The sequence below is a fragment of the Nicotiana sylvestris genome, chromosome 1 (assembly GCF_000393655.2).
Source record: "Nicotiana sylvestris chromosome 1, ASM39365v2, whole genome shotgun sequence".
Lineage (NCBI taxonomy): Eukaryota > Viridiplantae > Streptophyta > Magnoliopsida > Solanales > Solanaceae > Nicotiana > Nicotiana sylvestris.
Window position 1 is genome coordinate 102,197,084 of NC_091057.1, and position 144,179 is coordinate 102,341,262.

The window sequence follows — 144,179 nt, forward strand, 5'->3', positions numbered from 1 at the left end:
GAGTGTACCCTTTTGGAAACAGCTAAAAGGGGTACACTTTAGGAGTTGGAAGATATGTGACAAGGGAAATAAAATGGAATTCTTGTCGAGGATATGCACAATGTCAAATCTTGTAACTAGTGAGGTGATGTTGTAGCCAAAAGGCACAATAATACTTATGGTGATGTGTTTGATCCTCTGTAGAAGTGGTGATACAAGTTGGTTGAGAGCTGTTGAAAACGATGCTGAACTATGGGGCAGAAGGCTGGGATATGCAAGTTTTTCATCACTGAATAAATCGGCTCTAAAGGACCTGGTTCTTGGTCTGACCAAGTTGAGTATCAAGGAACATAAAGTGTGCAGTAGGAAAGTATGCCAGATCTCCATTCAAGCCCAAAAAGGGGGTAGTCATCACCTCAAGGCCACTTGATCTTCTTCATATGGATCTATGTGGAGAAGTGAAAGAGCCAAACAGGAAAGAAAGAAGATATATATGTTGACAGTGAATGACTACTCCAAGTCCACTTGGACTTTATTCCTCAGAACCAAGGATGAGATCTCTCAAGTAATTGTGGCTTTTGTCAAGAAGATCTAAGTATAGATAGAAACAAATATGGCTTGCATCAGATCAGATCATGGAACAGGTTTAGATAATGCCATAGTGGATGAATGTTGCATTCAAAGAAGAATTACTCAACTTCTTAGCTCCAAGAACACTGAAGCAAATGGAGTTGTAGAAAAGAAGAACAAGACTCTTGAAGATTTTGCACCGTCAATATTATTTGATAGAGGGTTTGCAAATATCTTGACCAAAGTTGCTGACTCATCAGAAGGTATCTGGGTGCAATTGTTATGTTCTCAACAATGGAAAGGATCAACTTCGAAAATTTGACGCTTAAAAGAGATGGAGGAATCCTCCTAATATACTCGTCCCAAGAGGGAATAGAAATACTGATCAAGGTGGAGAACGCTCATTGATTCCAGCAAGGAACCTGGTCCCACGACTACAAGAACAGAAGCTGAAAATCGAGTTGTCAAAAGGGGTTTGACATAGAAGCATCTCAAGTCATCAGCACTCCCATTGCCTCAGCTACATGCCTAGATATGGATGAACCTGGTTCTACTCTAAATCAAACCATTCATAGAGACATCACTGGATCACTCTTGTATCTCACTGCAAGTAGACCAGATATTGTGTTCAGAATTGGGTTCTGTGCAAAGGTTTCAGTCAAATCCAAAGGAGTCTCATCTGAAGGCTGTTATAAGAATTTTGAGATATCTTAGAGGAACACAAGACCTGGTCCTCCACTATCCTTCAAGTAATGGATAGGAAAAGCACGTCAAAAAAGGGACATTCTCTGGATTCCCGTCTTGTCTCATGAGGCTCAAGGAAGCAAAATTCAATGGCACTCTCAACAGTTGAAACCGAATATGTATCATCTACCTCCTGTTGTGCTCAGATGTTGTAGACCAAACAGCAAATTGGAAGACCTTGAGTCCAACTCAAGAGGGACAAATACATTGATTGTTGAAGATCAAGTTGTTGACATCTTCACCAAAGCCCTGAGAAGAAAACAGTCTGAGGAAAATCGCCTTGCATTGGGGATAATAAAGCACAACTGAGAACCTGGTTCCTCACGATTGGTTATGAAAGTCATACTCAGGTAAAAGTTAGCTAAAGTGTTTTCTGGATAAGTCTAATCACCTTTATACTGTCACAGGTAGATACACATGATGATTACAGAAGCAGATATTGCAGTGCATTCTAAAAAAGGGGTTAAACTCACTTTCCAAACCTATCAGGGAACCTGGTTTTCTTGATACAGGTTAATAGTTTCTTTGTTCTTTCATACACAATTTAAAATGGACAAAAACAATTCTATATCATCAGCGTGATAGTCTGTTTAAGTTGTGTATTTTCATCCAAAGCGTCACACCTTTTCTGAACGATACAACTCCCCAAGCAAAAGGTTGTCGCCGTTTCAGAACGGTCCCTCATCATAAATAAATCAACATCACAACCCTTCACTTCCAAATTCAAAACCTCTTCTTTGCCTTCTCTCTTCTCAATCCACAACCCTTCGAGTACAATCTTGTACGCGACAAAATCAGAAGACTTGATTTCTCGATGTCAAGTCATTTCGGAAGCATGCCTCGGGACCCCGAGGACGGGAGTCCACGACCGAGTTCCCGACCTCAGGGCTCGCCGAAGCCCGACTCAGAGAAAATGGAGACCGAAGCTAGGACATAGGGGGAAGCTCCCAAGGCACACGGCTAAGTCTGACAAGGTCGGCCTATCCAGAGCCTATGCTAAGGCATCACGTCAAGCCATCCCATCTCCATACTTTGTAATTAATCTCCACTTACTTGTAGCCGAGTCCTCCCTCCTATATAAAGGGGACTCACCCTACCTTGTAAAGGGCTGATGTTGCTCCATTTCTCCACAAATGCAATAATATCTCTTTCTCTTTTCTTTCTAACTTGCTCGTTCTTACTGGCCTGAGGTCACTTCAATATCTATCGTTCTCTTACTTGTTCTTCACTATATTGCTCAATATCAGTCGTAAAGAGCCCTGGTTAATCGTATCCTTAATTGTTATCCCATTCTCAGTTGCCCCTGATATCTCGAGCTTGACTCGAATCTCGACCCTGAGGTCCCCATTGACCGGTTTTGCATCCGGGCAACAGGCCCCTTCGGTTTGATTACTGCCTCATTTTAGCTCGCACCTCATCGTTAAACTTCACGTTCTTAGCATCATCTGCTCTAACAATAGCTCGAGAATAGATCACGTATTTTTAGAATCTCATTTACAAATTTAATTATTGTTACCATTTTCACGGTAAACAGTTTGGCGCCCACCGTGAGGATAAAAATAATAGTGATTATTTTCTTGATGGCTTCATTGCACAAACGCACATTATCTTTCACACTTTTTCTTGTCCAAAATCCTTTGATTTCAGGTCAAAATGTCTGGCTCGGTGAGCAAAATCGAGAACGACTAACCCGAAAATCACGGCAGAAACGGCGTAGCTGTTCCAGTGGCTGGCACGACGCCGCAGAACCTCGATAATGCATCTGGACCAATTTTAGCATATGCAGGTTCGCAGGGCACGCAACAGGTCGATGGAGCCTTGCGCATCGATGGTAGCATACAACATATCGACCAACAAGAAGCTCAAAAAAACCCGGCCCGAGAAGAACAAGAAGTTAGTCTTCATGTTATTTTTGAAATGTTGCAGGCACAATAGTTGGCTATCACTCAGCTATAAAGTTACCCGTAGACTCCCAACACAGTAGCGCCGGAAACATCTCCCTACACCGAACGAGTACCCGAGAGATCAAGCAACAACGGATCGATAACCGACCCCACCGCAACGAGGATGTTTGGGGATCTCTTCGAAAGGATCGGGTCAGGTTCGTGAAAGTTCATACAGCAATCGTCTCCCGAGGAAGCGGTCCCGAAACTTGCTTCATGGAAATACGGAACGCCGAAACCCCCCAAGGTACGACAGAACCTTGGATCCCTACGAGCGCACCACCGCTTGCACGTGCTCATTCAAAGGCAGCGACTTCCAAGATGATGAGTTCAAGCCTGTCTCGTTGAGGAAGTTCGAGGAAACACTCTCAAAACATACCATGACGCAGCGCCGCAGCCTGGCACCTGGCCTGACAAACCCGATTACCATATCAGCAGACCCCTCCGCAGGAGCACACACCGATGTCATTGAAGTAGTAACAAAAGAGCCCGACACACCTGGAACCAAACAAAGAGCGAGTGAAGCACCAAAGGAAGTCGCGTCTCGTTCCCTAATAGGACGAATGAGATCGCTCCCAGTTTCGGATGGCTGGACAACCCAGACCTTCGCCCGAAGTTCAAACGAAGCATGCCTGATGACTCCAGGATGTTTCAAGCGAAGCTTGGTCAGGTACCCAGCCAAGATCTGGTCGGATACCCGCACCCCACACCAACCACGGAGCAGGGCCTTGGAAAACCGTTCGGGAACCTCCTCGGGCTCGGTATATCAAAGCGGACTCCTAACAAAGAAACTAATGTCAAACAGGTAGAGGTACCATCCATGCGCCACGTATGGGAGGAACGGCACAAGATGCAACCTACCTCACAACGATAGGGAAATAGCCCGAGGACAACATCCTCGAGGAACCTCTAGTGGAACCAAATTCAATATCACAGCCGGTAGGGGAACCCCGCCCAGCAGAGTATGATTTCAGCATTGCTATACCAAACATCATGATCACCATAAGCGAAACTAGGGATTCCAAATGACTCAGGACTATTCGACCAAGACCCCTTCAAAAGAACCACAACCCGATGCGGGAACTGCAGAGCGCGCGCTGCCACGGGGTCGAAAATGGCCACCAGCTCAAAAGGACGACAACCGTGCTACTCAATAAAAATCACCACCAAGTATCATCGAGTGGTCAGACTCGAACCCAGCCCCAAGGGAGGAAAGCAATCGGGAAGAATGAAGCAAACAAGACACGACGTATTACCATGACAGTGAAGGAGCGGTGAAAACCCCCAAGAACTCATAAAATGGAAAGTGAAAATCTTCGTCACCAGGGAAGAACAGGTCCGGGGAAATATTCCAAAGGGCACCCTTACATCTAGAGAAAAGGACACCAAGACCTCACCTCGGTCTCACACTGACACATTGGTAACCCTCCCCCTCATTTAATATATTTTCAATAAAATGTATGTTCATGAGTTCAGGAGATTTGATCAAGTACACCAACAATGTCGGACCAAAATCAATTGAGCGGTCCGGACCAACAGACTGAATCGCTTTTGCATCTCAAATCCCCAACAGATTCCCCGACGGATTCCGGATGACGATCGCCACGAAAACCATTCTCTTGATATAGCCCGTCTGAGCTCAGGTTGAGACGCCGAGCTCTGCACCATCATAGAAAGCGCATGCGTCCTATGCAGACAACCACTGGCACACCGCCCGGAGACAGCATCAACCCCACTTCACCGGAAAGATGAATTCCATGCAAAGGGCATGATTAAAATAAGGCGGCAAGGGGAAACACGCGACGAGAGAAAAATCCTCACCACATAACTCATCGCCGGCGTCAATGCCTCCGCCCTCAAAGGGATCGGAGGGTACGCAAAACCACATCTTTGGCCAAGCCTGGTTGAACACAGTAGAAAGCTGTATTAGGGCTCATGCCTCGGAACGGCAGAAACATACCAAACCTTGAAATGTCACCTACACATCCCGCGGTGAGGAAGAACTATTTCACTCCTTTGTTATTTTTTCACTAACCTGTATGTAGGCAATCAACCGGGGCATTCAGAAGTTCTAACTCCACCCGGAGATCCAAGACCTTAGCAGGGCCCGCCGTGCTCTCTTCCCTCGACCGGACTTCAAACCCAAAGAGGGTCCCGCCAGCAAGATTATTAGCGGAGCAGCGTACCCCCAACAAGGGTCCCGCCAGCACGATCCAATAAGATCACATGCCTTCTTCTACAATCGGACGACGAGTGATGATCTTCTCTTAAGGGCACCATTCCCTCGGAAGGACCGAAGATAGCAACTGAGTTTCAAAAGGGAACCTTGTAACGAATCAGATGGTCCGAAGAGTCGTACCTACGCGTGCCGAGATCACAACAACGAGACAACATGTATTTACAGCATATGTTTACGCCAAGCAATAAAGAATATATTTTCGGCATTTCATACTTCGGAAAAGGGGATTTCAGCATACTCGTGGCAAGGGCCTCTCCGCCAAATGCATCCCGAGATACTCAGAGACTTAGCATCAGCAATTCAACACCCGCACGACCCCAGGGTCGGAACTCCGGGCTCATAAAGCCCCCACAAGGCAACTCTGAACTCATGAGAAGCGGTCTTCAAGCTTAAACAAACTTGATTACTCGAAGACTGTCATTAATCGCCACACGCTGGAAAACCCGAAACCTGTAAGACCCCTAGCGGGCAGACTCAACTAGATCTATTCTACATCACAAAAACTGTAAGACCTCAATAGGCATGAAAAACTGTAAGACCTAAATAGGCATGACAAACTGTAAGACCTTAATAGGCATAACAAATTGTAAGACCTCAACAGGCATGAAAATCCCGAAGTTTAAGCTATACGTCGCATTTGTAAGAATCCCTAAAGGGCATACCCTCGGTGTAGATGCTTAAACTATCACTCGGGATAAAAAAAATGGCTACGGCCAAACACATATGACTACGGTCAAAACGGATGATATAACCAAAATAACGCAACTCGGGGATGCCCGACTGTTGCTAAACAAAATTGCAGGACACTACTCCGAATATACTTCGGAAAGAACCGAGTAAAACATGCTTCCCTCAACAGGCAAAAATGAGCTCTGACCATGTCGGCTCCAAAATCGCAAGGCATTGATCTACTCAACCTACAAGCTATGAACCTTCCGAGGTGCTCAAAACATCGCCGACAATGACTTGAAATCAAGGTTCTTCCAGAACTGATGATAGGTCAGGCAAAAATATTTCAAAAGACCTTAACGAGCGGAAAACAAAGCCTAGAAAAATCCCACAAGCAAAACAGCATAAGAGCCATTGTCGCCAGCCAAACGAGCCTATGGGCCGCACACTAAAAGGTCTCTACGACCAAACAGCGTAAGAGCCATTGTCACCAGCTTGAAAATTGACAACTTGAGGATTAAAATGAGCTCGAATCGTAACCCAATTCAGAGACTGAATCCAAAACAGTTAACTATGCAAGCCTCCGGGCCACATATCAAAAGGTCCCAACGACCAAAACAGCGTAAGAGGCACTATCGCCAGTCTGAAAACCAAAAGGTACTTGAGGGTCAATTAAAGCTCAAGTCGCAACGCGACTCGGAGATTGGACCCGAAATAGTTAAACTGCAATATGCCTTAGAGCACGGCATAAATGCCACTATTGCCAACAGAGCGAGTCTCTGGGCCACGCGCCTGTAAGGTCACTTCGACTCGAAGCACAAAAGGCCATCATCATCCGCCCATGCGGGCAGGAAAAAGCTTGAGGCTCAATGGAAGCTCGAGTCACGATGCGACTCGGAGACTGGACCCAAAATAGTCGAAACGGCAAATGCACAAGGGCAAGAAATAAGAACAATTACTACCTGCCCGCACGGGCATAAACGATTCAAGGGCAAGAAGGCTCGAGTCGAAGCCCAACTAGGAAACTAAGCCTAAACAGTCGGGCCAAGCACGGAGGCCCCAGGAACTGCTCACGTCAAGGATTACACTCAAGAGCCCCTGGGTCTGTCCGATCAGTTCCGGACCTACGAGGATCCCGCCAAATACCAAAACCAGCCTGCCCGGTCGAAAGCAATAATAGAAGAGAGGTACAGAAGAAATAAAGCTTCAAGTTTCTTCCTATATATTACATGCACGAAAAAGGCGCATTCTCCATCTACATGCATGCTCTACATATATCAAAAACAAAGCGACAAAACGACGAAATCTACACTCCACACTAAAGGTCTACAGCTTGTCAAATTCGCCCTCCGCGACGTCAGCGAGAAGTGACCGAGCATCACGCTCGTCCGCCCTTGCTCGAGCCAATTCCTTCGAGAGGACGAAGCCCCTTGCATCGACCTCCTCGAGTACCTCTCTTCGGGATCTACAACGAACATATTCCTCGATCCTCTTCTCCCGATCGAGGGCTCGCTTCAGCTCAGCTTGGGCATCAGCAACATCTTTCATACGAATCGCCATCTCCTGATCAGCCTTGGTTCGGCTTAATGTCGCTTTAGCCTGGGCATCGATTATCTCAGTTCTGACCTTCGAGAGATCAGATTCAAGTTTCCCAATCATATCCGCTTTAACTTTGGCGTTGTCACGAGTCACGCAGAGTTGGACCTCGAAGGCAGGGACCTTGGCTGAGGCACTTATCTCCTCCAAAGCTCGAGCCTGCACTTGAGCCCTTAGCTCCCCACAAGCAACTCTGACGTGGTTGACGTCGCCTTTGAGGTACTCCAAGGCCTCCGCCTTTTTCTACAGCTGATATAACAAAAGGGGTTAGCCTTAAGGTTAGAAAGGAGTGAAACACGTAATATAGGAAGTTACCTGATCCATCAAATAGCTCTCATAGTTTGAGCTCTGATACACCTCATAGTGCCAATGCACCAACTCAGCCTCCTTCTCCTCGCTAAGGAGCCTAAGGGACTCGCCCTCATTCAGGATTTTTTGGAGCCTGGCCCCTTGACGGAGCAGCTCAGACATAAGCCTATCATAAGCCTGCACAAGGAAAACTCAATGAAGAGAGGAGGGCGCGACATGCAGGAAAAAACACACCTAAACTCACCTCAAAGAGAAGCCGACGGACTTCCTCAAAGTCAGAACATACTCATGTTGATCATGCCTCTCCGGCCCCAAGAGAACCAACCTTGGGCAAAGCATATTCACTCGGAGGAACCGTCGCCCGGGAATCTGATACTCCGGGAACATCAGGCTCGGACGATGCCCTCTCCTCGAAGATACGGGCCTGCCCAGCGCCACTAAAAGCTCCATCACCCCGCGGGTGCCAATCCCCCTTATCGCCATCGTCCCTCGGCTCGAAGGCCGACGACTCCTTCCCCTCTTCGGAAGAGCACTACCTCATCCCAAGGAACCGCCTGATATCTGTAAACGGCGAATCTAGTACAAATGAAAGGGGAAAATGTTACCTCAACTATACAAAGGCCAAGGCAAAGGCAACATACGCACATACCTTGGTATTTCACTCCCCATCTGGTACGAAATACAGCTCGCCACCTGCGCTCGTCGCAGGTCGAATGGTCACCAAACTCCGGACCCAGTCGGGTAGGTCAAGGACTTCGCCCGGCATCCACGAAGTTGCTGCAACAAGGGAGACAACATTATTACTCAACTAATTTTCGCTATAGGCAAAATCTAAAAAAGCGCCAGATGTAGACATGTGATTTTTGACCCTCCCCAAGATTTTTTATACTTTAGCATGTAAATATTTAATTTAGGTTTAATATCGCTATTTCAACTAATTTTGACTCTTTTACTTTATTTTATTACAAGAAAATAAAAATTACAAAAATATTTTATTTTATGTACCTTTCATAAAGTAAAAAAATACAAAAATAGTACCTTATTTTTATCTTTATATAATCTTGAAAAATACAAAAAATATATAATAGTTTCATGTTTTAATATAGTTTAGTTTAATTAATTAGAATTTGTTTTTGCATCATGTAGTATAGTTATTTTATATTAAAGGAATTTAGCTATGGTTTTGAATAATAATTTTGGAGTCTTCTTAGCCCAAAATTGAGACACAAAAAGACATGGTCCACCCCAATTACCCTTAGCTCATTCTTCTCAACCCATTAGCCCATTTAAGTGCAAGATTTAATCATAGTCATCTATTTCCTTCAAATCCAATGGTCATCATCCCTTCCCACTTCCATATAAAATATCCAATTATAGAAACTTTACCCGAAGTTTTTTAATTCCTAGACCTAGACTACACAAAAAAGAACGGCAGCTCCCATTTTAGTGGCAATTATATTCTGCTCAACGGAATTTGTTGCTTCAGCCATGGTAGATGTAGCAATGAAATTCTTAGTAGAAAACTTGATGTAATTGTTAATCTACAATGCTGACTTGATTATTGGAATAAAAAGTAAAGTTGAAAATTTACTACGAGATGTGAATGATTTCAATGCTTTTCTCAAACAAGCAGCTAAATCAAGGAGAGACAATAAAGTCTTGAAATCACTAGTAAAGAAGATAAGGAAAGTGGTAAACGATGCTGAAGGAGTTAAATTTGTGTTAATTGTAAAGTTTCAATAGATTTTCCTCTACTTTTATTTTTACATAATTAGATGATGAATTATTTGTGAATTTGCTGATTGGTTCTTGGATATCCTTACCTTGCTTTTTAGTGTTTTAAATTGTTGCACAGATTAGAGTCGACATTGAAGAACTTACATTCCGGTGCTAATATTGGTTAAACCACTATCTTATTGACGGCCAATCCATTTCGCCGCTAATTACAGTGGAGATATACCAATGGATATTCGACTTTCGTTCAGAAATATTTCCTCTCACGGTTTATGGTCTTGCCCAAGAAAACAAAAGGGTCTCAAACCTTGCTGTTCAGGAAAAGATTCTCAGCAATGTGGCGATTCAAACAACAATAAAACCCCAGCTCGATAATGTAGTCAATTATTCCTTGTGCTAAATTGAGTCCGTTTGCGCTAAATTGAGTCCGTTTGCGCTTAATTCACGGTTCCATCGAGGTTGTTGCTTTGTTTAGCCCGACTGACTTGCAATTTTCAGCTTTGTGCATCAACAAAAGGTCAATTTTTCAATTTTCATTATCATTTTCTTGTGTTATAATAGCTTGGTGCGCGTGTTGGTTGATTTGTGATTCCACGTTGTTTGAGTAGCATGTCCTAGTTTTCCTTTAAATTGTTTTAATTAGTTTTTTTTTCTTTTTTTTTTATTTTGATTGTGATGCATGTAGTCTTGGGTTCTTGAATAAATACTTTTAATTGGGTAGATGAAAATTGAAGTTGTTTCTTTCTTGACAAGGAATAAGAATGGGCATAAGGTGTGTCTTGAACTATAAAGAATCTAGGCCAAGTAATAGATCATGTTAGCTAGCCCTTGGCCCCAATAATATCTTGTTCATAAATTTGGCCTTATAACAATCTCAAAGATTAGGAAAATAATTCAATGCGTGGTTTGCTTTAGGCGTGCTAGTTAATAATTTACCTTCCTAAACTCGGGTGTGCATTTCATGTGACCCAAATCCAAATCTCAATAACGTTAAATAAAATGTGTCGTGGACCGCGGGTGCATTTCATGTGGCGTGGTTCAAGATGTGTTTCAGATAACGTTGAATCTTCCTAAAATTAATTAAAAGCGGCTAATAAGTTAAAAATGTATCATATGCTAAAACATGTATTAAAATCAGATAATAGGCCAATTATAACAGTTGAGCGACCGTGCTAGAACTACGGAACTCGGGAATGCCTAACACCTTCTCCCGGGTTAACAGAATTCCTTACCTGGATTTCTAAGTTCGCGGACTGTAAAACAGAGTCAATCTTTTCCTCGATTCGGGATTCTAAACCGGTGACTTGGGACACCATAAATTATCCCAAGTGGCGACTCTGAATTTTTAATAAAATGATCCCGTTTCGATTGTCACTTTAAGTTGGAAAAAACTCCCGTAAAAAGTGAGGTGTGACACCAAACGCCCCACGCACGTGCATGATTCCACCCTTTGGGAAATGACAAAAGCCCCGTAGGGATGATGTCAGTCGTCCGGACCCGAATAATCCAACTGGCCCACTCTCGATCCCCATCTTCTTCATCATCAACAACAAAGGGCGTGGATAAACGGCACCTCAGAGTTAGCAGGCCTCGATGATGAAAGGGCTGGTATAGCCTAACGAGGTGATCAAACGTGAATTCGAGCCCAGCCTTCTCCGCAAAGAACCTCATCATCAGCACCACTCACCAAAATAACGGATGTATCTGCGCCAGAGTAACCCGATACTTTAAGCAAAAATCAAGCACAACCCTATCAGGGGGGCCAAATGCGAAAGGGTATAGGTATATGCTCAAGAATCCATCAGTGGAGTCCGTAATACTCTCATCTGGGGAAAGCACTTGCAGTGTTATCCCCTCACTCCACCCGCAGTATCTCCTCACCATCTCCAGATGTTCCTCGTTTATCGTAGAAACAGTCTTCGGAACAAACCCTAGTGGATCCTGAGCGCCAGGAGCAGCACTCCCTACTTCCTGACGGGCCGGCCCCGAAGTGCTCACCATGATTGTGGTAAAACTAACAGATCAGAGCAAGGACGTGCGCCAATGTTTTTTGCGCCTGAAGAAATGGAGAACCCTATGCCAAAGCAGAAGGGTAGCTATCTAAAATAGTGAGGTCTTGCGAAGAAGCCGAAGCCGCCCCACATATATGCAAGAAGCAGCGATGACTCGCCTACCCAGAGTGAGCCCAAGAAACCTACAGCCTCGATACAGATCGACGGGGTCATACCCAATCCCGAAAACATCCTTCGACGAGAAGCCAAAGTTCGAGAAATTGTCCGTATTATGTCCAATCCCGAGATAGCGCTCTACCCCGAGGATCCCCGCCAAGGAGAAGTTGGACTTCGGAAAGCTTTCAACGCCATCACTCGATGCAAGGCAAGTACCTGGTCTTGTGATTCCCTCTTTCTAAAAAGAGGAATAAACACAGGAAGCTCCGATCGCTAAAGCTCCATGAGGGTCCGAAGCAGCGCCTGAGTATAGGCAACTCCTCAGCAGAAGTCTATCCTATACGCTTTAAAAAAAGGTTATCTACATCAAGATCAAAAAGGACCCCTGGGTACCCGAAGCTGACCTTCGTTCAGGATAACATTCCTGAAGGATCCGAAATTCGACGCATTGTCTCCATACAACTCGGAGGACCTCGGTATCCCGGGCCAATCAGATCAATCTGGGATTGGTCCGAAGTATCAATCTGGGATTAGTCTGAAGTACGACGATGGGTTCAATAGAGAGCCATGTCGACCAGTAGAAGAGCGGAAAGAAGCCCGCGCCCAAGTCAGATATCGACGATCAACAAATAAAGGAAGGCACTCAAAGGGCCTCAAAGGACATGAGAGCATACAGAAACAAAACAAAGATCGAAAGCAGAAGTCAATGGAGTATATTCATATTCATAAAAGATCTATGTACAATAGCCCTCGAGGGGACATTACATACAATGACAAAATCCTACGGAGGATCTCTACGCCTAAAGGAATAGACAAAGGGATGCACACGCAAAGTGAAAGCTCGAAGATCGGTCCATCTTCGAAGGTCCGCAACAGGTGCCTCCGGACGCGCACCCTTGGAAGTTTCATCCCAACCTTCCACACTGATATCCCCAAGGGACAAGGTGAGTGGCAGGGAGGGATGAAAAAACGTTGTAGCTCTCCGAAGCTTGAGGACCCTCTTTGGCCAAGGGAAGCTTGGAGAGATAGTAGACCGAATAATCCTCAGTCCCGCTTGCACGGCTACTTAGAATCAACTCCTTGGAATGTCTAGTCGTGCAAGCCCCCAACTTGGAGCAGAGCACAACGTCGAGTCGGGGTATGAAGGTGAGCAGCGGTGCATAATCCGAATGACTGTCTACATGATGGGGAAACTAACTCCCCGTCCATCATCACCTCGGGCCAGTAATACCAGCCACAATGAACATGTTAACGGCCACATCAGTAGCGGGACAACATGGTTATGCTCGACGAAGGGAAGCCCCGGTAGAAGGCCACGACACGGTCTAAGGAACCTCCGTCAAACGGCCTTGAGGCCATGAGCCCCTAGCATGATGTTCAAGGGTGAAAGAAGATGATACGAAGAAATAGGCAAGCAAGTCAACGGAGGCACTGGGATAGGAAAAGCAAAGCCAAGGCACCCCCATTTATAGGGGGTTACGACACGATCATCTAGGCTTTGGAAGATTGACTGACGGCCGCAGTCAATGCATCCATGGAAAACCGAACCGACGGCGGTACCTTCACCATAGGAAGAAAGAATCAGGAGTGCAATGAACGAGGTCGAAAAGCACGAGTCGGTAGGTGTCTGGTTACCACAAAGCTCACGCCAGGAGTTGCATCATTGATATGGCGTCGCCAAAAGAAGCTCGAAGAGTCAAGTGTCACAATCATTTCTATCACTTTGTTATGGAAAATGCGGAGACTATCTGTACGCGGCAAAATCAGAAGACTTGATTTCTCGTTGTCAAGTCATTTCAGAAGCATCCCTCGGGACCCCCCGGGAGGCCACGACCGAGTTCCCAACCTCGGGGCTCGCCGAAACCCGACTCAGAGAAAATGGAGACTGAAGCCAGGACAGAGGGAGAAGCTCCCAAGGCACACGGCTAAGTCTTACAGGGCCGGCCTATCCAGAGCCTATGTTGAGGCATCACGTCAAGCCATCCTATCTCCATACTTTGTAATTAATCTCCACATACTTGTAGCCGAGTCCTCCCTCATATATAAAGGGGACTCACCCTACCTTGTAAAGGGCTGATGTTGCTCCATTTCTTCACAAATGCAATAATATCTCTCTCTCTTTTCTTTCTAACTTGCTCGTTCTCACTGGCCCGAGGTCACTTTAATATCTATCATTCTCTTACTTGTTCTTCACTATATTTCTCAATATCGGTCGTAAAGAGCCCTACTTAATCGTATCCTTAATTGTTATCCCATTCCCGGCTGCCCCCGATATCTTGAGCTCGACTCGAATCTCGACCCCGAGGTCCGTATCGACCGATTCTGCATCTGGGCAACAGGCCCCTTCGATTTGATTACTGCCTCATTTTAGCTTGCACCTCATCGTTAAACTTCATGTTCTTAGCATCATCTGCTCTAACAATTAGCTTGAGAATAGGTCACATATTTTTAGAATTCCATTTACAAATTTAATTATTGTTACCATTTTCACAGTAAACAAATCTCATTATGTCTGAAAATCAAGAAACCTCCAGTGTACCTGACAATATTGTGATTGAGTCCATACCAGTCAGCATTCCAGTGGCAAACTCCTTCCCTGACACAATCAGTAGTCAAAACCTTAAAGCAGAGTCTCCCCCACACTCCACTCCCTCTCCTACCCACTCCGATTATGTTCCTTATCTGAGAAAGTCTCACCGGTCAAATAGAGTAAACAGGGTAAACAAGGGAACCTTGTTTAGGAAACATCAACTCTCTCCATGAATGGGCACTCAAGTGAAATCCAATGATTGGTCATGAAAAGACTGGGACAACCATGACAAGCTGCTATTTTACAGGTATCACTCCTCTTTCTCTTGAAATATCCATGAAACACAAGAAAATGAGGGAATAGAAAATATGTTTTTCATTGCTTCAGAAGGGGTTGTTATAGAGGAAGGTGGAGGAGGGTTTGAGTCTTAGGAGGAAAAGACTCATGCTACAGAAGACTGCGGAGCACTTGTTCCATTTGAACAACCGAGTCAAGATGGCATTACTGGGGTCCCAAGTGTTGATCATGCTCTTTCTCCCCACTTCTATGCTCAGCCTCTGAATATGGTGTTGGCTGAGATGAATTCTGATAGTGAGGAAGACACAAATGACTTGTAATATGCTAGTTTTATCAGGGCTAGGAGTAAGCTAGTTGCAACTCCAGAGTCAATCCCTAAGCGACCCATTACTCGGTTGCAGCAAAAGGAGTCTCTAGAGTCTGCTCTCAAGAAGAGTCAAAGGAGCAAAAGAAAGAGAAGGCTGGTAAAGGATGGAAGAGTTGTGCATGAAAAGGTCGTCCCTATGGTAAATGTTGATGAGGAAGCAGAAGAGGAACCTAGTTCCTTAATTCACAAGTCCTTGAAGCAGAAGCACTCTTACTCTCAATCTATAAGGCACACTTCTACAAATGCTGAAAGTAATTTCAAGAGTGATGATACTGCTTCCAATGAAATGTTGGTGAAAAGTTCTTGTGACAAGATAGTGAAAGAGAGTGGTGACAAGTCTGATGATGAAGAAGTGGAAAAATCTGCTGAAGATATGCATAAAAAGTCAGTGGAGAAGGGAAAGTCTTTTCGCAAGTCAGTAAAAAGAAAATTGGACGATGATGAGGAACCTGGTTCCATCAAGAAAGCAAAAGTTAGTGAGTCTCTCAGTACTGTGAAAAGGAAGTTAAAAAATCAGAAAGTACTATGGGGCTGCACATTTGCCTCTAACATTCTAGAACTTGCTGGGATGAGACAATTGGTGGAAATTTGTGATTCTCAACAATAGATAAATTTGTTTACAAATGAGGTTCCCAAAGTGTATGAGGAGGAGGTACCGAGTTTCTATTCCAGCCTCTTCACAATAGAGGGTGATCAAATTTGTGTGTTGATAAATGGGGTGGACATAGTGATGCACTCCGCCTTATTGGGGTCAATTCTGGGTGTTCCTACCGAAGTACTGTCGTCTGTTCAGGGTGCCTGCATATCAAACTTCAGAAATGCCATTGTCAAGGACAAGGCAATACAATATGGGGAACAGGTGCATAAGAAGGCACTTATTCCAGTATATCAATTGCTTTTTGAGATGGTTAACAAAGTGTTTCTTCCCCGCGCTGAGAGAAGATTTGTTGCATCCAAAGCTGACATATTCCTTGTGGAAGCCTTGGATAATTTTACCACCATCAATTTGCTTGGCATAATGATTGAGCATATGCAGAAGGTAGAAAATCTTAAGGATGGAAATCCTGGACTACCTTATGGTTTTCTTATCACAAAGGTCTTTGAGTCCTTTAAAGTACCTCTGGGACAGGCCAAAGTGGGCACTAAAAAGCAATCCTTTTCCAAAACTACTCTTGAGGAGTGTGAGTGTATTGACAAAGCCGGAGGAGTTGGAAGAACTTCCACTATCTCTCAACTAATAAATGCTCAGAATAACGCCATAGAGGAGATCCGGAAGTTGAAAGCTAGGAATGCAATTCTTGAGAGTCAGCTCAGTCAATTACAACAGGCACATGGTTCTAGTAGTTCTCATAGCTCAGAAGTTGCACACCTAACAAAGGAGAATGCTGAGATTAGGAAACAAGTGGAGGATCTGAAAGAAAGACTGCTCAATGAGCAAATGTCCACGAATGCTCACATGGATCTTGTCCTCCAACCCCTTGCTTCCTCTTCTAAGCCCCCTTCCTCTAGTGTCCCCTAAAGATTGTCCCCTCAATGTCCAGTTTCCAATGTCCATCTTTTTAAGTTGTTTTTGGTGATGTTTTTCTTTGTTTCTGGCAATTTTTTTGTTTGTTTTAAACTATGGATGATAACAATGATTTTGCTCCCACCTGTAAAAGTCCAAATTTGGTTAATGCAAGTGGTTTCCTTTTTGTTGTTTATGCTGCTCTTTTATTTCTGTTTTCTATCATATTGTGTGCACACAAGTGGCATGAGTTAACTATGCTAGACTTCTTTATGCTACATACTTGTTCTGTGCTTTTTATGATGCCAAAAGGGGAAGGATTCAATTGAATAATAAAGAGCATAATTGAATAATAATCTGAAGGGGGAGAAATACAGATTCAGGGGAATTAGGAACTCACAGAGGTTCATGTAACAGATTCAAGGGGAAAGGATAGATTCAGGGGGAAACTGGGAACTCACAGAAGCCCAGGTAACAGATTCAGGGGGAACTCACAGAGGTTCAGGTACTAATTAAGGGGGATGCAAAGATTCAGGGGGAAACTTAAGGTCTTTCTAGTTCGCAGTCTGGTTCTATATGGCTCTTTCTGGGATTTTTAATAATGAGTTTGTGATCATCAAAAAGGAAAAAATTGATAGGTTACAAGTACTTTGGTCATATGTATTTTACTTTATGTTTTGATTATCCAACAAACTTACTAACCAGAACCAAATAAGGAACTTGTTTCATATATACAAGACCTTAAGATCACAAGGTTCCAGGTTGGGATATGATTCAACTCCTCAGAGTGGAAGGAACAACTGAGGGAATACGTCCCTACCAATTCCCGATGAGACTGTACGAAGTCAACTCTCCAGCTGTAAAGTTGCTGCCTGCACACGCATTTGTACAAGAACAGTGCAACAGTCAACTTTCTGTGGAAGGCTTTTTACCTACCTTGCTTACATCATTTTATGTGAGGTCATACATGTATTATTAACACCAAGGGAGGTAAAACACATTCACTTGAACACTTAGAGATTTTACTCAAGCTTCTCATGTGACTATCCAGCAAGAAAGTTTCAAGTGCTTCAAGAATAAAGAACAAAGCAACTACAGACCAGTTCCTATATCAAGTCATTTTATGTCCTTAGTTGAGTTGTAACTTTGTAATAGTTCTTTATTTGTATTTCCTACTTAGCTTGTTTAGAAGCATTCTGTAGGAACTCTTCTGTAAACCTTAAACCTGTGTGTTTGAGTCTTGGCTAGAGTTAGTCATGTTGTAAAGTCTTTGTAATAGATTTATTACAAAGTGGCTTATAATAGGTATGTTACAAGTTAGTGAGGGATTAAGACGTTAATTCCTAGGTTGCATAGGTTGTAATCTAAAAGTTGCTCAGTAGTGCAGTTGAAATCCTACAAGGGTAGGTCGTGGTTTTTAATCCCGTTGAGTTGGGAATTTTCCATGTGAAATTCCTCTTGTCATTTATTTACTACTGTGTGTGTGTACTGTTGAACCTAATAGAGAACCTGGTTCTCAATAGAGTTTGGTGGACCCTTATATTCTATCAAGTTTAAATCACATAAATCTCCATTGTTGATTATCTTGGATAGCAAATCTAGCTACAAATTATGATAATACTATTTAATTCCAATCCATGTGGATACGATATTATAAATTACTATATTCGACTAGCGAGCATATTTAAGTGTGTATTTCAAGCTCGTCACTCTCCCAAGAACCAGTTAACATACTAACTCGTCACTCTCCCAAGAACCAGTTAACATACTAAGTATTTTCCTGACCAATTTGTTCCTTGGAATGATCATCCCTAGAAGATGGAGCTCATTGATGATGGAAGTGAAGCGAGTATGCATGTCCTGAATGGACTCATCATCCTTTATTTTGAAGAGATCATACTCAACAGTGAGCATGTTGATCTTTGACTACTTGACTTGAGAGTTTCCTTCATGTGCGGTTTCGAGATCCTTCCAAATATACTTGGAAAATTGACAAGATGAGATTTTGTTGTACTTGTCTGGTCTAATACCACAAACAAGGAACTTCTTTGCTCGGAAGTTTTTCTCGATAGCTTTGCGATCGGCATCATTGTATTCCTTCTTTATTTTTGGGATTGTCACTGCTGTATTGCCAATGGTCTTCATAGGGACGAAGGGTCCATCACAAATGACATTCCAAATCTCCAAATTTTCAGAATGATAAAATCATGTATTCTTGTCTTCCACTAACTATAGTATTGTCCATTGAATCTTGGTGGTTTGTAGGTTGATTGACCTTCTTCAAAATTTGGTGGAGCAGCCATGTAGATCCTTAAAAGGTGTTAGCCTTATAGAAAGAACCTACTCTGATACCAATTGATGTAAACTAAGAGTCCACCAAATTGTATAGAGAACTTGATTCTCTATCAGTTCTCACAGAGCACACACACACAACGGTAAGTAAATAACACATTAGTATTTTACGTGGAAAACTCTCAGCTCACGCTCGTAGGATTTCAACTTCACTAATCGAGCAACTTTAAATTACAACCTATTGTAACCTAGGAATTAAACTCTTAATCCTTCACCTACTTGCAATAACTCTATTGCAAGTCTCTTTGTAATAACTCTATTATTACAAAGCTCACCACTTGGATGAACTCTAGTCAAACACAGACACAAGGCTTATGGTTTACAAAGATATTCTACGAGATGCTTCTTACTAAGATGAGTAGGAATTACAAGTGAATAAAATTAACAAAGGTACAATAATACTAAGGACACATGATGAACTCAGTGCTTGGATCTGCTCATTTGTTCTGTTGCTTCTTTGTTCTTCAAGCCTTGGAGTAAATAAAGGCGGTTGCACACTTGAGAGAAAATAATGTTGTAGGGTTTGCGAGCGTGTGTATTCATTGCTTCATGTTGATAATATATAAGTGAGGTCACTAAGATTATACAAGCACGTATTGGTACATAACATGCTTCAAAGTGATTGTTGCACTGTTGCGCCTGCAGTGCAACAACTTTAATGCCACGACCCAAACCGAAGGGCTACGACGATCACCTAGTGCCTAACTCAATCGAGTACTAATGTAACATATCCTTATTATCGTACAATCATGGGTAAATAAGCCTGAAAGGCCGTCATGAGATAACCAGAATTAAACATAAGAGAATACTCAACCTAGGATGACCCAATATAGTATACAAACGTATACATGTGACATACATACCTATAAGATCGAAATGATCATTTGTACACACAAAACATAGGCCGACAAGGCTATACAATCATCCATATACATGACATATGTCCACAAGCCTCTAAGATTACATAAACATCATAAAGGCCGGGAGAGGGCCCCGTCATACCAATCAATACATGTCCTAAGAATACTAATCAAATAGACAACTCTGGAGCAAGTGGAGTGCTCTAACACCTTCCGCTGAGCTGATAGCCTACTAGGAGGACTGCCAACCTATCTATCAGGACCTGCGAGCATGAAACGCAGCGTCCCCGGGCAAAAAATACGTCAGTACAAATAAAGTACCGAGTATGTAAGGCATGAAAAATAGTATATAAAAGACATGAAAGAAACATGAAGTAAAAGGACTCAACCTGTAAGTTTGAATAGCTCTGTGAATCATGAAACATTCATAATTTCATGCGTATCGTATAAATGTCATATCATGCATAGGTATATGCGTACATAACATCGTCAAGCCTCCGAGGGCATCTTATCATATCATCTCGACCTCTCTGGGCGAAATCATCAACGTATACCAACTGATAAGATGGTGGTTGCGTATATAATGCCATAACCATTTCTCATACCCCATATATATATAATATACGCGTATATAATGTCATCTGGTCATGGATCAATATACATGTATAAATGAATGCAATGCATGAGAAGTAAGTCAATAAGATCACTCAGGGTATCATAAGATCAATATGCCTTCGGTTAATATCATAAAATAAACTTTATCAACATACATATTTTCTGAGACCCATGAACAGATGATATAATAATAGGACACATGGGAAATCAAGAACTTAGGCACCCCTAGTAATTCTAAGAATAACGTCATTTGTGAAAGTTCCGTGTTTGCTCGTTTCGTTTGTATCATAAGGATCATGCTAAAAGGGAATATTGATAGCCTTAACATACCTTGACCCCCTTGAGTCCTTAATACTTTCCAAGCAATTATTCAAACAATTCAACTCAATCTACCATAGCAGAAGGAGATTCAAAATCAGTGTTGAGTAAAGGCTATATCAGTAACTTAAGCTAGCAGCTTATTAACGTAATTTCGGCAGCATCTCCCCTATAAAAAGTGCCTCCTCAAATACCATATACCAAAAACAACAACTAGAACAATCCGGCAACATATAAGTATCAATAACAAGACACCATATAACAACAACAAGTCACAACTACTTCACGATGAGCGGCAAACTCTGATTGGATCACGTATACCCTATATCACCACTTATAGACTTCTTAATTTAGCTTAAAAGTATCATTAACATGATAATTAAGTCATTCATCAATGATTCCAGCATTACACCATATATTTATAATAAAGAAAATAATCCACAAATCCAACTATCCTCAATTAGCAACTTTATTCTCTAGTTCATGTCTAGTCCATCCATTTAACTTAATCTACATCAAGATAACCTTAAGCACAACCAAGAACATGATATAATTACCTTTGGAAGTATATACAACTTGAAATCCCCATCTATTGTAGCTCACAACAACCCTCAATCACACCACAACACTATATGAGTTGTATTCTCTTCTTGAATCAACATTTGTGTTCAAGTTGGTGTGTGTAAACACTTGTATTTCGCCTTGAAAATCTAATATATGAAGGAAGGACTGATTATTACCTTAAACAACAAGAAAAATATGAAATTTGTGGTTACTTAACTTGAAGAATGCTCCAAAACAGCCACAAGAACAAGGAAGCAAAACTAGCAATCAATTCGGGCTTCTCGGCTCTAGAATCACTTTGGAAGACTTAAAATCACCTAGGATCAATATGAAAACCTTGGAAGAGTATTTTACAGAACGTAAATCACTTTAAAAAACTCCCCACACGAGATGGAACCACACCAAAATCAGCAACCACAAGAAGAACAAGAAACTCACTAGCATCACGGGATTCCCGACACTTGATTTGTGTTATTCGCCCATGGTTTGGGTCTTGGATCATGAGAGAAATTTGAGAGAACGTTTTTAGGTGTCTAGGGTTTGAAGAGGGTGAAAAATAATGAGTTAAAACGAGTTTTAGGCGTCACATATACATCAAGATGTCTCAACTGCCTAAGTGGGCCCCATAGGGAGCTGTTTGCGCAGTCTCGCAAAAATACGAATATCTCTCTACTTCGATCTTGTATCGATGAAGGGTTTAATGCGTTGGAAACTAGACTCGTAGACCTTCTGGTAGGTGGATAATCCCGTAATTTCAAGTATATTGGGATAAAAGCTTAGCTACATTTGACCTAATTTTCATCATAATTTATGAATGTAACTTGTGATGACCTTTGCCAACTTTTGTTTCACAACTCGTTTGACTTCAAATCATAATACACGACTATCATACGACTAAAATAACTCATAACATTACTTCTTTATCATGTTAAGCACCTTACTATCACCCCAAATGTACATGTTATAACATTCACAACTTGTCGACATTCGACGAAACTTATTTTCTTCAATTTGTTTAGCTTGTAAGCCTTTCAACCCTCTTGGTACTTGTTATTCATGACTTTAAAGATTTGTAACTTCCAAGATAACATGATTAACTTACTTTTTGTACTTTCAAAGACGATCTTATTTCTGAGCTTACATTAATTGACTTACGACGTACTCTCACGTAAAAAACATGGGGTGTAACATTTGACAGCCGTAAAGAGTTAACTTATAATGTGATCCAAGGAACTGATAGCAATATGGTCCCTTTGCTGCTCCCTTGATTGATATTTGGAACTTGTGCCAGACATGTGACTTTTTGTTCCGAGCACTTTGAGGCTTTGTATCAGGCTTTGTTAAATCATCAAAACACAATCACATAACTTATCACTATAAAATGTGACGTGCAGAATTGATTCATCCCTACAATATGTTAATGGTTACTCATTTCAAAATATTTTAGTGCTTTTGCACTCTCAATTTGCATATTATATAACTGTAACGAAGTTAACTTGTGCTTGATATCTTCCAAAACGAGTTTGTGTAATTTAGATGGTTAGATATTGGAAGAGTATTGAGTATATATATTTAGCATCACATATTATACGCATGTTTATCCTATTTCCATAATTATTCTAATCATTATATGTGTTTATATAAAGAAGCTCTTGGGGCGCTTGCATATTTATAAACAGTCCAGTAACCTTGTTTTACTATTTTATGTAGATAGTGCAACCATGTAATTAATTCAAAATGTACATGAATGTCGAAAAATCAGAAAAATGTACAACATACAAGCCTTTCACCCAAAAAGAAGATAATAAGGAAGGGAAGAAAAGAAGCAGCAGCATCTATGTACACAGCTCGTTTATCCTTTCTGGTGCTTCCGTAGGCGCTCAAACTCTTTCAATTTCGTGTTTAGAAGTGTATGCTCCTGCTGCATTTTGCCGAGCAGTGTTTCGACCATAACCATCTCCTCTTTGAGATGACTAATCTGTTTATCCAGAAAGGCTAGTGTGTCTATACCCCTATCTCCCAGTCGATACATGCTACCTGTGCAGTCCCCTTGAGGTATCACGTGGACGTGCTGAGGTCTACCTAATAACACGAGTATGCTCATCTGCAAATGAAGTTTGATTACACCAAAAGATTAGACAGCAAAATTTATGTTTCACCTCAGTTTGCAAGAGAAGTTCTGACAGCAATATTGACTGATCGATCTGTTCTGAGGACCACCATATGTGAAAACAGATTAAGTCATGCACACTAGAAGATCAATGCATCACATATACAAAGTAACAAACAAATTAGAACAAAATTGACAGAGTCAAACAAAAGCCAGGCTGGGCTGAAACTCGCAAATTAGTTGGTTGCAGGGGAGGGGGTAATGTTGACTTGTTTTCCAGAAGGCATATAATGAAAAAGAGTAATGCCAGGATCAGATGATGTACATCTCATAGGAGAGACAGATAAATACAAAGCATGTTCCACATGCATCAAAACGAAGGGAACAAGGACAGCATTTTCCTACATTTAAACAAGATGGAAAGAGCAAACATACAAGAATATCAGCTCGTATAGCCCTAACCTACTTCTACCACCGAAAGTCAGCCAACTCTTGTAACATGCAGCTAATTACATTCCCTCTCTTGTCACCATTTTATTAACCCGGTTTCTACCTTAATTCGTCAGTACTATGATTTCAATCATAATTTGTTCCAACTTTTTCCCCTTCTATTCAAACAAATATGAATATATGCTACTTTTTATTACTTCAAAATTGATCTTTCCAACAAATTTGTACACTTCCTCACACTTCAAATTATTATTTTGATCTCCTCAAATAAACCAATACAATAAGCCATTCAAACCTTGAAGGTCAACCCAAGTCAATTAAAATGGTAAGGAGGGAGTGTTTGCATCGCTATCTTGGACATCGAAAGGTGAATTCTACTGTACCAAGAATAGTTTACAGAGAGTATCACGACACTAACCCCAAAATCAGGGAAAAAGGGTCAGACCAAAAACAAGCGTACAATCTGCAGTTGACAAATTCTCCAGTAACTATTTGTTGACCCTAACAACCCTAACGATTAACAGAAAAAAGCATGAAAATCAGCAACTGCGTGATCACATGACCAAAGCAGTTTACTTTCCCTTGCTCACAACATCATATGAGGAACAGTTTGTGGTAGCAAATTAGTTAAACGTAATCTCAGATAGAAGGCGCAAATTGAGAAACATACCTGCATTAAGAGCAGGATCACAGCAATGGTGATCACTATAAGAATGGAAACCTGGCTTTGAGATTTGAAAGATGATGAACACTTAACCATGAAATTTCTACACAAGGAAGTAACAGAGACGGTACTGCTACAACTACCCCGCAGGGAATCAGCAGCTAGCTGGTTGAGTGGCAGTGTTTGTGACCTAACTTCATCACTTGCCCCGTCTAATATTTCCACATGTTCAGAACTTTCTTTCTGCTGAGCACTTGTTACCACATTAGCAGCATGACCACCGGCTGATACAGAAAATAATTTAATCAGATAATGTGAGCCTGGAATCAAAGAACATATACTGCAACATATAAAACAGCAGATGCCAATTGTTACAGACAAAGGTATGATACAAGAGGTTCCCAGAAGCACTACCTTCTTCCTTCTCTAACTTCTTTTGCTTCAACAGTTCATGTGCCTGAAATAAAAACCCAAATCAATCTCTTAAACAGCCTTGAAATACCTGCAAACTGAAAATAGAAGAAACCGGAAGGGATGAGAAAAATACAAGGGCAATCCATATTGCATACACGTCTCGACATTCATCAACAGTAGACTGCACTATCTTCCCTGCAGAGATTTCCAAGCATTTAGCAGCCAAACAGATATTTTTGTAAGGTGATCATCATAAGTTACCTTTTTCCCTTAACTGCTTAAGCATTGAAACTAACAAGGATACACTAAAATGCACATCAAATCCTAAGTAGGACCACTTTTTTCTGTTGTATCTCGTCTTGCTCAAAATTTGTTATATCAAAACATATACGCAAAAAGTGCTGCACATATCATGCCTTTGGTGAAAAACTTCTTTCTGTATTTACTATCATGTCAAGCCATGCCATGTGGATGAGGTGAAAAACTCTCTCTATTTTCAATCATGTAAACTTTGAAAACATGAAAACACACTTTCAAAGAGCCTACCAAACCAAAACTCTTCAATATCTATACATACAAGTATAGCAACAACAATAACAAACACTAGTATAATCCCACAAGTGGGGTCTGAGTAGAGTAGAATGTACGCATACCTTACCCCTAGCTTGAAGGTAGAGAGGTTGTTTCCAATAGACCCCAGACTCAGGAATATCTATACATACAAGTGGGGATTGTTTATATAAAACTCTTTAAACTTCAACTTGGGCAACAAAAAATATAGCTCTGATCCTCATAATACCTTGCCAATGGATCATTGCTAACAACTTAAAGGACATGATATGATGGAACACAACTAAGACTGGGTGGAAGGAAGAGCACCAGCAAATAGCTGCGTCGGCTTCACGGTCTTACAGTTAGTGTCAGAATAAATAAAGGAATTTTCTGAAAGCTTAAGTTTCATCTTAGCATAAAACAACTATTAAACCCCTAGTTGTGCAAAAAACTAAGAACATAGATGCTCATAATGACTGCCAATGGAAAATCACCAGCAACTTAAAAGATAAACTCTAGGAAATTACTAACTAAAATATGATTGATCAAACATAAATGAGGCTCAGTTGAAGGAAGAGCACTAGCAAATGGTTATCTATATTAATTCTCCAAAAAATGGGATGTAGATTTGTTCAACATTTCAAGTCAACATCAGAACTGGGGTGTTGAGGGTTGGGCTTGGATATATTTATTGGCGGGTCATTTTGGCAATGATCCATAAGAAAACTTATCAAAACACAAAAAGGTTTTTTTTTTTTTGAGTTCAGTTTGTTTAAAATAGTCATAATAAACAAAGAAAAATATTTTATTATTTTGATATGATTATTAAACAGATTATAAAAGAACAAACAAATAAATGGAAAACGTTTTGAGTTGGGCTGGATGGGTCAATGACCCATTGTTTAGCCCAAGTTGACTCGCCCCTTTCAACCCAAGCAAACATTGAGCAGGTTATAGCCCAGCCCGTTTATTTGATGCAACCTATTTTGACCTGTCCAAATGTAGCCCAATCCGCCTATTTGACACCCCTTTTCAGGAGAAGCAAAGAAATCGAATATGAGTGGATAAGCCCCATGTAGCATCAGTGGCGAAATATTTTGATTAATCAATCATCAAAAGTGTACTAAGCACATCAAAGCATTTGGTTAACCTATCAAGCATTGAAGAGCAGGCGATCCTTGCCTTGTTTATCCAGCTCTATCATATTTGATTACAACAAAAGAACTCGAAGTGAAAGGAACCCATTTTTTCCTTCTAGAAAACAAAGATCCAGATCCTGATAGTAAAAGTGATATGCCTCTAAAGCACATGTTAGTACAAGCCGACCAGAAGAAGTAATCGTCAATTACCAGATCCTAGACACAAACTTCCTAGAGCTGGAGAGCCCCACGATATGGCAAAAGCAGCAACAGTAACTTTTTGGATCAAATGGTCTCTAAAATAATTGAACTAATTGTGCCACAATTGACCATTCCTGTGCAATTGCTACATAGGTGTCCGTTGAGCTTAGTCACTTTTACTTTAATATTGTATTGATAGCAGTAGCTGTTTTTTGCATTTTTTCTGTCTCTTTATTGATTTATATTTTCATCATCATCCCGTGCTCCCACAAACGTTTACTTACAAGCCAAGTCAGAGTTATAAATAAGAAGCCCTTTGAATAAAGAAGGATTATAGCATATAGAAGCATTTGATTAATCTATCACCAAAAGCATAACTCTTTCAATAATGAGAAGGCAAGATGCTTTATGAAATTATTAAATTATTGATGAGTCGGTGGAAAGCCCTGCATACAAGAGGAAAGGAAAAAAAGCCACGATATTCTAGCCCAGATTTCAACGCCTCTTAAAGTCGCAGTAAGATCACACTTGCAGTTCCTTCTTGAGAAAAAAGAAGTCACTTGCTGTTTCTTTGAAAATTACAGTAAGTCAAACTTGAAGAAGGTATATATGAGCAATAAAGACACATGTGCACCTCTAAACATGGTTTTCTTTGAAAAGGCCACATTTACGTACACCTTCAAACTGCAGCCTCCTACTGGTTCATCGTGATCCTTCTCCACATCCCAAAAACCCTAATGTGAAAGGAAGAAATATATCATGAGAAGAAACTAAGATAAAATCGAAAATATTTCAACATGACCAACAACCCTCCCCCCCCCCTCCTCCAACACAAGGAATCCAATATTGGCTAACCTGAAACATATGGAATCTATAAACTACATGAATATACTATATATCAGCCACCAATTTTGTGATTGGGAAATCTGAAAACAAAAGACGACATTGTTTGATGGTCTACAATTCAACTAGAAAACAAAGTTAGACAGACGGAACACTGGTTAAGTTAGAATCGGCTCAGATGTGAAACAGACACCACATGCAGCAATATAGATTGAACAACGTTATCTAGAACAAATGATCCTGGAAAAGTACAGTTGAATGTGATTGTTCTCTCCTCAGTATCTCTGTATCTCACTTACTTATATATTCATCTTCAAGCATCATATAAAAATTGGCAATTCTCAATTCTGTAAAAATGGTTGTTCAGTTAGACATAAATGAACTGACAAAGTATACTTACCTTGGCTGCTTAAAGTTTAAACTCTCTGCTGGCTAACCCTTTTTTGGGGATAATTTATCTGTGAGCTGACTTACACATGAAAATCCCTTTATTACTTTATCAAGAACAGTTGCATTAGAGTCTCAGCAAGACAGACCCAGTTTAGACAACAAACAGCCACCACTCCTTGTCACCTCCCCATCCCCACATTCTATCCCCTACCATCCCCGAGAAAAAGAAAATAAAAAGTGGGAAAGAGAAACAACTCAACCTCTCCTTTCACCAACAAACTAACCTCAAACAGCCTCTAAAAGAACAAAAAAAAACACATATTTTGGCCCTCTTAGGTATGAGAGTCCTATAGCTGGGAGGACAAAACTAACCATGCTTGAATTGTACATAAGAAATACTGAGGTCAATTGATATTTCTCTTTCCAAGCTTCAAGTTCCAGATAGTATTTTCAAATCTATGAATTTACAACAACAACAACAACGGCCCAGTATAATCCCACAAGTGGGGTCTGGGGAGGGTAATATGTACGCAGACCTTACCCCTACCCCGAGGGGCAGAGAGGCTGTTTCCGGGAGACCCTCGGCTCAAGAAAGCAACAAGAGAGACGATATATTAGTACTATCAATAGACGCATAATAAAATAACATAAAATAACATAACATACATAATCATTTTGATAATGTGTTTTCAGGAATTGACAGTTTAAATTTAACAGGCTAGTAGCAGCTATGGAAGGTTGCAAACTGTTGCAAGGAGATTGGAATTCTAATGTTTGTGGAGATGACCCTGGCATGAGGGGGATAATAAACCAGCAATATTAAGGTCACATGACTTCAGGCAGGATAAGTTAAGAACATAATAACCCAGGCAGCAAAGCCAGGTAAGATAAATGTACCAACATTCAGAGTGCTTACACTAATTTGCTAATAACACTGGGCAGATAAAACTATCCGGTTCCTACTTAGCAATACTATAATACGATCCTTAATCTATTCAAATAAGGTTGAATTATAGTCCAAAACAAACAAAGAAAAATCCAAGGAACATTCAACGCAAAACACAGAATTAAGGGAAGAAGAGTCCAAGGTGAGTGGGGAGAGAAAGGGAAAAATGCCAAAAATCCCCTCATCCGGCAGGGCCCAGAAAAGAATTAGACTAAGCACTTAAGACCATCAAACATTTGCCCAAAGTTTATCCCACCAAACATAACCCCATATATCCCAGAAAAATGACCCCTTTGGCTGGTGTTCAACAGAGTGACTGATGATTACAGAAGGGTAGCAATGGTTGTTTACGAACATGATCGCAATGTGAGAAGGAAAGACAGCAGCAGCATTTCCTAAGGTCCTTTCTTAATTTTCACAGTCAATGTCTACCTTTTAATTTTCCGTTTATGAGACATTTCTTTGGTACGAATATGTCCCAATCGGTTATCTCGCATGAATTGTGCACCACCTTAATGATAGAAGCAAGTGCAGTTTTTCATTTAAAAAAAAAAGGATAGATGCAAGTGCAGATTTATAATCAATACTGATCAAAAACCCGTCCAAGATAACCTCAAGTAGTACTAGTGCTAACGAGAAAGCAGACCCTTATGAAAAGTAAAGCTCATACCTGCACTCGAAAATAATCTGCAAAAGGAACATCACTAACTTCTTGTGATGTCTCAATCACCAGGTGACTGCAATCAAAGAAGTTAGAATAGCAACATAAATATCAATAGCAAATCAACAGACTAAAACATGTGCATTTCTAAATGATAGCGAAAAACCGAAGAAAGCCTAAAGTCAAAATCTCTAGATGTAAGCAGGCCTGGGACATCTCTTTAGGAAGTAAATAGATCAATATAAGCTTCAAAATCTAGCAAGTTAAAACAAAAAGATGTGCTTATCCCAGTGAGTGAAGTGAAACAGATCCTTTTTCTTTCTTGCAGCCGTGCAGCAGGAAGGAGCATTTTTGGGAGGATGGAGGTTGGATTTTGGAAACATGCCACTGGCCTTGAAATATTTGAATCTTTCTATGAAACAAACTTTGACAAAGTTTTAAACCTTGATAGTTTATTATCGGAACCATAATGGCTGCTTTGTTTGAAGTTTACTCGATTCATGCAATATCCTCGTGAATATTTTAAAAAAAAAAAAAATTCAATCACCTACGTATCCAAAAACATCAATCAGCTATGCCTCAATACAAATTCAGGTGCTTTGGGAAAAACAAGCAACAAAGCAAAAGGCGGCCATCACTTAAGTAACACAACGTTTGCATTTGGCATGTCCCTGGAACTTGTAGAGGGGAAAAAGGCAGAATCCCAAGATGGAAACCAGACATAGAAAGGATTGCAATTAAAGAAGAATAGGTTTGAAATGGAGGAACATAAGGTGAGAGGAAAACATGAAAACGAATGTGAAGCCCAGGTAAGATGAGACAAAAAGCTATCCAGAGCAAAATAAGCCAGAAAGAAGCTCTAAGCTTACTGAAGAAACTGCGATGAGCACAGAGGCAGTATCCAAAAGGAGCCGCTTTACCCTACTATTATCTGAATTATCTGAAGTGTCAATGGCAATTTATGTAGAGTTCAAAAATGCCCCTCCACTGATCTATGGGCCTGATCATGGAAATAATGTTGATGGAGCTCCATGGCCCTTTATTTTTGGTTTTTCGGTTTGGGGGTGGGGGTTAGAGCATATGTGGAACCCCAAATATGAGAGAAGGAAGATAGGACGCCTTCAGCATCCGGGGGTCACGGACCGACCTCTACGGTAAGACGTAAAAACACCCGATCCCATTCCGACCTCGATATGTGGAATCGTCTTGTGCCGCCCAAAGGTGCTCATTGAGCCGGTCCCTGGTGGTGTTTCTAAACTAGCAGAATCGTGGGACGTCAAAAGCTAATTTGGTAAGTCTTTGAAGAAGGGGATCTTATCTCTTCCCACCACCAAATTTTATTGATGTAAGTTCTCATTTTATAAAATAATAAAAATAATAGCATTATTTTTTTCCCTTCTCGTTACTTACACCAAATTTTATTGATGTAAGTTCTCGTTTCAAAATAATAGCATTATTTTGAAGAAGGGGATCTTATCTCTTCCCACCGCCAAATTTTATTGATGTAAGTTCTCATTTTATAAAATAATAAGAATAATAGCATTATCTTGATGCAAATTTGACACAATACTCTTTTTTTTTTTTTTGATGAAGTAAGATGTTTCATTGAATGCATCAAGAAGATGCCAGAAAATTACAAAGTGTGAGTCCTTGGCTAACTCTGTAAAGACAAAAAACTATAATACTTGAGTTAGCCAAGACCAAAATCAAAAGAGGCATTATGCCATGCTAAGGGAGCTAATAAAATCTAAAAGGAAAATGGCATCATTCACAGGGGAGAGGTAGCTCCAACTAAACAAATTCACTAGACATTTAGACTTCAAACAGCTGGTGGAAGTTGAGATGCCTTCAAAACATCTGGAATTCCTTTCTGTCCATATACTCCAGCAGATACAAGTTGGGATCACTTGCCAGGTTTTTTTTATGGATTTCTCAAATTTTCCAGGAGCACCAGCCTTCAAATGCCTCTCTGATGTCCATAGGTATTGCATAAACTGCTAAGAACATGTTCCAGATGTCAGATGCCACTGAACAGTGCAAAGAAAGGTAATTTACTGATTCAGTATTGCTGCAGCACATGTAACATCTATTGACCAGTTGGATGCTCCTTCTGCATAGATTGTCCTGTGTCAGTGTAGCATTCCTAAGGGCAATCCAGGAGAAACAAATAACTTTAGTGGGTAGTTTTGATCTCCAAATATGTTTCCATGGCCAATTGTCAATCATTCCATTAGGTGCACACAATTTGTTGTACCCTTGCTGGAGTTGCCCCATCTTAGCCTGTCTGTAGTTTGAAGGTCTATGGAAGAACCTTCAATGATTCTGAAGAGATCAAATAGTTCCTCTAGTTCCCAATCCTGCAGGTTCCTTGGAGTTGCCCCATCTTAGCATGTCTGTAGTTTGAAGGTCTATGGAAGAACCTTCAATGATTCTGAAGAGATCAAATAGTTCCTCTAGTTCTCAATCCTGCAGGTTCCTTCTGAAGAGTGGTTCCCATAAGTTCCCTGCTCTATTCTGTGCAATTGATGAGTCTGGATCCAAGGCTATCTGGAAAATGCCTGAGTGTGTGTCTTTTAAAGGTTGGGGCAGGATCCACCTATCAACCAGAATTTAACAAATCTGCCATCCCCTACTTTGAAGTATACCTCTGGAAAGAATTCCTGTTTTAAGCTGTTGATATACTTCCAGGGTCCAACTCCATGTGGAGCTCTACTTTGTTTGGTGCTCCAGTTGTCCAACTTCCCATACTTAGCTGTCACCACCTTCTTCCATATGCAAGAATTTTCTTGAGCATACCTCCACCACCACTTCAATAAAAGGCTCCTATTGTGCTTTTGTAGATCCCTAACTCCTAGACCACCTTGGTGCTCAGGCATGATTACTTTGGACCACTTGACCAAATGAAACTTGTGATCTTCACTATTGCCCTCCCATAGGAATGATCTTCTGGCTTTATCTAGCTGCTTTTTGACTCTGCTTGGCATAGGGAAGAGGGACATGATATAAGTAGGAATGTTGTCCATGACACTTTTAATCAACATTAGTCTGCCCCCCATTGATAAATACTGCATTTTCCAAGAGTTAACAAGTTTATCATTTTCTTTTGATGAAAAGTTAACATATTGATCATTTCCTGAAGTATGATAATGAGTGAATCCACGCAAAGCATGTGATCACATTTGGTCCTTGTGAGAAAGGACGGGAGAAAATATTCTTGATTAATATTGACAATGATACAATGAGCCCTATATATATATATATATATATATGTCCTACTCCTAATACATATGAGATTAGGGTTATTTACTATACTATTTAACTATCAAACTAACACTCCCCCTCAAGCTGGTGCATATAAATCATATGTACCGAGCTTGTTACATATGTAACTAATACGAGGACCAGTGAGGGACTTGGTGAAAATATCAGCAAGCTGATCATTCGACTTCACAAATTTTGTAGCAATATCTCCCGAGAGTATCTTTTCTCTAACAAAGTGACAGTCAATCTCGATGTGTTTAGTTCTCTCATGGAACACTGGATTTGACGCAATATGAAGAGCAGCTTGATTATTACACACAAGTCCCATCTGACTAATCTCACCAAATTTCAACTCCTTGAGCAACTGTTTTATCCAAATTAGCTCACATGTAGCCATTGTTCGATATTCTACTTCTGCACTAGACCGAGCAACCACATTCTATTTCTTGCTCTTCCAAGACACCAAATTTCCTCCTACTAAGACACAATATCCAGACGTAAAACGTTTATCATAAGGTGATCTTGCCCAATCAGCATCTGAGTATCCAACGATTTGCTCATGGCCTCGATCCTCAAACAATAAGCCTTTGCCTGGAGCTGATTTTATATACCGAAGAATGCGGACAACTGCATCCTAACGACTATCACATGGAGAATCCATAAACTAACTCACAACACTCACAGGAAAGGAAATGTCAGGTCTAGTCACTGTGAGGTAATTTAATTTACCAACCAACCGCCTATATCTTGCAGGATCGCTAAGAGGCTCCCCTGTCCTGGCAGAAGTTTAGAATTCGGATCCATCGGAGTGTCAACAGATCTACAACCTGTATTCCTGTCTCCTCAAGAATATCTAAGGCATACTTCCGTTGTGAGATCACAATACCTGAGCTAGACTGAACGACCTCAATACCCAGAAAATACTTTAATCTGCCCAGATCCTTAGTCTGAAAGTGCTGAAAGAGATGTTGCTTCAACTAACTAATACCATCCTGATTATTGCCGGTAATAACAATATCGTCAACATAAACGACCAGATAAATACAGAGATTTGAAGCAAAATGTCGATAAAATACAGAGTGATCAGCTTCACTACGAGTCATGCTAAACTCCTGAATAACTGTGCTGAACTTACCAAACCAGGCTCGAGGAGACTGCTTTAGACCATAGAGGGACTGGTGCAACCGACATACAAGGCCACTAGACTCCCCCTGAGCAACAAAATCAGGTGGTTGCTCCATATAAACCTCATCCTCAAGGTCACCGTGAAGAAAAACATTCTTAATGTCCAACTGATAGAGAGGCCAATGGCGAACAGCAGCCATGGATAGAAAAAGGCGGATTGATGCAATTTTAGCCACGGGAGAGAAAGTATCACTGTAATCGAGTCCAAATATCTGAGTATATCCTTTGGCAACAAGATGAGCCCTAAGTCGATCAACCTAACCATCTGGACCAACTTTGACTGCATACACCCAATGACAACCAACAGTCGATTTACCCGAAGGAAGAGGAACAAGCTCCCAAGTACCACTCGTATGTAAAGCAGACATCTCGTCAATCATTGTCTGTCGCCATCCGGGATGAGAGTGCTTACTTAGGGATGGAAACAGAGGACAAAGATGACACAAATGCACAATGGGATGATGAGAGACGATGGTAACTTAAACCGACATAATGAGGATTAGGATTAAGTGGACCGTATACCTTTTCGTAGTGCAATCGGTTGGTTAAGAGGAGACAAGTCTGCAGTATTAGCAGGGTCAGGTTGCAGGACATGAATCAGCTGGGCCTGATGCTGGGGGCGGACGACGATGATAAGTCAGGAGTGGTGGAGCTGTAGAAGGTTGAACTGGACTAGGTGGTGGCACTGGAGCTATAGTTGGTGGAACTAGACTAGGTGGTGGTACTGGAGCTATAGTTGGTGGAACTGGAGCTATAGGTGGTGGAGCTGCAACTAGAGTTGTAGGCGGTGGAGCTATGGAGGAAGATGAATGGGAGATAGGGACTGAATCTCCAATAGAAGGGACGAGTAGCACCTCAGAAATATCTAAGTGATTAACTGGACCTGTGAAGTATGATTGGGTTTCAAAGAAGGTAACATCAGCAGACATAAGAAATCGCTGAAGGTCAGGAGAATAACATCAATATCCCTTTTGCGTTCTTGAGTAACCCAGAAATATGCACTTAAGAGCACGAGGAGCTAACTTATCTTTTCCTGGAGTAAGGTCATGAACAAAGCACGTACTCTCAAAGACACGGGGTGAAAGAGAGAACAAAGGTAAGTGGGGAAACAGGTCAGAGAATGGAACTTGATTTTGGATAGCTGAAGATGGCATACGATTAATAAGATAACAAGATGTAAGAACTGCATCCCCAAAAACGCAGCGGAACATGAGATTGTATGAGTAGGGTACGAGCAGTTTCAATAAGATGTCTATTCTTTCTTTCAGCTATCCCATTTTGTTGGGATGTGTACGGACAAGATGTTTGATGAATAATCCCATAGGAGTTCATAAACTGCTGAAATGGGGAAGACAAATACTCTAGGGCATTATCACTACGAAATGTGCGGATAGAAACCCCAAATTGATTTTGAATTTCAGCGTGAAAGGTCTGGAAAATAGAAAACAACTCAGATCGATTTTTCATCAAAAATATCCAAGTGCACCTGGAATAATCATCAAAGAAACTGACAAAGTAGCGGAATCCTAAGGTAGAACTAACCCGACTAGGACCCCAAATATCTGAATGGACTAAAGTAAAAGGTGACTCTGCTCGATTATCAAGACGTCGCGGGAAATGGGAGCGGGTATGCTTACCGATCTGACACGACTCACACTCTAGAGTGGACAAGTGAGATAAGCCAGGTACCATTTTCTAAAGTTTTAACAAACTGGATGTCCTAACCGTTAATGTAATAAATCTGGTGAATCAGTAACGGGAGAAATTATTGGAGGAAGACAAGATGCGAGTCCATGTGATTTTGCAAGGATAAGGTAATAAAGTCCATTTGATTCACGTCCGATACCAATGATCCGCCCTGTCTGCGTTCCTGTATAAAAACAAGGTCATCAAGAAATAAAACATCAGATTTAAGTGATTTGGCTAAGCGACTAACGGCTATGAGATTAAAAGGACTACCAGGAACATAAAGAACTGAGTCTAAAGGTAAGGAAGGAAGTGGACTTGCTTGACCTATTGTAGTTGCCATGGCTTGAGACCCATTGGCCATTGTGACTGTTGGAAGAGATTGAGAATATGAGATACTAGTGAAAAGAGATTTGTTACCAGAAATATGATCAGATGCACCTGAATCAATGACCCAAGACTCAGAAGGTGAAGATTGGGACACACCAGTCATGCTACTATTTGTTGGAACAACAAAGGCTAATCCTGAAGATGTCTGTTTACGTGCTTTGTACTGAAGGAACTCAATATAATCGGGTAAAGAAACCATCTGGATTGGATTTAATGCATTTGATCCAACGAATTGTGAGTCTAAGGCTTCTAATAAGAATGACATTATAATGTTCACGCCGGAAAGGTCAGAAAATTGTTTGGAAATCATTGTTTCACTGTTACTGTTCACCGGAAACACTGTAGCTCGCCGGAAAATAAAAAAGTTGTCGGAATCTGATGTAAACTTGATGGGTAGGCTCGGAAAAGCAAGGCTATTACACTGTCCAAAAGAAATTTTTTGAAATTCTAGCCGGAACAGCCCTCATGCGCCAGCGCGTGGGACAGACGCGTCGCCACCGGCAGAACTCCGGCAGGCGCGTAGGTGAGTGTTTTCAGGTGGTGTTGGATTTTGCACAACACTGATAATTAGTGGCTTTGACGCAAATAGTCACTTAGGTCACCGGAAAATCTCACGGTGACTGAGGTCTTTCTTCCCGGATATCGCTGGAATGACGCACAGCGATATATTCTCACCAAAGCTCTGATACCATGTGAGAAAGCACGGGAGAAAATATTCTTGATCAATATTGACAATGATACAATGAGTCCTATATATATATCATACATTTCCTACTCCTAATACATATGGGATTAGAGTTATTTACTATACTATTTAACTATCAAACTAACAGTCCTTAAAAGTATATCTATATAAAGACGAGTAAAGCCCCAATTTAGATTTTTGTTCAGATGATTCACACTTGCAGATTTAATTTATCAACAGCATAACCTTCCACATATATGTATAGGGCCCTATTAGCAAAGGTCATCCAATGCCACTAGTGGAATCCGACAGAATAGAAGATCTGCTTAGCATCCTTGGCCTTAAAGTATGACTAATAAGGTGTTCCACCATAAAAAGAGTGAGGATGCCGCTATGGAGGCTATAGTCAAAGAGCACAACTATTGATGGGTTTCATGAGCTAGATAGGATCCTCATTCAGAAAATAGGACAGGGGCCCAACTATAATCAACTACTCCTTTGTTCTACCAATTACTGTGTTGTCCATGTCCACAATATCTCTATATACAAAGTATCCAAGCTATATATCTTGCTTCCTATGAGAACTTAATATACTAGAGAAGCCTCGTACAGCACGTGTCCAATTATATTTTATTTTTTTGAGATGGTAACATATATATATATATATATATATATATAGAATCAGTACATGGCTTGTACTGAGACAATATTAACAAGTCAGCGACGGAGAAGAAAAGACTATTCTGCAGTCCTAGCAAGAATCTAAGACATCTAGGATTGAAACAGTATCTTCTGGGTAACTTTGTGAAGGTGTTGGTTTATGTTTAGTCAACAATGGCATGCCAATTGGAAGAGTTGGTGGAAAAAGTTGGTGTGGATGCTAGGAGGAAGCTTCCTCCTTTGATGTCACCCATGACATCAAGAGGAGGTCTTTACCTCTATAAATAGATGTACTCCTTCATTTGTAGAAACCATCCCAAAATAATACAATACATTGTAGTGAGTAGAGAGTTAAGAGAGAAATTCTCTTAAGTGTAATTGGGAAATCTCCCCTTCCTTTGTTAATATTAAAAGGGCAATTGTTCTCTGGTGGACGTAGGATTATTTTGATCCGAACCACGTTAAATCTTGTGTTCTTTCTTTTACGTTTCCGCTAACAATTGGTATCAGAGCGACAGGATTCTTTAACGATCCAAGGAGAAAGAACAAGCAAATATGAGTTCCATGAAGTTTGAAATTGATAGATTCAATGGACGCAACAACTTCAATATCTGGAAGATCCAGATGATGGCGTTACTGCGGAGGGAAGGTTCAATCCATGCTATTGACGGAAAGTATCCTACGGATATATCAGCTCCCGACAAGGAGAAGATTGAAGGGGATGCATTGAGTGCAATCCAACTATCCCTTGCACCTAACGTGCTTTGTGAAGTGAGTACGGGTACCGAAGAGACGGCCAAACAGTTGTGGGAAAAGCTAGAAGGGCTATACCAAGACCGATCAGTGACAACAAGAATGTTGTTACAACGGCGTCTTCACACATTTAAGATGGGGTCAGGTACTTCGTTACAAGATCATTTAGATGCGTTTAATAAACTTGTCATGGACTTACAGATTGCAGGAATTAAAAGGGAGGAGGAGACGCTTGCATGTGCTTTGCTATTTTCATTGACTTCAGGATATCGTGATATTGAGAATTCAATGATGTATAGCAAGGAGCCTATCAAGCTTGAGCAAGTGCGGCAGGCACTTAACTCTAGTGATGTGCGGAGGCACATTGAAGGAGATAGAGATGACCAGGCAAGTGGCCTCTTTGTAAGAGGCCGGACTAGCCAACAGGGAAAGACCAAATCAAAGCACAGATCAAAGTCTCGTGTGAACAAGAAGAATACAGAGTGTTGGGGTTGTGGCAAGAAGGGGCACTTTGAACGAGATTGCCCAATGTCAAAGTCCAAGGAAAAGGCGAGTGCATCTACAGTTGAACAGGTACATAATTTTGATAATGATTATGTACTAACAACATCGTGTAATAATAATAGTAGTTATGAAAACAAATGGGTGTTAGACTCTGCTTGTACTCTGCATATGACGTTCCGAAAAGACTGGTTTAGCAGCTACGAGAAAAGTGGAGGAACCGTAGTAATGGGCAATAATGCAACTTGTGCAATAGTTGGCATTGGCTCAGTTCGGGTTCGCTGCCATGATGGAATCGTGAGGACTATTACACAAGTCCGTCATGTTCCTGATCTGAAGAAGAATTTGATCTCCTTGGGTACTCTGGATGAACAAGGCTACAGGTACATGAGCGAAGCAGGAACTATGAAGGTGACTAAAGGTTCTTTAGTCATGCTGAAAGGCAAGCTGGAGAACGGCCTTTACACATTGGCCGGAAGCACCATTGTTGGCTCTGCAAATGCATCTACAGTGCAGTTATCTAATGATGACAAGGCAAGACTATGGCACATGAGACTGGGTCATATGAGCGCACGTGGACTGGAGATGTTGAGCAATCGTAAACTTTTGGAAGGTGAGAAGATCAGCACGCTTGACTTCTGTGAGCACTGCGTTCTAGGGAAGCAGAAGAAGGTCAGCTTCAGCACTGGCAAACACAAGACAAGAGGAGTGCTAGACTACATCCATTCAGATTTATGGGGTCCTTCTAAACTTCCATCGAAGGGCGGAAAGAGGTATCTTCTCATTTTTATTGATGATTTCTCACGAAAGGTTTGGGTGTATTTTTTGAAGGCAAAAAGTGATGCTTTTGAAGCATTTAAAGAGTGGAAGATTTTGGTTGAAAATCAAATGGAGCGGAAAATCAAGTATCTTCGCACAGACAATGGCTTGGAGTTTTGCAATGAAGAGTTTAATGAATTCTGCAAGGTTCATGGGATCTCAAGACATAGGACTGTCAGGCATACCCCACAGCAGAATGGAGTTGCCGAGAGAATGAACAGAACTCTTCTTGAAAAGGCTCGTTGTATGCTCCTACAAGCCAAAATGTCCAAAGTATTTTGGGCTGAAGCAGTTCACACTGCTGCTCATATTGTCAATCGATCTCCAGCATCGGCAATTGACTTTAAGACTCCGAATGAGGTATGGTCAGGTGAACCCTCTAACTATTCATACTTACGAGTATTTGGGTGTCCAGCTTATTATCACGTTAATGAAGGAAAGCTTGAACCAAGGGCTAAGAAGGCCATATTCGTAGGGTATGTGGATGGAGTAAAAGGGTACAAACTTTGGTGTTTGTCTTTACTCAAATTTATAGTTAGTAGAGATGTCACCTTCGATGAATCCTCTATACTTGATCCCCGTAAAGTTTCCGTGGAGTTTTCAGGAAACAAGAACAACGAGCAGGTGGAGCTTCCGGTGGAGCTTGCCAAGGAAAAGGATCAAGAGACTCAGGTTAAAGATGAGTCAGAAGATGTAGGCCTTGAAGAACTTGCTGTCAATGAACCATACACAATTGCGAAGGGGAGGGAGAAGAGGCAGACACGAGAACCGGAACGCCTTATAAATCAAGCAAACTTGATTGCATATGCGTTCGTAGCTGCACAAGAAGAGATTAAAGATCTGGAGCCCTCCTCGTATATTGAAGCAACTTCTTGCAAGGATGCCGCACAATGGCGGTTAGCCATGACTGAAGAGATGGAGTCTCTTCACAAGAATCAGACATGGGTCTTAGTGAAAAGACAAAAGGGGAAGAGGACAGTTGGATGCAAGTGGGTCTACCGAAAGAAAGAGGGAATTCCTGAAGTGGAAGATGCTAGGTTCAAGGCGAGATTGGTTGCAAAAGGTTTCAGCCAAAAGGAGGGAATTGACTACAATGAGATTTTCTCTCCGGTCGTGAAGCATAGCTCAATTCGCGTGCTACTAGCATTGGTTGCACAATTTGACTTGGAGCTTCAACAGCTTGATGTCAAAACTGCTTTCTTACACGGTGATCTAGAAGAGACAATCTATATGGATCAACCTGAAGGTTTCCTAGCTGAGGGAAAAGAAGATCACGTATGCCAACTAAAGAAGTCTTTGTATGGTTTGAAGCAATCCCCTAGACAGTGGTACAAGAGGTTTGATGCATTCATGACTACACATGAATTCTCAAGGAGTGCATTTGATAGCTGTGTGTATCACAAGAAGATGTCTGGTAACTCAATGATTTATTTACTGTTGTATGTTGATGATATGCTTATTGCTGCTAACAACATTACAGAGATAAATGCTTTGAAGAAACTGTTGAGTAAGGAATTTGACATGAAGGATTTAGGAGCTGCAAAGAAAATCCTTGGTATGGAGATTTCAAGAGAAGACGATGTTGTACATCTTTCTCAGAAGAGGTATATTGAAAGGGTTCTCGAGAGATTCAATATGCAAACGTGCAAGCCTGTAAGTACACCATTAGCTCCTCATTTTAAACTTTCAGAGTCACAAATGCCTCAGTCCGAGGATGAGGTGGAGCATATGTCAAAGATTCCTTATGCCAGTGCAGTTGGTAGTATTATGTATGCTATGGTATGCACACGTCCAGATATTGCTCAATCTGTAAGTGTGGTAAGTAGATACATGTCCAACCCAGGAAAGAGGCATTGGGAAGCTGTCAAGTGGATATTGAGATATCTCAAAGGAGCTTCTGGTGTTGGTCTTACCTTTCGAAAAAGTGGTACAGGTATTTCAATTCTCGGTTATGTGGATTCTGACTATGCAGGAGATCTTGACAGAAGAAGGTCCACAACTGGATACATCTTTACCCTCGTTGGCAGTGCCGTCAGTTGGAAGTCGACTTTGCAGTCGATTGTCGCTTTGTCTACGACAGAAGCAGAATACATGGCAGCAGCGGAGGCGGTAAAGGAAGCTATCTGGTTGAAAAGTTTAGTAGCGGAATTGAGTTTGGTTCAGCTGGAATCAACTCTTAGATGTGATAGTCAGAGTGCTATTCATCTAATGAAAAATCAGAGATTTCATGAGCGCACTAAACACATTGATGTCAGATTTCATTTTATTCGAGATGTTATTGATGAGGGAACTATCAAGGTCGTGAAGGTTATCACAGACGATAATGCTGCAGACATGTTGACCAAGATAGTCCCGCTCGCTAAGTTTGCACACTGCAAGGACTTGGCGGGGGTGTGCATCAACTGATGCAACTCCGAAGAGAAAAGTTGTTAGGTGGAGGTGGTATGTTCAACAATGGTTTGATTCTTCTTGTTTCTTACAACGGGTTGCCCAGTAAGCTTAGAAGTTTTGGCCAGAGTTGTTCACACGCACGCTCGAAACGCAAATCAAGGTGGAGATTGAAGGTGTTGGTTTATGTTTAGTCAACAATGGCATGCCAATTGGAAGAGTTGGTGGAAAGAGTTAGTGTGGATGCTAGGAGGAAGCTTCCTCCTTTGATGTCACCCATGACATCAAGAGGAGGTAGTTTGATGTCACCAATGACATCAAAAGGAGGTCTTTACCTCTATAAATAGATGTACTCCTTCATTTGTAGAAACCATCCCAAAATAATACAATACATTGTAGTGAGTAGAGAGCTAAGAGAGAAATTCTCTTAAGTGTAACTGGGAAATCTCCCCTTCCTTTGTTAATATTAAAAGGGCAATTGTTCTCTGGTGGACGTAGGATTATTTTGATCCGAACCACGTTAAATCTTGTGTTCTTTCTTTTACGTTTCAGCTAACACTTTGTTTACACCAAAAGTAAAAGAGCAAAACACAATCGAGTTTGATCTTCTGCACTGAATTGCTGCTATCCTCAAAACATCTGGAACTCTCTTTCCAGATTGTCCACCAAATACATGCTGGGACAGTCTTCCATCTATCTCTGTCTCTTGATCCAACTCCAGCTCCATCCCAATTAAATAGAACTTCAGTCATCTTGCTAGGCATTGTCCAAAATATGCCTTGAGATTAATAAAAATCTTACATAGCTGGTCAGTTATCTTGCAATGTAAAAATAGATGGCTAATTGTCTCAACATCTTCTCCATAGATAACATCTTGAGCATAGTGGCATCCCTCTCTTGATAAGATTGTCTTGGTCAAAACAGCCTCCTTTGCTAGTAACCATGGGAACCAGGCCACCTTAGGGGATCTTGATTTTCCACATGTGCTTCCAAGGCCAACTGATAATCTGCATGTCAGTTTAGCTCAGAATCTTGTATGATGCATTCACCTTAAAATGCCACTGCTGTGTCCCTGCCATATTAGTGTATCCACCCCATTCTGTAATCCTGTGAAGCCTTCCAGATGTTTGTAGAAATCAGTGAATCTAGTCACCTCCCAATCATTCAACATTCTCCTAAATACAAGTCCCCATCCTTGAGGAGACCACATTTCAGCTATTGTCTTTTGTTGATGTCGGGCCACATTTCACAACAAATGTTCTCAAAACCAATACGAAAGATCTATATATTCACTCCTCTTGAGATACAGACTTTGGATCAGATTTCCTATCTTCCATTCTTCAGTTTAAATGTCTTCTTACATCAATACTTGGTATCTGTGTGTATTCACATGCATACAAACTGAGACTTCGAAACCTTTTCAATTAATCTTTTTATTGTACTTTCTATATTTCAAGCTTTTAGTATTGTGGATATTTCTGTAACTACGATAATTTGGTAATTATTAGTTGTTACAGCACCGAGCATAAAATTTATAGTGAAAGGTTTAAGGTTGTCTATGTAGAGTTTGGGTAATATTAGTTGTTAGAGTTGGTTTTAAACATCCTTTTGAAGTTCTAGCATCTACAAAGATATCATTGCATATCAGACTGCTCAGCTAATACAGAAATTTCAGATAATTTTTTTAATAGAAAGATCAAAGAATTTTTCAGATAAATTTGCTTCCTTCACATTGTGTGATGCAATGCTTTCTCCTACAACAAAATAAACTTTATGGCAAGAAAGAAAAGCTCACCTGCACAAATGGAAGGGAATCTACATAAAGGAGTCTTTAGCTACAAAATCTATCAGCATAATCATTTCTAGTTGCAGAACCTTCCTCTGCTTTTCTTCAAACGTTCTCCTGTTCCTTTCCCTATATGAGGCCCCCTTCCCACTATTCCTCTTCCATATTTTTGCACATGTAGCGTCAATTTAGACGTACTTTGACGCATAAGATCTACCATGCAGGAAGTGACATTTTCTTCGTCATTTATTCAATTTTCTTATCACTTAACCCAGAGCCCTCGAAACATCTATTGTTTTAACTTCCTTCAGTCTTTTTATCAGTAACTTAGAGCACATATAAAAACTACTACGTGTGTTTGTCCATATATCACTTTACGGCATTCGTTTAATTCATTCTCTCGTCACTTAACTTAGTGCTCAAACAGTTCCCCTTTCAACTTCTGTCTACCAATTATTAACGCTTTTAGGCTGCAACTTAGGGCCTCAAAAGCTATTACAAGTTTGTCCGTACATCATTAATTCCTCTCCACAACCATGTAAAATTCTGAAAAGGTAGATTGCCAAACCTTATGCTTGTCCAACCACCCCTTAATTGAAGGCAGAGACCTCATCCAGAGGATGGAGATAGCCAGGAGTGCTAGCAAGAGTTGATGTTAGATGTTAAACCACTGTTAACTCAGTTAATCGCCTAAGAAGTTCCGAATTAACATGATCATTTGAAATATGACATAGTTGCTACTGGGACACTAAATTAAGCCACCCAAATTACTAACATACTTGCTACTTCAGGCACTAAATTAAGCAAACAAACAACAACAATCCAGTAAAATCCCACAAGTGGGGTCTGGGGAGGGTAGTGTGTACGCAGACCTTACCCCTACCCCGAAGGGGTAGAGAGGCTGTTTCCGAAAGACCCTCGGCTCAAGATAATAAAAAGAAGACAAAAGGAGAGGATATTAGATTCATCACGGAGATCATAGAAAAAATAGGAACATAAAATGCAGAAGAAAAATGCAAACCAAAAACGGTGGCTAGTAAATGGATCCAACGTCGAAAAATAAAATAGTAAGACACGACGTTGCCCCTAGCGTTCTTAGACAAAACCCTACCAGACTAGGCTCACAAAGGTACAAAGTAACGCAAGACTCAACTACCTCCCAGCCTACAACTTTAATACTCGACCTCCACATCTTATCAAGTGTCATGTCCTCGGAAATCTGAAGTCTCGCCACATCCTGCCTGATCACCTCTCCCCAATACTTCTTAGGCCGCCCTCTACCTCTTCTCGTGCCTTTCACAACCAGCCGCCCACACCTCCTTACTGGAGCATCTGGGCTTCTCTTTTGTACATGCCAAACCATCTGAGCCTCGCTTCCCGCATCTTGTCCTTAATGGGAGCCACGTGCACCTTCTCCTGAATATCATTCTTAATCTTATCCATCCTAGTATGCCCGCACATCCACCTCAACATCCTCATTTCTGCTACTTTCATCTTTTGAATATGTGAGTTCTTAGCAAGCCAACACTCAGCCCCATACATCATGGCCGGTCTAACCACCGCTTTGTAGAACTTACCTTTGAGTATCGTTGGCACTCTCTTGTCACACAATACTCCAGATGCTAACCTCCACTTCATCCATCCTACCCCAATACGGTGTGTGATATCCTCGTAGATCTCTCCTCCCCCGTGGATAACCGAACCAAGGTACTTGAAGCTGCCTCTACTTGGGATAACCTGTGACTCAAGCCTCACATCGACGTCCACTTCCCCCGGCTCAGCGCTTAACTTACACTCGAGGTATTCTATCTTCGTTCTGCTTAGCTTGAAACCCTTAGACTCAAGAGTCTGTCTCCAAACTTCCAATCTCTCGTTAACACCGGCTCGTGACTCATCAATCAGAACTATGTCATCGACGAATAGCATGCACTATGGCACTTCCCCTTGAATATGGTTTGTTATCGCATCCATCACCAGGGCAAATAAGAATGAACTGAGCGCAGAGCCTTGGTGTAGCCCCATTTCAACCGGAAAATGCTCAGAGTCGCCTCCTACTGTCCTAACCCAGGTCTTAGCCCATCATACATGTCCTTAATTGCCATAATATAAGGAACCGACACACCTTTTGCCTCCAAGCATCTCCGGAGAACTTCTCTAGGAACCTTGTCATACGTTTTCTCTAGGTCAATAAACACCATGTGCAGATCCTTCTTTCTCTCTCTGTACAGTTCCACCAACCTCCTAACAAGGTGTATAGCTTCTGTGGTGGAACGGTCAGGCATGAACCCGAACTGGTTGTCGGATACAGACGTTGTCATCCTCACCCTCGCTTCAACCACCCTCTCCCATACTTTCATGGTATGACTCAGTAATTTGATACCCCTATAGTTGTTACAACTCTGGATATCACCTTTGTTCTTATACAATGGAACCACCATACTCCACCTGCACTCATCCAGCATCCTCTTGGCCTAAAAAATAACATTAAACAACCCAGTCAACCACTCCACACCTGCTCTTCCTACACACTTCCAAAATTCCACTGGAATTTCGTCTGGCCCGGTCGCTCTGCCCCTACTCATCTTACGCATAGCCCCCACGGCCTCCTCGACCTCGATACACCTGCAGTGCCCGAAGTCACGGTGACTTTTGGAATGCTCCAATTCGCCTAGCACAATATCATGATCCCCTTTTTCGTAAAGAAGTTTATAAAAGTAAGTCTGCCATCTCCTCTTAATCTGGGCATCTTCCACTACTACTCTACCATCTTCATCCTTGATGCATCTCACTTGGTCCAAATCTCGAGCCTTCCTCTCTCTCAACTTGGCCAGCCGGAATAACTTCTTCTCCCCGCCTTTTTCCCCCAGTTCCTCGTACATGCGACAATAAGCCGCAGTCTTAGCCTCCGTGACCGACATTTTAGCTTCCTTCCTAGCTACCTTATAACTCTCCATGCACGCTCGCCTCTCCTACTCACCTAATCTCCCAACTAACTTCAGGTATGCCGCCTTTTTCGCTTCCACTTTACCTTGGACCACTTCATTCCACCACCAGTCTCTTTTATGCCTACTAGAGACACCGATCGAGACCCCTAACACCTCTCTCGCAGACTCCCTTATGCAGTCTGCTGTCGCTGACCACATAGTGTTCGCATCCCCACTGCTCCTCCAAGCTCCCATAGCTGACAACCGGCACTCCAACTCTTGGGTTTTATCCTTAGTCAAGGCTCCCCACCTGATTCTTAGTTTTTCCCGAGCAGACCTTTTCCTCCTCTTTAACCTAATACCAACATCTAGCACCAAAAGTCTATGCTGCGACGAGAGTGTCTCACTTGGAATCACCTTGCAGTCCTTGCACAACCCGCTGTCACACCTCCTAAGAAGGAGATAGTCAATCTAGGTCTCCACTACCGCATTTTGAAAAGTAATCAAATGCTCTTTCCTTTTTGGAAATCTAGAGTTTGCAATCACCAACCCAAAAGCCTCAGCGAAGTCCAACAGCAATGTACCTCCTCCGTTCCTCTCCCCAAAACCAAAGTCTCCATGCACCTCGCCATAACCACCTGCAGTCGCCCCAATATGACCATTGAAATCCTCTCCTATGAATAGATTCTCTGTAGGCGGAACCTGGCGCACAATCAAATTATTAAGCCAACCAAATTATTAAGATTCTGCTTCGTGATCCACTAAAAAAAATTTCCAATATGATTCTCGGACATCTATATCATATATCGGCTGTGAGAAAACATTATCTTTTATGTGCTTTACATATGCTTTTATATGACAAAAAGCTAAAGTTACCAAAAAGGAAAAGATGAAAGGTTTTTTTAAATATATTGATGATAGACCTTAGAAGAATCATATGGTCAGCAAATTGTTAATTGTTATTGATATGATGAGAAAATTGCAGCATACATTGTGCATTGAAATTAGGGAATCCTGTATTCTTAGCACGTAAGCTAGACAACTTTCCACAAATCTATGCTCTCCGGTCATTGAATTACATTGACTCAAAAGCTTTTGCTTTCGGAGAAACTCACATGTAACCACAAAAATGATGTTATGCAAAGAACTTTATCATGTAAGAGACAAGCTAACGCATGGAGCAGCAGAGAGAATGACAGCATCAAAGAGAACTTAAAGTGCCAGTATCTCTTAAAAAAAAAAAAAAGCAAAATCAGTGAACTATAGTAGCGCCATAGTAGAAGTTATTACCTGTTTCTATAAAAACGATAGTTCTGTACCTCATGGCAGCCACCAAATTTTGCACCTAATCAAACCATAAATTAGTCAAAAATAAATAAATCTTGATTCACTTGAGAGTGCTCAAGTCATGTTTGAAATTAAATTGTTGATATAGAGGTGTAGTCACACCTAAATAGAATTTAATAGGATGCTGAAACGACCAATTACGAGAGTGCCCAAGTTCTTCATGAGGACGCCACTGTGTGCACTTAAAATCTGGGGAAAAAGGACGGAAAACTTTTGGTTAACCACATAATTACTTATCAGTTCATTGTGATCCATTGCTTCTAAATCTAACTGACAGAATGCGCTGAAATATATCCACGTCAGCAAAATCCATGAATACTGTCACCTTTATCACCACATTTTCTACGGAATGACTCCTGAAAAGCAATACCGTCATCTGAAATGAAGAGTTCAAAGAACTTCTCAACCGTAACCTGCACCTCAAATATTAAGTTCAAATAACAGTCTAAGATTAATTACACATCCATCATGAAGAAAACTAGAGATTCAGAACAAATGAAAGAACTAGGGAAAAAGATAAAGTTATATCACCGGAAACTTGGCCTCTGCAACAAGTGTAAAGCATTCAGGGACTGCATGTCAAATAATGCAAAGTTTAGGTAAATCAGGAACTGAATAGAATTTCAAACACAGAATATAAAAAAGAAAAGGAAAGTTTTGCTGGTGGAATCCAAGAAACAATTGCTTTAATAGCTTTAGAACCTATTGGATACAAGTACCAAAGAGAATCTTGTTTCTGGCTGAAAGTACGCATCTATCAAACAGAACTTGAGCATTAACTTGTGGTCAGAACTCTGAGAATAGACACCCACCCCATAGGAGAATACCAGATAACATCTGTCTAGTACGAGGAAAGTAAACCTGCTCATAAGTCCTAGTAACTGTCTCTCACTTCGTGATGTGCACGTCTGATACCTTATTAGCAGACAGTTCTCTCACTTCATGATGTGCACGTCTGATACCATATTAGCGGACTAACAACAACAACAAACCCAGCTTAATCCCATATTAGCAGATAGAGGCAAAGAAATAGGATTAGAAAACCAGACCAAGATAAGGGCACACTATATGTTATCTGGGAAGGTGTGGAAGATAAAAATGACAGCACTTTCCAACTTGAAGGTCCTAAATGCACCGGGTAGTTTAATTCATTCTTCCTGCCTTTTCCCTTGTTACACGTTAGCACATTTGGGAGAGTTACATGAGATTTAGCTTTGCGCATTACATTTAGCTCTAATTCCGTTTCATGTTTTAGACTAGTGACACTGCAATTCTCAGTATTATGAAGAAGAAGTAAACATACAGGCAACGCAACATGAGCACATACTTCTTGTGTGAGAATGCACGGGAGAAAATCTATTTATTGACAATGATACAATGAGCCCTATATATAATACATATTCTACTCCTACAACATATGGGACTAGGACATAGAGGGTGTTTGGCTAAGCTTATAAGCTGGTCAAACTGACTTATAAACACTTTTTGGCTTATCTACGCGTTTGGTAAAATTAAAAGTACTTATAAATTAAGTGCTTATAAACCAAAAATAAGCCAAATGTCATAAGTTGGTCTCCCCCAACTTATCAAATTTCAACTTATAAGCGCTTTAGGTTTGACCAAAATATTTACTATTCTATTCCTAAAATACTTCTTTTTAAAATAAAAATCTTCGTATACTCAGTTCTTCAGCTGCTAATTATTAATTTCAGCACTTTTATCCAAACACATAACTGCTTATTTTTTAAATCAGCTCCAGCACTTAAAAGTGTTTTTCAGCATCTAATGCTTATCAGCTACAATAAATCAGCCAAGCCAAACGGGCTCATACTCTACTCCTACTACATATAGGACTCGTACTATTTACACATAACTATCTAAAACTCCCCCTCAAGCAGGTGCATACATACGTACCGAACTTGTTACATATGTAACTAATACGAGGACTCGTGAGAGACTTGGTGAAAATATCTGCAAGTTGATTATTCGACATACAAGGCCACTCGACTCCCCCTAAGCAACAAAACCAAGTGGTTGCTGATAAACAGAAGTTGGCCGAAAGGTTGCCGGAAAAATTTGAAAATATTGAGACTACGCCGAATTCCACACTACAAAATAGGTTCTAAAACACCACCAGAAAACAGAACTTTTCTAGAAATTACTATTCACACCGGGAAATCACTGTTCATGCCTGAAGTGCACTGTTTACGCTGGAAAAAATAAAAGTTGTCAGAATTTGATGTAATTTATATGCGTAGGCTCGAATCACCAGACGAGTAAGTTGTCCTGAAGAAGTTTTGTCAAAAAGTGGCCAGAATGGCTTACACGCACCGGAAAAGTTACTGTAGCTCGACGGAACCCTAGTTCTGGCGGCGCGTGACTTTCTGTCAGAGCGATTGGCTGGGTTTTGTCGCCTAACTTTTTCGAACAAGATGGTAGTGTTGGTTTTTGCACAAACACTTACCGATGAGGAGATAACGCAAATCAATCTTGAGTAGTCAATCGGAAAAACACACGGTGACTGACTTTTCTGTTCAGATAGGACGGGAATTTCTAGGGTTTGGTCGCACAAGGGTTTCGTATCTGTAGCAGTGATGAACCCTGGAACAAGACTAAGTTGCCGGAAAATTGCACGGCTATGAGATCTTTCTTCCCGGATGTCGCTGGAATGACGCATAACAATAATTTTCTCACTAAGCTCTGATACCATGTGAGAATGCATGGGAGAAAAATCTATTTATTAACAATGATACAATGAGCCCTATATATAATACATATTCTACTCCTAGTACATATGGGACTAGGACATATTCTACTCCTACTACATATGGGACTAGAACGTATTCTGCTCCTACTACATATAGGACTAAGATTATTTACACATAAGTATCTAACATCTTGCAACAAAAGAATGCACATGACTTCAACATATCAGCCAACGAATAAGCAATTTTTCTTTAAATACTAGAAACCAGAGATTGTTAATTAATTGAATGGAGAAAATCATTTAACACACTTGAAGAATGAAGAAGCACATAACAAAAAGCCCAAAGGGACATTTGACTGACCCCGAGGTGCATCTGAATCCTCCTGCTTCAAAGCTGAGGACCTCCCAGAAGAGGAGCAATCAGTACTTTGAACAATAACTGCTTTTTCTTCCACATTGCGCTGCAATCCTAAAGGCTTTGATACAATTTCAAATTCGCCATTGGCCAAGGGCTTTGAGTCTTCCTGTACTGTATCATCCTTATTCCTGGTCACATGAATTAACAGACTGAAATAACTCCAGTGCAAGGGAAGATAATTCCTAACTTGACTCTAGATACCTTTCGAGGGATTCTACCCCTTCCATAGCCTGCCTGAAACTATCTGTTCCTTCTGGTATTCCACTATCTTGACTGTTTAGATCAGATTTTGGCTCCTGACGTCAAAGCAAAGTTAAACACAGTCAGAACTGCAAAGAGAAGGCCCAAAAAAAATAAAAGCATCAGCAAGAAATATTTTCAGGATTGAAACAGATATTTCTTGGAAGATGAATATAAAGAGAATTCTCAAACTTCTCTTTGCAAAATAAGAGAAAAATGAATAGAAGAAAACCAAGAGGTAGAATGTCCAAATTTTCACGTAACTTATGCAGAGCCATTATGGTGAGAAAACAGGCTAAGGGAGATGAAAGGACACGGTCACCAATGCTTTCACAACCAAATTTAAGATGTCAGTGAAGTAGCACATGGCACATGTCTGAGACTTTGCCCACACAACTTATCCAGGAGTCAACCCATTGCAATGAAGTGAGGCACAGAAGCCTCCAAATTATATGGGCTTGGTTGGCGATTAAGGGAACAACTATTCGTAATACCAAAATAACGTCTTTGGCAATGAAGGGTAGATTCCATCCGTTTTACTATCAGGTGTTTTCATTTAAAGAATGCAAGTTATATATTAGATTTTCTAGTAAAAAGCGCCGCCTTCTTGGCATTGCTTAACTTTTAATTGCATACCATGTTCCATTTCCACAAAGAAGAATATCTTTGAAGGGTCTAAAATCTAAATCTTCCACTTACTTAGGTTGCTAAATGACTAAATCCTTCCCTTTACTTATGTAGCTGATGTACCACCAATACCAAGATTCCGCACAGATGACGACTAAAAGGGAAGTGAAGGAAATAAATCCAAAAAGCAAAGTCAAAACTGTAATAGAGATTCTACTTGGAACATTCAATACTAATACCCTTACACTGCTGCGGCATCTTTCTTTTCAAATTTATGCTGGAAAAAATTATGTTTTTTCACACTTGCCTTTAGAGTTGAAAATAACAAGTAACATAACAAGGTTTCAAGGAACTGGGGAATGCATCAATGTTAGGTTACACGGAGAGCGACTGATTACTGACTAACCAAAATAGCACAAACGGAGTATTCATAATTTATCAGCATTAACCAAAAAATAGAATTTTTTTTTTTTTTTTGGGGGTGGGGGGGGTGCTCCATATTGCAACAAGCCTAAACACATTTTATAAATTCCCAAGCTATGTAAGTGACGACACACCAGATCTGTAGACTCTTCCGCTGCACCATTGTGTTGTAGCCAACCATCATTGATAAGCTTAAAAGCTTCATCTCGGGACAGGAAAGATGTAAAAAAGTACTGCATTAACAGAAGGCAAGTCAAGACTACGCCGAGGAAGTATTAATCTGAAAGGAGAACAGGCATATAGCATTAACATGGCATACATCATGTTTTAAAAAAAACATATGGCATTATAAATGGCATCACAAATCCAGGACATTACCTTCTTTTCTCCGGCTACTATTTCTATTGCTGTCGGGAATATGGCCGCAGCTTTAGCTCTTCGTACTGACGTGATCTCATGAAAATGTATTATTTTCTGGAAGATGGATATTGATAACTTAATTTACATCAAGGTAAAAATGTATAGCAAAACAGATGAGAAAGAGAAACTTTCTTATTTATCTTACTATATTTTCCTTGATTCCCTTTTTACTTATCCAAAAAAAAAAGGAAACAAGCTATCCTCAGATGTCATGCAGTATAATTCTTGGTAAATATTGAATGGAGCTTATTAGTCAGTCTTAAAACTTAAATAACAAGGCCAAACAATGAAATACAGACAAAGCAATCCTTTAAACACATTCTTAGGACCTCATGATGGTGTACCCTCCTATTGCAAACAATAGCAGCAAGAATTTTATGTATCGAGACTAAAATATGTCAACAGTTGCCAAGCAGGAAAGCAACACGACAAATAAAAAAAGGAAATCTGTATATGGCACCAGAACAAAGAATTGGGGGGGGGGGGGGGATAAAAAGGAAGACATAGGAAACAGAGGGTCCTTTGTTGTTCAAATATTCATCGCCTTCAATTCACAAAACTCTCATATAAAACAAACTGCTTAAGATGGAATGATAATAGAGCATTCCACTATAAGCTTTTCGAATCTCTCTTCCATATGACATCCCACCGCACATGAGAGGTCGTATCATTACCATCCTTGCCTATATCCCTTCTATAACCTATATCCTGTTGTATCAGTCCAAACATCAAACATGTGAGCCAAACCCTTCCTAGTGTTACTTGGAATGTTTACTTTCTCTAATGCACCCATTTCAGGTGGGTAGCACGTAAGCACCTTGTACAGACAAATTGTCATATCTAGTTCTAAGTAAATAGAACCTTCCCTTCCTCTTCTTTCTACCTTGAATCACATGAAGCCTTCTCAATCAAGCAGTGCTATGAAAACAAATCCAAACAAATCAAAATATGCATTTTCCTTCTCATGCAGGCACATAACCTCTATCCTGACCCCGTGAATCTAGTAAATATTTTGTTAATAGCAATTCCAAAATAATTGCATAATCGAAACAGACAAAATCTCAGCTATATTTGTGTACAGAGAAGAACACCTTATCAGTAGTGAAAACCTATCTCAATCAACTATAGGCTTTATAAAAGGTGAATTTATTGAAGGGTAAAAAAAAAAACAGAACACCAAACCTTTGTCTCAAAGCCGAAGAGGTTGGAATAAAAGCAAATATAATGGCCAAAGAGGTACATATGACCCTGTAACAACAGTAAAACATTAACCAACGCACAAAAGCGTGTAAACAAATTAGAAAGGAAGGGAAAATGTTACATATTAGAAATTAGGGTGGTTCAAGAAGCCACAAGTTCAACTATACATGTATAATATCATCTTTTTAATGCGGATAGATGTGAAACATCATACAGTTCAAGTTTACCTGAAGTAGAAAACTCTCTTGCAGCGCACAGTTAAAATCTTGAACCAGGACCTGTAAAGAATTTATACAGGCCAACAGAACATAAACATAAAATATCTGTTAGCATGCAGATTTGAAAGCTGCATTCAGCCACGGGAAAGAAGAGGTGGAACTATATTCTTCATACAGATGAAATAAAGATTCCACAAGACATGCTCAATCAACAACTTAAGTGAAGAGATGTAAAAGAAAAGGATCTAAAGATCACATTATCTATTCCTGTTTCGAAACATGGACATGAAGATAAGATGTACAAAAATTGAACTTGGCAGAACGACACACTATGGGGTGCAAATCAAGGTATGACTTGGACACACGAAGGCTAAGTACTTTTTGAGTAAACGGTTCTAGATAATTTCTTTGCTAACAAGCACTAGGAAGCATCTGCTTAAGTGAACAACCTAATGTTTTCTTAAGCTTGTAGAGCATCTCAAACAGGAACATATCCCATTTATGCCTCAACCCTAAATTGGTTGGAGTCAGCTATACAAATCTTTTGTACCATTCCGCTCTAGAGGTTTGATCATAGTCAGACTAGTTCTACATTAATTTACATTGGTTGTCAACCTACTGCAACGCTCCTTTTCATTTTGGAGAAGGCAACATTCTATATAGAGAGAGAGAGAAAGGGAACCTTGGAGCAATGGTAAGGTTATTTCCGTGTGACCTATAGGTTACGGGTTCGACCCATCGAGGCAACCACTAATGCTTGCACTAAGGTAGGTTGTCTATTTTGGGTGCGGCCTTTTTCCGGATGTTGCGTAAACGCGGAATGCCTTGTGCACTGGACTGCCCTTTAATATATATAGAGAGAGAGACAGCGAGAGAGACATCAGCACAAAGGTTGTGGTGGAAAATAAATTGTTAAACCATGGCACCAAATTAAAAACCAAAATAAAACCTTGATCTTCTTACAAGGAATCTAGCGCATATAGGAGAGCCTCGGGATCATCTATACATTCAGATTTACGCCAAAAACTAAAAAGAGGAACACAATCAATCTTAATCAGCTGTAAGAAACTGCTCCTATCTTCAAAATATCTCGAACTCCTCTCTTTCCATACTGTCCACCAGAGACAATTTTCCACCTGTCTTTGTTTCAGCTGCAGTTCCTTCTTTGGTCCAGCTTGTCAACACATCAGAAGGTCTACCTGGCATTGGCCATCTAATGCCTCTAATGTTGATGAACAAATACCAAAGTTGACTAGTAATCCTGCAGTGTGAAAATAGATATTGATTGTCTCTTCATCCTACCCATACAAATAGCATCTTGAACAAAGTGGCATTCCCCTCTTCCTAAGATTATCCCGAGTCAAAACAACTTCTCTGACTACAATGCTCTTTCTTTGTTCCAACGTGGGACCAGATGTGTTTGCACATAGCCGGAGAAGTTATTTCCATAACCACGCCAAAAAAAGAACTTTGATATTTGGTACTAGTTTTGCAATTTGTTTGTTGTCTTACAGGATTAAGCCTCAAACAAGAAATGATAATCAGAAATACTGACACTTCTAAAGACATTAAAATACCAAGGGAAAAAGGTCAGAGTATACCCTGGTGAATTCACCAGATTTAAACTTTATGGGTTCGGGTTCGGATTCGGAATTCTACTACATCCAGTCCAATTGCTGGGCTCGAAATCTATTATATTTACTTATTTAATGGGTTTTTTAACACATATAAAGGGTTTAAGCCAAAGCTACTAAGATTGAATGAACCGTAGCTTCTTCACTACATCCGCCCCTGGTGAATCACAAAATAGCATATATATATAACCATAAGTAAACTGCCACAATTCAATGCAAACAAATTCATAGAGAAATTAACACATAAGAGACGGATACTCACTTCATCGGGCGGTAAACGGAACAGTTGTCGATACTCTTCACTCTTCACAAACAGCTGATTCTGTCACAAAATTGATAATTGTTGCAATCAGCCACACACAGTCAAATCATTCACCAACCACAACTCCAATTTTGTTTAAATTTAGTTAGTTGATTGTGACAAACTCTTGAAAAGTAAAAGAGTTCTTCATTTGCATGCAACAATAAACCAGAGTAGAAACTTTCTTTGAAGCTATGATCACCCATAAAATTCATATAGTATACACTAAAATTGTGGAATTTAATTCATAATTCAGACTCCTAATGCAATATCGAGTAGAAATTAATTGAACAAATTAATTTAAAAGAAGGTAACCTGAGCATCAGATAATCGTGTTGGGCTAGGGGAAGAAGCAGAGGAAAGATCAAGGGAAGGGCGGCGATCGAGAGCATCAGTATCGGAGGCGGCGTCAAGGCCACGCCGGGAAGTGGAAGGCGACAGATGCATGTGTTGCGAGGGCGGAGGCGACGGCGACATAATTTTCTCGGTCACGGCGGCAGCCATGGTTGGTTGGTTGGTTGTGAAATTAATAACGACGAGTCCAAAGGAAGCGTAAACGGCTATTTTAGCACGGAGAATGACGTGTCGGTTACATCAAAGGGTTCGAGCGCGTCGTGGTGTTGTTGGGACGTAACTCTACCGAAGGAGACGTGGACCTGTATTCAGTTTTAAGTTTGATGTGCCCATTTTTGACTTTTTTTTCTCGACCTTTTTCCTCGCTACTAGACTAACTAACGGTCAACAGTATATTAGAGTTGGTGTGTGATATCGGCTAATGATTTAAAGCAGATGATTACTGTTTTTTAATAAACCCAGTTAGTAAAGTATGCACTAAGGATGGTCGGAATCAAGTAAAGAGGAGTATTCCTATTTTAAAATCTCTAAGGGTGAAATTATAACTTTTACAATCTAAATTGTGCGTACATTGGCAATATTCATATTGCTTTTGATAATTTTATAATGGTACATTTGCGTAAGTTATAATAATCAAGTAAAAAGGACAAAAGTCAACTTCATCAAAAAGGAAAAACTATGTTTAGTTCTTAAAACTATCTATTTATTATTATACGCAACGTATAAATATTATCGAATAATAATAATTAAAAAAAATTACCGTTCGATCCTGTTGTGACTTCCTAAATGCTACGACAAATCAAGTCATATCAGCAAAGGATAAGGAAGTGAAAATGTGTGTTGAGTGAAATATTCGAAAAAGGTTACTTTACACAAGAGGGTAGATATGGTTCTTAACAAGTCTTAAGAGATCAATGTTAGACAATAACCAAATGCGACTTGCTGAAATGTCAGAGCTTTTTTAATTTATAAAATGGGATTTTATTTGGTCGGTCGTCTAAAAATAATTACAGTTCCTAGTTAAATATACAAAAATATAGAGAAACTTTCAGAAATTACTATGTTTTAGTGATTATTAGCTAGTTGTAGCTATCATTTACTATATTACTTCCTATAGCTATGTTTCCAGGTTTTCTAGAGTGTATTCGATGTATTTAAGCTACTGCATTCATGAATACAGTAGCATTTCTCGGCGTGAATCAGGGAATTACAGCGAGACAGATTATTGTATTCGACTGTATTTACGGCGTGAAACAGGGAATTACAGCTAGACAGATTATTGTATTCGACTGTATTCACGATATGTATTTATGAATACAACAACGTAAATAGCGCAATTCATGGTCTATTCAGTTGTTTTTAAACGGAAAGTGAATCAATTAACACAATAAACTCCTAGTATAACTCAACAAACTCAACTATAAATCTGAATACATAAATTATATTAATTAAAAAATATATATGAATACATTGATGGAATATAGCGAGACAGTGAATACAATGAAATACATGGAATACAACGAGATACATTGAAATACAATGAAAAAAGAAAATAATGAATACAATGAAATACATAGAATACAACGAGATACATTGCAATACAACGAGAGAGAAAAAAAGGAAACATACTCTTCAAGTTGCTCAGCCCCAAATTCCGTCGTCTTTGTTCAAAGTAAAAATTCCTAATTAGAACGATATTCATCTGCATAAAGGTGAAGAAGGTCGTCCACATGAGGCAACTCTTTAAAAAACTTGTCAAAATCGTTGAATGACATCCCCTGCCCTAAACTTGGATTTGGTCGGCACGCAATGGACTCGGTCTCAGAAATTAATGTTCTACTACTTTGATCATCCCAATTAGTGTAGATTGGGGGAAAACGGGAAATAACGATGAACCTTTTGATGCTTCTTCGATTTCTTTCATGGCGGATTCTGTTTCAATCTCTTGCTGTGTGAGAATTGGCGCTGAGAGAGAGAGAGGTTGGAGAAAAATCTGAAAGAATGAGATAGAAAAATAATATAAAGCGTATTTTATGGCTTAAGTGTAAGAGGTGACCACAAATAGATATTTGGCTATAAAAATGAAAAAGTAGCTATGGAATATAATTTTTTAAAATGGTATTTATTTAAAATAAATAAGACATCAACTTTTGCTATAGGAGGTAAAATTCCAAAAATATATATTGGTTATATATAAAATATATATTTATTGACTATTGCTTTTTATGGCAACTATATACAATGAAGATTCCCCAAAATTCAAAGTGTCCATTGGACCAAATGAGGGCGATGTGCACAAATAGTCACTAATAGCACATATCTTTATTTTAAAGCCAGTGATTTAAATGTCTTTAGGCTTTAGCCACTGGTTTAATAAACTTATACCTGATTGGATGAAAATACTCTTCTGCTATAACTTATACCTACGCTTTTATTAACAATCAGCAGTAGCAACAACGCACGTAACTACTTCACTATAATCGTCGAATTTCAAAGTATAGAATTGCAAAAGATTCTCTTCTGATTTCAAACTATAGAATTTAACCTTCTCGTCCAAAAATCGACATAAATTTACAATAAGTTATACTTTTATGTGTTTCTATTGATTTTTATTTCGACATAGTTATATTTTTTCCGATTTCTATTAATTTTTATACAGTAAGTAGAAATTTGATTTTTTTGTTTTTTTGAATTTCTGGATTGATAAGGTTAAGGACATCACATCCTGTGATAATTCTATAAAAAGTGAGCACATAATATTGAGGACATAGTGTCCTGATTTTGCAAATTGAATTGAAAAAGTTAAGGACATTGTGTCCTTAACTTTGTTGTTGTTCTTCTGTATATTAAGGTCATACTGTCATAGATTTGCAAATTGTTTTGAAAAAGTTGAGGACACTTGGACCTGAAGTTTGAGTTTCAAGTTGAAAAGTTCAGGACACTTGGTCCTAAACTTTGACTTACATGTTAAATATTTAAGGACACTTGGTCCTTAACTTATAGTTATAAGTTAAAAAGTTAAACACAGGTAGTCCTTAACTTTAAGTATCAAGTTCAATAGTTAAGGACACTTCATCCTGAACTTTGACTTGCATGTTGAGTAGTTAAGGACACTTGGTCCTTAACTTAGAGTTCCAAGTTAAAAAGTTAAGGACAGGGAGTCCTTAACTTCAAAAGTTTCAAGTTTCAAGAAACATATGAAAGACAAATACATCCTGTAGGACATACTGATTCTTGGATTGTACCAGAAAGTGTTAAGTCACAAATTGTTAAACCTCCAGATTTCAAAGTGCCACCAGGTAGAAGGCAGAAGAAAAGGCATATTCCAGCTACCGAGTCATCAAAAATAACATTCAAATGTGGTCGTTACAGAAGAATTGGTCATGATAGAATAACTTGTATATATTCTCCGGCAGTCCATCCATTTTCAAGAAAGCATAGAGAATAGTAGATATATTCACTTATGTTTATCGACTATTTTAAGTTTTTGCTATAAATTGGATTCATTTAGATTATTCTTATTTGAGGAGATGTCTGAATTTTCAAAATTTCTTTTTGCTTACGTTCTTTTTTGTTTCTTTTGAGTTCAAAGTTTAAAAGTTAAGGACAGAAGTCCTTAAGTTTGACTTGCAGGTTCAAAAGTTAAGGACGGACAGTCCTTAAGTTTGAATTACAGGTTCAAAAGTTAAGGACAGACAATCCTTAACTTTGAGTTCAAAGTTCAAAAGTTAAGGACTGACTGTCCTTAACTTTGAGTTTCAAGTTTAAAAGTTAAGGACAAGAGTCCTTAAGTTTGACTTGCAGGTTCAAAAGTTAAGGACAGACAACCCTTAAGTTTGAATTACAAGTTCAAAAGTTAAGGACGGACAATCCTTAACTTTGAGTTCAATGTTCAAAAGTTAAGGACTAGTTGTCCTTAACTTTTGAACCTGCAAGTCATACTTAAGGACTCTTGTCCTAAACTTTTAAACTTGAAACTCAAAGTTAAAGACAGTCAATCCTTAAGTTTGAATTACAGGTTCAAAAGTTAAGGACAAGCAGTCCTTGACTTTGAGTTCAAAGTTTAAAAGCTAAGGAATGTATGTCCTTAACTTTGAGTTTCAAGTTCAAAAGTTAAGGACATGAGTCCTTAAGTTTGACTTGCAGGTTCAAAAGTTCAGGACATGCAGTCCTTAAGTTTGAATTACAGGTTCAAAAGTTAAGGACATGCAGTCCTTAACTTTGAATTACAGGTTCAAAAGTTAAGGACAGGCAGTCCATAACTTTGAGTTTCAAGTTCAAAAATTAAGGACACTTGGTCCTTAACTTTGAGTTTCAAGTTCAAAAGTTAAGGATAGGAGTCCTTGAGTTTGACTTGCAGGTTCAAAAGTTAAGGACAAACAGTCCTTAACTTTGAGTCAAAGTTCAAAAGTTCAGGACATATGGTCCTGAACTTAGACTTACAATTTCAAAAGTTAAGGACAAGCAGTCCTTAACTTTGAGTTACAAGTTCAAAAGTTAAGGACACAAGGTCCTGAACTTAGACTAACTGAAATTAATGATATTACCTTAATTTCATTCTCAATCTTTTTTTCTAATACAGATATTTTCTGATTTATTCTAGTAACTTCAGCATGCAGATCCTTTTTAAAACTCTCTGATAATCTCTAAATCAAAAACCATAAAAACAAAAAAGTCTCTTAAGCAAAAAAATAATCAAATAAAAAACTAATGTTATTCAAAGACAAAAATCCTACTTTAACAATTTCCTTAAGCATGACTTCATCAAATTGTGTGGAAGAAAGCATTGAGCTTTGATCTTGAGAAATTGACTCTCGCACACTAATAGGTTCTGTATCTTCTTCAATATGAATAAATGGTGCCACCTCGATCAACTTATACAACTATTATATAACAAAAAAAAACATAAGTTTTCATAACTAAAACAAATAAACAAAAAAATAGTTAGTAATTAGATTAACTTACATTTTCATTATGGAAGTATTTTTACACAAAGAATCATACTGTGGAGATTTCATTTCCAAATAACATAACATCCGAGGAAAATCACATTCTTGGAAGTTCGCAAATTGTTTTTCCTGAAAAATAGGCAATACTTCCATAATCCAAACACAAAAAGCAAAAGGAAAGCCAAGTATAGTGTAGTTATCCTTGTCTTTATCTTTGTCTTTCTCTTTCTCTTTCTCATTGGGCTTCAAACAAATCTTCAATAATTTTAATAACATTTCATAAGAAAGAGAGCCCCAGTTGAAAGAAGAGCAGAGTTCATCATCATCTACAGTTTTCATTATCGGCTCGGACACATTCCTATTCTTTCGCTTCCCCATCAAAATAGATTCAACAAAATAAATTGTTGCCAACTTCACAACATCATCATCGCTGCCTACAAATGATGCAGTTGTACCATGTGGGTGACTAATAATAAAATTAAACAAATCACCCAACTCAACTCTATCCTTTCCGGGGAAAATAGACTTTTGAAAGCCTATTCTCTTTTTCATGCAAACCTTTGATGTCTAGTGAAGAATAACATTTCAAACCAGTAATTATATGAAATGCTTCATGTGTAAACTTAATTTCACGGTCAAAAACCTTGAATGTCATCGAATCAGAGTCATTATTTACAATTTCTGAAAGCAATACACAGTGAATAAGTTTACACAGAACTTCACACTTTGTAATCAGAAAAGGTTTCCGAAAATACCATCCCTCAACTTCTTCCATTGCCTGTTTGACAAAAAAGTTTTGATTGTTTCCTTATACTGTAACTCTCCTTTCCAATAGATCATAAAATTACGCCAAACATCAAACTCGAACACATGATCTCCTTCCATTATCACACTACAAAGAAGGAAAAAGAACATAAAGATTAGGACTTATAGTTACAACTTGAAAAGTTCGAGGCACTTGGTCCTTAACTTCAAATTTTAAGTAAAAAAGTTAAGGACAGACAGTTCTTAACTTAAAGTTTCAAGTTGAAAAGTTAAGGACAATATGTCCTGAACTTCAAATTTCAAGTTCAAAAGTTAAGGACTCTTGGTCCTTAACTTCAAGTTTCAAGTTAAAAAGTTAAGGACAGGCAGTCCTTAACTTATAGTTTCATGTTGAAAAGTTAAGGACACTTGGTCCTGAACTTCAAGTTTCAAGTTCAAAAGTAAAGGACACTTGGTCCTTAACTTTGAATTCCAAGTTCAAAAGTTAAAGACTTAGTCCTGGACTTTGACTTATAAGTTCAAAAGTTAAGGACAATTGGCCCTTAATTTAGAGTTACAAATTAAAAAAGGTAAGAACAGGCAGTCCTTAACTTATAGTTTCAAGTTGAAAAGCTAAGGACTATTGGCCCTGAACTTCAACTTTCAAGCTCCAAAGTTAAGGACACTTGGTCTTTAACTTCAAGTTTCAAGTTTCAAGTTCAAAAGTTAAGGACACTCAATCCTCAACTTCGAACTCCAAGTTCGAAAGTTAATGTCTCTTGGTCCTTAACTTTTATGAACACAGTTAACTAAAAATTCATAAACACAGTTAGCTTATGAATTCGTACGACTATTTTTATGAGATGTCCTTACATAATCAAATATATTGATTGAACCACAAACACATTTCAATACCAAAAATTTCTGAATAACAGCCTCACAAAAATGCGCTACTTATTCGATATTGAATCAATTTATAATCATTATTTTTGAAATTTCACACATACTTGACATAACATTGATCGTGATTACACATATACAAAAACAAAAATACATAAAAGCAAAAAAAAATTACCAGTTCGATCATTCGATGCATAGAAGATGACAGAGAAGATGAAGAAGGAGAAATATTAAGTGTAGCTGGTTTGCATGCGAGGACGATACAGATGAGGAGCACGCGAAACTTGCCCTGAAATTTTTGCTCTCAAATTTTCCCTCTTCTGAATGAAAAAAACAAGGGTTTGGGAATATAAAAATTGAAGAAAGGGTAAAACTGTCTTTTTCCTATTAGTAGTGACTATTTTTGCTGAGTATTATAATTAGTAGATAAAAAATAAAGACCACCTTACTTAGTTGCTACCACATGCCATTTTTACACCAAATGAGGCAAAGGATACAAGCGCAATCCATTGAAAGTAGACCTCTCCAACTAGGCCCAAATTGGTTTTAAAATAGTAAATAAAAGGCTTTTTACCCAATTGACGGCTTACTTTATTGTGAAAATAGCATGTGCTAGCTAGTTCTAGGGTTGGTAATCAAAAAATAGCTACCGTTTGTAAAATTAATAAATATAGCCACTATTGTAGTTGAAATGCAGAAAGTTCCAGCATAATATGCTGGATTATAGAGCTCATGTGTATAAAGTTCTAGCATATTATGTTGGAACTCCAGCACATTATGAAATTCCAGCTGAAACACAAAATTTCCAATATAATATGCTAAATTATGAAGTTCCTGCATATTAACTTCCAGCATATTATGTTGGAAGTCCAGCACATGATAAAATTCGTAAAAAAATTCAAACTCCAGCATATTATACAGGAATCTTTCCTGATTTTTAAGGTGTTCATGCTTTATCTTTATATGAAAAAGTGACTAAATTTTAATTATTTTTCATATCATAGCTAATTTGTAATTCCCAATTGTAAATCAAGGTACTTATGATATTTCCCCCGAATTTATTATTTACTTTTCCTGATATATATATATATATATATATATATATATATATATATATTAATTCTTCGCGATTATATATTGTCTTAAATGGTCGGTTGGACCGTCTGTTTCGGTCAATTCATCAACTAAATAGAAGTGGTGGACTCAAGCACATAGATATGTGATATGTGATGTGATAAAGCTATAGGCCACATTCAAGTCGTGGACCTTAGGCAAATTGTCACATGACATGCGAGTGATATCCATGAGTATTTAAATTACGAAATTGCGTTTGGCACGTGGCTGTCTCTCTTGCTCACGACAATGAATATAGTAGGAAATTAGGAATTCGTCTCGTCTTAATTTGATTTTGGTCCGAATTGTTCTCAACTCACATAACCGGAATTTGTTATGGGCTTCTAGACCCGACCCCATCCCAATGTGGACCCTTTGAATTGGACCTGTAAGTCAACTTGATAAACAAAATTTGGGCCTAGAATTGTTGGGCCTGGTCCCACTGATGCATAATTCCGAAGATTCAACGTTCAAGTAGGGAATGGAGTAAGATTTTTCTCATCTATTTAAACAAAACTCAATTAGAAACATTTCATTTGAATATATCAAATTGTACAAAACCATTAAACCTTTGCGAGAGACTACATGTTAAACCTTCAATTAAAGAGAAGTAGCTAATTGTATGCCTATCTAAGGTTTTGTTGTGCTCGTTGTTGGTGTGACAGTCTAATAGCCTGTTTGGCGAAGCTCTTTTTGGGCCAAAAGTATTTTTTTTGTTGCCAAAAGTATTTTTGGCCAAAAATTAAGATATTTAGCCAAGTTTTTAGATGGAAAAAAGTGTTTTTTGAGGAGAAACAGAAAAAGTAGCTTATCTTCGAAAACACTTTTGTGAGAAGCACTTTCTTGAAAAATACACTTATAAGCATTTTTCAAAATCTTGGCCAAACACTAATTACTGCTCAAAAGTGCTCTTCAAATTAATTAGTCAAACACAAACTGTTTTTCACCAAAAATTTTGAGAAAAACACTTCTGAAAATAAGCTGATTTTAAATGTTTGGTCAAACAGGCTATAAGTATACAACGCTCTATTTTCTATTGTTTTGGAGTTCATGACCAATGCTATTGAATCTGCCGTTAATTCTTGCTCTTTCTTTTACATTTATTTTGAAGTAGCATGCAGTAGCAAACCATAGTTGGAAACCAAAAATGAAAACGAAACGTAGGTTTCACAAAAGAGATTAACAAGAATGCTTTTCTTGAACATTGTTTCAATAGTTATTCTCCTAATCCAAACAAACTACTTTTTCCCTAATCGATTTTTGAAACCTGTCCCTAGAAGCTACAAAAGGAGCTTCTGTTTTTTGAAAAACCAAAACCAAAGCTTTTATATAGACAAGTGTTTCAGACATATAATTGGTCAAGTCAAACATAAACTAGAGATCTCCCATTTTGTTCAAATTTAGTACACGTAATACATGTCCATAACCCTAACAATAACAACCTATGACAAACAACATCTAATAATTGCATTATTTGAATATATGAACGCCATATTCCTCCGTGTAGAAGAGTTTCTGCAGCATTTGGGGAGCCAAGATAAATTATTGGAAAAACAAACAAGGATGTTGCTTTGCACTAGAACTTGCTAATGCTTCATTTTGGAAATAGTGGCGAAGCCAGAAATTTTTTCAAGGGTGTTCAAACTTGAAAAAAATGCAAAAAAAAATTTCGATAAAGGATGTTCAATATGTGTTATATACCTCTACAAACTAATATTTTACCTATATACACAATATAATTTTTCGACGGAGGGTGGTCAATTGACCAACCTTGATAGGCTGCAGCTTTGCCCCTGTTTGGAAATTAGTAAATTCCAAAGAATTACATAAAAAAAGACAGCGACCAAGAGATAACTATTCAAATAGTTTAACTATGTGAAAAAAAAAAAAAAATGAAGATACAACTAAATGGGCAGTTTGATGCACATAATGATTTCTTATAATTTGATATAAACATCTAAGCATATAAAGATTTCTTATAATTTTATATAAACATCATTTCGAAAAGATAATGAAATGCTCCTTAGTTAGTGCAAGATTTACAGCTAATACATCAACAAACAGCACATTATAATAAAGTTTCTTTTTCGTAGCTCTTGTATATGTGGACCAAATACCAAAGTGAGAAAGGAATCAAGAAAATGATCCTCTCCTCCTTCAAAACCATACCTTTATTTTTCTTTTCCTAATTCCAACACAACCTAACTCAGACTTTCAAACTCTATGTTTTCCTCTTTTCAAAAAGCAAGGAGGAATGGGGTTGCCCTACAAAAAGTATGATTTAACTAATCACTTCTTTTTTGGTTATTGTGGGAATGACTAACTATGGTATGTTGAAATTTGTTGCTCATACTATTATATATTGAGCTAATCATTGTAATCACTATAAGTTTCAGCTTTCATGGGATTGGTGAATGACCAACTTGATTTCCCCCATTATGTTGCCACTTCATTCATCACATTCTCATCCTCCTTTTTATAAGTATATATATGTATGTTTATTTAGATTTTTTCCCCTAATTTTTAAAGCAATATAATGATGATAGAAATAAGTTTATTGACTTTTTTATTCTCTGTGTAGCTATTGCAGGAAGAGTATTGCATATACAATAACGACTCAGTGAGGTCCACAGCGAGGTTTGGGGAAGTTAGTGTGTATGCATGTATATAAAAAAAAAATTAAAATAGTTTATTGTATGCTGTTGAAATAGTTACCTTTCAGGTTTCATCAAAAATAATTGGACAATCTTAATTGTGTTCATTATTTTAATATTTCTCTCTGTGATGTAAAAGCCTTTTTGTAAATGTGCTAATTTGACAAGTAGCATGGGACAATACTTTAATATAGAATGTCCCACTAGCTAGGTATATTTGGTGATGATTTCAAATTCACTGTTATTCTCTTATGTTCCTCTTTTTGACCAGTCAGTAGGCACAATTGTGGGTTTTGAGTGGAGATACGTAACTTCTTACTTTATCTTTACAAAATTAATAAGGGAGGAGACACCGATTAAGTTAATAACCAGAAAATTAATAAAATTCAAATTGGTGATACCGAGTTTCTTAAAAAATTTATATTTTGAAGATATATGGTTAATGACGCAACACTAACAACCAAAAAGGCCTTCTTTCTTAATTTTAGTATATTTATATGAGCCAACCTTTGATAATTTAATTCCCTTACTGTACAAGCATCTAATATGCCCACTAATCTACTATAAGCATCACAAATGGAGTGTTCGTGTATTTGTTTATAATGTCCATAATGCCCGTAGCTTGTAAATCCAAAAGTAGGCAAAACTAACAAGGAAAGCAATTATACATTATCTTTTATGTTATAAAATAAAAATGATAAAGTAAAAACAAGTATAGAGAGAAATTGATATATTATTCGAATTCAAACTGATGTACATAAAGAACTAAATTCTCCTCTATTTGTAAAAGAAAGAAAGTTGCGGTGTAAATTGCTGTGCAAGCTGCTTGTAAGTTTTTATTATACCAGATATTGATAATCTTCTACCAAGAGTGATATTTATCCATAACGAAGTACCGAAAGGATAAGCTTCTTCTGGTGGCTTATTTCCAATAGGGTACTAAATAGATAAACATATTTACGGCGGACTCCCATTTGAATAAGCTTCTTCAGGAAACTTATTTACAATGGAGTACTAAATGAACATCCATAATATAATATATTTATAATGCTTCCCCTTGGATGTTCATTAAAAGATAATATGCCTCATTAAACCTTACTAGGAAAAAATCCTAGAGGAAAAAATTATAGTAAAGGAAATAGAGCACATATTTAATAATACGCATAGCTAGTTGTCTCATTAAAAACCTTATAAGGAAAACCATGTGGGAAACACCTTAGTAAGAAAAAAAAGTATAGTGCTTATTTTACTCTCCCTCATGAAAATCTTGTTTCAAATATTTGAGTCTCTGCATTCCAATCTTGTATACCATCTTCTCAAAAGTTGAAATTGGCAAAGATTTAGTGAATAAATCTGCCGGATTATCACTTGAACGGATTTGTTGCACATCAATGTTACTATTTTTCTAAAGATCATGTGTGTACAATAATTTTAGTAAAATGTGCTTCGTTCTATCTCCTTTTATAAATCCTCTCTTCAATTGGGCTATGCATGCAACATTGTCTTCGTATAAAATTATAGGTCTTTTCTCACATTCCAAATCACATTTTTCTCGAATAAAATGAATTATTGATCTCAACCATATACATTCGCTACTTCCTTCATGAATAGCTATTATCTCAGCATGATTTGAAGAAGTAGCAATAATAGATTGCTTTATGGAGCGCCATAGTATGACAGTACCTACACATATAAATACATACCCAATTTGAGATCGAACTTTATGGGGGTCAGATAAATAACCTGCATATGCATAACTAATAAGATCCACAACTATCTTTGTTAGCATAAAATAAATCCATATCAAGAGTTCTCTTTAAATATCGCAATATATGCTTAATTCCGTTCCAATGTCTCCGTGTAGGAGAAGAGCTATATCTTGCTAGTAAATTAACAGAAAATGCTATGACAGGCCTTGTAGCATTAGCAAGATGCATAAGTGCACCAATTGCACTAAGATAAGATACTTCGGGACCAAGGAGTTCCTCATCCTCTTCTGGAGGTCGGAACAGATCCTTCTTTACTTCAAGTGATCGAACAATCATTGGATGCACTTTGTCCATGTAAAAGCGTTTTAAGACCCTTTCTGTATAGGCAGATTGATGGATAAAGATCTCGTATGCTAAATATTCAATTTGCAGACCAAGATAAAGTTTTGTCTTTCCAATATCTTTCATCTCAAATTCTTTCTTAAAATATTTAATTTCCTTTTGGAGCACTTTTGGAGTTCCAAGTAGATTTATGTTATCAACATAAACAGCAAGTATAACAAATTCTGAATCCATTTTCTTTATAAAAATACATGGACAAATAACATCATTTATGTCACCCTCTTTCAGTAAATATTCACTGAGGCGATTATACCACATGCACCCAGATTATTTTAAACCGTACAAAGATCTTTGTAATATGATTGAATACATTTTTCGAGATTTTGAATATGTTTCAGGAATTTTAAATCCTTCATGGATTTTCATGTAAATTTCATTTTCAAGTGACCCGTACAGATAAGTTGTAATCATAACCATTAGATGTATTTTAAGCCTTCGACGTTAGGCTAACTTGATGAGATATCAAAATGTTATGAAATCCATAACGGGTAAATATGTTATCATAATCGACTCTAGGTCGTTGTGTGAATCCTTGCGCGACAAGCCGAGCCTTGTATCTTTCGACTTTATTTTTATCATTCTTTTTTTCGCACAAAAACTCATTTATGACCACCTGATTTTATACCAGCAGGTGTTTGGGATACTGGTTCAAAGACATCTCTTTTAGCAAGTGACTTCAATTCTGATTGAATTCACTCTTGCTATTTTGGCCAATCAGATCTTTATCCACATTATTCGACAGATCGGGGTTCAAGGTTGTCACTATCTTGCATAATGTTAAGTGCAACATTATATGCAAAAATATTATCCACCACTATTTTAGAACGATTTAAATTAATCCCATCACCAATAGAACTTATTAAAAGTTCCTCTTCACTTGAGTCTCGGGTTCATTGATTTCTTCAGGATTCTCAGAACTAGTCAGATCTTGGATTTCTTCAGGAGATCCCTTTATAGTATCATTTTGATCATTTGTTGATTTTTTTTCTAGGATTTCGATCCTTAGAACCCAAAGGCCTACCACGCTTCAGGTGTACTTTAGGTTTACTAGATCTCATGCTAGTAGATGGTCATGCCGGGACAGTAATTTGGATAGACACATTCTCTACAGGGATATGTGACTTAGTTATCCTTTTCAAATCAGTAAATACTTCTGGCATTTGATTTGCTATATTTTGTAGATGGATGATCTTCTAGACCTTCTGATTACATATAGGAGTACGTGGATCAAAATGAGATAATGATGAAACTTTTCACACAATCTCTTTTGATTTTCTTTTTCTCTCTTCTTAATTGTAGAAAATTAGTTTTATCAAACCGACAATCTGCAAATCGAGCAGTAAATAAATCTCCCCTCAATGGTTCAACATAGTGAATAATAGACGGTGATTCAAACCCAACATATATTCCTAACCTTCTTTGGGGGCCTATCTTACTGCAATGTGATGGTGCTACTGACATATATACAACAGATCCAAAAATTCGTAGATGGGCAACATTTGGTTCATGACCAAAAACTAATTATTATGGATAATATTTATTATAATGTATCGGTATGAGACGCATAAGTGATGCTGCATGCAAGATAGCATGGCCCCAAACAATAGTGGACAATTTTTATTTATAAGCAGTAGTCTTGCTATCAATTGTAGGTATTTAATAAATGTCTCTGCAAGGCCATTTTGAGTATGAGCATAAGCTACAGGATGTTTAGCTTGTATCCCAACTTATAGACAATAATCATCAAAAGCTTGAGATGAGAATTCTCGAACATTATCATGGTGAATAGCCTTTATAGGATAATCTGGAAATTGTGCCCTTGATCGAATTATTTGGGCTAATAATTTTGCAAATACCAGGTTGCGAGATATTGTAGGCACACATGAGACCATCTTGAAGATGTATCTATTAGGACCATAAAATATTTAAATAATCCACTTGCTAGGTGAATATGTCCATATATATCCTCATGTATACGCTCTAAAAAGGTAGGGGATTCAATTCCAACCTTCATTGGTGATGGTTTAATGATCATTTTGCCTTGATAACAAGCATCACAAGAAAATTCATCATTTGTAAGAATCTTCAGGTACTTTAATTGATGTTCACTCGAATTTTCAGTAATTTGTCTCATTATTATTGATCCAGGATGGCCCAAACGGCCATGCCAAAGAACAAAAGTATTTGAATCAGTAAACTTCTGATTTACGATAGAGTGTACTTCAACTGTACTAATCTTTGAATAACATAAGATAGAAGATAAAGTTGGTAACTTTTCTACAATGCACTTCTTGCGAGAAATATATTTTGTAATATAAAGATATTCTATATTCATTTTATCTATCGTCTTAACATGATATCCATTTCAACGGATATCTATAAAACTCAACAAGTTTCTTCGGGACTTGGAGGAGAACAATGCACTGTCTATACTAAGTTTTGTTCCCTTAGATAGAAATATAATGGCTCTTCCGGAGCCTTCTATCAAACTTATATTACCAGAAATTGTAAAAATATTTTCTTTTTTCCCTATGCAAATAAGAAAAATATTTCTCATCTTTGTATATGGCGTGAGTTGTTCCACTATCAATTATACAAATATCTTCATGATTGATCTTTGATCTAAACATAATTTGAAAATTATCCATATTCTTCAAAATGACATAAACAAAATATATTATAGTAAACATCATTATCAAAGCATAATTTTTATTTATGTACAATAATTACATAACCATACTATCTATTACAAACAACAAAAATTAAATATTTACGTTTCTATAAATTCATTACCGATCACATAACTTGTTTCTCCTTCTGGGAGTGCTAAGTAATCAGCTACATCCAAATGCATGAATTCTAAATTATCTTCAGAAATAAAATGTGCTTCAACATTTTTCTTTGTCTTCTTCAGGGAGGCTTGATAAAGCTCAACCAGGTGCTTTGACCAGTGCCATTTTCCTCCACATCTATATCATGCATTTTCTACATTTGTTGCTTGCACCGCTTCATACTTTTGTTCCTTCCTTTTCCACTGCTGGTGGTGAAGAGAGATCTTTGGTGCATTATTATTACCATGATTAGAGTTTCTTCCCCGACCACAGCCATGACCACGACCTCTTCCACCCTTAGCTTGGTGGAAGTTCGTCTCATTCACTTCAGGGAATAGACAAGAACCAGTAGGTCGGGTTTCATGGTTTTTCATTAATAGCCCATTACGGAGTACCGAAATGCTAAGCTTCTTTAGAAGGCTTATTTCCAATAGAGTATTAAATAGATAAACATATTTACGGCGGAGTCCCATATGAATAAATTTCTTCAAGAAGCTTATTTATAACGAAATACTAAATAAACATCCATAATATAATATATTTATAACATTTTAAAGCTTCATAATCACCTATTTAGTTCTTTGCGTTGGAGAATGTGACGTAGTTAGCAATTTACATTGCTTAACAGTAAAGTCAAAGTACACACTAAAACAATATTCATAACTTCTTTTGCAGCGAAAAAAAAAAACATTATTCGTATTATCCAATCATGAAAAATACATAAAACATCTAAAATAAAATATAGCCTCTTGACGTTAGTAAAACTTAAACTCGCGACACTGAAATTTTAATTATGACCTTTTAATCACAAGTGAAGTTCTAATAAACATTTCAAGATTAAAAGGTGGCTTGTTCTCATAGATCTTTGGATGCCTCTGGATTTTATTGGAGGGAGTAGAGCCACATGCATGGGGAAAAGACTTAATTGATGTACATACTTGTGTAAATGTCCCAAATAGGTACAAAATAAAGAATAGGATGCTAGGCATGCAACCACTGACTATATTTTGTCTACAATTGCAAAGCAAAAAGACTCAGGCATTCCTTTCGTCCGAACATGGACTTGCCTCTAGACAGACAGCAGTGATTGAGCATGCATGCTCACACGTCTTTTTCTTCTTCACCTCTGTCTCTTAACCCTCTTGTCTGTTTTCTTTTGTTCTCTTTATTGCTGTTACTTCGTCCTACTCCCCTCCTCTTATGGTACTCTTAATTTAAGTAAGAAGAATTTAACCACAGGTACTTGAACCTCAAAACAGCGTTAATAATTAGTACTAACAAGATGACATAGTCCATTTCAAGAGAATTAGAGGTCGTTTGGTAGAGTGTGTTAGTAATGCGTTAGTTAATACAAACATGCGTTAGCTTTGTGTATTAGTAATGCTTTTTTTGGTACACTTTTTCAACCTATGTATAACTAATACAAGCATTAGTTATACACTCTATTTGGTATTATCCTATGTATAGCTAATGCATAGAAAATCATGACATTAGCTATACAAAGGCTATTAATGCATACATTAGCATGATTAAAGACAAAATTATCCTTAAAGTCCCTTAAGTTAAAGAATATGGAGGACATTTTTGTAAACAATTAAATTTCTTAAATATTATACAATGCATTTTAATTTTTAATACACCACACCAAACAATGCATAAGAAATAATCTCTGTATAACTAATGCTTGTATTACTAACTCATGCATTACTAACCCCTACATTACTAACCCCTACATTATTAATGCACCTTATTTAATATTATTCTTATACGCTCTACCAAACGACCCCTTAATAATAGATATGTACTCAATGCCAATTGTAACTAACTTGCAAGCAAATTCCAACTTGTAAACCAAGTTAAACATTCGATTCTTCTCAGAGACAAGTAGCGCAAGAAATATCTCTTATGAATCACCGAGTATCACTTCAGACAAGAGAATCTAGGATTTAAATTTTATGAGTATAACTTTTAAGGTTTTTAGCATTAAATCCATTATATTTTTAAAGTTGTGGGTTCAGACCTATCATTTGTTGTAATTTTATTGAATTCATATATATATATATAAATTTATGCTTCATATTGGAAGTATTGAGTTCAGATGAACCCGACGGTCAAACTCTACATCCGCCCCTGTATCACATGACTAATTCCATATAGTTTGATATTGAGGTATAGCTGATTAACTGATTAACCTATTTTTGAGGTGAAACAGTTTGATATAGCTGGAAAAGAAGGATATACTTACAAACAAGAGAGCGAAACTGACCTACCCAAGAGAGAGAACGCAAGAGTAACTCCCCTCTATAAAAACAAGGCCGGAAGAAAACAATTTCCCACGGTCTTATTTACCAAGCTCGGGGACTAGGGGAGCATTTTAGGAATTTGAGGTATCCCTAATTAGCATTCAGCCGCAACAAGTCAAAGATTGAGTCAGGCAAGCTAAGACCCTAAGATCAAAATAGGTTTAATATTGCTGGTTGTAGACTGCAAATGATAGCTCAAACTAGCCAAAGGGAGGGGATGAACAACAATAATAGAAGCGCGCACACACACACATCTCATAAAATATTCAGTCGCAAACACATATATATTTAGCTCTCAAAAGTAATATTAATATTATACAGCAGCACTTTGAATCTCTAGGCTCCACTATTGACGACTCAAATTAAATCACCCACAACATTCGAATAAGACAACAATTGGAGAATGTGTATGGACATGTTATTGAATCAATATAGATTTTCCCCCCTTAGAAACTGAAAATCAACGCTCTGATTAGCATACACTTAACTTCAGTAAATCTGTGAAGTTCGTTATTGCAAAGTTCTCAAATAATAAATCCTTCACACAAATTATATATCTGCACTTTTCTTATTGTTTATGTTTTTCTTATTTCTTACATATGAACATAAATACTTTTATTGTTCTCGATCAAGAAAACACAACCTCGCAGTGTTGTCAACTCCCTCAAGCTGGTTTGGTTTGCTTTGACTTCAAATGTCTCTCTTAACGAACCGCAACAACATTTCAAAAGTTAAAAAAGAAGATGCTTTGTAATTTGAACAATTATCTATTCAATTATTTAGGTGGTTGAAAAACACAACTAGACCTTGGGATTTCCCACCAGAAAACCCTTTTTAGTACCACATGACATGAGAGCTAGTGGTGAGACTTGAGAGTCATGAGATTAATTAATGCATTGTTTATCAATGGGGATGGGGTCCATATCCCCCGGACCCCCCTAATTAATCTCTTTTATTCCTAAAAACTTGTTTAAATTTAGGGCTTTATCTTAATAAATAAAAATATACTACTATATAATAATGCAATTGACAGTGATCCTTACTAATATTAAGGAGGGATTAAAATCAGAGTTGAGAAAAATTAATTGAAAAGGATGGAGAGTTGGACATGACAGAGAATAGAAAGAATGAGTTATTGGCTTTCAATTCTACTTCCTCCTTTGAAAAGACGTGTACTCTAAAGAAGGAACAGAGGTGGACCCCACTTATAGGCCCTACTCCAACGTTGAAGAAACTTTAGTTAGGGGCCCACCTTTTCTAGTTTCTCTTCCTTTTCATCACGCCATCAATTCTCTTTCCGGCCGTCGTTTTCTTGCTGCCATCCCCCATTTTGCTATTTCCCCTCCTTAAACCCCAAAAACTTTTTTGTTTTTTCTAATAAAACAAAAAACAATGTGTCACCTACCGTTTTAATTGTAAATTTCTTTCGATATTTTAAGCTATACCTAGATTATGGTATATAATGTTTTAATGTGTTTCTAAATATGTAATCTCATTTTAAAAAGTTTAAAAAACACAATTCAATTTAGTATAAAACTTAGATGTTTAACCATAATCTTTATGCTTTGAGTCCAGCAAGACCTTTTGCTAGGGAGATAGATAGTTTGTGAAAATATATTTCTGAATTTTTGAATTATTTATTCATTTATTACAAGCATTTGGTGCTCTTTTTATTTGAGAAAAGATAAAAACAATCGACTTTTTATATTTTAGTCATACCTTATGTGAAATCATCGCAAGTGTATTTACTATTAATTTTATTGAGATTCCCTCGCGTACTATACGTATTAACGAGGGAATCACCTACATGGAAGATTTCAAGATACTTTATATGCTTTAATTTTTGTACAATTTCACTAATTATGGAGGTGTTTAAATTACCTTTATATATAAAAAAACATGTAGGTGTTTAAATTACCAAATATCTATTTATCTATAATAGGAGAGGCAAAAGCACAATATTAAGACAAGTGGCATAATATTAAATTGAAACATGTAATTTTTTTGGACAATTCTCCAACTTTGTTGGAGTTTCAAATTTATTTAAAAAAAGAAGAAGTAAAGGACACATTTTTTTCTCCTGAATTTTAAGTTTTTAAACAATAACTGATTTTACATGGCACAATTAAAGAACGCGTTTTTTTTTCTCTAAAGAAAAATAAAAGTTGACTTTATTTCCTAAATTTTCTCTCCATAACCTAAAATTTTTCTAAACTATCTAACCTCCTGCGTATCACGATTGAAACCCATGACATCCACTTCCATTACTCGGTAATCATTTGCAAACTCAAGAGAGGTTTGCATAGAAACTTCATACCCACAACTTTGATTTTGGCTGTGATACCAACCGACGTTGGCCGTCATTACATCATTTATGGCTAAACATCATTTTGGATTTTGGTTGTAACATACCGCTTTTGCAAAATATGGCTATTCACAGAGGATATAACAATTTTGAAAACTAAAGGTAACATATTCTTCCTTTGGTTTCACATATTTTTGAAATATTTCTTCTCTGCTGCGTCTATGCATTAATTTTCCACAACCCTAAAATTAAGTTTCCAAAAAAAAAGTTGTGGCATTAGTAATGGCGTTTGAACATATAGATAGACAGACAAGTACGTCAGCATCACCTCTAGGTTTGAAGTAATTATATAGTCATTCTTAGTTCAAGCCAAGTGTTATATATAGAACATTCTACTTTGCACTTCAAATGTAAAATTTAACTAAATTTTATGACATATCTAATTTATACATATATTATAGATTTAATTAATTTAAAAAATAAAATACATTCTCCTCTCTTTCCCTATTTATTTTGATTTCACATGTCATTATTATATTGGTCAAAATCTGACCACCCCGACCAGGTTGCCTACGACCCCCTTTTTAGCAATCGGGTAATGAAAGTCAATAAAGTCCACTTCATTTTTCCTCCACAATATCCGACAAATTGAAAAGAGCAACGCCTGGAATCACGACCAGAAAGCACTGCTGGCCCGAGTGCGTCAAGTCACGCTGAGGGTGAAGAGATTTCAATTGTATATATATAGCCCAGAAAGGCTTTCAAGGGGAAGACTTCTCTCCATTTTTTCCACAGAAAGAAAATAAGAAGAATTCATTTTTGTATCTTGTACAGAAAAAAGCAATTGTAATATTCTTTCCTCAGCGACTGAGGAAAAAGGCAATATTGAATCTTAATGAGATTGTCGATATTTTCGTCATCTCCTACACATTTATTATTATGAAATCTCTTGGTCTGAAATCAATTAAGTTTGACTACGATTTACCCCTTCATCTTTGATGGATTTGTTCAAAAAGGTTTCAATATCTTTTGAGTAAAATAATTTGGCGCCGTCTGTGGAGATTTCCTAGTGAAAACTCCTAGTTTTTCCCAGATCAAAGCCGAGAAACACAATCATTCACCAAGAGAAGCACGAAAGGAGAATCTAACTCACGCGAGACATGGGAATAGCGCGTTGAGGGAAGGAGAAACAAATGAATTCACGAAACCTGGAATTCCTCGCCCCATCAGCTGCGAATATCCTAAACAAGGCAAATGATGTTGCAATCCAACCCCCCTCCCCCACCGGACCACTGGACGGGAGCAAAGAACATCTCACCCTCACCTCCCACACTTCGTCAAAGTAAGCACATAAGATCCGCGTGGACGAATGTACGCAAGGACATCTAGATTGAAGAACAAAAATCACTTCGATGCAGCCGAAGCCCTCCCTACCAGCAGCATTTCCGAGCTGAACGACCGGAGTAAGACAGGAAAAGTATAATGCGCGCAGAGTGCAAGCCTATGCGAAACGCTGACGCCTCGTGTCCACCAGTGTTGAACCAACTGATGCAAGCAATACCAAACAAACTGGGACTTCCACAGAAGATGCCAGACCCTCTATAAACTAGAAAGGTCCGACCTCGCTCGAACGTCGACGGTCTGTTATTTTGATAAGTTCGAAATAACACCCTTCAAGGCCAAGGGCCTTCGCCATCAAAGAAAAAGGAAAGGTTCGATCTCGCTCGAATATCGACAGGTTGTTATTTCGATAAGTTCGAAATAACACCCTTCAAGGCCAAGGGCCTTCACCACCATAGAAAAAGGAAAGGTTCGACCTCGCTCGAACATCGACGGGACGTTATTTCGATAAGTTCGAAATAACACCCTTTAAGGACAAGGGCCTTCACCATCAAATGAAAGAAAGGGTTCGACCTCGCTCGAACGTCGATGGGATGTTATTTCGATGAGTTCAAAATAACACCCATTAAGGCCAAGGGCCTTCACCATCAAAGAAATGGGAAAGGTTCGACTTTGTTCGAACGTCGACGGGCTGTTATTTCGATGAGTTCGAAATAACACCCTTCAAGGCCAAGGGGCTTCGCTATCAAAGAAAAGGAAAGGTTCGACCTTGCTCGAACATCGACAGACTGTTATTTCGATGAGTTCAATATAATACCCTTTAAGGCCAAGGGCCTTCGCCGTTAAAGAAAAAAGGAAGGCTCAACTTTGCTCGAACAACGACGGGCTGTTATTTCGATAAGTTCGAAATAACTCCCTTTAAGGCCAAGGGCCTTCACCAAAAAGGAAAAGAGTTTGACCACCACCAGAGGAAAAGAAAAATCGGGACTCGTTGGGCGAGCCTCTATCTCGCTCTAAGGCCATGAACAGTCAGAATAAAAAGTGAAGTACAAGGCAAATAGCGAAGAAGGAAACTTTTATTTAAGCAATGTCATAGTGCGGGCTATCGCCGCTTACATATGACCCAGGCCAACCAATAAAAAAAAGAGAGGAAAGAAGAAGAGAAAAAGAAGACGGAACGAACAGACGACAATCAACAAATAAAAGAAAAATAAAAACAAAGGACATCACTCTTCATTCGGCGCCATCACCGCTATCATCATCACCACTATCATCACCATCTCCACGAGGCTCATCATTATCATCATCCGCACCCCCATTGACTTCGGGTGTCGCCGCATCGTATCCACAGTTGATGCGAGCCTCGTGAGCCTTCACTCGCGCTTCCTCGTAAGCAGCCTCAGCCACGGTGCCCGCCTCCTACAAACTCTTATAGATGTCCCGCTGGGCTTCAGCATAAACCCAGAGCTCATGCACTTGGCGAGGAACGACAGCGGAGGATGACGCAACCTAGGCCTGTAGTCATGCATTTTTCGCCTCCAAGGTCGTGACTCGATCTCCTAGAATCGACGCCTCCTGATCAATCGTTCCAATGCGTTCCTCGAGCCTTGCCTCCCTAAGGGTAGCTGTCACTCTCTCCGACTCCTGTTCAGATTGGAGTACGTGGATGGTGTCCTCCAAGGCCGATGTCGTCGCCAAAGCCTCAGACCAATCACTCTCAATGTTCTCCAAACCGACGACTTTGCTCTCCATCGCGGTCAACTTCCTCATCCACTCTGTACACATCGCCTCAACCTTGACCAAGTTCTGGTCCATCTCTGACTGCATTGACCTCAACCTACCCTACAAATGCTCACACTCCGCCGCGATCCCCTTGCCCAACTCGAGCTCCTCGTCCTTGATGCGAAGCTGCTCCTCGAGTTCGCTCTTACTACGGATCGTTTGCATCAATTCCTGGTCCCTTTTTTTGAACTCCTTATCGAGAACCTGATTACGGGGATCCGTCCTCAGCCGCTCATGCATCTCATGACATCTGTCGCGGTAGCGACGATACTTCTCCAACATCTTTAAGAAAGTCCTTGTCCGGACGTTGGCCCTGCAAATGTTTTCTACCTCTACCATGTATGTCTGAAAATCATAAGGACGAGGTTAAACTAATACTTTCGAATAGGGGAAAAGCCTAAAGCAAAAACAAAATGTAACGTACCCTCAAGCCCATGACGGCTACCTCATCCCTCAACTCAGCATCGGGGAAATCCCGAAGGGACTCATTCTCAGCTTCTAAACATAAAAGGCTAAATTACGGCACCAGATCCTCCCCCTCCGCCAAGAGGTTAACGCTAGAAGGGATCTAAAGAATGTGAGCCGAGCCACCCGCGTGAACCACCGAATGAGTAAGGCCCTCCTCGAACATCCTGACATTATCAGGATCCAGGTATGACTCGGACTCATACTCGTCAACCATCATGCCTTTTCCCCTTTCTGCTGTCAAAGGAGGAGCACGATCCACAGCAGAAGAGGAGGGCACGTCAGAAATCACAACAACGACGCCAGAGGTCTGGTTCTCTACCACGACAAGGCGTTGATCGCCAGTAACAGCAAGGACTTCTGGCTGAGCCACGACGACAGCCGGAGTTTCCGAGCATTGACCGCCAGCGCCAATTTCAACAATCCGCTTTGCCTCTAGGGAAGACGCCGCAGCAACACCTTCTCCTAAGCCCGTCGGTGGAGAATCATCCAGGTGAATCACTGTCGGAGGCGCCATCTCAAACTCTACTCTCTGTCTCTTCAATGGCCCTTCCTCTTCCCCAGTCGACGGTGACTCGTTCGTAGGACGGACGACACTAGTCGGGACCTCGTCCTGAGAAGTGGCCCTCGCTAGAGTAACCTAGGCCGCAGATTCAACCGAAGCAGCCTTCGACGAAGGGCGTGCAGCAAGTACAGCGACAAGACGAACGAATGCGGCCGACTGGCGAAAGGCTAGCTGAGAGGCCCTTGCTCTCCGCACCCTCCCTGATAATGACGAACGATGCATAAGAGGCTAAATAACAAAAAAGGGAGGAAATAGTAGATAAGGACATCATCTCACCTGTAAGAGGCTTGCGTCCAAACCTCTCATGGAAAGTCAACCAGGTACGAACTCCCACTATGTGGGAAGAATGGACTCCACCCATTTGCGAATCCCTTCAACAGGCGGCAGGGGCAATCTCTCAGCTGCAGAAAAACAAAGCAATTTAGCATTCGCGGAAAATGGTCGAACATTTCATTAATTAAAGACGCAAACTTACGCGCAAAGTTCCATCTCTCGAGGAATCCTGTCGGGTCCGCCACAATATGCTCGGTCCACATATAAAAGTAATTTTCATAGAAACGACGATTGGTTCTATCGTCCATCTTCACCACTAGACCCTTTGATCCCCGAGGACGCGCATGAATCATCGTACCTCGAATCAGTTGTGGAGCAAAAATTCTAAGCATATGGCTTAAAGTGACCTCACGACCGGCAAGTTCCGCATATTTGAGTAGCATGAGAAACAAATTGTACAAAAAAGGAGAAAGCTGGGCAGGGCACACCTCGTAGTAGCGATAGAAATCTACCACCAACATGGGGAGAGGAAGTGAGTACCCTACAATGAAGGGGTAGGCGTAGAACACACAATATCCGGGGCGGTCGAAGTGAATTCTATCGTCCCCCTCCGCCAGCCAAATCTCGACAAAACTGGAGATTCCCCACCGTTCCCTCAACTTTACAATTCCCCTTTCCCTCACAACGGAAGCGACGTGTTCCAGCTCTGCTCCACCGCCGAAACTGAAGTCAGTCGCGTCCCTCCCTAGGCGAGGCAGAATTTTATCTACCGAGGGAATCTCCTCATCCTCTACCGCATCCACTTCTCCGGTGGCCTGAACAGAGCTCTCTGTTACCGGATCAACGGCAGGAAAATTATCACGAGAAGAATCGCCAGTCATTTTTAGCAGAAAACTCTCCGAAAAAAGTGATACGAAGAAAAGATTAAAAGTTGTAGTGAGCAAGAAGGTAAGCAAGAATTCAGGGTATAAGAAAAAGTGATATCTGAAGAACTCTTTCAAACGAATGATGAAGTGAATTACTCAAATGACAAGTTCCCCTATTTATAAGAGACATAAATTCCCCGAGCACGAAACCCAAGAGTCGCCATTTGAATTCGATAGGGCACGGTACGTTTCAGTTTCCCAGGTATGTGTGTCATAATGGTGGCATCCACGAACTAACGCTTCATTGCCAACCGACGTTTCAATTTCGAAATCATCGCAACGGTCCACGAGTATCGAAACAACACCTCCACTCCGCCAAAAAGTCCACAAAACGCGACTAAGGAACAAAAAGTTGGGGGTCAGATTCCTCTCGACTACGTTGCAAACATGATCCGTCTGTCGAGCCCGATAAAGGATGGCCTCGACAGATGGAGAGACTAACTGTATTGGTCAAAATATGACCACCTCGACCAGGTTGTCCACGACCCCCTTTTTAGCAATCGGGTAATGAAAGTCAATAGAGTCCACTTCATTTCTCCTCCACAATATCCGACAAATCGAAAAGAGCAACGCCTGGAATCACGACCAGAACGCACCACTGGCCCGAGCGCGTCAATTCACGGTGAGGGTGAATGGATTTCAATTATATATATATAGCCCAGGAAGGCTTTCAAGGGGAAGGCTTCTCTCCATTTTTTCCACAGAAGGAAAATAAGAACAAAGCTTCATTCTTGTATCTTGTACAGAAAAAAATAATTGTAATATTCTTTCCTCAGGGACTGAGGAAGAAGGCAATATTGAATCTTAATGAGATTGTCGATATTTTCGTCATCCCATACACATTTATTATTATGAAATCTCTTGGTCTGGAATCAATTAAGTTTGACTACGATTTACCACTTCCTCTTTGATTGATTTGTTCAAAAAAGTTTCAATATCTTTTGAGTCAAACAATTATCAATTCACACAAAATAAAAGATATAATAATGAAATGATCACAATCAACATAGTAAAAAATATAAAAATTAAAACTTTATATTGAAAATAAAATCTATATTTTTTATTTATATATAATAGGAGAGGCAAAACAATGATCGGATAATAAGTGCATCACCAAAAAAAAAAAATTCTAATTTTGTTTTAAAAAATATATCTTGTATAATATGAGAGGCAAAACAAGGAGAGGATGATAGAAAATTTTCAATTTTAAACAAGCAAAATCTATATATACCAAACAAGAATATGATGATAAGTGTCACCAGAGAACTTCCAATTTTAAAAAATAAATAAATTATAGAAGAAGCAAAACAATGGATATCGATTGCATTTACATGTTCATAAAATAATATCATTACATGTTTATTTGTGTATATTATATTTTTTAAATAATATTTTCTAATGAAAAATTATATATAACATTTTTCGCATAACATGCGGATATGAATACTAGTACGTAATTAAGAGTGGACCAGAGAGAGTAGTTAAAGTGGGGAAATAGCAATTTTTGTGTATGTGTGCATCCCAATACCCAAGTTCATAACTGCAACCTCTCCCTCTTTTTCTTCTTCTTTAAAATAAATATAAATAAATAAAGCACACACTTTCACTTTTGTGTTATCATCAGTTTTCATATGACAGTGAACACATGACTAAAGCCTTACCAAATACAACAACACCTAGCTAAAGGCAACCAAATCACCAAAATCTTCACCACTGAAGCCAAATCGTTTCTGTTTTCGCCTGTAGAGCCATATAGCATCAACGTTTGGCTAACAATAAATCAATTTTCTGCCAAAAAAATCAAATGCTCTGTTTGAGAGAGTAACAAACACAGAGAAAGAAGTATAGTAGGAGCTCTAGCTTGAAAATAAAGAACCAGTTGAGGATTTTACAGATCTCCTATTGTACTGGTAAATTTCTGCTTTCTTTAATTTATTTAATGGGAGTGTCATTTTTGAGTCTCTTTGTTTGGTTCTAGTATTTTGAAGTAGTTCCGCTGTTTAGGGCAAAAATTTCCACCCAATATAGAGACAGTGGTATTAAAGTGGGCAGTGGGCACGTTTATTATGTATTCACATTTTAAATTTCTTTTTTCACTTTTATATAATCGAGCCGAAAGCTAGATCTGCTGATGCTTCATTGAGTGTTACTGTGAAATGTGAGAAACACAGTTAATTTAGCACTATTTTCCTTTTTTTTTTAGGGGGGCTATGGTTTTCTTAGAAGTTGATTGTCACGTCACTTGGGGACTTAAGGTTTTCTATGAGAGCTTCTTGAGGGTTATCTCATTGTGTAATTAATGGAACTTGTTAAAATTATGGAATATTTTGGTAATTGTAAAAATAATAATATTTGCCTAATTGGATGTCTCTTACTACAAAATATCTTTATTACTTACCACATCACATAGTAAAACTGCGCGTTAAAATTCTGAAATTTGAAGATTTTGTAATGTGGTTGTGTTTACTCTAATGTGTTCATAGAGGATGAAGACCTTTTTAGTGAAAAAGAAATCTTTCATGTGCTGTAATACTTGTAATTGAAATGGTCCTAGTAGATTTGATTTGTAGTACAGTCATGTGTGGATAATGTTTTACTGATTTTTGCGCTTTCTTCAGAGCTTTCTTCTGGTGAGGTACCTGTGATGTTAATAGTAACCGGAGATGGAAAGGATACATGAAGTAAAACAACCACCGAGGCAATTCCCTTTAGAGGCTAAGGTGACACATGCCTTTTCAACTTCCAGGAAGGAGATCGGTGTTAAATGCAATGTGCAGGACTTCCGAGATTTTGACTTGTCTGTTCTGAGACAAACATGGAAAGGAAAGACCTCGTATCAGGAGGAAGAGGAACTCATGATAGATGCTGGTTCAGTCAAGCGCAGTGATGATTCACTTGAAGACAGTGGCTCTACTTCATTTCATGGAGCGAGTCATCCTCCGGAACCTGTTGATACAGACCTAATGAGACCAGTGTACGTACCCATTGGTCAGAAAAAAGCAGATGGGAAATGCTTAGTGAAAAGCATGTCTTTGAAGGGTCCTTTCCTAGATGATCTTTCAATCCGGGTTCCTAATGTGAAACCGAGCCCATCTCTTCTTTCACCTGCAGAGAGCTTGGTTGAAGAGCCAAATGATCTGAGTGTAATCTCCTCTCCGTTTACAATTCCTCGTCCATCTCAAAACACAGAAGCAAGTCTGCCTCCTGACTCCGAAGAGAAAGAATGTATTTGGGATGCATCGCTGCCTCCAAGTGGCAATGTAAGCCCACTTAGTAGCATTGATAGTACTGGTGTGGTGAGATCTATGAGCATTGTCAACAGTTGCACAAGCACGTATAGGAGTGATGTGATCATGAGCGATGGCATGCTTAGTGTGGACAGAAACTATGAGAGCACAAAAGGGAGCATTCGTGGGGATTCACTTGAAAGCGGTAAAACTAGCCTTAGCAGAGCAAGTGACAGCAGTGGGCTTAGTGATGATAGTAATTGGAGTAACATTACTGGCAGTGCCAATAAGCCTCACAAAGGAAATGATCCTAGATGGAAGGCTATTCTCGCGATTCGGGCACGTGATGGTATTTTAGGAATGAGTCACTTTAGGTTACTCAAAAGACTTGGTTGTGGAGACATTGGCAGTGTTTATCTTTCTGAGCTTAGCGGGACTCGCTGCTATTTTGCAATGAAAGTGATGGATAAGGCTTCACTTGCGAGCAGGAAGAAACTGACTCGTGCTCAGACAGAAAGAGAAATCCTGCAGTTATTAGACCATCCATTCTTGCCAACCTTGTACACTCATTTTGAGACCGATCGCTTCTCATGTTTGGTCATGGAATATTGTCCTGGAGGAGATTTACATACTCTACGACAGCGACAACCTGGGAAGCATTTTTCGGAATATGCTGCAAGGTATGCTTTTATCATTCTATAGAACTAGAATATGCAGCATAAAAATTATCCTCCCCTTTCACATGTAGTCCTGACATAAGCATAACCCTCTGCTTATTTTGGCATTCCTTAGATGTTATGATTTATCACATCCATTTCTCTTGCACCATCGTTCTGACTTCTGAACATGTAAGCTCTCCCCTGTAGAGGAGAGAGTCCTCTTCATGCGGCCAAGAGTTCGAGCCTGGTGCCCTGACAAACAAAAAGCTCTCCCCTGTAGAGGATATGGTTACTAATATGACTTTTTTTATTAACTCTCGTCCACAAAAAGAATTTCTTTATCTGCCATTAATTGCACCTTTACTTGCCAAAAAAAAAAAGTGATTGTTTCCCATGTCATATCAACTCAGACCAAATTAGATATTTATCACTCTTGGATTTTGATGTTTGTCCCACTCAATCCATATTTGGGATCCTCCCATACCAAATAGTTTGATCCTACTTGGAAGTTTTTTCCAGTCATTGGGTCTTAAGAAGAGAAGGTGGTAAATATGTAATGACATGTCTATTGATATTATTAAAGTCTGGTTAACTAATATTATTAAAGGGCTTTTCGTGCTAACAATCTTCCAAATTTTCTTCATTTGGGAGATTTTAGAATCTTTACCCTCACATTTCTGTTTAAGCTGTTGAGTTCCTTAATCAAACTTTAACAAACCCCGCGTTTCTGCCACAGGTTTTATGCAGCAGAAGTTCTACTGGCGCTTGAATATCTACACATGCTTGGTGTTGTGTACAGAGACTTAAAACCTGAAAATGTTCTTGTGCGTGACGATGGCCACATTATGCTTTCAGATTTTGACCTATCCCTAAGATGTGCAGTTTCACCCACGCTCATAAGGACATCGTCTGGCGATCCTTCTAAAAAAGGAGCCGCATTCTGTGTGCAGCCAGCATGTATTGAGCCCACATCTGTATGCATTCAACCAGCATGCTTCCTTCCCCGTATATTTAATCAAAAGAGCAAGAAAAGATCACCTAAGCCTCGAGCCGAGACTGGGCCTCCAGCTAATGCACTGCCTGAGCTAGTCGCAGAACCTACTTCGGCACGCTCTATGTCATTTGTTGGGACTCATGAATACTTGGCCCCCGAGATTATCAAGGGAGAAGGCCACGGCAGTGCAGTTGATTGGTGGACATTTGGTATTTTCCTGCATGAACTACTATATGGTAAGACCCCATTCAAGGGATCAGGAAACAGGGCAACTCTTTTCAATGTAGTAGGCCAACAGCTCAGGTTTCCAGAGTCTCCTGCAACCAGTTATGCCAGCCGTGATCTGATACGTGGCTTGCTTGTTAAAGAGCCTCAAAACCGACTTGGGGTGAAAAGAGGAGCAACTGAGATCAAGCAGCATCCTTTCTTTGAAGGCGTTAATTGGGCTCTGATACGTTGCAGTACGCCACCCGAAGTGCCAAGACCCATTGAGGCGGAGCTTCCTGCAAAGTTTGGGCAAGTGAACCCTCTTGGGGTTGGCAATACGAGTAAAAGAGTGGTGGGAACAGATGCAAAACCTGGGGGTAAATATCTTGACTTTGAGTTCTTTTAGTTTAGGATATAGAATTCTTGTCTAGGATTGTATTAGTTGATCCTTCTGCAATTGTTTGCTTCTAGTTGTTATTATGCATTCAACTGAACTGCAATACAGAAGAACTGGGGCTTTACTAAACTTGTAGCTGTGAAAATCACTCGCCAATGATATGAGTCAGTTGCACTCTTTTGATTTAATTTGTCCTCACATCTATCTTAATTTTCTTTACCGTTGAATGTTGCTCTAAAATTAGTGTTATACTACATGATCCAAGAGAAAAAATGCCTTGTTATTTCCATGCCATAGGAGCTAGCTAAGAGCCTAAGGGCTTGTTTGGTACGAGGGATAATTAATCCTAGGATTAAATTTGAGATGAGTTTATCCTATGTTTGGTTGGGATAAAATTGTGGTATAACTAATTTCGGGATTAGTTATCCTGGGAATGTAGTGTTTCTTTATCCTTATGGGGTGATGAGATAACTAATCTCGAAATAATTAATTATGAAATAGCTTGTTTCCCAACCAAACAACCTCGATCACACGTGGTATATGTAGACATCGAAATTTTAAGGAATCAAGCCAAATCCTAAATTAAAGATACTACGTGACTCTTGAAATCCTAGGAATCTATTAGGGTTTCTTGGAGATTACTCTACCCTAAATCCTAACTCACACCTATATAAAGGGATATGTATTCCCTTGAAGAGGTGTCTCAAAATCCCATAAACTCTTGGGATATTCACAAAGAGATCAAAATATGGTCGGAATTATGGATAATAAATCAGAGGGATGAATCAAGGGATAAACAGAGTTGTAACATACAATGTTTATCAATAAAATTCTTTTTTCTTTATAGTTGTTTGTGATTGCAGTTTTATTTTTCTCTGCATAAATTTGTTGCAAACAAATTGGCACGCCCAGTTGGACCAATTCTGCCCTTCATCTCTTCCTCCTGTAAATCGAAAACTCCAAGTTTCAAAACCATTTGTTGCGACGGTAGAGTACTTCAAGTCTCGTCTTAAAGTTTCAGCAAGCCTACACCCTGATAAACCTTGAAGTAGAGGGTATTTGTAGATATCGAAATTTGAAGGAATCAAGCCAAATCCTAAATTAAAGATACTACAGGACTCTTGAAATCCTAAGAGTATATTAGGTTTCTTGGAAGTTACTCTACCCTAAACCCTAACTCACACCTATATAAAGGGATACATATTCCCTTGAAGAGGTGTCTCAAAATCCCATAAACTATTGGAATATTCACAAAGAGATCAAAATATGGCCGGATGCTTTTAACAATCAAATAGTTCAAGAAGCTGGAGATCAAATACATTCCCAGGTGGTCTGTATCATCCTACATTCGAGAAATACACGGCTTCAGCCCTCGAATCACGGAGATAATCAGGAGAGAAGAATCAAGGAGAAACGGAATTGTATTCACAATTGATTTGAGTAGTAAAAATATTTTTCTCTTATTTTATGATTGCAGTTTCTTTTTCATATATTGAAAATTAGTTGCAAAGTATGTTAAGGGGTCCTTTTTGTAAATAGAGCCAGATGCTGCGTGGAGTTGTGCTCGAAAACTGGGAATGAAATAGCCAAAAGGAGCATAAAGATTATATTGATGAGACCATGTGTGACAATAATTATGGATCCAATGCAGCATACATACACGTGCTACCCAGATAAATTCTTAAATTTTTATATATAACATACAGAAATGAATATATATACATAAATATATATTTTTCGAATATTATTTTAAGAGCGGATATACAATATCTTTTTCCCTAAATTAATTTTCTTTGTGATTTAAAGCATGTTGTTGGCTTGGCCCAACTTGCATCATCTTGTTAGTGGTGCCCAGGATCAAAGCTAGGGACCCGTTTGTTATAATTTGTTATTTTAAGATTAAAATATTTGAATCAAACATATGAATATATATAATTTATCTTTATCTAACAATTAGAAATGTTAACTTTTTGATAGTTATAATATTATATTAGATAAAATCTTATTGTAAAGAGCCTTTTGCTATGAATATCACTTCCAATTGCTATTTGAATCCTTGTTCTTTTGATCAGTGGCGAACCCAAGTTTTTTTTATGCGGGTTCAATCTTAGAAGTACATAAGTCGTAAAATAGTAGTTGTCAAGTGGGTTCAAATAACATCTTTATACAAAATTTACGCAGCTTTAATTGTAATTTATACATATACACAGTATTGTTTTTTGAAGAAGGAGGTTCAACTCGGGTTCAGTTGAACCCGCTTGCCACCACGTGCGTCCGCCACTGTTCTGATTGATCTAGCTCTCATTAAGTGGTTGTAAAACAATAAAACAGAAATGCACTTAACACCTTGAGAGATTTAGATTCAAACACTTGTTAAACGGAAACAGCCACTTTTAGTGCATTTTTTCTTTTCCTTATTCAACATAAACCTTAAATGCTTTTCAGTTTTCACGCTTTCACTTTAGTAGCCACTTAGTTGAGAGCTCAACTATTGGCTTGTAGGTAAGATAAAGTGAGGAAGGAACTAAAAAGGACAATGTAGAGAAAAAGAAGAGCAGCAGGCCACAAACGTTGGGCCAGATTGTGAACTAAAATGGGCCGCCCAAAAGGCAAAGATTTGTTGGGCTCCGAGGGGGACTTCCAAGTAAAAATTTAAAAATTGCACGGGGCATCCTATTTGGTCGCTCCCATTTAATCTATACCCATTTTTTTTAAAGTTTTAATTTGTACCCACATTTTAAACAACTTCAACTCCCTTTCTCCTCCGTCGTTTTCTTCTTCTTCTTCTGCTGCTGCTGCTGTTGGTGCTGCTATAAAACTTCAGTTCATGGGATGATTGCCATAAGTATGTTTATCAGATTATTTAAAAATAAATTATAAATAATTACGTAAGTTAGTAGACAATAATTTGTGAATATTTTCACGTACGGAAAATTTAAGGTCACACTTAGTGATTCTTTTCATGATAATTCTGTTCTTTTCACATTTATTGTTTCGGAAATTATGATTTAGATGTTGTTGGCAATCTGATTATTTATCTAGTATGCTAGAAAGATTTTTCAAAAAATTTCAGCTTATATAGTGGTGAAGTTTTTACAAATGAACTAAATAACTTCAGCATCTTCTGCTAAAGTTTTTGAAAAACCTTTATGACAAAACTAATGATCCAGGACAAAAAAACTTCAACTTATTTAGTGCTGAAGTTTTTATAAAAGAACTAAATAACTTCAGCATCTTCTGCTGAAGTTTTTGAAAAAGCTTATCCAGGACAAAAATAACTTCAGCTTATCTAGTGCTGAAGTTTTATAAATGAACTAAATAACTTCAGCATCTTCTGTTGAAGTTTTTGAAAAAGCTTAATGACAAAACTAATGAATCAAGGACAAAAAAACTTCAGCTTATTAGTGCAATTACAAACAAAAACTTTAGCAAATATAGAACAAAACTTCAGCTACTATGCTTAAGTTCAGCAATTATAAATAAAAACTTCAGCACACTTGGTTCAACACACTTGCTACTTCTGGCCCGTCTACTAGAATGCTGAAGTTTTGCGTGATTGCCTTTACTACTTCAGCCCAGTATGCTGAAGTTACGCAAAAAAGTAGGTACGCTTTCAATTTTTTTTGCAAAGCGGGCACAAGTTAAAACGTGACCCAAAAAGCGGATATAGATGCAAATGCCCCAGTAAAAGCTAATTTTGGACTGATCATTCAAAAATAGCCAGAGTTTGTAAATCATTGAAAAATAGTCACTATTTTGCTGCAACACGGAAAGTTCCAGCATAATAAACTGGAGATCGGTGCACCTGTGTATGAACTTCCAGCATATTATGCTGGAACACCAACACGCAGAAAGTTCCAGCATAATATATTGGAGATTGGAACACATGTGTATGAACTTCCAGCATATTATACTGGACCGATATATTATATTGGAACTCCAGTATATTATGCTGGAAGTCCAATATATTATACTGGAACTCTAGTATATACTTATGTTGGAACTCCAGTATATTATGGTGGAATTCCAGTATATTATGCTGGAATTCCAATATATTATGCTGGAGTATCTTCTGGATTTTGAACAGTGTTTTCATTTAGATTTTATCTTTACATGAAAAGAGGCTAAATTTCGATTACTTTTGAAACTATGGCAATTTTTGAATGACCACTTATAAATCTGGCTATCTTTCAATTTCTCCCGACTTCCACCGACACAACATGGGCGTTTGGACATAAGAATTGTAAAATTTAAAAGAAAGTGAAGAAAAAAAATTCAAGTGAAAATGGTATTTGGAAATTAGAGCTGTGTTTGGACATGAATATAATTTTGGGTTGTTTTTTGAATTTTGTGAGTGATCTGAGTGAAAATTTTGAAAAATAGCTTTTTGGAGTTTTTCAAATTTTCGAAAAATTCCAAAATCCATCTTCAAGTAAAAGTTGAAAATTTTATGGTAAAACACTGATTTCGAAAAAAGTGAAATAAGTTTCATCGCTAAACATGCTCAGCAAAATGATAAGTATATTTTTTTGAGAAATCTATGCGCTACTGCCTCGTAGAAATCGTAAAAATTTCATGGGACATCCTATGTGGTCATGCTTGCATCTTCTGTATATTCATGTTTCATGTATTCAATACTATCTTTTTCTTTTTGTATTCATGACTTCATGTCCCTTGTATCTAGGAGTTGTTTGGTTTTTTCTTCTTTTTCGTAGTTGCAAAACACTATTGTAGGTTGTGCTTAAGTTAGTTAGATTTGTTGTTGTTTTAATAATTTGATGATTGGACTTTGATTTTAATGTTATGTGAAAGTTATGTTTCAAATTTGAGTTTATTTGGAGCAGATTTGGACATTGAATCATATGTTGAATTATTGAAATTCGAATAACAACTTTATGTTTCAGAACAAGATTTGGTTTCTAAAGTTGCATTGAAGAGGTTGAAATATTTAAGATTTGATTTTTTTTTTGAAGTTGCATTGGAATGATAGAAGTACTTGAGATTCAGTTTTTGAAGTTGCACTTAAAAAATAAAAGAACTTTAGATCTTATTCTAAAATTGCATTGAAAAGATAGAAGAAATTCAAATTCTGGCGGATAATTTTGAAATGCGAGTATAATTTCAATAGTGGCTCCATAAGTAAGTGTACGTGAACTTCTCCAATAGAAATATCAGCTAACGCAATATAGCACTCACATATTTATCTTTAACTAAGTAACCATTTAAAAAAAATTGGGAAATTCGGAAAGGAGAGCATTCTGAGTGTATATTAAGAGTATAAGTGTATACGGTCAAAATCAAGGAGCCCGATTTCGAAGTCTTGAATTGGGCTATGAGTTAGAGTTCGGGCGGCTGGAGGTAGCGGTCGAACCCGTCTGAGGGACACACACCTCGAGGAAGCGTATCGAAGGCCTGACACGACCAATATCGAGGGCAGTGCAATCTCGAGGGCACTCAAGAAAGATCGGGAATTTCTCAAGGACACGTGGGTCAGGGCATAAATTATAGGATAAGATCTGTACGAAATAGTACAAGTCCGTACTAGGTTGTTATACAGCTGTACCAATAGAATTATTTACTAAAATTAGGAATGTACTACATTGGGGTTTTCTCCTCCTATATAAAGGGGACCCCAATTATTTTGTAAGGATCATCTTACATTATTCACTGCAATAGAATATTCTACTCTGCTTTTCTTGTTTAACGCACTCAACAACTGTTCTTCAGCTTTATTGCTTTTACTTTATTATCCATACTGCATTGCTCTTAGCTGACCTCGAGCCCCCCAAGAAAGTCAAGCTCGGGGTCCTCATTGTTATAGCAACATTGGTTTAGTTCATCAATTCTTCATATTTAAACTTAATATTAGTTGTATATTCATTAGTATTAGAACAAATCACATATCTTTAAAATCACAAATCACATTTTATTGTTACCCCCATATTCGAGGTAAATAGTTTAGCGCCCACCGTGGGGCTAAAGATAATAGTGATTATTTTAGTGCTAGTTTTCTGATAACACACATTATTCTTCATACTTTTTCTTGTCAAAGATTCGTTGATTTCAGGCAAAGGGAGTGCTGAATGTGGAACCAGTTGGTATCAGTTCGCACAACGCTCTAAATACGGACGCAGGCACAGACCCCGCAAGGAACACACACAGGGAAGCCCGAGCAGGAGGCCAAGAAGCATGAGAGATGGAAGAAGGAGGAGTCAGCCTCCAAGTGATATACGAGATGCTGCAAACTCAGCAAGTTGCCATCGCTCAGCTTCAGAGTTAGAACAGAACTCCTAACACAGCCGAACTAGTGAACACTCGGCATGCAGAACCTACGAGGCCCGATGAAAATGACTCGGGGACTGACCCCGCTATTATGAAAATGCTCGAGGAGCTCACCAAAAGGATAGAGACCGGGGAAAAGAAGATTGAAGAAAATGACAAAAAGGTGAAAACATACAACTCAGGGGTCGACCAGATACCGGGAGCACCTCCGATTTTAAAAGGATTGGACTCAAAGAAGTTCGTGCAAAAACCATTCCCCCAAAGTGCGGCTCCAAATCACATCCCGAAGAAGTTTCGGATGCCAGATACCCCAAAATACAATGGAACTACTAATCCCAACGAGCACATTACCACATACACTTGTTGCATAAAAGGGAATGATTTGGAAGATGATAAGATTGAATCAATTTTGCTAAAAAGGTTTGGGGAAACTCTGTCTAAAGGTGGCATGATTTGGTACCATAACCTATCCCCGAACTCGATCAATTCGTTTTCCATGTTGGCAGATTCATTTGTAAAGGCACATGCTGGTGCCATAAAATTGCAACAAGGAAGTCCAATGTATTAAAAATAAAGCAAAGGGATGACGAGATGCTAAGGGAGTTCGTGTCCCGGTTTCAGATGGAAAGGATGGAGTTACCACTGGTTTCCGATGATTGGGCAGTTCAGGCCTTTATGCAAGGTTTGAATAAAAGAAGCTCGATTGCATCTCAACAGCTCAAGAAGAACTTGATTGAATATCCTACTGTGATATGGTCAGATATGCACAATCGTTATCAATCAAAAATTAGGGTCGAGGATGACCAGTTGGGAGCCCCCTCGGGCTCAGTTCATCCTAAAAGATTCGCAGCCAAGCCCCCGAGGGACACAGACCAGGGATGAAGATTCAATAAGGAAAGATATCAACCGTACATCAAAGATAGATGGAACATTTCAAGGCGTAATGCACCTCGAAATTATCAAAAAGTAGATCGAGGCCAAAATGCCCGAGGACTTATGAGCAAAATCGGGTTTGACAGGCGCTCAACACCAGTGGAGGAAACCAAATTGCCTAAATACAACTTTAGTGTTGATGCCTTGGGTATCGTATCAGCCATTGGCAAAGTTAGAGATACTAGATGGCCCAAGCCTATATAAACCAATCCTTCTCAGAGGAATCCCAACTTAATATGTAAGTATCATGGTACTCACGGGCATAAGACCGAGGATTGCAGGCGGCCTAGGGAGGAGGTAGCCCGATTGTTCAACGAAGGGCATCTTCGTGAATTTCTCAGTGACCAGGCTAAGAACCATTTCCGAGAAAGAGATGAAAATAGGAAGAATGAACCTGAAGAACCTCAACAGGTCATTCACATGATCATCGGTGGAGTCGATGTCCCATAGGGACCTATATTCAAACGTACCAAAGTATCCATCACAAAAGAGAAACAGACTCGGGGCTATGTGCCCGAGGACGCCCTATCATTCTGTGACGAGGAATAAGAGTATGTATCCCAACGTCACAACGATGCCCTGGTAATCTCTATCTTTTTAAATAAAGTTCAAGTTAAATGTGTTTTAGTGGATCCAGGTAGCTCTGCGAACATAATCAGATCGAGGGTCATGAAACAACTCGGCCCGCAAAATCAGATTGTATCTGCATCGCAGGTGTTGAATGGTTTCAACATGGCAAGTGAAACAATAAAGGGAGAAATTATTTTTCCAGTAAACGTAGCTAGAACCTTACAAGACACCATGTTCCATGTCATCGAAGGTGACATGAGGTATAACGCACTCCTACGAAGGCCATGGATACACAACATGAGGGCAATGTCGTCGACCCTCCATCATATGATGAAGTTCCCGACAAAGGAAGGAGTGAAAATAGTCCACGGGGAACAACATGCTGCAAAAGAGATGTTTGCAATTGAGGAAGCGATGCTGATGCCAAAACACTTGACCTCGGAGAAGTCGAGCCTCAAAGATAAACAGGGGGCTAAGTAGCAATCACAAACAGAAGAAGGATAAACAGGCAACCGAAGGTGAAGAAGGGAACTTCCTAGCTCCTCGAACCTCCATTTCTCCCGAGAAGCCCGATGCCACCAAGTCAACCGCTCAAAAGAAAGGTACATCTGGGAACGGGATTAACCCCCAAACTCAGGACAAAACTCATTTTGTTTATTATTGATGATATAGATTGCATTGCTTGGCCCTGTTCAGATATGACAGGGATTTAGCCTTAAATCACCACGCATAGACTGAGCAACAGCCCCAGGTTCAAACCAGTAAAGCAAAAAGGGAGGCCCCTAGTTCGAAAAACATCGTATCAATATCCAGTCAACCGGATGTACGAAGAACAAACAGGTAAAATAACGAAAGCTTATATTCATGATATGACTGGTTAGGTCCCTGTGAGCAGAGGACCATTTTAATTCATTTGCAGGAAACAGCCAACGTTTCGGGGCAACGTGGCACGAAGCTCAACCTAGAGAAATGTGCCTTCAGAGTTGGCACGAGTGAGTTTCTCGGGCTCATGGTGTCAAATCATGGCATTAAGAATCATCCCCGAGCAGGTCAAGGCTCTGGAAGATACTATGATCATGAATAGCGAGACCTTGGAGCCGTTGGTAAAGGATCTTACAAGCTCGGCATGATAGAAGCTTTCAAAGACCCGCGATCTCGAAGACACCCATTTCTACACGAAGACCATAGGCTTTAAAGCATGCGTTGCACTTTTCCTTGGCTCGGATTTTTTCCCAAATGGGTTTTACCGGCAAGGTTTTAACGAGGCAACAACTATGCGTCGCCTAAGGAAAACTCGACAATATCCAGGGTTTTTTTAATCAACCCTGAATACTGGGGGGGCATCACTCTCGGAGGTTATATTTTCAAGGAAAATACTTCATGCTTAAGAAAACCTCGATAGGAAAACTTTGTAATAAGCCAAACGGTCAGATGAATAATGTCCATATATCAGTCAAGCCCCCACAACAAAGTATGTACAAATGTACCAATTTTGTTAATATAAAAAACACTTAGTGTTTCAAAGACGTCTACCGTAACATGAACTCTACATCCCACGGGAACAACTTAAGAGTCAAAGCATAGCAACACCCCGAATACTCGGGGACTGTCATAAAAAATTTGGATTAATAAGACCTCAAAGAGGCACCCCCTCGAAACAAAGGCCAAGTCCAATATTCTCGGGGACTAACTTCTCGAATAAGTTTGGAAAGTTATCGGGAAACAAGTCCAAGTGACGTTCCCGAAGGCTATGACCATACTAAAGACTACGGTCAAATAAAGGCTATGGCCATACTAAAGACTACGGTGGTATAAAGTCGGAGATAATGCGGCTCGGAGACGTCCGACTTCCGCTATAAATTAAAGGCATTCAAACACTTTGTAAAAACCGATTAAATCAGGCTACCATCGGCAAAAGCAAAATATAAAGGGGTTTGATAAATTCAGCCTTCGAAAATACCTCAAGAGGCATTTGATTATGCCTACACAAACGAAATGACTAAAAGGTCCCAATACGTCGAGCCTTCAGAAAACCGAACGGGTACAAAAATACATGCTATGTCATAACTAAATTTCACTAGAGTCTTTTAACCGAAATGAGGAAAAAATTATATAGCCATTTTAGAGGCCGAAACGGCCTAATATAAAGAGCCTAAGGGCCAGCTTAAAATATCCTAAGGGCCGATATGCAAGAGCCTAAGGGGCAACTTAAAAAAAGCCTAAGGACCGATATATAAGAGCCTAAGGGCCAATCTCGAAAGGCTTAACGGCCAAAAACTTACAGTTCGAGACTCTACTTTCATTTCGATATAGACTCGAGGTTCACAATATCCCGAGCTCATAACGGATCGATTTAAACTCAGCTAAAAAATTATTATACTATCGATAAAGATCTCAGGGTTTGTAATACCCCGAACCCCAAACCGATCCTCGAACTAATCATTCAATCGAAGTCTTCCATAAATAAATGCAATGTTAAATCCAACACTAACCAAAGACGAGATAAAAAGTTTCCATCGTATTTCCAAAAGGTGATTACATGAAATATTTATACAAGGGAGGCTTACAAGAAAACAAAATAAAGTGACATAAAGCTACTTCGGGGTCACATCCTCAGCAGCTGCATCTTCATGAGTCGCATCTTGGGGAGCCTCATCCTCGGGAACCTCATCCCCATATCTTTCACTCTCAGAAACACTAGCCGGATCATCTTCATCGAAAATCAGAGCGGCCGCCTCTTCTTTCAAAATCTTCTCCGCTTCAATATCGGCTGAAAGATCGAAGCCGCGAGCATGTATCTCCTCGAGGGTCATCCTCCGGGGTTGTCGCCTAGCATGGTCAAGGGCACTTGATAACTTAGCCTCCACCATAGAAGAAATCTCCCTTGCCCGAGCATTAGAAGCTTCGACACCAGCTCGATACGAAGACATAATTGTCGCAACATCAGATTTGGCCTTGGCCAACTCAGCAGCAGATCTGGCTTTAAGCTCCTCGATTTCGAGGCCCCGATTTAGGCTTTATTCCTTCACACCTTGAAGCTGGTGTTCGAGCGAAGCCAACTGCTCTCTTAGAGTTTCCTTCTCAGAGGCGAGATTGTCCATGCCTTGCCTCTACCCTAGGGTCTCAGCTTCTCTCATCTTAAGCTGCTCCCGAAGCTGCACCTCCAAGTCGGCCTTCTAATGAAATTGCAAAATTAAAAGCGTCAGTCGCTAAAATAAACAGGTATGTAACAGACCTTCAAGAGCTGTGTTACCTTCTCAACATACTCGGCTCGACCTTGGCATGCCTGCGTCAGCTTAACTCGAAGATCTCCATCTCTTTTTTAGCATAGAGGGCTTTGACGATGTCCCTCTCCTCCAAAGTCATCTTAAGCTTAGCCTCGCATCGAGCAAGATCAACTTGGGACGTGGAAAATGCCCTTTTATGGAGTACCACAACCTTCATGAAAAAGGAAAAAAGATAGATTCAGAACAGGAAGCAACAAAGGTGCATGCATAAATTCACTTGTTTAAAGAGACTACGAGCCTCATCAAAAATGAAAAAGGCATCGGGGTCGGGACCATCCTCAAGCCCTGCGAGACATTCTCGAAAGATGTCATGCCCTTCATGGCTTGCTTCCACTTCAGAAAACCTCATATTATGGGCATTTCGGATTTGTCCCTCAGAGAAATCGGGGCCAGGAGGCGAATCATCCACGTTGATCACCCCAAGTGATCCACTCGGGGCATTTTCTCTTATCTGAAGAGGCTCAGGGTCAGGTCGTTCGGCCTCGCCCTCCAAATGATCTCCTAGGCGAGGTGCATTCTTTATGGATGATGGTTCGGGGACTATGTTTGAACTCCCCTCAGAAATTTCTTCGGCTCTGGATTGAGCCATATCAACCGCCACCGGGTCGATGGGCTTTAGAGCATCGACATTTTTCTTTTTTCGCGGGTTACTAGCAGGTAGTCATCATCTTCTTATTCCTCCTGCTCCCGAAGGTGTTGGGCCATTTTCGGAGATAAGGTCATTGTATCGTCCTTTGGCATTCAATCCACGCTCTTCTTTGGGTTTGGAGGATTATCGGATGTCTCTTTTCTTCTTTTCCGTTCTTTGGAAGGCTTCGGAACCTCCACTTCATCAACTGGGGCCGACCGCAAATCAACGGCGTCTCCAAGGCCTACATGAAACTAAGATCAGTATCCCATAGTAGAAGCACAAGAAAACAAACAAAAGAGCTCACCATGGTTTTTGGCCTCCCATCGACCCTTTGCCCGATATCGCCAGCAGCGCTTCGAGTAAGAGGAGGCGGAGGCCAAACTTTCGGACCCAGCCCTCGAGGCCCGGGACCCCACCGAGAAACCAAGCAGCAGTTGCACCATCGTAAAGGGGTTAGACCAATGAAAAATATAAAGCCAGGGAAAAGAAAAGATCGCAGGGTATAAACATGTTGCATACTCATGTTTCATGTTCCACTCATCGAGGAACGACATCCAATCGGCAGGGATAAGATCGGAGGTACTGACTCGGACAAACAGGCTAATCCACCCATGATCGTTGTCCTCATCGATACTAGCGAAGAAAGATTTTAATGATCGGCATTGCAATTTTATCAAGCCGCCACGATGAAGTCGGAACTGTACAGTCTAATCAGATGATCGAGGGTAAAGGACATCCCCTCGATTTGGCTCGAAAAGAACCTGATTAAGCAAACGATTCGCTAGAAGGAGGGGTAGATCTGGCCGAGTGTCACTTGGTATCGTTGGCAAAAGTCAAGAATAATTGGATCTATGTGACCCTTAGCCGGAATTACAGGTCCCAACGTAAATGGGTAGGTGTATACGCTCAGGTACCCCACTTTATACGTGGTGATGTCCTCCTCGGAGGATGGAATCACTATTTCTTTATTGTCCCATTTACAATCCTCCTTTACTTTCCTGAGCTCGACCTTGGTCACCAGACAAACATATCGAGACATGGGCTCGCATCGGCCTAGTGTTGAAATAGGTTTCTTGATTTTAAAATCAGATGTTATTTCACATTGCGGGGGAATACACTCCTCGATACGAGGAGGCACTTCCGGTTTACCATTGGTCGATCGAGAAGATGATGAAGCTTTTTCCTTTTGGGAAACTGGTTTAGAGGTTTTAGCCATTGCAATACGAAAGATCCAAGAAAATGAAGAAGATGGTAGTGAAGAGAAGAGAGAGCTCAAGGAGATTGAAAAAAGGGTAATGAAACTTTGAAAACAATATGGGAATAAAGTTTGTAAGGTTGTGGAATCTGTCTATTTATAAAGGTCATTTAAGCGTGCTGAGGAAGCCAAAAGGCCGACCGTCAGCCACCTCCAATTAATGATTTTGGGAATCATACAAAAAGCAACTTTTCAGTCATTTCAACCGCTGATGTTATGATATTTGCATTAGGACCAAGGCATCAAGGATTAATTCGTCAAATATCAAAGGGCAACCTGTGAATTGAGTTCGAGTAGGGCATCCATTCGATCACTAAGCCCAAGGGCTATCCGAGTTTGAGGAATCACTCACTTGAAGACAGTGAAAAGGCCTAAGGGCTATCCTTATTACAAGTTCGAGCATATGCCCGCTCGACCGTAAAAGCCTAAGGGCTACCCGAGGTGGAGAAGTTTCCCACCCGGGGACTGCAAGAAAATCTAAGGATTTATTTCATCTCGAGATCTTGCTCTCACCTAACTCGAGCTCGAGAATCCCGACGTTCAGAGTTCATATTCAGGCTCAACTCGAGGGTTAGCAAACACCTCGAGGTGTATCATATTGATCAATTAAAAACCTAAGGGTTTATTATGTCCTAATCTCAATATTTTGGATAGGCATTAAAATCATAAAATCGAGTCTTTTACGAATAAAGATAGAATAAAATTCAGCATGGGCTGAAAGTGTTATACCTCGCAATATTACGTCGATATTTCGTTCTGCGGTATTATATTACGATGATGTTACGCCTTGCAGTACTATATTACGATGATGTTACGCTTCGCAGTATTAAATTACGACAATGGTGCACCTTGTAGTATTGTACGCTGAATTTGTCGTAAGGTAATTGACATCAGTCCAAGGAAAAGGTTATTTGGAGATTATAAGGATGATATTTCAAACAAGTGATGAGTAAATTCGTGAAGGTGAGAGGGGAAACAAGTCAAAGAAAATAAATTTTCGTCCAAGTTTGGCATGTTGGGATAAAATACTGGCCGAGCGTTAATACCCGATATTTACGGACTAGTACCATATGACCATGATAGTAGAATGTATAAAGTGTATTAAAAATAAGTAGAATTTTAAGTAATTTGAGATATTAGTCATCTTTACCCATTGTTTTTTTTAATATAACATCTGAATCCCCACACCTAGATTTCATGAAAGGTAGGCTGCACTACCTCATAATAGGAAATAAATAAATGATGGAAATAAAGATATAAATCAGTACAAGGAAAAGAACAAATAAATGTCATACATGATATATACCATTATGCTCATTTTGGCATCAAAATTCTATTTTGAAGATGATTTCAAAAGTTCATATTAGATTTTCATATTACAATAAGCAACGACAATTCTTAGGTTGGTAAAGAAATTCATGCAAAATTATATGGCGTAACAATAACGGAATTTTGCAATTCTAAGGGAGTACGGTGCAATCATTTCCAAGAATATCATATGGATTTTATCCTACTCCAGGTATGTTAATGCTAAGCTCTTCCTTCATTTTGCATGATCTCGTCATTACACAAGTTTGATAACGAGGCATAAAGAAAAATTCAAATCCAGGAATTTACGTATATTTTGCTAGTCTCGCAAATTACATATATTTTTCTAGTTTTGTAAGTTACAATATTCTCCTTATCGGGACTTCATATTTAATTGCGTATTTTCTTCTTCCAGTCAAGAGAGTAGAGAGTTTATACATACAATATTAAATTATTTTTATTACCATCGAGCTATAATCGATGGGCAGACCCCTATTTGGCAACCTCTGATCAGATGGTAAGTTATATACTGAGCCTACTGTGGCCGAGCGCCTATGAGCGAGCCCAGTTGGCCGAGATACAGAACCTAGAATGGCCAAGTGCCTATGAGCGATCCTACAACGACATAGCAGTTACATATATATACCGAGTCTTATAGGGCCGGACAACTATTTTACTTACTATATTGAGAGAGTTGAGTCAGTATCAGTAGGTGAGCATATCTTCAGATTATCTTTTACTTCCAGCTACTTGCAGTAATTATATTATCAGTTCAGTTCACTTTCAGCTTTCGGTATATTGCCTTACATACTCGGTACATTATTTCGTACTGACGTCCCTTTTTCGGGGGTGTTGCATTTCATGCGTGCAGGTTCAGACAGACAGGCAGATGGATATGCCTCCTCATTAAGTGTTGCCCTAGTTCAGCTTGATCGGTAAGCTTCATGCCTTTTAGAGTTGTTGGCTCTAAAGCTTTATGTACATCTTGTGTATATATGTATATATGGTATGAGTAGGTCAGAGGAGCTGTTCCGTTCACAGTATATCCACCAGTAGCGGCTTGTAGACATATCCTGTCAGTTAGTGCAATATGTTGGGCTTATAGGCCCTGTATGTATATTTGGTCTATTTGTTAGCTGCAATAATTATGACGGCCTTGTCGACCCAGCTTTATATTGATATTTAGTCAGCATTTGCAGTTGTCTTGCAATGTGGCCGATGTCCAAAGTACGAGATTATATGTTCAGAGTCTCTTAGTCGCAAGTAGTACGCAAGGATAGGTGAGGCACCAAGTGCCGGTCTCGCCCCCAGGCTACCATTATGCTCATTTTAGCATCAAAATTCCATTTTGAAGATGATTTCAAAGTTCATATCAGATTTTCATATTACAATAAGCAACGACAATTCTTAGGTTGGTAAAGAAATTCATACGAAATTACACGGAGTAATAACAACGGGATTTTGCAATTCTAAGGGAGTACGGTGCAACCTTTTCCAAGAATATCATATGGATTTTTCCCTACCCCAGGTATGTTAAGACTAAGGTCTTCCTTCATTTTGCATGATCTCGTCATTACACAAGTTTGATAATGAGGCATAAAGAAAAATTCATATCCCGGAATTTACGTATATTTTGCTAGTCTCACAAATTACGTATATTTTTCTAGTTTTGTAAGTTACAATATTCTGCTTATCGGGACTTCATATTTAATTGCGTATTTTCTTCTTCTAGTCAAGAGAGTAGAGAGTTTATACATACAATATTAAATTATTTTTATTACCATCGAGCTATAATCGATGGGCAGGCCCCTATTGGGAAACCTTAGATCAGATAGTAAGTTATATACCGAGCCTACTGTGGCCAAGCGCCTATGAGCGAGCCCAGTTAGCCGAGATACAAAACCTAGTGTGGCCGAGCGCCTATGAGAGAGCCTACTACGGCAGAGCAGTTACATATATATACCGAGCCTTATAGGGCCAGACAACTATTTTACTTACAATATTGAGAGAGTTAAGTCAGTATCAGCAGGTGAGCAAATCTTCAGATTATTTTTGATTTCCAGCTACTTGCAGTAATTATATTATCAGTTCAGTTCAGTTTCAACTTTCAGTATATTGCCTTACGTACTCGATACATTATTTCGTACTGGCGTTCCTTTTTTAGAGGTGCTACATTTCATGCGTGCAGGTTCAGACAGACAGACGGGTAGGCCTCTTTATTAAGTGTTGCCCTAGTTCAGCTTGATCGGTAAGCTTCATGCCTTTCGGAGTTGCCGGGTCTAGAGCTTTATGTACATCTTGTGTATATATGTATATATATGGTATGAGTAGGTCGGGGGAGCTATTCCGATCACAGTATATCCACTAGTAGAGGCTTGTAGACATATTCTGTCAGTTAGTGCAATATGTTGGTCTTGTAGGCCCTGTATGTATATTTGGTCTGTTTGTCAGCTGCAATAATTATGACGGCCTTGTCGGCGCAGCTTTATATTGATATTTAGTCAGCATTCACAGTTGTTTTGCAATATGGCCGATGGCCAAAGTATGACATTACATGTTCAGAGTCTTTTAGTCGCAAGTGGTACGCAAGGATAGGTGAGGCACCAAGTGCCGGTCTCGCCCCAGGCTCGGGGCGTGACAGAAAAGGATACAAAAGGATCCTTTTATAGTTCCAAAAAATGATTAAAAAGTATAACTATGGCACCCACAAAGGATACTTACACAGGAACAAATAAGAAGAAAACAAAAGCCAAAGATCTTAATTTACTTATAAGGCCACGACCTCGAGAGTAGCGTCTCAGGAAATGCTCTTCTCGGAGGCACCATTTCCGATTTTGGAAACGATTGGCAGATGGCCCTCGATAAATGCAATTATATCTCTGGTAGCCGAGATTGAGCATTCCGTTGAAATTTTGGGCCATAATATATTAAGAAAGAACAAGCAAAAGGAAAAAACAAAAGGGGTTGCAAGATGCACGAGCAACAATCCAAGAATGTTCATCCTCGGAACTCTGTTCCGGTGTGGGATGCAAAAGTTAGTAGATGATAGTGCCACCTCATTCCATGGAAATCAAAAGGAATGAAGCGCCACACTAGGTTGAAGTTAAGAGAGATGAGCAGCGGTGCAAAGTTCGCATTATTCTCTGATACAGGAAGGATTTGGTGCCTTTCTCTCGTTGTCTCGAGCCAAAGCTTTGAAAAAGGAAGCCTTGGAATAGCTGGTAAAGTTGCTGCCATGTGGCCCTGTGGTCACAGATTTGAACCATAGAAATAGGTGATTAGAGGAAGAGATAAAGCAAGGAAATGGGTGTAGTTTTTGTTCAGCCAAGTAACCCCTTATTTATAAAAAGCCGACAACGGAACCGGCGGCGCAAGTGGGCGACAAAAGCTGAAATGTATTTGATGTTTTGGGGAAGCATGCTGACATGACATTTCTGATCACTTCAAGTTCCTATGTCACAAGCATAACGTTATCACGAGAGGGTCGGGAAGGTCGAGGTTCAAATCGTTTCTTATCATCTTACTCTAAGGAACGCGAGGACTATCTGTATACAGTCAAAATCAAGGAGCCCGATTTCGAAGTCATGAATTGGGCTATGAGTTCGAGTTTGGACGACTCAAGGTAGGGGTCGGACCTGACTGAGGGACACACACCTCGAGGAAGCGAATCGAAGGCCTGACACGACCGATATCGAGGGCAGTGCAATCTCGAGGGCACTCAAGAAAGAGCGAGAATGTTTCAAGGACACATGGTTCAAGGCATAAATTATAGGATAAGATATGTACGAAATAGTACAGGTTTGTGCTAGGTTGTTATACAGCTGTACCAATATAATTCTTTACTACAATTAGGAATGTACTATATTGGGATTTTCTTCTCCTATATAAAGGGGACCCTAATTATTTTGTAAGGATCATCGCAAATTATTCACTGCAATAGAATATTCTACTCTACTTTTCTTGTTTAACGTGCTCAACAAGTGTTCTTCACCTTTATTACTTTTACTTTATTATTCATACTTCATTGTTCTTCGCTGACCTCGAGGCCCCCAAGAAAGTCGAGCTTGGGGTCCTCATTGTTATAGCGACACTAGTTTGGTTCATCAGTTCTTCATATTTAAGCTTAATATTATTTGTATATTCACTAATATTAGAATAAATTATATATCTTTAAAATTACAAATCACATTTAATTATTACCCCATTTTTCGAGGTAAACAATAAGTTACTGATAATATAAAGAAATTTTACTCTACCATTGAGTTTTTACTTAACCCCCTATATTTGCTTCTTTTCTTCATCTTTTTTTTCCTCCTTTTTTTTGTAGTGGGTTAAATTGTTTGTTGACAATCCCAAGCCTCGTGATTTAAAGCATTCTCTAGTACTTCCTACATAAAGGAAATGTGTTCTTCTATCATATCTTAATTAATACTCCCTCCGTTTCAATTTATGTGAACCTATTTCTTTTTTAGTCTGTGCCAAAAAGAATGACCTCTTTCCCTATTTGGAAACAATTTACCTTTATGCAATGATTTATAGCCACACAAAATATATGTGATTCATTTTACACCACAAGTTCAAAAGTCTTCTCTCTTTTTTTAAACTTCGTGCCCAGTCAAATGAGTTCACATAAATTGAAACAGAGGGAGTAGTACTTTTTAAAAATAATAATAATTTTGATAGGTGTATTTCTTGATACCTATCCAAGGAAAAAATTAACCAAAATGTTTAGAAAAAAAGAATAAAGAAGGGAGGGGCAAAAGAAAGCAAATTTTCTTCCTTTGAGCCCCACGGCCACAGTTGCTTTTTATTGGGTCCATTTCTCCATTTATTATTTGGTCCCCTTCCAGCTCAACTCCAACTTTACCTTAGGCCCCAACCCTACCTCCCAACTATGCAAAATTGAAAGATAAAAAGAGAGGGAAAAAAATTAAGAAAACTACGCCCGATAACTTTAAAAATGTATGGTCTTAATTTTTTGACCTTCCCTTGCCCAATGGGCAAACATTTAAAATCAAAAGTCAAAAGTGTTAGCTCATCAGACAAGCAAGAGATAACAATTGTTAAACTTAAAGTTCTATTCAAAGGATAAGCGGGGTAAAAAAAATCAAGCGTGGCACCCGAAGTATCCTATTGTGCAAATCGCTCAAAAATAATTGGGTGAAATTAAAAAATAGCCAAATTTACAAGTGAAAATTGAAAAATAACCACAGTTTCAAAAATAATCGAAATTTAGCCACTTTTCATGTAAAGATAAATCTGAACAAAAATACTGTTCAAAATCCAAAAAATATTTCAGCATAATATACTAGAGTTCGAATTTTTTACATGTGAACTTTCCAGTATATTATGCTAGAATTTTTTGTGTTACAACAAAATAGTCGCTATTTTTCAATAACTTTGCAAACACTGACTATTTTTCAATTACGAGTCTGAAAATTGACTAGCCCGTGCTATTTTCACACAATAATTACCACGCGCCCACTTGGAACCGTTTCCTTTTAGAGATTTTTACATACATATACAGTATTAGAAACTTTATTACCCTCCCTACTCAAGTTTCACTTTAATTACCTCCTATATACAAAATTACCAATTATATACATTTTTAGGATTTAAGGATAATTAATCAATTTCTACAATCACTCCCACTCCCCCCCACATTTCTCTCTCTTTATCCCTTCACGTTTCTCTCTCCACATCCCACCCCCCACCTCCACGTATCTTGCACAAGAGAGCAGCAATTCCACCATTGATAGCCATTAAAAAGCTTTGAAGCTTTGAATTCGAATTTGGGTTTTCAAAAAATATTACTTGTTTGAATTGGATGTTGTTGCAAATAATTGGGAATTCTCTCTACGTCTCTCTCTATCTCTCAATCCCTAATTCCAGTAATGTAAAACAAAGAAAAAGAGAGCAGCAATTCCACCATTGACAGCCATTAAAAAGCTTTGAAGCTTTGAATTCGAATTTAGGTTTTCAAAAATCATTATTTGTTTGGATTGGGTGTTGTTGCAAACAATTGAGAATATGGTTCGAAGTTTATATCTCAACTTTGAGGGTATTTTGGTGAAGATTAGACCTGATTTTGGCTGAATTTCAGATTGAAACTCTAAGAAGAAGAAGAAGAAGAAGAAGAAGAAGAAGAAGACATGACATACATTATACTGCAAAAATTGTAGTAAAATTCTAGAAAAATTGTATTATGTTATTTTTATATATATTTTATTTATTTAAGTATCGTATGAAAGTTGAACAATATTATATAAAAATTGTATTTAAGTTGTATGATATTTTAGATGTCTTTTACTGGGAAAAAAATAGTGTATGAAAATTGTAGATAAGTTGTATACTATATAATTAGTTGTATAAAATTCATTCTTAGTTTATATATTATTATAAATATAAAATTTTATCAAATCTGTATCCTACCGGCTCCGATGGTGTAACCAGCTTTCCCCTCAAGTGAAGCATCGTGCATTCACTTCTGAAGAGGATGAAACTATCATCAGGTAGGAGCGGCAAACAGACGTGTCGGGTCGGATATGGTTCGGGTAAAAAACGGACAATGAAAAACGGGTAAATTACCCGACCCGACCTATATTTAATACGGATAAAAAATGGGTTAACCGGCGGATAATATGGATAACCATATTATCCATGACTTCTTACATATGATCACTTTTGGGAGAATTCTTAGGCTCCCTAACTCGAGGAACTCCCAATTTGAGGCTTTACAAATGTAAAAGTTAGACTCATTGGTTATTCATTTTCTAAATGGATAATATGCTTCTTATCCATATATGACCAATTTTTAAATAGTTCATTACCCAACTCATTTTTTAATGGATAATATGAATGGTTAACTGTTTTGTTTGAACCATTTTGCCACCCCTATCATGGGAACCACTGGAACTCTACTCTTAAACGTAAGTGTTGTTCCATGTTTAAAGATTTAAGCTTTGAAACTCCTTAACAACCTTTGAAAAGATTGTTTAGTGTAGGTCCTAGTACCAACTTTTCTTCTGGTATGAGTCCAAGTAGTCCATCCGGATCCGACTTGACAGATTCGAGTCTTTTCGATTTTTTCCTAACCTCTTGTTTATGGACCTACCCCCCGAATCAGTGGGATTTTCCCTCTTCCTCCTCCAGTTCAACAGATCAAAATTGCTCCATTTGTACCCGACCCACCCACTTCTCTTTGCCTTTTGCTACCTCGGATCTGGAACCCATGAAACCTCGACTCAGACTGCACAACCAATCCATCAAACTCAGCCCCTTAGTCGCAACTATTAAATTTCCTAATTTAAGGCACTAATAATGGATTGTATATAATTATTTAAGTAATCCTTATTTATGGCTAGTAATATATAAAACTAGAACAATTTTAGTAAATAAGTTTCAAATATTGTATATGAATGAAAAAATCCCCTCCTTTTATTGGTGCTAACTACAGTGTCTCATCAAAGCATTAAATTTGTTTACCAAACATTAGTCATCCCAGCATTTAGCCCATTGAAAACTAGTACTGTATTTTAAAGTTGATATCTTTATTTAATATTTAAAATGTGTCCAGTGGGTTCATTGGTTTTTGTAATTTGTACTGAGATCTTCAGTTCAGTTCAGTATACAACAGAAATGTGCATCAGAGGCACCAGATCCAAGAAATAATTCTCAGGAAAATATGAGAATAATAATAGAACTCCACCCCCATTATAAAAATGAAGTAAAAGAAAACAAGAGACATTAGAGAGTGGGAGGCAATTCAAGTTTGAACAAGATGACAAAATTTATGACCAAATAAGACACATACGTTGACAGTACTTTTGTTTGGATTACCAACTTAGTAGGCGGTCTTCAAGGGCGACACCCAATTACATCATATGCCTATCTGACACCTCATAATATCTTACAAATACTTTTCAATAATAATAATAAACGAAATCTCTTTGTTCTTAGTTCTCGGATTCAAACCTTGAGAATGAAAAACTAGAGAACCTTCTCCTATAGTTGGCCGGACATGAATCTGAATTAATCGACCAACGAACTAGTAATTTCATATAAGTTTTGAATCCTCTTAATTAATGAGATATGTCTTAGACCTATGTCTAGAAAATTCAAATATAATATATAGAGTTAAAAAATAAATTTTACCTTATATAAATGGTATAATTTTGGCACAAACCCCCTTCCGCCCCAAATCCGCCCCATCGACTAGTGTTTACAGATACTACTCTGAGTAACTAATAACAATTCAACCGACTTTCCCTTTGTCTCTTTCCTTCCATGACCCCATACCCACCAACAGAAGAGCCAGTGTGGTGTAATTGTAATTTGTAAAGTAGGTTAGTCATACTTGCAAGCTGCTTCCCCATATATATATATATATATATATATATATATATATATCTTAGTGTTTGCTTTACCTGCATGCACATGCAAGGACACGGGAGGAGATCATTTTTTTGCATTACGTCGTAATTGATCCAGTTTTACCTTTGTATCCGCATGTAAAATGGAACAAATAAGGCAAAATACATAAACGGCTCATTGAAGTTGTCCTCAACAACTAGCTAAACACCTTAAGTGACTCATTTACCATTTAGACACTTTAAGTGGCTATTAAGTATTTCAAGTAAACACTCGAGCGCAGCAACTATATGTGTGAGTTATACTTGCTAATGATATGTCTAATGAACCAATTAGAACACGACACGTGTAATTTGAATTAACAAAAAAAAGAGAATACATTTAAAGTAAAAAAAAATTATTTTTTCCTTACTTTTAATTAACCAAGCCAGCGCTGACAGCCCCCCCCCCCCCCCCCCGCACACACACACACCTTTTCATCTTCTTTCTTTCATCCATCAACTTTCCCTCATTCCATTTCTCCAAATTAAACCTGCATCCTAACTCCCAACAAATTAAACGTAGCTACTGACTAAATGCTTAAGCTACGCTACTTTAAGCCCAATTTCAAAAATTGAAGAACACAAGAGTTGAAGAATATAGCAGTTTTCTTCGGCCATCTTCCGACTTGCTCAAATTTTTCAATCCAATCTCAATTGTTATTTCACCAAATGAGTCCAAACTTGAAATAAGAACTCTAATCAACACCGATATCAAACCACAATACCCAATTTTTACAAGCAACAAAAAAATCAAAAGACCCACATGTCTTCTTCGAATAGACTTCAAAAATTTCGAACCAAAGCCAATAGAATCAACTCCAATCGACCTAAATCTGTATATTCTGTTTCACAAAGAAGTTTTCAACAAAGGTTTTAAACACCCAATCAATTTCGACCTCCAATTTTCAGATCGAAAAACCCAGCTTCTTCCACAGTGTTGGACAATGAAGAATGATGGAACACGAACTCAAATTTCAAGAGTTGTGATGGGTTTCGAAGACTTCTTTCCAAATTTGAGAGTTGTGATGTGTTTCGTATACTTCTTTCCAAACTTGAATTGTAGAGCAATGGCAAGGATTATATTTAGATCAATTCAGAATTTTAATGCCAGATAATGAAGACCAAAGATGCATAAGAAGCACCCAAGCAAAATTTTCTTATCTTTTTTGAATTTTCTTGTAATTAATTAATTATTTCTTGGATTTGACAATTGAAAAATGACATTCACGCGCCGAACACTTTGTTACCAAACATGCATATGCCACGTCAGTAACGAGTGTTTACTTAAAAACTTAATAGCCACTTGAAGTCATTTTTTACGGCCTAATAATGACTAAAGGGGAGAAAGAACATAAGTCTATTATTTCATGATTGAGCAGAATTATGAAAGATCTCATGGGGACACAAATCAGCAAAAGCTCCAGCCTTTCTTGTCCTTTCCTCAAGCTTAAAAGATAAGATAAATAGTCCCACAAGGGGAGAAAATAAAGCTATGACTTACACTTTTGGTAAACTCATTCTATATCCCTGATTTTTGGTCCTTTTGGAACAAAAGATAGAGGTCACTGTCTCAATGCTACAGAAAAGTGGCAAAAGCACATTATATTTGAACTGCTGCTTCACAAGCAGTGTTCAACCAGAACTTAGATTTGAACTGCTATGGTTCACATAAGAGCACTAAAGAACCTTGTCTAATGCTCTATACTTGGTGTGACATGCTCACTCTAACGAGTACAACAAAGCATGAAGTTTAGGTCATGAAAAATTCAGTACAGCAGGAAATGTTTGGTTGAAGCAAATTTTTACACTTTGACATAACATAAGAGAATACATTTATTCATCTGCTGAACATGTTGACCTCAATGCAGTAATGCAAATAATTTTGCTATACAGAGAACATTCCTTTTTCCCACCACTACATAAAAGTACAAAATTGCAAAATTCCACATATCTACAACATAGCAAAATATCAAGGGAAAAAGCCAACTAGCTGAAAAGAGCCCATGACCAAAAATGCCAGCCCTTTCTCTTCCATCCTTGCCCAGAACCGCGGAAAAAATAGCCCAAAAAAGAAAAGTAGTACTACTAGTATTCAGTTTTCTGCAAGTTGTTTCCTACTTAATAGCATAAGAATGAGTGCATACAGCCTCAAGGGCCTCTGTCATCAAGGAAGAAAAGCTGGTCATGGCCTGGAAAACTCCCGGCAACCCTGTCTGAATGTTGTTGAGAGTCATCGCTCTGGTTACGTCCACTGCCTTGGAGTGCTTCAGCATCTCATCTTCCACACGCCGTTGGCTAGCTGCAAGCTCAGCCTTTTTCTCAGCAAGAGGGTCTCGTGTATCTAAAACACTACCATTATCAGGTCCCATCTCAGGAAGTCCAATGCCAACCATGGAGTAAGAGTTGTAATACTTCCTCTCAATGCTCCTAACACTCGAAGCCTTTTTCTCAAGCTCCTTTGATGCAGATTCAGTTCGTTTTTTGATCTTCAACTCCTCCGTTTGTTTCACAAATATCGAATGGACAACGTTTATGAAGCTTTTGATAGCTTCTGATGCAACAGTGTCAGGAATACGGTCAAGGGCTAGCTTCCATTCATCGCAAAACATAAATGAATCTGAAGGTTCTCTGTTGCAATTAGTTGGCTCAATATTGACAGATACAAGAGTGAGCTTGAACCAACCATGAAGGGAGCGGATAAAGTCCCTTTGAAATTTTATGAGGCGACAAAAACTCGAGTGCCATGCAGATACAGCAGACTCAAGATCACGTGTCGCCTGCCTGTGTAGGTCAGACGTTGATAGACCTTTAGTTGCTCTATTGATGAGACCTCGCACCTGCTGCACAATGTCATTCTGAACTTCATGGAACTGGTTCATGGATCTCCACATGTACATGAATCTGCACCCGTTTATACCAATATCAGTTGAGGACTAGTCAGGGGCAAAACTTAGAAAACAGTAAACACTTTATCATAAGCTGCCATTCAAGTTCAAAACATAAACATAGACAATCTTTTAAAACTTTCTTCCTAGTAGAAGAGCACACATGTCCACAGCAATCATTATAGTAATTGTCAAAATTCCAGGGGTCAAAGAAACTGAGTCTTTATCCTTCAAATCCAAGACCATAACACTTTAGCTTAGTACTGTAATTGACTTGACCTGGCTCAGTTGTAACTACCATGAAGAACACTACTTTTTTCTTTTTAGATTAAGCTTATCAAGGCAACAATAATGATCAGCCTAAGAAGCACCACCATATTTAGCCATCAATTACACATGTCAAAGCACAGTAGACGTTCCCAATTTCCAGAAATAGTGGTTCCATCATGACCACAACCTGTCCTGGAGAGGCTGTTAGACTATAGAAAGATGCAACGTGGACAAGCTTAGGGGCTCAGGAAGACAAAAGCAAGGCACATTAAAAGATAAATAATTTTCCAACTACCCACTGAAACAGGCCAGTAGCAACACCAACATGCTTTGAGAGCATGACTATAGAAGATGCCAATTTTAGGTAGGAGAAGTTCAGGTTATCAATTCAATTTTAAGGAAATAAGTCTTGAGATGGCTCGGTGATTTAGGTTCTAGAATAAAGCTTGGAAGAAATTTCGGTAAGGATGTAACCAAACTTCTTTAATCTCTTAAGGGTAGTTGATGTTGCTTCAGAGCAGTATCGCGACGTAAGTACTAACCATATCTCATTTGAACCCATAATTCATGCATGTGTCCGACAGCAAATAATCTGAATAAGATTTGCAGTCAATAAATTCCAAATCAAGTATGCACCAAACATAAGGACTTACCCATGACAAAGTTCAACAAGCTGTGGGACAAGGTCAGAGTCTCTTAGACCAATAATGGCAGAGGACGTAGTCGAAACAGCCTGCGATGTGACCACCATCAGCGACTGCAACCTCTTTATTGAGGCCTTGGTTTTGTCCAACTTGGCTTCCTCATCACCTCTGCATTCTTGACTCTGTAATGTTGCCAACTTCTTTTCATGCTCAATTTTAACTCCTTCCCTTGCCTGCATTTACAGTACTTGGATTAACAAATGTGTAGGGCTAAAGACACGTGCAAAGAAGCAGTTGCTCAAGTTGGCAAACCTTTTCCTCTTCCTTTTTCCTACTTTTTTTCCTTGTCTTTTTCTATTCTTTTGAATAGTTCCTTTTGTACTCAGTCTCATCAAAATAACCAAATAAAAAGAACACATTGATGTACTTACTTAAGATGTACTTACATATATGCAGAGACACGCATATATCCATGAATAATTTTAGATCATGTCAAGAAGCAGTTTCCTGTCTATAAGGAGTTGAAGGTATTTTAAAACTGCTCAAACACACTACTTATACTACTCTTTTCCACAGTAATAACCACAAAAGGAAGAAGGAGTAAGTCTTTCAAAATGAAGTCCATATCAATTTAGAGCTAACTTAGTACAAGGCAGGGCCACCTGCATCTAAATTAATATATCTCATAATAGCTCCAAGTTGTCCTTGTCAAGTCATGCAGTTACCTTGGATACTCTAGTCATTACGCCATTATTGACTAAATGGAGTGCAAACAAGTTACATTACACAAGCTGAATAATCTGAAGAAGTTTGGATGATAAGCATGATCCGTCCAATTTTGACACCTCTGACTACAATAACATGCATATGATTCCCAGCCGAAAACCCGGCTTCTGTCACTCGACTAAAGTACAAATACCCAATTACGATTATTGAGTATATTTTAACCTATTCTTGATTGAATCAGAGTAGATTTCACTACAGCTTTTCTATCTTTGCAGACAACCAGTTAACCAACTGAGATCATGATTCATAAAAGACCAATTGGTAAGGAACACCGAGAAAGTGAAAAGAATGCAGTGAAGACTAAGGCGGGATTGAGAAGAGCACCTTCACTTCCTGATATAGTTTCTTTTCCCATGCCAAGAGTCGCTCCAAGGTGGAACAAAGACTCTTTTGGGAACCTGGTTCATCAATGGAACTAGGTTCAAAACGATACTTGACGGCCAGTGGAGGTTTTGAAGACCAAGTGGAGCTTATGGTACTAAATACTCCACTGGAATGATACACTGTTTCTGCAATGAACAAAAAAAACAATAATTAAATTCCAAACAATGAATCCAAAATTTTCAACAAAATTTTCCCAACTGGATCTCAGGGGAAAGATAAATCAATGTCAATCAACTAATCTCAATCCCAAACTAGTTGTAGCCAATGGTATGAATCATCTGGATTCATCATAATTTGACAAATTTTACCCCAAACACTAACCTACCACACCCCTCCCCTCCTTTATCCAGACTCTAAACTGGCTAACCGAAGCTCAGATGGGTGAGCTTGCAAATGCAATTCCAGAAAATTACAATACCATCTAATTGCTATGCCAAGATCAAATCATCAAAAGGCATGGAAAATAAAAAAATCATTATGCATTCCACATAAATCAAGAATCCAAAAAGACTCACTCTTTAACTGCTTAAAGCTGCGATCAAGCTGAGCTCGGCCAGTCTCCAACATCTCAGAGACCTGGTCACCAGCAGAAGCAGCTTTATCAAAGTAGTCCCTAATGGCAGCAACAATCTCAGCTAGATCCTTGTGCCTCACCACTATACTCCTATTATCAGATACCATCTCCTCCACCACTTTCCCATTATTCCCATTCCCCCAACTCATCGAAGACGACCCTCCATCCTCCGACGATACCTTATCCGATTTCCTCCCTGAATAACTCTTCATCCTCAAATTGACATCACCAATCTTAGAAGCTTCCTCACTCTTCATTGACCCAAAATTAGACCGGGTTGGCCCAAACCCAGATCTTATCTCATCCTTTTCTTCCTCTTCATCATCATCAGAAGATGAACTCGTAGTACTATAATGATCATGGTCCCATTCACTGCACTGTACCTCTTCTCTCTCAGCTTCACTATCCTCCCACTTGCTATTATTATTCAAATGGTGACCTCTCTTGTTTTCACCCACCATTTTGTGATTCCTAACAGACCCATTAGTCAACTTCTCATCATCAACACTATGACTATCGAAAAAATCAAACTTTTGCTTGTGCGATTTCCCACTAAGTGATGATTGGTCAGTAGTAGGATGCTGATGCTGAGAGTAGTGTGAATAAGATGTAAAGTTTGAAGCTTTATCATCATCATGCTCATCGTCAGCATCCATTGTGTCCACTTTACGGAGGCGTTCAAAGTAATCTGAGCTAGGAGGGGAAGGAGGGTAAAAGTTTTCCCAGTTCCAAACAGAGGAAGTTTGTGAAGGAGTACTCGAATACGTCGAATTCGCTTTCGCATCGTACGTATAATCCTCCTCATTGTATGAACTCAAGCTTGATCCCGAAAGAATGTGTGGAAGTTTTACGGGTTTTTTCCGTTGTTGTAACGGCTGAGGCTGACGGTGGTGGTGGTTGTGGTGGGAGGAAACAGAGGAGGAAGAAAGTATGTGAGGTAGCTTTGATGAAGCTATCGTCGGTGACGGAGACGGAGAAAATGCCGGCGGCGGTGGTGGTGGGTGGAGTGAAGGTGAGGGGGATGGGATACGAACAGGAGGTGGTGGAGCTGGGGTTTTAATGGTGGTGGTAGTAGTAGAGGGTGTACGGAGGAGGACGGCGGGGGTATGATCGGAAACGGAAAGAGGTTCACCGGCGGCGAAGGTGGAAAGAGCAGAACCGGTGATACGGAGTGAACGGCAGTAATCGGAATGAGCTGAAGCTAAATGATGACGAGCGTAAACAGCTTCTTTCATCAATCGCCGGCGTTCTTTACACCTCCGGACAGTGTCCTCGTTATCTAGCTTCGACGCCGTGCAACCCATCTGTAAATAAATGAGGTGCGGTCTCCGCCGCTTACGGTGGTGATGGTGGCAGAAGGGACAGCGCTGTGTATTGTGGAGTTAAAGAAGGAGCGACGGAAATGGGCGGAGAAGGTGAAGAAGAAGTGCCATTGAGAGAGTTTTTTTACACACAGACACACAGTACATAGACACACACTGACTGACTACTACACTTTACTCTTACACTTTCCTACTCCACTCACTCAAAAAGTCTTCCACTTTAAAAATGACTGGCTCTGTTTTTCTATTTCTTTTTCAGAATTTAAAAGTTTTGAAGCTATTTTACTACTCTATTCCAAAAGAAAATCACGATTAACCATTTAAGAAATTTAAAAAAAATCATTTTTCCACAATAATTTTTACAAAAACTATAAGTTCTAAATAATCTTATGCACTTCTAAATAAATATTTATAAGTAGTTAAGAATTTTGTAGTCTTAATTATAGATGTATTAAAATTCTCTTTACTCCAAGAATCTTTTTTTAATAAAAGAGAGTAAGCGGGCGTTTGGACATAAGAATTGTACAATTCCGAATGAAATTGAAAAAAAAAATTCAAGTGAAAATGATATTTGAAAAATTAGAGTTATGTTTCAACATCAATATATTTTTGGATTGTTTTTAAATTTTGTGATTGATGTAAGTGAGAATTTTGAAAATAGTTTTTTGAAGTTTTTAAATTTTTAAAAAATTCTACAATTCATCTTCAAACAAAAATTAAAAATTTTATGGCCAAACATTGGAAAAAGTAAAAAAAAAAATCTCATGACCAAACGGACTCCAAGTTTTTCAATTAAATTTGATTGTGTTGGAATGTTTAATATACATGGGTCGCTTTCGGAAAAAGGAGATGAATTTCCTTAAAAGGATTAAAATAGTATAATTTTTACTGATTTATTAATAAAAGTGTTGTTAGAACAGAAAAAGGCTGCTTTTTGTATTTTGCATGGATATGGGTGGCAGCTGGCAAAAAGCAACAAGAAAGAGTAGGGTAGGGCCTAGGGGTTAGGGGTGGTGGAAGGTAAAGAACTAGTAGGAGGTAGCTGCTTTGGATCTTAGATTGAGGCATAGAGCCCACTGTCATTCAATACAGAATTGAGATTTTCAATTGCCATATTTTATAATGTTTTTTTTTTGGTTGATTCTTATCTTAATTCTACTATATTAATTAATTTCGTAATTTTTTTTCTTTAATGTTTGCCACTCTTCTTTTTTGCGAATCAAACTTTTGATAACTTATTTAAATACTATTAGCAGCTTTAGTACAGGACTTAATGTTATTTGTGTATTTCTCAACTTTTGTTATTACTTCTTATTGTTTTTGTTGCGGATTTTTAATTGCAGTACTTAATTTATATTTTTGTTTTAGTTTTTTGATTGGTGTGCTTGTTATTGCCCTTTCTTTTACCTTTTTTAAGTTGATAGTTTATCAGAAACAGTATATTTGTTTTCTTAAAGGTAGGAGTAATGTTTGTGTATGTATTACCGTCTTTAAACCTCACTTGTAAAATTAAACTGGGTAGCCACTCGTGGTTTGTTGTTGTTGTATTTAGTAAGTACTTAAGCAGGTTATTAGTCCGTGTCTGATAATAATAATAACGTAAAAACCCAGAATGTTTACTGGTATCATCTCATCTAAGGTTTTCCAAAAAATATGCAAGGACAATCTCGAAACTTGTGTTGACTTATCTATATAGGTAATTAAAAGGAAACGCTTGAAGAAAGACACATCACCAACCAAATTAGTAGCTAAAGACATCAATAATACCGCTCATAATGCCGATAGGCAGAGTAAATTGCCATGTTTCTTCTCAAATCTATTGGAAAAAGTTGGGATTATATTCCTATTCTACCCATTGTCTCTTATTTTTGGTCCGTGATATATGGGGAAAAAAATCCGGAAAATTCGCAGTCATTATCTTTATGGTGCATAGCGAGTAATTCGTTTATTGCGCAATAGTTCGCATATCACATAAAAGATATGAACCGAACTAGACAAGTCCGTTGTACGAGCTCTTAATGAGGAGGTTGTTGATGCATAAAATCTCTGTTATGTGAGAAATCACTCACCTAACCAATTCAATCAACTTGCGAGCTTAATCCGTAATTTATGATAATCGTTTTCAATGAGTTTTCGCTTCAATGCTGAACAAAATCCTTCTATTTCACTCAACAACTTGGGTAAGTATATTAGATGGACATTATTGCAACTTTCACAAATAAGACTCCCTTGCACGTGTCGAAAGACCATATTCATTTGCTTATTATATTTTTATGAGCGTTTAAAAGGTGCGATGAAATTTGATTGATGCTGATGCGTGAACCTAAATGGCAGTCTGATGCACTAAGCTTTCGCCTCATCAAAAAATGACTAGATAACGGTTAAATAGGAAGGATAGCTAAAATGAGGGGCAAAATGATAATTTATCGGGAGAAGGGACATTATTAAATTGCAATCATTCATTAAGACAAAATGCAAAAGATTAAAACCTAAGGATTGTTGATTGATCATTTTGGCAAAGAGTAAAAAAACAATTATAATGTCCAATGTGATTGGCTACTAGGAATGGTATCGAGACATTCAACTTTTTTCTTTTTAAGTGTGAAAAGGGAGATTTTGGTTAGGGTAGGGTTAAACTCTAATTAGGGCAAGAAAAGGAAACTTCTTTTTAGAGTATTGGTTGGGAGGTTTCGAAACTTTATTTCTCTTTTCCAAAAAGAGAGCACAAGAGCATATTCTCACATTTATTTGGTCAAAAAGATAACATTTTAGTGTTTTAAGGGGAAGTGCGCCATGAAAACTCACAACAAATTACATTACCCATGCTTGTTATTTCTCATTTCATTTTCAACTTTATCAAATATAAAATCACGATCTTACAAATTTAATACTAGGGTATTCATGGTTTATTTAGTTCGATTTTTATCTAAAAAAAAAACAAATTATTATTGATTTATTAAACATACAAATCAAATCAAAACAAAAAAGTCAATTTTTTAATCTAATTTTGTTGATCACTCAAATAGTCACTCAACTATCCGAAATTATCTCCTAAAGTCATTTTTTTTTTGTTTATAACAACAAAGTCACTAAACTATGTCTATTGCACTAAGGTCACTCAATTAAATTTTTCAAATTTTGGATAGCCAAATACCTATTTTACCCTCTAAATTATAAATATTTATTTTATTTTTATTTTTTTAAACTTTTTAATATTATAATTTTTCCCTTTTTAATTTACATTATGGACTTACCTATAGAATAATAAATATTATTTATAAATTTAAAAAATAAAAATTATTTAAGCATATATAATACTGGAATAACAAAATAATGAGCATAGTAAAAAAATTAATTAGAATAATTTGTTAGTAATAATAATTTTAGTATTAAAAAAATTAAATATTATTTTATACAATTCAGAATGAAAGAAAATAAAGGTTATAAAATATATATTTCATGCACGTAATATAAAAATAATTATTTTAATAAAGATATTTAAACTATGCTCAATTATATTATATATTTTCCATGCACGACTTAACATAGCATATTTTACCCTATACAGATAGCCTCCCTACTTTTCGGTGACATAACTTTGTGTCGTCGGAAAGGTGGTAGAAACATAATAATATAATTTAGCACAATTGTTAAGAATATATAATGTATACTATAAAAATACATTTATTTAAGTAATTATTTTATATTACGTGTATGGAATATATATTTTACAACCTTTGTTTTCTTTTATTCTGAATTATGTAAACAAATTTTGAATTTTTGTTGTTACTAAAAAGTTTAAAAAAATAAACAAAAAAGATAAATATTTATAATTTAGAGAGTAAAATAGGTATTTGACAATCCAAAATTTGGAAAATCTAGTTGGGTGACCTTTTGAGTGCAATAGTCATAGTTCAGTGACTTTGTTGTTACAAATAAAAGAAAAGTGACTTTAGGAAATACTTTGGAATAGTTGAGTGACCATTTCAGTAATGGATTCATTTTTTTCCACACAAAGCGCAAATTTAATGTATTCAATCCATCTCATATGTTCGTATTCGTTTAGCAAGAATCTAACAAATTGATTGATCTATTATTTATTGAAATATCTATGTGAGAGAAATTTCATTGGAAGATACGACAATTAATCATTTTCATAATTCAAACAAAAAAGCTTACATCCATATATGTTTTCAGTCTTACCTATCATTATTCTCCTAAATAACTCCATATAAGAGTAAAAAACTCAAGCACCATGAATATCTTTATCCAACTTTATGTTCCTACGAATTTATAAATTAATTTAATATACATATATATAGTTGGTTGGTTGGTTCCATTTTTTCTTAAATATGGAACTAAACTAAACATTGCCATATTTTCTAAAATTTAAAATCAACCCAAACAAAGTCCTCGACATGTCAGCCTTATGTCAGTTTAATTTGATTTTTGGCAATTGTTAATAGAACTATTTCCAAAAATATTAGAGTAAAAAGGTAAATCTTTGTTTTTGCGATTAGTTCTTAACCAAAACTTTATGTTAATGGCAGATAACTTTTTAAAATATTAATGGGGAAAAAATGGAAACAAGAGATCAAAAGAAGAGAGAATAAAACAGTTATTGATCTATTGAAGTGTGAATATTATTTAAAGAGGAAAAAGACATCGGGGAAAGGGATAGTGAAAGGGATTCTTCTTATTCTTTTTTTTTTCTTTTAAAAAAAAAAACCAGTCTCTTCTCCAACAGTCTTCACTAGACAATGACATCGTATCATCTCACATGCTTCTCTTTTTCTCTTTTTCCTTTTCTTATGTATTCCAAAAAATTCAGATGCTTTTTAGGCACCACACAAAGGGAGAAAAGAAAAAAAAGCAGAAGAAATCGTAAAAGAAAGGTGACTAAATTGATATTTCCACAGCACATTGCCACTATTTTTTAGCAATTTCACTTGTAAGCGCCACGCAAGCTCTTCAGAAAATTATCAAAATTATTAAAGGCAGCAACAGCCTCTCTACTCATTCAGAGTAAAGATAAGATCCACCTACATTGGAGGAGTAGAGTACTAACAGCAGTTCAAACTAGCAAAGAGCATTGTTTCAGGATTCTTTACATAAACAGCATATGGCGAGAACATTATCTTAATCACGACATCATAATAAGTCTCATCAATATCAACTTGTCACGTACTAACGAAGGTGCTAGTATGTGTGATCATATCATACATGATACTACATATCACTATCTGTCCAACTGCAACTAACTGCAATCGTTGACCACTAAGGGAGCAAATGCATCATGGCAAGAGGCTGAGCAACAACATTTGTTATGGTTCCGGCAGAATCCAGTAACTTTGGTTCAAATAATGTATTTGTCTTAAAAATTTTATTAAACGTATATAAATTATTAATTTAGAACTCAATAACTTAAAAAGATTAGAACCTCAAACCCACAAACTTAAAATCCTGCCTCCACCTCTCGTCACGACACTAGATAAAGGAAGCAATAACATAACAACGGAGGGAAGACGCGAGGGAGAAGGGGAAGTTGGAAAAGGAAAGAGCAAACAAAACATATACGTGTATCCAATTAAGCTTCCGTCATTCGTTTGAAGCTAAGGGAGCATAATTTAAGAATGTTAATTTGACTTGTATATCATACGATACATACTGGACAAAAGAAAGACGGAAGTACTTTCCAATTTAGAACCCATATTTTAATCGATCTTAGATTAGAAGAAGTATTCTAAATAGCCGATTATCTAACCACTTAAACTAAAAATAGCCGACAAATATATGATATATGTATAATAATTTATACATACTGCTAGAAAAGGTAAAACAGTTAACTAGGCCGGCTATTTGGGTAAAGAAAGTGTGCAGCGGAAGGGTCTAAATTAACTTCCAGTCGAGCGGCCGTCAGATTAATAGCCTGTTTGGCCAAGCTTATTTTTGGTCAAAAGTGCTTTTTTTTTGCCAAAACCACTTTTGGCCTCAATTTGAGGTGTTTGGCCAAGCTTTTGGAAGGAAAAAAAGTGTTTTTGAGGAGAAACAGAAGCAGTTTTGGAGAAGCAAAAAAAAATAGTTTCTCTCCAAAAACACTTTTTTGAGAAGCACTTTTGAGAAGAATACACTTAGAAGCAGTTTTTTAAAGCTTGGTCAAATACTAATTGCTGCTCAGAAGTACTTTTCAAACTAATTAGTCAAACACAAACTGCTTCTCACCAAAAGTACTTTTGAAAAAAACACTTTTTACTTTATAAATACATTTTCTAACGGTCTTAAAACTGTTTAGGAACAGGAAATTACAGAAGAAGCCTCCAAGGTTTCATCATGCAGCCTTAGCTAAGAAGCAAACAAGGACGTCTCTTAAAGCTGCAAGCAAGATTATTATAATTATATCCTTAAAAATGGATTTTTTAGCACTTAGCAGGAACAGAATAGAGCCTAGAAACTAGAAATAAGTACGAGCAAAGACAGTGTGAGACACTGATAGGGCTGCAATCCATAGAAAATCATGGAACCATAATACTATTCCCTCCTAAAAAGGTGAACACAAAGGGGGACCCTTTTTTTCCCCCTTGGCCCCCACCCGCTTCTCTTAAATCTATTTGTCAGGATTACATTATTCCAACCTCCACTTGGTGCAACCACTTTTTCTTGCTTTGGCCCCTGATCCCCTCCATCCATATTTCAATGCATTGATGACTATGGCTTGCTTTATCCAAACATATAAAAAACCTACTTATACTCAGGGTTTACTATGGTTAACTATAAAAGTAAGGTAAAATAAATCATTCATTAATTATAGATAATTTTGTGATAACAGGTACATATAAAGATACATCTCATATATTCATTAAATTGGTGTAAACATGGTCTGTAAATTTTTACACAAAATATAGTGAGGCATCTCACTGCTAAAAGTTCTCCCAAGGATTCCGCCCAGTACTACCCTTTCTTTTTCCTAAATCTTTCTCTTGAATAAGGAGGGAGGATAAAATTGCAATCACTAGACAACTTAGTCAAGATTTTAATTAGAGCAAATAGTTATTTTTGCTATAGGTAAGGTACATGATGCATGGATAGAGTTCACTAAGTAAATGTACACACCCTTAATTGTGGGGAGAAATTCAAAAATAGCCAGATTTACAAATGGTCATTCAAAAATAATCACAATTTCAAAAGTAATCGAATTTTAGCCACTTTTCATGTAAAGATAAATCTGAACGAAAACACTGTTCAAAATCCGAAAAATACTCCTATAACAACCCAGCCCGCTAGTGATATTGTCCGCTCTGGGCCTAGGCCCTCACGGATTTAAAATACGTCACTAGGAGCTAAGGCTTGTTAACTTATATACCCAACATCCCTCTTGTGTTTTGCCGATATAGGACTTTGTCTATAGTCTGGGGTGTTACAATTTCAACATAATATACTGGAGTTCCAGCATAAGTATAATGGAACTCCAGCATATTTTAATGGAGTTCCAGCATAATATGCTGGAAGTTCATACACAGGTGCTCAAATCTCCAGTATATTATGCTGGAACTTTCTGCGTGTTAGAGTTCCAGTATAATATGTTAGAAGTTCATACACAGGTGCACCGATCTCCATTATATTATGCTGAACTGGTCCCTAGTGCAGCAAAATAGTGACTATTTTTCAATAACTTTGCAAATGCTAGCTATTTTTGAATGACCAGTTCGAAAAATGACTAGTACGTGCTATTTTTACTTAATTGTGTTTTTCATAAACGTCAGTTGTGCCAGATGTATAGAGTCCGCGAACCCAATCTGCACATATATGATAACCTAAAAAATGCAGGATCACAAAAAAGAAATACTTTTATTTTCCACAGCTATGAATCCTATTTGAGGTACAAAAGTTGTTATGATGAAGCACATTGATTTTTCGTATCTACCAATTCGGTGGTACAATAGTCAATTAAATACAAAAGAACAAAAGGATGATGCAAATAGTAGATAAGTAAAGAAAGAGAAAAGAGTATCTAATAAAAAAGAGGAGACAACCATGCAAGTGTTTCCCCACTCAACAAGGGCAAAACAACACAATTCCGTTCTGAAAGGGCCCTACCACGTTTTTCTTTGCCAAACAGCTAGCAAAGAGGATCTCCCCCTTCATACACTAACACCCTCAATCCAAACCAAGTTAGGATAGGCTATATGAACTCTTACGGCCCATGTCAGTCCATTCAAGCTCATTTCAGTCCAACATAAAACAAAATAAATAAAAAGTATCTGCAGAGGATCTTCCCCTTCACGTCAAACAAATATATGTATAGATGCATTCACACAAATGACCATCCCTTAATACACCTAACTAGGACCCAGAACTGGTAGAGACCTTTTCAGTACATGAAAAACCTTCTGGCCCTGCCAAGTTGACAACTAGGAACAAGCCTCCATTCATATTCTGGTTACCACCAGAGATGAAGGAAAATGATAGTCAAGATCAGGTTCTATTTTCATGTGGATGTTGCAATGGAGGTGTCTGTCATAGGCTGTGTATTGGGGAAACCAAATTCCTTGAACAGACACTGTAATATAGATCACATTAAAGATGGACACGATTAGTGAAGTACTCCTGGAAGTCTAGAATGAATTAGATAGTTTAATGGAGAAGAGATATAAGCATACCATAGCATCGTTGATTGCATATGTAACACAATAGTGCTCCTGCAATTGGGATTTCAGAAGAAAATAGATTAATTTCTGAATGAAGAGGAACATTATACAAGATAAATAAAGTAGTGAAATAAAACAAGCTTTCTCCCCGAGCATGATCTGAAAAGAGATGGACCAGCAAACTGGATCACAGACGTATAACTATGCAATCTTTCATTAACAGACACAGTTGCAAGAAGAAAAATACTGAATAGACTAACATGAACTTCCCCTTCGAGCATAAACTGGCAAAGGATGGACTAGCAATTTGGACCACAAATTAAACTTTGCGTACTTTGTTAATGTGAACTGTATCACACATCAATGCTTGAGAAACGTACCACTTATTGCTATGAGTCAACTTTTCTCTTAGGTTCTGATACCTGATCATCATCTTCATAAAGTTTTCAACCTTCACTATGTAGGGTCTTCTTACATGATAAATATCTTCATCTCATGGATCTTTTTTTTTTTTTTTTTGGGGGGGGGGGGGTGACATAGTCATATCATGGATATATTTGAAGCTTAAGAATATCATCCTGACCGAAATAAAGTTTCACACATTAGTAAATCTAATTTGAATTTCCAGTAGAAGCAATATTTGAAAGATGTGACAAGATTCAAAAGCAAGATTATATTAAATCTACCTCGGCTGTCACTTAAAGAAACTGCAGCCATTTGGTGTAATTATTTCCCCTCTGGTATTTTTTCTTTTTGGGTCTTTCAAATACTTCCTCAAGTCTTACTATCTTTTTCGTCCATTTCAATTTACTTCACCTCTTCTCCTAGATGCTGAAAGTTTGCCAGATCGTAGATTTCAAGTTACCACCATATTACTACTTTATATTGCCTTTAGCTTTGGTACAAGACGTTTTCATCAAACAATCCATTTTCCGAAACTTTAGCAGTTCTGTAAATTAATCCAGTATACTGAAATATTCTATTTCAATTTGTTTTTCTTCTTCATTTTTAAATTCCACTTAGTCTAACAGGGTCTACATGATGAGGGGAGTATCAAATTTTATGTATTCATTCCCAAATTCTGTTGACATTAAGCACTAATAGTTTACAAGATCCCAAGTTACATAATGCAAATGTATTGTTGTAACAGATTAAGAACTTTTAAACAGCCAAAGTCCCCTGATCAAAAGGCATGTGAGCACATGACATAAGAAACAGTACACCTAACTTAGATTTTTTTCTTTTCTACTACATCAATGACTTATTTTGATTGGCAGAGGAAGATTCAGATACTACATCACTAACATCATCATTCAAATAACATCATACAGAAAGGTTGTCTTTCGACTAAAACAGCTGACATGTATAGGTAAAGCATCAATGGACCCTAAAATAAATTCGTATGTAAAAAATAAAAGAAAGAGCAGCATCTTGCTCCTCCAAAACATAAGGTCAAGAAAAGGCAAGTCTGAATACGCCAATTGACCAAAGTAAAGAAGCCTGCATTTTGTAATTTTTAACTTGGATATACTTTCTCATCGTTTCCAACTTCCAAGTTGTATAATGACATCTTACAGGTTAATTATCCAGCAGTTACAGATTGTAGAATAATATGATGCCAGATACAAAATTTACAGGCCAGAAATTCGTTTTGCAAGGTGAAAGATAGCCAACCCATCTACGAATCTGGAACAAAGTGCTCTACTTTCACAGTGGTATGGATAAGGTCACACCATTCCAAGCAAACACACTGAATAATTTTTGCAGTCAAATGCAGAAGGGGTGATAGAAACTTACCTGCATCATATACCACTCTTCAAATTCGTCAAATATTTCCAATCTTTCAATCCTGTCCAGACAATCACATACAAGTATATTTGAGACTGCAAAAGTTGTGAGTTCTCCAAGCGCAACATAAGATAAGTGAAAAGGGGCAAAAGAAAAATAGGGAATCAGCTTTATCCTGGGAAAAAGATATATCAGAACCTAAAAAAGGCACGAATAAATTTCATGAAAACCATAGTAGCTTCGTAGCATAAAAAGATTCTAAAAAATAAGAGAACTTCAATTTTGTTTCATAGGGAAATAAAGCATTTTGATTGTTACAGATAAAAAGAATAAACACACAATCATATATGAGACCAAAATCTTAGCATCAGATCTCTAGTATTTGATCTTCTCTAGAATGTGTCTCTTATTTTTCTCAAATATTGAATTTTTTTTCTTGCGACAAGGTAATCACTTGTTATCAGTGAAGAATCAAGAACGACAAAGTGGAAATTACAATATATAAGTAGTTGCATCGCTCTACGTACTTCATCTAATCATCTGCTGCATAATTTACAAATTCAAACCTACACCAAAATGCCAGAGACTGAGATACTAAGATTTGAACTTCAAATTTTGAGTAGGACTATGAAGTATGAACTCCTTAAAACATCTCTGATTTCTATCCTCTACAATGTCCCAAAGGATGATGTACTAAATCTACCTTTTTCCTTTCTTTTAGGCCAGATGAGGTGTGTCTACAAGAGAGTAGGTGAATCAAGAAAGTGCTAGAGTTACGACACAAGTTATAAAATGTATTACTATGAAATAGATAAGAACAGGAATGAAAACCGGGATCGTTGTACAACCAGTGCCTAAGGATAAAGTTATAGGAGTAAATAAGAAATAGTGACGGATTGTCTAGTCAGCGGAGAAAGAAAACTTTCAACATCATTAGTGCCAATATTCCGCGGAGAAATATGGATACTTTGGTCCAAGGATCCCAAATGACCAACATATTTTACTGAAGACGATCTGAATAGACATGTTGGTAGACAGAGACAACTTCAACTGCAGGAGATAGGTTTTAGGAGTGAAGACTATTTTAGAGTTTCTTAACTTATGCAGTAGTTTAACTGATACATACTTTAGAAAAAGAGAATCGCACTTGATAACATAAGGTAAGAGATAACCATAGCAAAACAGAGTTCATACTTCTAGAAAGCATCATTACATGTAAAAACTACAAGGTTATACTAGAAGAACTCCTACTGATCTGAAGCAAAAGAGTGGAGCAAGGGAGGAGAAGAGTTGCATTATCAAGAATTTGGTAGTGACACTAAGGACAAACAATTGGAGGGAGCAGGGATGCATATATTCAGTGGAAAAATGACAAGTTGCATAAAAGTGAAGATTTAGGTATGTGTACAAGTCTCAGATCTCAAATAGAAGAATCATATTGTGGAATGAGGAGGTGCAAAGAGTTATTAAAGCAAAAAAAGAGTGGTATAGGAAATTACCAAAAGCAGGAGATAGTGAAACCTTCGAAGAGCATAAGACTCGACTAGAAGCTAAAAAAGGCTATTAAGCTTGAGGTAAAACCCCAGATGACTTCTATCAATAGTTAGGGATGCAGGAGAGGGAAAGAGATGCATGACTAGCAAAAATGAGAGAGAAAGACTGGCACACAATAGACTTAAACCAGGCTAAGCGTCATATAAAAGAAATGTACGAAGGAGCCAACACAAGTGTGAATAATCAGAGGAGATACATAGGAGAGGAGTTTCCCATGACAATAGGTTTAAACTTAGGATTTGCCTTGAAAGATAAGGTTCCATGCCTACTATTTGCAGATGACATTGTGTTAACTGACAAAACTGCACGGGGGTCAACCGCACCCATAAGAAGAATTACGCTGAAGTGAGATAAAATGGCACTATGGTATCTAATTGTGGACAATTGAAGCATCTATATGCAGTTTTTTCTTGAAAAATTATATGAAGACATGATAGACATAGACAAAGAGTTAATAAACAAATTAATATGATATTGAAATGGGGAGCTACAAGAGTACTGTGCGAATAGGAAGAAACCTATACGATTGAAAGATAAACTTCTACAAAAACAACGATGAGACCAAATAACAACCAGACTGTGTATAGATAGATCAAGTGCCCAAACATGTTACCTAGAGCCTTGTGCATGCAACAACAATTAAGCATTTACCCTGACAATATGCATGTGAAGACCCTCCCCCCTCCCCCCCTCCCCCTTTGTGTGGGTGAGAGACAGGAAGGTAAAATAGACTTACAGACCTCTAAGGCTCTGACTAAACCTGGAATATCTTGGGTAGCTTAGTATGGTCATTAAAGCCAGTAATATGCCTCTAGATTGCAGCACCAAATCATCACCTTCAGATGAATCATATCATTTCATATCATTCCCATGTTTATAAATTAATGTACAAGCACAATCAAAACTCATACTAACCTGCGTCTTTCTTGAGCTTCAATAAAATCACTATAAACTCGTAGCATGTCCCAAGCTACTGCTTTCTGCAATCAATAAAAGACAAACCATTGATTATAAATACATGTGTTCTTTGATAGAGTTAATGAATTAGCTAGAGCTAAACCACTGTTAGTATTTAGCAATATGTAACTGTTCAAATTAATCAGTAATTGGAAAAGATTGAGCTTACAACTAATGCAAGTTCGAAGCAACTAATGCATGTGCTTTTATCTAACCTGCTATACCTAAATAGTTAGTGGTTAAGGAGATGATTTATTAGCCTTATTTATCATATTGGATAGTATTCCTGGTTTACAATGAAGCTAATCAATAATTCTCTTCTAGATCATGTTTAAGGTTTAAGACCCTCAATCAGAAAGGCAGTTTCAGCTGAAAATTAAATCTTCTACCATCCTTGATTACAGGAGATGGGATGACAAGGCAAATGGTTGGAAATACTGCAAGTCTGTATAAAAACTAAATAAGCCTCCTACACCTGGAATGGAGGAACAAGTCATAGGCCTAATCCAGGCTATTAACATCTTAGATATATTAAATTTTTGACAGAAAGGTATGGTGATTCTTAATGTCAAAATTAAGAAGCAGATTTGCACTTTGGAAATACCTGCCATCCTTGATCAAGGAAAAGATTTTCTTTCTCTTGTAAAGTTGGTGTAGCATAAATTCCTAGTAGTCCACAGCCTCGGCTCTGGAAAGTGAAAAAGGAATTATAATGTTGTTACACATACATTGAAGAATAAAGTCTATTTCAAGGTCAACATTGGTGTTGAGTTTATAAAAACGAGTTAGGGTGAGGGAGCAGATATGCTCAATCATCAAAAAAGTAATCAGCCAAAAGTACCTCCAAGTTACGAATCATTTGCTGGCCAAAAGCATCGTCTGGGTGGATCTGTAATAAGCCAAATTATATACAAATAAGTCATTATAATACATCAGCAGGACATTCACAGTAGCTTAGGAAAGTAGAGCAGTAGAACTCAAGTTAATAGGACCAAGGGATGGATCAGGCTCAGGAAAGAATCCAAGATTTAACTTAATAGCTTCAACAACCTGTTCATACAAGAAAAATATTGCCGTGGAAAAGGTTCTTGAAGCCCATCCAACAATTGTACGGCTCGAATCAGGATCCAAATATATCAGAACGCATTCTGCGATTATAAATGTTGGCAAACTGATAATAACATCAGAATGTGCAGTTAACAGGTATGATCTTGGACATGTACAATGATAAGTCTTTTCAGAACATGGGAATCAGAAAGGAGACAAGATAGATCTAAATTCTAAAAGTTTCTTTTTAATAAGGACAGTTATAAATTTGAAAAGTGGAGAAATGAAGGAAGAAAATGAGAACCAATACAATGAATAGTAGCGTAGAATCTGTAAACTGCAAAAGAACCTAACAGCCAATTAATCAAGTTAAGCGCAACCAGGAAAAAGTTGTTCTGTATCCAAATATCCTATACCCTATATGCCTTTCAGTTGTCCAACAAATGACTATTAACTACAAGATTCCTGGTGTAGTCCCTAATCTTTAACTATAAGCAACCACAATTAGCAGTAACCCAACTTTTTAGTTTAATAGCTCATCATGGCTTTCAAGTTACAAGTCTTTACATGCTAAGAGACATGATTCTTTGGACACAAGTCACAACACCTCTCTGCCACTAACTAAGCCTATGTGGCAATAGTTACCGGCACCTATGTTAGTGGGAGGTAGCAGGTAGCAGGTACCAGGCAGAATCGTCGAGGCACGTGCAAACTGGCCTGGACACCACCATTATTGGGGAAAAAAAAGAACTATATAACCTTGCTCTTTTTTGTCAGCTCTACTGTTTTTACAGGGTTAAGATCTCATGATGCCCCAAAATCAATACAATGCCTTTGTGCTCTGTACTCGCCTATAACCCAAAAGATGTACCTGATGTAATTGATGCACTTAGGAGGAATTGATGTAATTGAGAGCCATACATTTGGTAAATTGGAGCTCACTTATCACCAGCAAAAGGCAGGGGGGTCTGGGACTCAGGGACCTCAAGGCACACAACCAAAATTTACTTATGAAGTGGGTGTGGAGATACAACTCAGGCACTAATGCTTTGTGGAGAAAGGTTATAAGGGAGAAATGTGGTCAAACTGAGCAGTGGTGCACTAGTCCTGTTAACAGTTCCTATGGGGTAGGTGTTTGGAATCTATCAGACAACTATGGAGCTCTGTGTTGGTTAACACTTGCACAAGGGTGGGTAATGGTAGGAAGACACTATTTTGGAATGATAATTGGCTTGGGCATGGTCCACTTAAAGAGATGTTCCCAGAATTTTACAGTATTGCAAACATGCCTGATATTTTAATGGAAGCAGCTTGGGGTCAGCATGGTTGGAATATCACTTTCAGAAGGGGTCTGAATGATTGGGAAATGGGGAGAATTGCTATTTTTTAAGGTTTTGGAAGGGTTCAAAGGGCTCAATGAAAATGAGGACACCTTATTCTGACACTGTTGCAAAAACAGGGTATACATTGTCAAATCCACCTATTTCATGCTTACAAATGCAGATCAGCATACAGTGGGATGGCCTTGGAAGAACATATGGAAAGCAAAAGCTCCCTTTAAGGTGGTTTGTTTCTCATGGCTGGTAGCAAGAGAAGCTTGTTTAACCCAAGAAAGCCTACAAAGAAAGGGATTTCTGTTATGCTCGAGATGTTTGTTATGTGGCAGAGATCTGGAGATCAACAGTCATCTGTTTCTGCATTGTCCTATCACTAGTAAATTGTGGCAATTGTTCCTTAACATTGTGGGCCTCAGATGGACAATGCCTGCAACTACTCTAGAGCTTCTAAAGTCCTGGAATAACATTGGAGGTGTAGTCAGTCAGAAGACATGGTGGAGACTGATACCTGCTTGTGTATGGGGGACAGTGTGGACAGAGAGGAACTCAAGAGTTTTTGAAGACAGATACAATACTCTTCAGAATGTTAAGATGAATTGTATTCTTTTGTTTTATTTTTGGTGTAAAGAAAGGCATGTAAAGAATACGGAGTCCCTGGTTGTCATGTTAGGTTTTTTGTAAGTCTGGTGGATCAGTTTTCACATCCCCCCCACGTACATATGGCTTTGCACTGCCTTAGTGCCTTCTTTTTTTTAATATATTGTTACCAGTCTCAAAAAAAAAATCTAAAACTGGTCAATTTAGATTACTTGTAGTACTTCCACATCTTTCACATCAAGTAATTTTGTTCCACCAGGATTGTAATATAGTCAAGACATAGATGTAAACAGAGCTTGTCATATTACACTTACCATTATAATAGCAATAAATTTAGAGGCGGTTAGGCACAACTCACTGAGCTTGACAAAGGAAGACCTAATACATTAAAATCCTTCAACATAACTTGTGCTTCATTCGTGGAGATTAAAGAAAAAAATGTTAAGAAAATATAGCAATGAAGCAACGACAAACCTGGGGTCTAAATTTGCACGGGCTATAACATCATTTAAATTGTCTATGTTGCGCAAATCTACAGGAAGCAATTTGTAATGATCACTATGGACTTCTCCCTTTTCTGCATGAAACAAGGGGATCATTAAACAAGGGGATCATTTGCCTCTATTGTTAACTCTACTTGTGAGGGAGGTACTTAGCAAACTTATTCATAGGGCGGGGGAATGAGGTGTCATCAAGGGTATCGAGGTAGGCGGTGATAGGACAAATAATGTAACCATATCTATCAACTACTCGCAGAAGATACTTTAATTTCTTGTGAACCCCAGATTAGACATATTCGATACTTGTTCAGAAATTTGGTATGGTTTAAAGTTGTGCCAGGATCATGTGTAGATATTTGAAACTCCAGTTGGTACCAGTAGGGGAGGTACAAAACATCATTAGATTACAACAAATCTGTAGACCAAAATTGATTACACTACCTACAAGGTATCTTTAGTTTACCGATCGGAGGAAAAAATTAGATTAAAATCTGTAGCAGCCTGTGGTTGAGAAATTTGAGAAAAGACGGGGGAGAATAATAGGAAAATATCTGTGTAAGGGAGGGAAAATAACATTATGAAAGTCTACCTCGCTAATACACCACTTATTATGTCTATGGTTTGTATGCACGCAAGTGGCGCAAATTGGTCGGAGAAAATGCTGTGAGATTCTCAGTAAGAAGGAATGGATGGGGAGAAAACATTTCATTAAGTGGAATGGAATTATGGATGAAAATATTGGTTTCCATAAGCAAAGGGGATTGGGAATCAGGAGATTGTCCGTATTCAATATAGTACTCTTAGAAAACGGTTGTGGGGATTCACTCAAGAGCAGACCTTTTATGTAGACAGATAATTTCTACTAAGTAGTAAGTATAGATATTAGAACAATGGAGAGACTAGACAAGATCTTATGGAGTAACACTGTAAAAGTGTAGTAAGGAGCAGGAAAATTCACTTTAATGTATTGCTTACTAGGTGAGTGAGGGTTGTAGGGTAAGGTTTTGGAAAGATGCCCGGTGAATATCCTTGGAGAATACATATTAACAGGTATATGGTCTAATAAACGAGAAAGATGCAGAAGTAATTGATTATTTGAGAAAGAATGCTCAAGGCGTTATATGGAATATATGTTTTAAGAAGGTGATCCATGTCTATGAATGTTATAAGTATGACATTAAGGAAATTTCACAAAATATACGATGCCTCTGTAGGAGAAGTGGGGGTGGGGTGAGTGGGGAAATAAGATGGTATGGAGGGAGACCGAGTAAGATATTTTACAACCAAACCTTTTTATGTGGAGTTGTCAGATAGAGGACATGAAGAGTAGGTTCAGAAAAGGATGCTATCCTATAGCGGATAACTTGAGAAAGAGAATGATGATACTTGTGACTTGTGAGCCAACAACAACAACAACAAACCCAGTTAATCCCACAAGTGGGGTCTGGGAGGGGAGGGTAGTGTGTACGCAGACCTTATTCCTACCCGGTGAAGGTAGGAGCCAGCATTGCATGTGACCAAAAAAAAACTAAAAACAATGCTAATCATCTTTTGTTGCATTGCATATTGGCTTCACAAATGTGGACCCTTGTATTTCATTGTTCAAATATTATGAGTGATACCAAGAAAAGTAAAGGAAGCAACAACAAGCTGGAGAGTTCAGCGAAAAGAGGGAAACATCACCACTGTCTCTTTTTTTGTGCTTATGGCGAAAAATTAATAGTAGAAAATTGCTTCAAATAAGTGAAATATGATGTAAAAGGCATCATATTTCACTTGGATTTCTGGTGTCGAGAAAATACGGTGTTGTAAAGTCAATAAAGATAACTGGCGTACTTGTTAGATGACCGTGGATGACCACATTCGAGTTAGTTAAAATGATAATTTACTTGTACATTCCTTTGACATCCAACTTGGTGTTTAGTAGTGAAATTTTGACTTATCAAAGAAACATCGTGTAGTCGTGAATAAAAGCTAGATTCCGCTTTGCACAAAAGGAACACCCTTCTGTCACAGAAGATGCTTTAAAAGCTAACGTTTTTCCTTCATACTGATTCAACCTATACTAAGAAGATAAAATTGAACAAATATTGTATTAAAAAATGACATGGTTCAGAAAGTTAGATGACAGAGATTAAATGCTTGATGTATCCACCTCGCGCTCAACAACATGGTATCTTGTCAAGGAAATGAAATCATATATTTGCCCAAGATAAATGAAAGGCAGGGATCACCAAGTTGGCAGTTCACAAGAGAAGAGTATTTGCATATTTGCAAGCGGTGAACATGCTCATTACCTGATGAGATTGATGCTATTTCACCAACTTTATCCCTTAACTGACTATAGGTTTCAATAAGAGCTGCCTTCTTGCTTGTCACCTGTGAGACAAACATCTAGAGCTGAGCTCTTTGAGCCAAGAAAGTAAAATGGATTTGCCAAAATGCAAAAAATATTGCCTCGTTTATGCTATGACATAATTCGGGGACTTAGCATTTGAAAATCCCACCTCAATGAAATCCAGTTCCACGTAAAGATGAGGTGCTTTTCCTTCATCCTGCCAAAGACAAATATAGCTATTAATCTTCTTTCTGAAGGATGGAAATTACAGTAAACGTGCAAGCGTGTATCTATTGTATTGGAAAACTACATGAAGCAGCATCAAGCAATATAAGAAAAATCTTAACATAAAGCAAAATTCTACTATCACAAACTGTCAGCCTAGTTCAACAAAAATTGCAGGTAGCCTGAACCAGATGCTCAAATTTCCACGTACAGTAACCCATTTGAGGGATCGTTTTGCTCTTAACCTCCATTTTCTCTTGACAACTTCATTTAAGGGTCGCCAAGATCAAGATGGAGGAAAATTGATACATGAATAGACACTGTAAACAAGACCATACTAAAGCTCCAGAACTGCAATAGCATACTGTCAGCTTTGCCTTAGTTCCAACTCCCAAACTAGTTGGAATCAGGGCATTGGATTGGCTACAAAAAGAAAATCCTTTTTTTGTGAAAAAAGTACAAAATGTGCCTTGGGATCCTTTATGTGAAATTTTCAATCATCATGGAAGATATTAAAACAACCCATAGAAACTGAAGCACCTGCAGCTGAAAAAACATTGTGTCGAAGCCAGCTCCAAGCGACAATATCTGCTTCTTAATATTGCCACTTCCATCAGCATTTGGGTTGCAATCAAGAAATTGATAGAGCATCTTCCGAAGAGCAGCCCAGCGAGCAAAATAACCTTATAATTAAGTTACACATCTATTAAACAACCCCAAAAAATAAACACTAAGCACATCACCACCATGGATTAAGAAGCAAAAAAAGAGATATCATACCACGATTAATAATGGGAGATCGCCTCAGGGGTTTTTTAACAAACAGATTGACATAATCATCTTTCATGTATCCCTTTTTCACGCATGACCTTCACATCACACAAAATATAAAAAACAGTAATCATATAAGACGGAATTTGAGGATAATTAGGTTTAAATTTCAGCTCAATTTCCAATAATTTGCAGTGAAAATGATATATTCATAGATGGTCTCTGAAGCATTCTATTATACAACTGTATATCTCTAAATTACATCTAGGAAATTAACTGAAGAAAATTGAAGAGTTACTGTACAGTTGAATAAAAAGGCGTACGTACAGTTTGCTGGCGGAAGCGTCGTCGTTGGTGGCCTGAACGGCGGCTCTGTTGCTGCGCGAATCGGCAAGTGGTTTCACCATCCTTTCGCCAAAGTTTTGAGAGTTGCAGCGGCTTTGAAAACGGGATAGAATTTGTGAATTTGGGCCTCCGCTCTTAGAGTTACTCGTTATTACTTTCCCATTCACAATAGATTGTGTTATGACGTTGTGATCCCACCTTTTTTCTAATACTAGTATGCGTTGCACATGTATTTCTATGGTGATTCTTTGAGTTATTTAATGTATAAATGAAAGAAATAATTAAAAAAATAAATGTTATATTTGTGCGTGTACATTATCTTAATAAGTTAAAATTTTAAAATATCACATAAATGTTATATTTAAAATTTGTGTCTGAGATATGTATAAGGTAGAAGTTAACGAAAAAATTTAAATTTTTAAAAATGATGATTGTTGATCATATTTAGGTAACTCAATAATGTAAGAAATTTATCCCTGCATAAGTCGATCAATTGTATTAATCAATATATTTAACTTAAAATTTATTTTAGTTTTATAATTTTATTACTTAATTTCTGAGGTTATCATGCTCCTTTTTATTATTAGTACACATATCCTTGAAGATTAAGATTTTTTTTTTGAAAAACTATATATTCATATGTTAATTATAGAAGATATAAAATAGGATCAACTAACTGACAAATCTTTCTTATTTTTTTACCGAACGCCCAAAATTAAGATACTGACAAATTTTTTTTACCTGTTAAAAATATATTTTATACTGGACAAAATTATCATTTAACTATTTTTTTAGTATTTAAATTTTTATGTCAACTATAATCTTTTTATTAGATCTTTCCTTATTTTAACTATACATAAAATTCTAATATGCAAGACTTTAAAATTAACTAAGATTAGCTTTTATAAAATTGTTCTAATATGTAGACTTTAACTTTAGTTATAACGAACCAAGTATGTTTTAGCTCAACAAAAAGCTAAATATGTTCGTATGATTACGGTAAGACCGTAAGGCTTACCATAATCAAGTAGACTTTATATTGAATTCAAATATTATCATTAGATAATATTAACAAAATAAATCGATGTTACAATTATGAAACTTATATAACGAAATAAATTCACACCACATACATTCTAAGACCATTTATTTGAGAAAAATAATTTAATTAAGTATGTGATCAATTACCGTTGAAAATAGAACATGGTGTGAAACATCAATGTAATACCGACCTAGCACTTCAACTCAAATTGCTTGTGAACAACACATGACCAATAGATTAATTTAGTTTACTGGTTCCTTTCCTTTCTATTGTTTACGTATTTTATCATAACAACAACATTTACATTATTTTATCATGACAACAACATTTACATTATTTTATCATGGCCACATTTTTAATATACCTTAAAAAAATTTGCGTACAACTTATCAAAAAGAGTTGCCAAAAAATTATCAATTAGCTCGAATAATAAACATGAGGATAAGCGAATAAACACATCAATATGAAATTTGAGAGATTATTAATCTTTCACGTATAAAATATACTTCTAGCAGCATTAGCCTGATTTAATGCTAGTAGTTATTAGACGAACAATGAATGAGATCTTAAAAGCTATTTCGCACATTAGGAATGGCTCTTATTTATTTCATCTCTGTTATATATTTTCTCTAACAAACAATGTAAGAAAGCATCAAATAGATAATATTCAACTAATAAAGTTGATCAGAAGCATGTCGGAAAGGAATCACAAATTTCTAAAAAAAAAACAGCAATAACATAGAACTAAATTGGAGATAAAAGAATTTTAGTTGAACACGAGTATAACTTGAATATACCAATAGTTTAGAAAATATATTTATACTATTAGGTCATCCAACAAAAATCTACAAATAATCATTCATAAAAAAAGTAAGATCTATAATTTGCTATAAAACTTAAAGATGAATATTACACTTACAATATAAGTTAAAACTCTTGCAGTAATATTTTTGGGATTGCGTCTTGCATAATGATTATCAATATGAGTTCTTCTTAATTTTTAAATCTTTGTACTTAGAGATCTAGGATAACTTTTTCTATGTGAGTAGAATTAAGGTTGAATGATTTTCAGTTTCGTTTCTTTTCCTTAGTACAAATTAACACTCACTTAATGCATATATTGGAATTATGATTCTACATGAAGTGTCGTTAGAGTGACATGACTGAATGTACTAACATACAATCTATGGATATAAAAATTATCAAAAACTAAGAGTGGTGCATAACTACATATCCCTAGCATTAAAGTAGTACCAACTACCAACTAAAGTTGTACGCAAGTAAGAAACATACTAATGCATTTTTCTTTCAAAGCAATGACACACAAAGCGCCATTGAGCTCTCAAGAATATAGAAACACAAGAAAATTATAGAAACATAGATCCACTAAAACCATGAGGTATACCAATAGGTAACATAAATCCTTGAAAACCCACATGAATCGCAACAAACAATGCATAATCAAATTTATAAACTAAAACGTTAAATATCCCAAGTTAGTTTGATATTAAGCGGAGAATCAGACCCGGTTAAAGTCGGTAAAGCAACATAATTGAGAGTCTAATCTGATAAGCAATAGATTTGTGAGTTGTGGCAGAACTCAACTTTTCGTTCATTCTTAGGATTCTTTTATTGATGGTTTTCTAACCTAAAGTAGGATTTTATTAAGATTCAATAATAAATCAAGCAAAGAAAACGTATTAGGTTAGAGTTATGTTAAGTAAGGAAACTTTATATAATATAAAATCTTAATTGTTTTTAAGTCCAAAAATTTAGGAAAAATTTGATTTGATTTTAAAGTCATAAATATCATTAAAATACTCAAATGACTATCTTGTCCAGTATGAACTCTATTTTTAAAGGGTAAAAAAGGCAAACGACATTTTGTTAAGGGCCTTCGTGCTTTTAATATAATATAGATATAATGATATACATAATATATTATATTAAAAATATTAGTAATGAATTTCAGGGACTTAGCATTTGAAAATCTCACCTCACATATCGAATAACTAAATAAATAAAGAAGTATTATGCAAGGTTTCAATATCACTTGTTAATACCCCTAAAGACTAAAGTTACAGCCACATTAGGATTTTGTTCAATGTATATAAAAAAAAGTATAATATTGTTGATTACTCTTTTGTTTTTAATTAAATAATCAATTTAAACAATGCGATGTTTCAGTATTCTTTTAACAGCTTGTTTGGATGGTTGTTACATATCGTTTCATAATGTATCGTATCGTATTGTATTGTATGGATTGGATTGTGTGATTTTGCCGTCATTTCATGGTATCACGCACCAGTAATATGATGAATAAACTTGCAATATTATAAAGAAAAATTATGATACAGTATATAAAAAGGTAGGATAAATGATAAAATAAAATTATTTAATAATAATAAAGGGTGAGATTGAGAGAAAAACACAAGGAAACGACGCGATCACACCAAATCGGTCATTACATAAAGTGGCACATTTCATCGTTACGTAAAGGCGGATTTAACGATACGATACGATGCGATACAATAAAATTTAAGTAACAATCAAAACAAACATTGTATTTAAAGTAACAATACGATACGATACAATAGCTAACAACCATCCAAACAAGCTTGTAACTCAATCGATCACATATCCTTGACCATCCCTTGCAAATATTAAGATGCAACATCACTTCTTTAGATAATTTCTCCATCTAATTAATAAAATAGTACGAACCCGTGCATCAACAATTTTTTTCAATCCTTTAAATTAACTTTTTTTTTTTTTTTTGCTTATATTAAAAAATATTTTTCATCTTTTCGCTCTCCTTGTACTTGTTAGCACATGCGCAGCGAAAGCAAGCATATAATTCAGGTATCACAAACATGTAAACTAGACAATGATATAATTACAGAGATTAGAAACACTAACCTCTCAAAAACGTTGCACAAGTCCTCCACAAAGCAAGAATCCAGGAATGCAGTCTTCTGCTATGCTCCTTGTAAGACCTCAGACGAAATTATTTGTGTGGGCAAATAATACAACTCCGAAGAGTGAGTTATTGGGTGAAACTGGTCTTCCTTTCGTAGACCCGAAATTAAGCCCAAAAAAGGCTCAAAAACATGTAGGATTCTACTAGTGCAAGTAAAATCCTACTCTAACTCCAAAAGGATAACTTTTCTCCCAAGTCACATTTTATCCAAGTGTGTTAAGGTTTTTACTAGGTATAGCAGGGACTACAAAAATAATAAGAGGCTACCAAATATAGTATTAATTCGAAATTCGGATGAATTAAATCTTACTATAATTAATCGCATTTTGTGCTACTAAAAACTGCAATTGAACTCCTCAATATGAATTTCGAAAATCATTAACACTTATTTTAACTCCCTATGTTAAGATTACAAATACTAGTTAATTAAATTAAATCACTGATAATTTAATTTAATCTACTAATTAAATCCTTTACAATCCCACTTAAACTATTTCATGTGACGGATATAAAATTCACCGGTCAGGTTCACATGAAAATTTATAAGTTTACATAAAGGGGTGTCATCAAACTCAAAACTGAATCACGGATTTGTAAGCACATGATTTTTGCCCTATGAAAGAATTACTCCCAAAAAATTCAAAATAAAACGATTTTCCTTTGTGTGCAATTTTGAGAATTTTCGCGGCATTTTAGGGTAATTATTTGTATTTTGTCCATGCATGTTTATTTGTTAAAATTAATAAAAATACAAAAATATGTCGCATTTGCATTTAGGATTTAATTCTACAATTAGGAGTAATTAAGTTTGTTTTACAAGAATGAAAATTACAAAAATATGCGTCGTTTGCATTTTTAGCATTCAATGTCAAATTGTGCAATTTTGTTTTAATGAGTGTTTAATTATGTGTGATAAATGTTGCTAGAAATTAGTTAGTATTTTTGATAAGTTAATTTAGTTTATAACTTAATTTAGAATTTTAGTTTTATTAATTAGAAGTAAAAGAAAAGAGAGCAAAAAATAAAGAAAAATCGGAATTGGGTCTCTTCCTCAATTTTGAACCTAGGCCCAAAACACCTCTACCCAAACTAAATAACCCCTTATCCAACCCAAAGACCCACCGAATCGACCCGACCAGGTCCGCCCCATAACCCCAAATGACCCAACCTCCTATCTTCACTTCATTTTCATTTTTTTTTACAAAAAAAACCCTAAACCTAAACCCATCTGCCCCCTCCCTTTCTCTCCATCTTCTCCAAGCTTCCTCACGCCCCCATCCATGGCTGCCCTTGCATCGTCTTCTTCGACACAAGCACACACACACACAGCTCCAAACCAAAAGCCAAGCAGGCTACTTTCTTCTTCGTCGTCGAGCTCGAGCTCGAGCTCCCATGGCTGCCTCCCTCGACGAACAACACCCTAGCACCTCGCCTTCTGCTTCATCTTCTTCGTCGACCACCATGAACGACCCCTCTGCTTCATTTTCTTCATCATCCTCACGACCTCCAGCTCGAACACACAAACCACCATCGTCTATCTCCTAAGCCAAACAGCCACTGCTGCTCTTTCATCTCAACCTAAAAGAACACCCCTAAACTTTCGCGACATTAACCAGTTGACCCACCAGCTCCTCATCTTCTTCACAAAACAAACCTAGACAACTTAAAACCAAAACCTAGCAGCCTCAGAACAAAAGCATGAGGAAGCTATTTGTCACCTTCACCGTCTCTCACCCTTGTACCATGTAGCACCACCCAACCCCGCTGCCACTGCTCCATCGCCACTGCTGCTCCTGCTACATCCAGCCGTCGGCGACGAACAGCTCGTCGACCTCCAGCAGACCCAAACATCTCACCTCCCACGACTGCCTCATCTGCTTCAAAACCAAGTTGCACCTGATGCGTTGCTGCTGCCTTAGCTCCGTCCAGCATCTGCTTCTGCTGCGTTGCTGCTGCCTCATCGAGCATCTGATTCAAAACCAATTCCCATCGCTACTGCTTCACCTTTTTTCATCGCCTTCAGTCCAAAACGAGACCCCACCATCTCGTTTGTTCGAGCTTTGGTCGGGGTCGTCGAAACAGTTCATACGCAGTCGAGGTCCGGATTGTTAAAGGTTTTTAAGGTCCGTCTCATCTCCCTTTCTCATTTTATGATCTATATGTGAGTAAGATAAGAGCCGCTAAAATCTGTTTAAATATTATGGTTTAAGGAGTTTGAATCGTTCTTAGTTGAATCTTGGTTGTAAAAAATTTCTTTGAATTCTGTTTAGTCGAATTTGAGTTCGATTGGTTTGTCATTCGTGATTATTAGTTGTAGAATGTATAGTATCTTTGTTAATATTGAGTTGGTTCGGATAATTTTGTTTTGTGTATTGTTTGGTTTCCTGCTCTTTGTTATTCATCATATGATTTCAGTTTGCATTTCGATTCAGTTAATTGTGATTCATGTTGTTTCAGTTTACTTTTGTTGCTAATATTGTTGTCTCATTGATCATTCATTTTTTGTCTAAGTTAACCAGGATTGGTTCCCAATATGGTTAACTTATTCCCATTAATCTGATGTTGTATGATTCAATCTGTGTTCATGGGATTTGTTGATTGAATTTGTTTAGGAATTGGTTATATTTGTTGTATTTTGGTTGGAATTGATTAGGTGAATTGGTTATAACTGATGGGGGTAGATTGGTAAATTGTAGTACTTTCAGGGGTAAAATGGTAATTTCAGTAAGGTTGGAGGGGTATTTTGGAATTGTAAATTTGAACAATTATTTAATCTGAGTGCTCTGTCCACTAGGCATTAACAAAATTAAAATAGTACCTGGTGGGGGATAAAACATGAGGTAGTGGTGGGTTGATATAATTGTTTAATATAGTGGGGGACAAGACATAATGATGTAAAGTAAAAAGAAAAGGGGATAATGATGAGGTCTTCTTTGACCATTCAAAAAGAGGGGAACCGTGGGGTCCGTGTTGACTACTTTTACTTAAGTTAAAAATCAGAAATAGTATAGGTAATAATAAAAAGTTAAAAGTTATACATAGTAGAAGAATATTGGGGAAAAAGAAAAGAGGTAAAAAAGAAAAGGTAGTCTTGCTTTGGGTATAAGAGG

The 144,179-nt window shown here is 38.0% G+C and overlaps 4 protein-coding genes across 6 annotated transcripts; 1 reads left to right on the forward strand and 3 right to left on the reverse strand.

The window, feature by feature from the left end:
* Nucleotides 1-23,026: 23,026 nt before the first annotated feature.
* Nucleotides 23,027-56,898, reverse strand: LOC104242708 (protein VASCULAR ASSOCIATED DEATH 1, chloroplastic). Of its 3 annotated transcripts, XM_009797783.2 has the most exons (18): nt 56,617-56,898; nt 56,263-56,322; nt 54,376-54,426; nt 54,131-54,196; nt 52,907-53,002; nt 52,663-52,761; nt 51,440-51,534; nt 51,182-51,366; nt 48,645-48,685; nt 48,439-48,526; nt 48,216-48,302; nt 48,057-48,111; nt 29,738-29,804; nt 27,523-27,622; nt 25,130-25,191; nt 24,997-25,039; nt 24,589-24,866; nt 23,027-23,462 (listed from the first exon to the last, which is right to left on the reverse strand). In XM_009797783.2, the coding sequence occupies exons 1-18, from the start codon at nt 56,803-56,805 to the stop codon at nt 23,211-23,213; spliced, it is 1,914 nt and encodes a 637-aa protein (XP_009796085.1). In that variant the 5' UTR covers nt 56,806-56,898; the 3' UTR covers nt 23,027-23,210. The 3 variants fall into 3 exon arrangements, 2 of the variants coding, with proteins under 2 accessions (XP_009796085.1, XP_070022440.1); XR_011404910.1 differs by lacking the exons at nt 23,027-23,462; nt 24,589-24,866 and adding an exon at nt 25,650-25,708 and having other exon boundaries at nt 25,005-25,039; XM_070166339.1 differs by lacking the exons at nt 23,027-23,462; nt 24,589-24,866; nt 25,130-25,191 and adding an exon at nt 25,650-25,708 and having other exon boundaries at nt 25,005-25,091.
* Nucleotides 56,899-83,434: 26,536 nt separating this feature from the next.
* On the forward strand, nt 83,435-87,589 carry LOC104242707 (serine/threonine-protein kinase D6PK). The gene is made up of 3 exons (XM_009797781.2): nt 83,435-83,827; nt 84,536-85,824; nt 86,540-87,589. The coding sequence occupies exons 2-3, from the start codon at nt 84,581-84,583 to the stop codon at nt 87,408-87,410; spliced, it is 2,115 nt and encodes a 704-aa protein (XP_009796083.1). The 5' UTR covers nt 83,435-83,827; nt 84,536-84,580; the 3' UTR covers nt 87,411-87,589.
* Nucleotides 87,590-111,893: 24,304 nt separating this feature from the next.
* On the reverse strand, nt 111,894-117,129 carry LOC104242706 (nitrate regulatory gene2 protein-like). The gene is made up of 4 exons (XM_009797780.2): nt 115,563-117,129; nt 114,988-115,172; nt 113,887-114,110; nt 111,894-112,979 (listed from the first exon to the last, which is right to left on the reverse strand). The coding sequence occupies exons 1-4, from the start codon at nt 116,923-116,925 to the stop codon at nt 112,193-112,195; spliced, it is 2,559 nt and encodes an 852-aa protein (XP_009796082.1). The 5' UTR covers nt 116,926-117,129; the 3' UTR covers nt 111,894-112,192.
* A 7,797-nt stretch (nt 117,130-124,926) lies between these two features.
* Nucleotides 124,927-137,245, reverse strand: LOC104242704 (leucine carboxyl methyltransferase 1 homolog). Its single transcript, XM_009797776.2, has 13 exons — nt 137,030-137,245; nt 136,712-136,800; nt 136,472-136,614; nt 135,876-135,923; nt 135,666-135,747; nt 133,343-133,445; nt 130,938-131,058; nt 130,729-130,776; nt 130,492-130,575; nt 129,846-129,910; nt 127,386-127,437; nt 125,601-125,639; nt 124,927-125,500 (listed from the first exon to the last, which is right to left on the reverse strand). Exons 1-13 carry the CDS (start codon nt 137,107-137,109, stop codon nt 125,429-125,431), a joined length of 1,026 nt encoding a protein of 341 aa, XP_009796078.1. The 5' UTR covers nt 137,110-137,245; the 3' UTR covers nt 124,927-125,428.
* Between the last annotated feature and the right edge of the window lie 6,934 nt (nt 137,246-144,179).

Bases quoted from the DNA above. Each gene is read 5' to 3' on its own strand.
- LOC104242708 (XM_009797783.2), bottom strand. From the start codon at position 56,805: ATGGCTGCCGCCGTGACCGAGAAAATTATGTCGCCGTCGCCTCCGCCC. The intron at 52,762-52,906 runs GTAATGTCCTGG...CTGTTAATGCAG, and splicing joins TAGTAGCCGGAGAAAAGAAG to TACTTTTTTACATCTTTCCT. The intron at 24,867-24,996 runs GTAGTGCTTCTG...TTTCTGTATCAG, and splicing joins GAAGTTAGAGAAGGAAGAAG to CCGGTGGTCATGCTGCTAAT.
- LOC104242706 (XM_009797780.2), bottom strand. From the start codon at position 116,925: ATGGGTTGCACGGCGTCGAAGCTAGATAACGAGGACACTGTCCGGAGG. The intron at 114,111-114,987 runs GTGCTCTTCTCA...CTGTAAATGCAG, and splicing joins AACTATATCAGGAAGTGAAG to GCAAGGGAAGGAGTTAAAAT. The intron at 112,980-113,886 runs GTAAGTCCTTAT...AAACGGGTGCAG, and splicing joins CTTGTTGAACTTTGTCATGG to ATTCATGTACATGTGGAGAT.
- LOC104242704 (XM_009797776.2), bottom strand. From the start codon at position 137,109: ATGGTGAAACCACTTGCCGATTCGCGCAGCAACAGAGCCGCCGTTCAG. The intron at 131,059-133,342 runs GTTTGTCGTTGC...TGTTATTATCAG, and splicing joins CGTGCAAATTTAGACCCCAG to TTTGCCAACATTTATAATCG. The intron at 125,501-125,600 runs GTATGCTTATAT...TCTATATTACAG, and splicing joins ATGCAATCAACGATGCTATG to TGTCTGTTCAAGGAATTTGG.
- LOC104242707 (XM_009797781.2), top strand. From the start codon at position 84,581: ATGGAAAGGATACATGAAGTAAAACAACCACCGAGGCAATTCCCTTTA. The intron at 85,825-86,539 runs GTATGCTTTTAT...TTTCTGCCACAG, and splicing joins TTTTCGGAATATGCTGCAAG to GTTTTATGCAGCAGAAGTTC.